Consider the following 144,179-nt stretch of genomic DNA (forward strand, 5'->3'; position numbering starts at 1 on the left):
GTGAGGTGAAATGGAGAGGGAGTAATGTGTAAGCCACCTGGAGCAACTTGGATGAAAAATGTATGTGTGTGCATGCAGAATACAGTTTTTTTTTAATAAAAAAAAGTGAAAGTTGAAGTATTATCCTCCAGCTTAGGGCACTGGGTGTTTAAGAAATGTGCCCCTTGCCCTGCATTTGTCACTAGCCCAAGATTGGATGACTTTTCAAATAGGAATGCTTTTTTTATATCTGAAAGGATACGGTCACCTATATTAAAACATCTTGCAACAGGCTGTTCAAGCATTTATGCTGTGATTGCTGACTTGTGATTTCCGCATGGGGCAAAGGTCCATAGATGTTTTCCTAGCATACTGCATGCGACATCCAGGGCATTTGCACTCTGTAACATATATTACAATGCTGGGCTTGAAGGTGATGTAATAGGTCTTGCCAGCCATTCTGCTTTTGAAGGTGACCGTTTTCCTAAGATAAGTTCCCCCTAAGATAAATTTGGCCATTGGATTTATAATGATGCCATTCAGAATTTATGATAGGCAGATTTGGTTCAGCTCTAACAAGTCATTTGCATAGATGTGGAGACAAGAAGAATGCAGTGAAAGGAAGCATACCTATAGCTTTTTTAAGATGTTGTGAAAAGGGACACAGTTGTTCCTTTTTTGTATTTTTTTGTTTCCTTTGTGGAGGAAAGTTTTAACTATTTGTTTGTGCTTTTGTATTGTATTTTTATCTTGTGAACCATCCTGAGATCTTTTTATGAAGGGTGGTGTAAAAATCTACTAATGATGATGATTCTCGGGATAGGATCCCCAGCTGATACTACAGTCAATCAATTGGATCCAGACTTACACTGTTATCCCAACCAAGTCTACTCAAGTACACTGAATTGAGTGGGGCTTAATCCCAGGTCAGTGGGGTTAAGGTTGGAGCCTGAGTCACTTTTAGAGTAGACCCACTCTAATCGTGACTAAGTCTGAATCCAGACTGGGGCCAGGAAGCAGATATTATCTGTGCAGTGAATATATCTGGGATCGTTTGGAGTAAATTTCACGGTTATTACATAAATTACAAGGTTATTACATAAATTACAAGGTTATTACATAAATCCATCTGGCGGTTCCCTCATTGCGAGAAGCAAAGCTACAGGGAACCAGGCAGAGGGCCTTCTCGGTAGTGGCGCCCGCCCTGTGGAATGCCCTCCCATCGGATGTCAAAGCGATAAATAACTACCTGACATTCAGAAGACATCTTAAGGCAGCCCTGTTCAGGGAAGTTTTTAATCTGTGATATTTTACTGTATCTTTGGTTTCTATGGAAGCCGCCCAGAGTGGCTGGGGAAACCCAGCCAGATGGGCGGGGTACAAATAATTTATTATTATTATTATTATTATTATTATTATTATTATTATTATTATTATTGTTATTATTGTTATTATTGTTATTATTGTTATTATTGTTATTATTGTTATTATTGTTATTATTGTTATTAATGATTTTGAGGAGTTTGTTACTATTGTTTGTTTTTTCTCTCCCTTCCTGAACACAGTACCCAAGGCAGTTAGCAACAACAAGCAAAGACAGTACCATAACAAGCATTGAGAAAAAGAGTGAGATTAATTGTCAATGGTGCTTTTGTGTGTAAAGTTGACTTTTGGGTGGAAAAAAATGGAAAGAGTTTGGAACTCTTCTCAGCACTCTCTCTCTCTCCCTTTCCCATTACAAAGCTGTAAACTGTGTATCACATTGTGTATCACCACAATGTTTGGTTTGTTGGTGGACGCTTTAAGGATGATGTGCTTATGTTTGCTCACTTAAACACTTGGCCCAATGTTAGTGAGGGGGTGGGTGATGAGTGCCTCTGTGTTTCATGCAACTGGAAATATATTCACAGCAAAGTTAAATTTCACCTGATTTCATAAGTTTACAGGTGTAAATTAAACTTTTCCACACAGTCGCTAGTAATCTGCATTCCCAGCTGTTATGCTTTGAACCTGAAGGGAGTCCATTTCCATGTTTCTATGCAAAACATTTTTGTTCCTCTTTAGCAAAGCAAACCTTGGTCCTTCGCAATGCATTAGTCCAATTCTTGTATCAATTACTAGGAGTTGCCTTAGCACTTCAGTTGACTTAGAATTCAAAGTGGCTTCCTCGCTAGTAGTACTGAATAGTAGGTGTCCTTACCTCTGCATTCTGAGATTGATGGCTTTTTGAAAGGATTGCAAGCCCTTCCTGGATACATTTTGTACCCCATTATACAGAACCACCACCACCCATCAAGCTGTCAATACTGTGCTTGTTTTCTGCCTGTTGTTGGTGACCCACTGAAGGAGGGGAGTCTAATTATTGGTACTTTATTATTTATTGGGCTTACTAGTCCTTTTTTCTGAAATGTTAACTGAAAGCCACTTACAACTCAACGTGACTGTGAAATCTGCATGACCTACTTCCTGCCATATCAAAGCAAAGAACCTCCTGGGAAAAGGTCACTTTGTTTATGAGTGAAGTCTTCCTATCCATTCCACCAGCTTCCGGCTTGATGCCAAAATACCTAATCAATAGTGCATGTACCCTTAATTGCCAACTTCAGACATTCTTGGATTATATGGATCCCAGGTTTGGTACTGATACTTAGTTATCCTAATAACCTAGGTTAGAAAACCGAAACATGCAGCCCTGAAAATTCTCCTGGGCCTCTTGGCAGCTTTTGATACTATTGGCCATGTTCCCCACCGTTCTGAACAAGTTGTATGGATGGCGATTGGTTGCACACTGACAGCCAGTTCCAGGAAGTGGTTCTGGAATTTCACTGATCTGCCCATGATACTATGTTCTAATGACACCCAGCTCTGTTTCTTTTTATCTGATTCAGGTGATGCACTTGAAACATTACATCAGATCTGATATGCATAATGGCTTCAATAAAGGGCAATAAAATGAAGCTCATTTCAGACAGGATGGAGGTAAGGTTGGTAGTGAACCAACGATTGAGTTATTCTGGATTGAGCTGTATATTTACCTAAATGATGAATTTTCAGGTTTGGGAGTCCCATTGTTAGATCCAGCTTTGTTTTTGGATGCCCAACTAGCATCTGTGGCACTGTGGGTGCTGTGCCAGTCGCTGCCTCCACCTTATTTGTGCTCTTGTATGATCCTGTTTAGACAACTGAGATTCATTGTATGTGTGGTGCTGCATTTTGGAACTACTTGGATATTTCAATGGGTCCTGAACACTGCTGATAGATCATTGATAGTTAACAGTAAGACAGAACACATAACTGCAGTATTTAAATAGTTTTACAGGCTATCAGTCCATTTCACAGAACAATTCAAAATACTGGTCTTAACATTCGAAGCTTGTGCATCTAGGAACTCCAACATCTAAAGGTCTGCCTAACCCCCCACAAACTGTACTAATATCATGTGCAGAGACCCTTCTCTGGGTATAGTGAGGAAAGTGGCAATCGGGGAAAGGGCCTTTTCAGTAGTGGCAGCTCATGTATGGAACTCTTTCCCACAAGATCAAGGCCTGGAGCCAAGTCTTTTGGATACCTGGCAAAGACCTTTCAATTTACCCAGCTTCACCTAGATCTTTCCTTACCCAGATTTTTAAATATCTCATCTGCTATTACTGGAAATTGCAGTTGCATTACCTTTTTAGTTTGCTTCTGTTTTTATCCTTTAGTTTTTGCTTTAATTGATGTTTCAGTCTCTTTTATCTCTTTAATTGTATGCTATCCTCAATTTAAGCTGAAGGGGGGGTATGCTAAATTATGTGGGTAAATAACCAACCAAACAACTTTTTAATATATGGAAGATTAACACAGGAGAGTGATTTGTCAATTTAAGGAAAGATGGTAATATTCCAATTCCATTTTAAACATATGACCTGTATGTTAAAGAGAAGATAAGCCCTGGTTTATTGCCAACTTGTGATCACTTTATTCTAACTCCCTATTCACAGGAGATAAATGGATGTTTAGTGCAGAATAAACCCTAGCTGATCGTCTTTCATCAAGAATTGCACTAGCCTCAGCTTTGAGATGCCTTAATGCAAAAGCACCATTTTATTTTTTAAGGAATATATGTGTGATTATTTTTATATCCTCTTTATATAAACAGCTGCAAGGAGACTAAAACAAAATTTCCAAAGAAACAATCTGTTGGTAAATCTCCACCTTCTCCCATTTAAGCAGAAGAACAAACACCTTGCATAGTCAGCACCAGGCATACCATGGTACAGTTGCAGTCAGCAGTTTGGAGAAGAATGAGAGGCTGATCAAAAGCCCATTGGCATGAATGGGAGTTTTCTATTGATTTGAGTCCACTCCTCAGCAGTCCCATTAACTCAGCCACCAATGGCAGTGAATGGAGAGAAGCAATTCTGTTAGAACTATTTGAAAACAATTCTGGGTGTGTACCAGAGGGGAAAGAGTAGAACTAACATATTATATATTTCTTATTCTTTAGTTAACTGTTCAAGAGTGTGTGTGGGGGGGGGTTAAGAAATACAGTCTTTAAGCACATTTGTGTACCAGGAACTGGGAAGAAAAACAAAATAGGAATTGATGAGCCTTCTCCACCACTTTCAGAAAGGCAAAGCTGTACAACTGCTGTTGCATTGGAGCGCCTGGTCAGGAGGCTCAATGCAAAAACAGTTGGATGAAATAATAAGCATCAAAGTGTCACTGCAGCATTGGTGCTGCCATGTAACACTCTCTGGTCAGGATAGAGTCCCTGCTTTCTTTTCTCCCAGACAATACACCACAGCAACGTCTAGGCACTCTAGTGAGCTGCCCACCTCTAACTCGCCCTTGCTTCGCTCACGCTTATTCTGTGGCTTCTTAGCCACAATTGCACTCATGCAGGGAATGCCACACAATTAAGGGGAAGTGGAACTGTGTATGCCATCTCCAACCCAGAATGTGCCTCCTTGCCCCCTACCCTCCAACATCTGCACATTGACTATGGATAGTTGAATAGGAGAAGAGATCACACAGAAGCTTTTGCACCTAGAGTTCTTCTTTTTAGGCATCTGTGCTCAACTTACAGAAGTCTGGGGGCAAGGAAGCTCATGAGCTCAGGGCAAGGGGAGCAATGTCGCCCCACTTCCTTTTAATCACATGGAGCCCCCTTGACATTTATAGGACATGAAGGACACTTCTGTATTAACAGAAATGCAAGCCATAGAACAGGCTCATTCATTCATTTATTTACGGCTATTAGCCCATAAACATAGAACAGGCTTCCTCAACCTCGGCCCTCCAGATGTTTTGGGACTACAATTCCCATCATCCCTGACCACTGGTTGTGCTAGCTAGGGATCATGGGAGTTGTAGGCCAAAAACATCTGGAGGGCCGAGGCTGAGGAAGCCTACCATAGAATATACAGTACAAGAAAACAGAGAAAGGGCCTATTACCAAAATGAACTTCAAATTTTGAAGTTTTTTCCAAGTGGTTAAAACATTTTTAAAATATTTTTTTTACTGTATTTTTTATTAAAGATTTCTTAGTTTGCAAAAGTATGTGCAATGTCTTTTTTTTTCCAAGCTACATTTTCTACAGATCAGTTTCTACATTGTGAAGGATGCTGTCAGGCATATTTCCCCTGTTTTACACCTTTGCCATATTGATTTCCATTTCACTGCCGCTGGTAACTTGGCTTTCAGGCAATCCCCTTAGGAACGAAACATACAAGGCCTTGTGTGGTAATATGTGAAGAGGTAAAAAATATGACATGGCAAAAAGGTGGCATGGAAGTGGGGAGCTTCTTCTCAGTAGGAATTAAGAAACTAACACATCAACATCCTTTCCCATCACCAACACCATTTCCAACATTTTTTTTTTAATTTGTTGCAACTATCAGCCTGCATTTAAGCCCCACCCAATGCAAAACAATCTCAGAAATTTTCTCAGGAAATTTGATCCAAACAACTTCATAGACATCAACAAGCACCCACTGAATATATCCCCTTTTGCAGCCAGAGGGCCACATTCTCTTCCAGAGGCCACATGCTGGTGGGGCCAGAGGGCAAAGGCGGGCAAAGTAATGAACGTGTCTCCGGCTTTTTTAGCGTGGGCTACCTTCCAGTCAGTCAGAAGTCAGAGGTTTTTACACCCACACGCAACACATGCCTCTCTTCATCCAACCAAGCCAGAAGCATTAATGCAGTTGATGGACACATTTTGACCAAGAAAGAACCCTGGAAGAGAGTGTCAATTAGGACTGAAGGGGGTATGAATGGTGAAAGGGGGGTGTCCTGGTATGGGAGTGGGGTAGGAAGAGTTCAGAGGGAGATGGAGATAGATGATGATAGATAGATAGGTAGATAGATAGATAGATAGATAGATAGATAGATAGATGATAGATGATGATGATAGATAGATAGATAGATAGATAGATAGATAGATAGATAGATGATAGATAGATAGATGATAGATGATAGATGGATGATAGATTGATGATAGATAGATGATAGATAGATAGATGATAGATAGATAGATAGATGATAGATAGATATAGATAGATAGATGATAGATAGATAGATAGATAGATAGATAGATAGATAGATAGATGATAGATGATAGATGGATGATAGATTGATGATAGATAGATGATAGATAGATAGATGATAGATAGATAGATAGATGATAGATAGATAGATAGATAGATAGATAGATAGATAGATAGATAGATAGAGATAGATATAGATAGATATGGAAGGCCACATTTAGCCCTCAGGCATGAGTTTCCCAGTTCCCAACTCCTGGAATAGATGGTTACTCCTGGAGAAGATGGATATCTGGGGAGCAGCAGATATAGGAAGATGTGGATTTGGGACTTGTGGCCACAATATACCATAATCCACCCCCTCCTTAGCGGTTCTTAAACAAGCACTGTACTTCTTTCTGACATAAGGAATCTGCATCAGCACCTGAGTTACCTACACTGTCGCAGCCACTAGTACAATTTTCATAATGATAAATAATGAGTGTTCATTTGTGCTATCTTTGACAGAGTAATGTGAACCCTGAAAGAAAAGCAAGCAATTGAAATGTTCTATGAGCCTTTGAGCCTCATTTGCACTCTCCACGTTCAATGAAGTAACCAGAATGTTGTTCAGATTTCAACCATGATTGGGTGGTGGGTGGGAAAGAAAAAGAAATGTGTATTAGGCTGTACAGGCACTAAAGTGGTTGCCTGAGTTATAAACAGGAGAAACGTACCCTGTATACCCTTACCTGGAGTGAACCACTATAGCAATACACATATCACTCTATGCCACATTCAAATATCACTCCATATCTGGCCCAGATCCTACTTGTTGATGCACCTTTGGGTGGAGCCAGGGCCACTTCCAAGACATTTTGCCACTTGAGGTGACTCAGCAGCAGGAAAGCCCCTCGCTCATTGGCTGGGGCCAGTGCTGGGGGCTGGCACAGATGACAGTGACAGGAATGGTAGCAGCTGGGGCCCTCGTGTGTCTTCTCCACCTCTGACCTGTGGTGGCCCCTGTAGGAAGCCACAGGCTGAGACAACTGGAGAAAGCCTGTGGAGCCACCAGGCCCAGATCCCTCCCAAGGTGGGCAGTGGCAAGATCCTTGCAGCACTGCATCTGCAACTGAAGGAGTGGAAAAGGTAAAGGAGAATGCCTATCCTCTTTCCTTTTCAGGTCTGTCACGGCTGACAGCTCTCCTGAGCCTGCCACTTAGGTGACTGCCTCAGCAAGGCTTATGATCAGGCTGGCCCTGAGTGAGGCATATTGTGACACAGTACAGTGCTGGCACCTCTATGGTGGTACTGTGATTGTGGAATGTTCTCCCCTATGAAGTGCATCTGGCACTGATGCCATTTGCTTCTCTGTACTGACTGACGCCATACCATTCACCCATGCATTCTTGCAAGACTGGTTGTTAAATAACTGGCTTTCCAGCTTCTTCCATTACTGACTGTTTCACGTCTTTGTCCGGTGCTTTATATTTTTAGACTTGTCTTTGACTCTTTGTGTAATTGTTGCATATGTTTTATACTGTAGCCCACCCTATGAACCAATGAAGCACAGGCTAGAAGAGCCTTTCTCAACCTTGTGTCTCCAAATATTGTTGGACCGCAACTCCCATCGTTCCTAGCTAGCAGGGCCAGCAGTCAGGGATGATGGGAGTTGTAGTCTAACAACATCTGGGGAAGTAAGGTTGAGAAAGGCTGCTTTATAATAAAAGGGATGTTTACCAGTGCATGCATCCCATCTTGTTTCTTCATTAAACACACAACAATTCACAGTTAAATAGGTAATTTAAAATGTATGTTATCTCAAAATACACATATTAACTGCATAACTGGTATGTTTTTGAGCCAAAATGTGTGTGGCAACCTTCAGAAAAATGAGAAATCCAATGGATAACTTTGTCGCTATCTGCACATTAGTCTGGGAGGTGCACGTTAGATCTGTTCGTCCTGTAATTTGCAAAGATCAAAAGTTCCTCAAGCATCCCTAACTGCAGGCAACAAAGATCACCAGCCAAGGAAATCCACAGGACAAATGCTTCATCCTGACCTTTGTAAGATCTTCTGGGTCAGGTTAGTTCACCAATCTGAGCAACAAAGATATCAGTTCTTGCTGTCTGCTGACTCCTTGACCTCGACACACCCTTTGCTGCCAGGATACTGCCTCGGATCTACAAAACTAAATTAGGTTATAAAAGCCATGCTGTGACATGTGCTAAGCTTGAGCAGGTCCATGCACAATACGCTTTTGTGTTTTAGTTAAGTATTTCCTGATTAAAAATGAATTAACCCTAAAGATTAAAATGAAAATAAAAGAATGGACTCTAATTGCCGACGATAAAGTTATACTCACCACGTCAGGCCACTTAGCTGCAGGGCAGACAAGGTTCACAAGGGAAAACGCGTTCATTAGGCAAACAGTGATACATGCTCAGTCAGGTTCCTTTATTTCTTATTTGCATTAATGAAACAGGCATGTAAGAAACATTTTGTTGTTAGAGAACACTTTCATACAAGAGAACAAAATGAATGCAACGATCCTATTCTTGTTTTTCTATTGCTCTCATTTCTCCTCTCCTTATAAATTCACCAATGCCAGAGAGAGAGAGAGACAGATTGAAAAGCAGATGTATAGGGGGAAATGAAGTGTTTTCACAACATACATATGATTTGATACTACAGTTGTGTGATTAGAGTGGTCAGATGCAAAAGGGGTCAGGGCTTCTGCATCTTTAGTAGTTGTGTAGAGCCCCATGCTGGGCAAAAGATTCCTGCATTGCAGGGGTTTGGACTAGATGATCTTTGTGATCCTTTCCAACTCTATGATTCATATATATATATATATATATATACATATATATATATATATATATCCCTTTGTGTTTTGATCAGTGTAGTCATAATAATAATAATAATAATAATAATAATAATAATAATAATACCCCACCCAACTGGCTGGGTTTCTACAAAACTCGGGTGGTTGAATGTCATCAGCCTCATTATTTTCTATTTACAGTGCTATTTTGATAATAACTAACCATTCAGGGTCTCATCTAGAGAGAAAAGGAAAGGAAAGGAAAAAGAAATGAAAAGGAAAAGAAAAGAAAAGAAAAGAAAGGAAAGGAAAGGGGTATTTCTAGGCAAGCTGGACTCAATTGAGGCACTCAAACAATGCAAAACCTGAGATGACTAGTCACTTTGGAAAACCTTTGTCACCTTGTCATCAGGCATCATCAAAATGTCATTTGGAATACTAAAGATATAACCCAGTTCTGTCAGTCTTACTTATATTGATGCACACATCCCAGAACATCCTCTTTCACACACACACACATATGATTGTGCACTCTCACACACTCCCCTGTTTGGAGAAAGATAAGCATCATTAACTTCATTTAACTAACATTTAAGCTGTAGCATGGAATTAAGGTTTCTTCTCCAGTCCTATTTTGAGAGTCTCCCTGTGTATACAGAGTTCACAAGCAGGACCAGACAAGGTGTTTTATTACCTGAAATAATGGACGAGAGGGTGTCTCATCCCCCAGTTGATATACAGAAGCCAACTGGGTTGGCTGTTGAATCTGACTTGAATGCTGAGGCCAGGGCAGTGTCCTCCATCATTCCCAGGGGAAGAAAGCTAGCTTAACCCAGCTTATGCTTATGTCCTTCAGCACCTTACTGCCGCTGCCCTGTGCTCAGCACTGGCTGGCTGAGACAGCCACCTTGCTCTTTCTAATGGTAGGGCTTGCTTTGCCACTAAAGCAGGAGATAGATCACAAACCTAAGCTACCAAAATTTGAACCTAACAGCGTTACTGACTAGGCCACAATAGTAAGGACAGAAAACATACCATCTTGGGTAAATCAGATTGAAATAATTGCTTGTAGTTTCTGGAGTACAAGGGCATTATTCATACAGGAACTATTTACAGGATGTGTAGAGAAGAGAGAGAGAAAAGGCAGATATCTGGTATCAACATGTTGGGAAAGAGAACCAAAAAATGGCTCAGGTTTAGTGGTGGAGTTAAACTGGACAAAGAGAATACAAGCAAGAGCTGGCTAGATTACTAGACAAACAGTCTCCTTATGTGGTTTAAAGTAACACATGCACTCATTAGAAGTTCAAGAGAAGAAAATGTATTTTCTCTTCTCGAACACACCCCACTCATGAAACAAGTGTTATATCATTCCACTTCCTATAATTGTGACAGGGTTTAGGGCAAGACATTAAGAAATCAGAGGTGGAAGGGGATTTTTTGTAAGTTGAAACATTTACCCCAGACCAGTATTAATTATGTAACTATGGGTTAGGGCCAGATCTATCAAAAGGCAATGTGAGACTTTTGCCTCAGGTGGCTGATGGGGAGAGGAGCAGTGCAATGGAGTCCCCTACCCTGGGTCACTCACCTCTGGCTGGCTGCCAGTGGCACAGTTTTTCCCTCTGGACCCACATGTTGCCTCCTGATGTCAGGAGGCAGTGGGCAGATGTGCTTGATAGGGCACTTCCTCAATCATCCTAATGGACCAGTCTCAAGTACAGACAAGCTTGACATCAACCCACTCTGTGCTATATACCATAGAGTTCCTTACAATGGACTGAGCTGTGCAGTCTGAGTAAGCCTATTTATGCAGAAGTTAACTTCATACAGGTCAATGAGGCCTACTTCCTTGCAAGACTGCAGAGGAATGTAGATTTCCATTTTTTTTCTTTTTGTCTCATCACTGGCAATTAAGAACACTTTAGGAGAATAGGTGGTAACAGGTGTAGTTAACCTTTTCCATCTCATACAATTAACCTTAAATTTGGCCTTCCATGTAATTTCCTGTTCAGTCAGTCCACAAGGTTTGAACCAAGGTGTTTGTTTGTTTGTTTGTTTGTTTGTTTGTTTGTTTGTTTGCCTAAGCCCACCCAATCACCCTACCCCATCAGCAAAATGTAGACTGAGCTGTTAGACATAAAGGCAACTTCTTAAAATATGGCAACAGCTTGTTCTTCTTATTTACAATCCTAATCACATCATTGATTTTGGTAATCTTTCCTGCACTAAGAGCAGTTATTAATCCTCTTGAAACAGGACCAGGGTGTTTGTTTGTTTGTTTTGTAAGCCTAGATAATTAAAATTAAGCTGAGTAATGACACCCTAGAGATTTCTCTTAGAACTGCTAGGAAGACCACATCTAATGTTAATGGAGAAACTACAGCGAGAGCAGAATTTCCCATTGTAACTGAGAGCATGTATGCTTCAAAGAGTATTCAGTAAGATTGTAGTTTGAAATCCTTACTTTATGTAGCATGCTATACTGTCAGGTCAGACTAAAAAGAGAAACCTAAGAAACATTTACTTATTCAGTCAAATGAATCAGAACCTGTCTTGAACCTAAAGGAGTAATAATGTGCAATATTTCTGTAAATTGTAAGGAATGAAAACAAACAACCCCTGATTTGTTGCATGAGTCTGAAATTGAATTGCCATGTTTTTGTGCATCATGGTCACTTGGGGAATTCAAGTAATTTCCTCCTCTGGTCAATATTATTGTGTAACTAAAGAGAAGGTACTAGGGGGAAAGTATTTGCCAGAGCTTTCAAAGTCCACATTCAAGGATGATTGGTGCAAACTTTATTAGCTTGCTTATGATCCTTCAAGCAGAGAAAGTCTCTGCATTTAGCGATCTTTTGACAGCCAAATAGTTTCAGTATTATAATTTCTTGCAATCCAGTTTTCACAGAGATTCCGGTCATGTCTGCTTTGCAAGTAAAGTCGAAGTTCATAAAAAGAGGAGATCACTGACAGGCTGTTACCCCTAATGCAGTTCCTTGGTTATGCTTAACCAAGAGCATCATTGTAACAGTATTAGAAACACAATGGAGATTCTAGTAAAATCATTATCATCATCTATGCAAGAGTAAAGTCTGATTGTCCCTGCCTTTATCTGATAGGCACAAATACAGCAGGTAAATGGTTTCTAGACATGATAGTTATATATCAGAGGCATGCGTACCAATTCCTGAGAAAGAACAGGAGAGGGCTTTTGTCTGTTGGCTTCCCACAGCCATGTGGCTAGCCCCTGCAGAAAACAGGATGCTGGACTAAATAGGCCTTTAATCTGATCTAGTAGAGATAATCTTCTGTCCTTATGTGAAATGTTCTCCATCACACCATCTCCATTACCTGCTTGAATTTATGCTTCTTCCAAAGCCCTGCCAGAAGAAAGGAGAGCTACAAATTAATACAAATTAAACATGTCTAGGCAACTAATAAACCATTTGAGTACGATTTACTTGCGATCCCTGCCTTTTCTCCACACAAAAGATCTTCATTGGAATAGCTATTTTACAACAAAAGATACACAGATGTAAAATACTGTCTTCCATCCCATTTAAACAAAATCTATTTCAAAATATTTGGGTTAAGCTTAAATCTTTTCGTCTCTCGAGGGCATTGAGGTTTATATCCTTTCACTAATACTAGTCACAATTACAAATTACTATTGTCTTGTCTCGACTCAGAATCAATGATTTAATACAAATTAGATTTTCCCATGAAAGGGATGTGAAAAGTTGATTAAGAGACTGTTCTCTAGCGGCCACATTGCCACTATTCTTCAGCAAGTTACAACTGCTTTCTCACCATGAAGTGATTTCTGTCCAGTTTGTGTGACATCTCGTTTGCACAGGCTGCTGGGCTTATTTTGATTCAGTCACAAAAATGGGTTCCATGTGGATATCCTCCAGAATAAGATTGCCAAAGGGTCATGTTGTAGTTAGAAAATAGTGGTGTGAATTACTTCGTGTTCACACTTAAATCTGTTTGATGCATCCATTCCAGGCACCATAAAGGCAGAGTAACTGCTGACTCCTGAAAAAAGAAAATGGTAAGGTATGAAAAAGTTCTCTAAGAATCATGTATTCAAAGGACTTTTTTCATACAGGGATATATAAATTACTCAAGAATGCTTTCTTCCATGGATTAACCCATTCGTTGAAGTGGGAAAATGCAGCGGTATATCAATCAATTGCTTTCATTTTTAATACCCCTGAAAATAAAGTCCAAGGTCAAGAGAGATTGTGACATTTTCCACCTGTTGTTCTTCAGATCATTGACAATAATCAGAAAATGATGGGTATTTAGGTCTTGCGGACATTGATGATTCCCAGAAAATAAAGGGGAGAGGAAATTCTATTGGCTGGCACACATGTTCCATTACAAAAACAAAGGGTAGTTGAATAACACCGTGTGCTGAAATCATCTTTTCGTGATGCCAAAGTCTTAGATAATTGCAAAGAAAACATTTTTCTGGAGGCAAAGGAGATAAATGATGATCAAGAAGACCAAGGCACTTTACAAGGGAGGGAGGAATCTGTTGCTAATTTTCCATTTCAATCTGAAAGGTGGATTTACCAGCCTGGAACCATTTATTTGCATTTCTAAGTGGCAGCATGGAGCAAAATGTGGTTTTGCAAAAGATTAGTCTTCATTTGTCGAAGTAATTGCTGCCTAAAACGATGACATATGGAGGAGCTGACAGGAACTGTGGCGGTGGGGTCGATTTTCGTCACTTGCCTCAGAAATGAAGAAATAAATAAAATAAAATAGAAAACCTCATTTGGTGCTGGCATTTAGAGAGAGAGAGAGAGAGAGAGAGAGAGAGAGAGAGAGAGAGAGGAGAGAAGGCATATGTGCTGTAAAACTAGGCCTGGACTTCTTATTAATCAATAGCCCCTATTGAAGAGAGCCATGTACAGCCTCGCAGCTGCAACAGTATTATTAGAAAATGATATAGTGAGCATTAGGATGTATAATTCATATTGCCTTCATTTGCTCAGACCATCGTGAAAATCCATAAATCATTTTCTTGTTCATGTATTGCCTAAGTGCAATTTGTCATTTTGCATTAGGGGGCTGCTTCAGATCATCAGTGCTTCTAATTCACTATTTAAAGCTTAACAAAATGCTGCCCAGCCCTGTCTGACAACTGAGACTATATGAGAATGAAGTGCCCAACCATGGAGCTTGGACAAATAAAGATAAGAGATGCGCAGAATGCCCTTTGCAGTTCCAGAGTCTTCGTGGACCCCAAAGCCTTGTTTATGCATATTAAGTATAATCTACTGAGATCTTACCCTCCTGTGGAACTACATGGAAATGACAGGGAATTGCACAAGACCATAGTTTGGGTATTTAGGCACAATGTGCACAAGATTGTGCGACTTCATACGAAATGCTTATATACAAGAACTTTGTGTGTGTGTTTAAAAACCTATAAGCTTTCCAACCTATCTCCATCATAAATAAAATTTGAATTAAGGTATAATCAGATCATTCCTATGGAGAATTAGAAAAATAATAATACAGTGGTACCTTGGGTTAAGTACTTAATTCGTTCCAGAGGTCCGTTCTTAACCTGAAACTGTTCTTAACATGAAAAACCACTTTAGTTAATGTGGCCTCCTGCTGCTGCTGTGCTGCAGGAACACGATTTCTGTTCTTAACCTGAAGCAAAGTTCTTAACCCAAGGTACTATTTCTGGGTTAGCGGAGTCTGTAACCTGAAGCGTATGTAACCTGAAGCATATGTAACCCAAGGTACCACTGTAATGATGAAGATGCAGATACGGTGACAACAATCTGGAGGACATAATTCACTATAACCATCTAGAAAAGTACACTGAAAGATAAAGTGACTCAATTTTCTCTGCCTACAACACCCAGCTTTTTTATATATAAAGTAAAAATAAAATCCTCCATCCCACAAATTACTCTCCATTCACTTCAGGATGGCATCTAAGTACTAATGGACAAGCATGTTCTCTGGGGACACAATGCCACTGCATTCTTTCATAAGGGTTAAGGGACCCTTTATCAACCTGAAGGTCATCTTCTGGCTAACCTTCTGGTAGCCACGAGTCTGTGGTAGGTGGCATGAGAGGCAAAAATACATGGAGAGGGGGGAAAACTGTATTTTTTAAAACCTTTCTACACACACACACACCTCTCCATCCCAGGAAACAAGCAAAAGCACATTCAGATTTCAAGGGCAGTTTCCAGCCAGGTGAGGGAGTGTGCGAAGCAGGGCTAGTAAGGGGCCTGGTGCAAGTGAGTGTGGCTGATTAGGGCAGGCATAGGCAAATTGGCCCCCCAGATGTCTTGAGACTACAACTCACATCATCCCTAGCTAACAGGACCACTGGTCAGGGATGATGGGAATTGTAGTCTCAAAACATCTGGTTGGCCAAGTTTGCCAATGCCTTGAGTAGGGGATGTGGTGTGGGGAGTATCCTTTAAGCCAGACAGGCTGGGACCAGGGGCTGAGGTTACTCACCCCTGCATTAATATGGTTTGTCCTTCCTGCCCACATACCTCTCTCATATCAGCCGCTGTAACTCTCCAGTGGTTCGAATTCATCCCTGGAGGCACACACTTCCATTGTCTCCCATGACAGACAGATGCCAAAAACTACAAGATCTATATCAGGCATAGGCAAACTCAGCCCTCCAGATGTTTTGAGACTACAATTCCCATCATCCCTGACCACTGGTCCTGTCAGCTAGGGATGATGGGAGTTGTAGTCCCAAAACATGCTGGAGGGCCGAGGTTGAGGAAGCCTGATCTATAGCATACCTGTGAAGGGATTGTGATTAAAGGTAAGGTAAAGGTACCCCTGCCCGTACGGGCCAGTCTTGACAGACTCTAGGGTTGTGCGCCCATCTCACTCAAGAGGCCGGGGGCCAGCGCTGTCCGGAGACACTTCTGGGTCACGAGGCCAGTGTGACATCGCTGCTCTGGCGAGCCAGAGCCGCACACGGAAACGCCGTTTACCTTCCCGCTAGTAAGCGGTCCCTATTTATCTACTTGCACCCGGGGGTGCTTTCGAACTGCTAGGTTGGCAGGTGCTGGGACCGAGCAACGGGAGCGCACCCCGCCGCGGGGATTCGAACCGCCGACCTTTCGACCGGCAAGCCCTAGGCGCTGAGGCTTTTACCCACAGCGCCACCCGCGTCCCATTAATTTATCTACCGCTTAGCGCCCAGATGGCTTCTAAGTTGCTTACAAAACATAAAAAAACCAATTGCACTACATCTATAATCATGGGAGGGGTTGGAAGCCTTATAAGAAGCTGCCAAAAGAGAGGGACTGTGAGCAACATCACGGGAGGGACGTTTCTAGGACTAAAGTGAAATTGTGATGCTCCCTTGTTATTTTTGCTATTGCATGCTGCATGTGGTTTAAGTAATCTTGTTATATTTATAGTACTTAAATATGTCTTTGTATGTTATTATATTTGCCATTGTTTTACTATGTTCTTAAGAAGTTATTATTTTGCTATGTTATGAAATTGCTACTGTTATGTTTTGCTCTGTTATCATGAAATTATTTTGTAGTGTTTGTTTAAAATATATCTTGTTTCTTTATTGTAGCAAACCACTTTGAACATGATGTGTGTGTCTCTCTCTCTGTGTGTGGAAAAGCAGCATACAAATAAAATGAACGAATGAATAATACTAACTGGCTGGGAAGTCTGTTCCTTTGTCCTTGGGGAGGGGCTGTAGCTCTGAGATTGTGCACATTGCCTCTGTGCACCCTCAACCTAACAGGGTTGTTGTTGTTGTTTAGTCGTTTAGTCGTGTCCGACTCTTCGTGACCCCATGGACCAGAGCACGCCAGGCACTCCTGTCTTCCACTGCCTCACGCAGTTTGGTCAGACTCATGTTTGTAGCTTCGAGAACATTGTCCAACCATCTCGTCCTCAGTCGTCCCCTTCTCCTTGTGCCCTCCATCTTTCCCAACATCAGGGTCTTTTCCAGGGAGTCTTCTCTTCTCATGAGGTGGCCAAAGTATCAGAGCCTCAGCTTCATGACCTGTCCTTCCAGTGAGCACTCAGGGCTGATTTCCTTAAGAATGGATAGGTTTGATCTTCTTGCAGTCCATGGGACTCTCAAGAGTCTCCTCCAGCACCATAATTCAAAAGCATCAATTCTTCAGCGATCAGCCTTCTTTATGGTCCAGCTCTCACTTCCATACATCACTACTGGGAAAACCATGGCTTTAACTATACAGACCTTTGTTGGCAAGGTGATGTCTCTGCTGTCTTCCCTGTTAGCAGAGACCTAACACGGAAGAGGCAATTATAGTGAGGAAGTCTGCAGGAGTCTCTTTGCCAGGGATGGGGAACCTCTAGATGTTGCTGGACTCCCAGCTCCCATCAGCGCCAGCCATGAGCATGCCCAATGGGTCTAGGGCAGTGGTTCCCAACCTTTTTTTTTTGGCCATGCTCCACCCAAAATTCTGATGCGCTGCCCCCCTCCCCCGTGACATATAATTCTTATTATTCAAAAAGTGAACTCCTATTCATGTGGAGGAAGCCTAAAAGGCCATTGACTGTTAATAACTCATTCTCAAATTGCCCCCCTTATAAATCAAATTGCCCCCTTGTGAGGCATGTGCCCCACATTGGGAACCACGGGTCTAGGGCGATGGGAGATGCAGTCTCTGGCTCTATGCTGTTGTGCGGTACTCCATTCTGGTCAACGGGCAGTATGCTTTCCAGGCTTTTTCTTATCTTTTACTCTAACATTTCTTATTTTCTTCACCCACATGAATTTCCCGGAAGAGATGCTTGTGTGTTTTCCTTGCCCCTTGTTTATTGGTTAATTATCCTACTTGGACTATCTCCCCCAGCCCCTTTCTTCCCTTTTCTTGCTTTGGAAAATGCCTGTTTTTATTATCCCATCTGGATTTCCTATTTTTCCTCAATTGCTCGGAAAAACGCCTCTCGCCAAGCCCCGAGCCATGCCACAATAATAAGAGGATTTAGGAACAGATTGCTTTCAAGTCATGTTAAATCACCACAAGCAGCCATTTATCCAGATGTTAACAAACTGCCCCCCTCCTTCTCCCAAAGGCTGCAGAAGACAGAAAGTCCGTTCTCCAGTCCACCTCACTCTGAAAAGGAACATTTGGGGCAGTATTAAAACACACACACACACACACACAGAGAGAGAGAGAGAGAGAGAGAGAGAGAGAGAGAGAGAGAGAGAGAGAGAGAGAGAGACGATCAATCAAGGTAAAATAATAATAATACTCAAATCAGTCACCTAAGATCCAAAAGTGATCCGGACATGTGTGACGCAGTAACTCTGTTACCCTGGTCTGAAGGAGGCGAGTGAAGCTTAGCAGCACCTCAAGCCTCAGCTGTGATCGGGACGGTAGACTGCCCCTGTTTGTGGAGGGTCGTGCTCCCTCTAGGACGATGCTGGTGAACCGCCGGGGCGTGGGGTTTACAGTTGTGCTGTGGCCACAACTGCCTTCGAGTGGCACCGTGCTGTTTATAATACAGTGGAACCTCGGGTTAAGTACTTAATTCGTTCCGGAGCTCCGTACTTAACCTGAAACTGTTCTTAACCTGAAGCACCACTTTAGCTTATGGGGTCTCCTGCTGCCGCCGCGCCGCCAGAGCACAATTTCTGTTCTCATCCTGAAGCAAAGTTCTTAACCTGAAGCACTATTTCTGGGTTAGCGGAGTCTGTAACCTGAAGCGTCTGTAACCTGAAGCATCTGTAACCCGAGGTACCACTATATACACCACGACGCTTTATAGCTGTCGTTATCCCACCCGAGCAGCTGTCTGATGTAACTCCCCTTTCGTCGTAAATCGGCGGGCGCTGCCCGCGAAAGGAAGAAAGGGGACAGGGGGAAGAGTCACGTCCAGGCGAGAGGGAGGGGGCCGGGGGAAGGTGAAAACGTTCAGACAGGGAGACAGTGCCAAGGCAAAGCAATGGTTTTTATAGCCCAAGGAGACTAAATCGCATGCAGCGCGGCCTCCTCCGGGGAGGAGTTCGCTTCTCCGCTGAAGAGGCGAAGATACAAATGCAAATGGGCTCTTTCGAAGAGAGGAGGGTTGTTTGAGCCGGAGGTCTAGGCAGGGGAGCTGCTCATACAAACGGACGGAGGAGCCACACTGCTGCTGCTGCTGCTGCTGCTGCTGCTACTCACTACTCTTTCGACGAAACGTCACGTCTCCAGCAGTGGCTCGCTCTGGCCGCTAGGAGGAGCCTGCTGCTTACATTTGCCAAGCGCGCGCCACTTCCCCTGCGGAGCTGGAGAAAACTTAAAACGTCGTGGCGGTAGATATCGTGGATTATTTACCACCAGACCCGTCCAATCCATCTCTCGGCGGCGCATCCCGCTTTCCTCTCCTTTTAAGCGTCGGAGTCAACGACACTGAGCTTTCGAGCACGCTTGTGCGCGCGGGCGCGCGTGTATACACTGACACACAGGCAGGGGCGGCTCGGGTGTTCTCTTCGGGGCAACCAAGGTGCCACAATAAGACAGCGTTTTAAAACCAGGACAGAGGAAACCGGATAAGCATTCGCCACCCAACGCACACGCGCGTCCCTTGCCAGTCCGGAGAGAGGGTGTTGAAATCGACGGCGATTTCTTTCCCGTTAAGTACATAACGGAGGCTGAGGGTGCAGCGGAGTCTCTGATCCGGTGGGGAGGTTCAAATAGGCACCCTGCAGGCTCCCTTCCCACCCCACCGGCCTCTCCGGCTAAGCCACAGGTCCCTTTTCAGCCGGCTCCCCGGTCCCTCCTCCCCTGCTGCCAGCGTGTGACGCTGCCGCGGTTTTCCTTTTGGCTCTGTCTGGCCGCCCGTAAATTTACTGCAGCTGTGAAAGGACTAGCCATTTTGTCTGTCGCTCCCCTCCACCCCACCCCCATTCTCTCTTTTTCTGGCAGAGAGGCAACCCAGGGTTTTAACTGCTCGGAGACAGGAAGACCCATTCACGTGAAAAGAAGCGGAGGAGGAGGAGGAGGAGGAGGAGGAGAGCAGCCCGCAGTGAAGAGAAGGATGCGCGCAGCTAGGCAGGGAAGGATGCTTAGAAATGGGTGGCTGGCGGCGATAGGCAGACGAGGCGGGGAAAGGAGGAGAGGGAGACGGCCGTGGCGGCGGCAGCCGTCTTCGCGAAAAGAAAGATTCCCCAGGAGGCTGGGGCTATTTGGAGTCGGAGACGGACTATTATACACGGGGAAGTCATGCTTGTACAGATCTAGGGTCATGCCTCTTTCACTACCAGCCCCGTCCCCAATCTAATATTGCCACTGCTCCTCAAATATCCTTTCCGGAATCCTTTCTTGCGCTTTTACACCATCTTGGGCAAATGGACCCTCGGCCCGAATTAATGAGCGGGCTTAGAGCAAAGCCATAAAGCGGCTGCAGATCAAAAGGCTATCCTCCTCCAGAGGACACCAGGTATCCGATAATGTGCGCTACGCGTTGCCAAAGGGCTCGCTTGTACATTTTCAAGCAACCAGCCCCAAATTATAATGCATCATAAAGAAAAGCGCCCGCGCGCGCCCGCCTCAGCTCCGCGTCTGCGGCTGGAGAGCGAGAAGCCGATTCGAATCGACTTCGAGAGAAATGCCGAACGTTCGAATCTGTGTACACACGGATGCATTGCCCCCGCCCCCGCATGTGTATTTAGAAAGCAAGGTAGCCCTTGGAAGCACTGTGGGAATGGTCTACGGAGGCTGCCGTTCACAAGCCACTTACTCCGGAGCAATCGGGTAGCGGTCATCCACTTTTAGCCCGAGAGCACTAGTTTCGGTGGCCATTTCCGATTGACTCTGCATTGATTTTAGAGGAAGACGTGAGGGCAACTTGGAGGAATGACTGGTGGGTACATTTCCCATCCTGTGACGTCAAACCATCCCCTGCAATCCTAAACCCCTTGCTTCAGACCGAGGAGCTTCGCTGAAGCACTACCCAGTGTGTAAGCCTATGCACGCCTACTCGCAAGTAAGCGCGTTGAGTTCAATAGGGCTCCCTCCCAGGTAAGGGAAGCGTAGGATTTCAAGCCTATGTTCACCGGAGAATGAGCCCAAGGGCTTACTTCCGAGTAATAGAAGATCGTACTGTAAAAATGACGTGAGAGCATTTAGTTGCTGAGCTGCATTTTGCACTTTGACAGGCCACTTCCTACCGCTGGCCCCTCTTCTCTTTGATTCCGCTCCTCAAATGTAATAAATTATGACGCTCTGCGAGTGGGCGCGGGGGGAGGGGAGAGCTTGGGTGTTAGACACAACGACCCGGGAACGTCCTTTCCTTCCAGCGCGAAGATGCTTTTAGGGAGGCGAGTGGGAGCCTCTCGCGGCTCCGGGAAGTTCAAAGAGTAACGTGCAACAATAAGGCGCAAAAGCAAGGCAGCGTTGCGCCAAGGGAGCACCTACGTTCAGTTGCTATAGTGCAATTCCTCTGCGTAAAGGAGCCTTTAGTCATTGCGCGAAGGCTGGAGAGCCAATTGTAGTAAACAGACTCTGTCCCGCGGGGCGTCGAACGGGGGATTTCACCAGTTCGCTTTTTTTTAGCCTCGCTGATCGTAATCTCTTCCACCGTCACTGCCTCCAAAGCACTTTTAAAAAAGCAAAACAGAAATCCCAACTCGGAAAGATGCTCCATTCAACTCGGCAGAACTTCTGAGTGTACTTGTTTTAGGCTAGAGTCGTCGACAGTGGGAGAAAAAGTTTGGTAGTCCGTCCATTCACTAGTTTCACTCCTCCCACCCCAAGTTTTAGCCAAAGCATGTCGCCCCATAATCTTCTTTCATCAGTAACTAGGATGGCTGTTAACAAGGTAATGAGCCACAGGAGCCAACTCCTAAGGAGCAAGGGGTCTTTGCACCCCCATAAAATATTTCAGGGTGCCCCCTCAAGTTGATGAGCATTGCCATTCAAATGAGGGGGGGGCACTGGGTCATGTGATCGATTATGCAGGGTGGGGCTTACCTGGGAGACCCCCAATATTTTATTCAAGTTGGCACCCCTGCTCCCCACTTTTACAATTCTAGCACGGGACGCTGGTTATAACCATTTAAGCACCTATATTTAAACTCGGAAACAAAGAATAGCCAACGCGGTGCCCTCCAGGAGTTAAGGACTACAGTTTCCATCAGCCTTGCTCACTGGCAAGGCTGGCTGAGGCTGATGGGAGTTGGAGTCCATAACATCCGGAGGGCACCATCTTGGCTACCCTTGTAGTATGATCTTGTAATATGTTTGAATATTGCCTTGCATCGGATGTGCTCTCTAATCTACAATTATTGTTTTTTAAAGCAACAACAAAACCACATCCCGTCAGATTCTTGGCTAGACATAGAAACCGAGTCAGACTATTGGTCTAGGATGATATCTACTGACTGGCAGCTCCTCTTCAGAATTTCAGACAGGAAACTCCCCCAGCCGGACCTGGGTGCGGTGGGGATTGAACCTGCGACCTTCTGCTCTGCCCTGCCGCTGAGCCATAGAGGGTACGATGTTCATAGTAGCATAGGTGGCCTGTGGATAAATTTGTTCACCATATATTGTTATTCAGTGTCATCATCTCTCTGCGAGCGCTTGTTTTGTGAAATCGATTAGAAGATAAATGCTTGCTGTTAAGGACCGCCCCCCCCCAAAAAAAAGCCACAGCAGGCAGTTGGTGGAAACTCCAAGTGGCTCTCCATTGCGTGTCAAAGACGATCCGGCAAAGGAAAATCAAACCGCGGGGAAAAGAAAAATAAGTAAGGGAAATGTACGTCAAGTTTTCCTTGTTGGCGATGCTTTCCAGAGCAGAAAGGTACCGAAATAGGCAAAGGCGAAAGGGAAAGTCGGCAGCAGGTGGAAATTCCATCTCCACGGAGCAGCTTGTTTATTAGCGTCATGGTTTGCATTGATGACGAGAGGTGATCTCCTCGCTCAGGAGCCGCGACAGGGGAATAGTAACTTTCCGAGGCAGAGATTCCCCGGCAAGCGCCTCGGGAGTGGCAGGGCTCTTCTCTCTGCCTGAGACCGGCGCGCACGCGCGCCCTCGCGCCGAGTCGACTGGAGCGCAGGGTTCTCCCGGGCTCCCTCCCTCCTCTCCCCCTCCTCCTCCCTCCCTCTTTGCTCCGTGACGACAGCTGCTGGACGTGCGGCACATCCAATGGGCTGCCGCCCTGGGGCTGTGACGGCGAGGCGATTGGTTGGCAGGAGCAGGTCGCTGCGCAAAAACAGAAGAGCCGAGCGCTCCGAGCTCAGAAACTGCCAGCCGAGATCGCGGGAGCTGGAGCTCGGGACGGGAGGCGGGCGGGCGAGCTAGCGCGAGGAGCTGCAGTAGCAGCAGCAGCAGCAGCACTGCTTAGTGAATGTGCTTGCTAGTCAGCGAGAAAGAGGCAAAGCAGCCGAGGAGGAGACGGCGGAAGGAAACTGAGCGCAAAGGCATGCAAGGAAGAGCTGGAGATTTAAGAGCATCTCAGCAAAGCCCCGGAGAAATTCAGGGAATTTAAAGTTTGGGGCTGCCGCTTTTCTCCCCATCCTTCCTCTGGCTGTCATATTTTTGTGGCTCTCTTTAAAAAAAATGTTTTAAGAGAGAGAGAGGACCTTCCCCGTCTCTCATGCTTTTTTCTTCATCGGAAGGGGGCATGCCCATCGCTTCTTCCCGCAGCCTTCCGCGCTCCCGCTCCGACCAGGAAGCCCAACGGAGGACAATCTTGAAACCGACCAGTTCCTCGGGATTTGCCGTGGCTACCGCTGCCTCCAGCGCCTTTCCGGCTGCCGCGGTGCAGTGCCAGGACTCTGGGAATAAATTAAAGCGGGCTCCTGTGTCTATATAGCCGCCTACCTATTGCCTCCAGTTGGTCATTTCTTGCGAAGATCACCGATGAGGTGGGAGCTCGGCTTGGCTCCCTCCCGTGCCCATCTTGGGTGATATTTCTCCCTCCCCCAGCTACCCCCACCTCAATTTTTAAATTTATTTTAAAGGAAGGCGATGGGGGAGGAAAGAGAACATGAAGGGAAAGGAATCATAAATCCTTTCTAAAGCTCCCATCAATCTCTGGCGCTCCCTCCCCTCCCTCCCTCCCCGCACAGACACGGTGTTTCTCGAAGGAGGAGGGTTTTATTTCTTTTCCTGGAGAAGGGGGAAGTGTTAGCGTCGGGGAGGGGGGGAAATCTCTTTTCCCCTTTTGGAGATGGTCGTGCTATTCGTCTTTGCCTTAATCTGGATGGTGGAGGGAGCCCTTTCGCAGCTTCACTACACGGTGCAGGAGGAGCAAGAGCATGGCACTTTCGTGGGGAATATCGCCGAAGATCTGGGCTTGGACATTACAAAACTTTCCGCTCGCCGCTTCCAGACGGTGCCCAATTCGCGGAGCCCTTACCTGGACCTCAACCTGGAGACCGGGGTGCTGTACGTGAACGAGAAGATCGACCGCGAGCAGATCTGCAAGCAGAGCCCGTCGTGCCAGCTGCACCTCGAGGTCTTCCTGGAGAACCCGCTGGAGCTCTTCCGCGTCGAGATCGAAGTGCTGGACATCAACGACAACCCGCCCGCCTTCCCGGAGCCCGACCTGACGGTGGAGATCTCGGAGAGCGCCACGCCAGGCACCCGCTTCCCCTTGGAGAGCGCCTTCGACCCGGACGTGGGCACCAACTCGCTGCGCACCTACGAGATCACCCCCAATGGCTACTTCTCGCTGGACGTGCAGACGCAGCCCGACGGCAACCGCTTCGCTGAGCTGGTGCTCTCCAAGCCGCTGGACCGCGAGCAGCAGGCGGTACACCGCTACGTGCTGACGGCCGTAGATGGCGGGCAGCCCCAGCAGCGCACGGGCACAGCCCTCCTCACCATCCGCGTGCTGGACTCCAACGACAACGTGCCCGCCTTCGAGCAGCCCGTCTACACGGTCGCCCTGCCCGAGAACTCGCCGCCGGGCACGCTGGTGCTGCAGCTCAACGCGAGCGACCCGGACGAGGGCCAGAATGGCGAGATCATCTACTCTTTCAGCAGCCACATCTCGGCCCGTGCTCGAGAGCTCTTCGGCATCTCGCCGCGCACGGGTCGCCTCGAGGTGAACGGCGAGCTGGACTTCGAGGAGAGCAGCGTGTACCAGGTGTACGTGCAAGCCAAGGACCTGGGCCCCAACGCCGTGCCCGCCCACTGCAAAGTGCTGGTGCGGGTGCTCGACGCCAACGACAACGCGCCCGAGATCAGCTTCTCCACCGTCAAGGAGGCCGTGAGCGAGGCTGCCGCGCCGGGCACCGTGGTGGCTCTGTTTAGCGTGTCCGACCGCGACTCTGAGGAGAACGGGCAAGTGCAATGCGAGTTGCTGCAGGGCGACGCGCCTTTCCGTCTGAAGAGCTCCTTCAAGAACTACTACACCATCGTCACCGAAGGGCCACTGGACCGCGAGCAGCCCGGCGGAGACGCGTACACGCTGACAGTGGTAGCCCGGGACCTGGGCGAGCCGGCGCTGAGCACCAGTAAGTCCATCCAGGTGCGCATCAGCGACGTGAACGACAACGCTCCGCGCTTCTCGCAGCCCGTCTACCAGGTGTACGTGAGCGAGAACAACGTGCCTGGCGCGTACATCTACGCCGTGAGCGCCACCGACCGCGACCAGGGCGCCAACGCGCAGCTGGCCTACTCCATCCTTGACAGCCAGATCCAGGGCATGTCGGTGTTCACCTACGTGTCTATCAACTCCGAGAACGGCTTCCTGTACGCCTTGCGCTCCTTCGACTACGAGCAGCTCAAGGAGTTCAGCTTCCAGGTGGAAGCCCGCGACGCGGCGGGCGGAGGCGGAGGACCCGACGACCCCGACGTCGAGGAAGCTCTGGCCGGCAACGCGACGGTCAACATCGTAGTGGTGGACCAGAACGACAACGCGCCCGCCATCGTCAGCCCGCTGCCCGGGCGCAATGGCACGCCGGCGCGGGAGGTGCTTCCCCGCGGCGCCGAGCCGGGCTACCTGGTGACCCGCGTGGCGGCCGTGGACGCGGACGATGGCGAGAACGCGCGCCTCACCTACAGCATCGCGCGCGGCAACGAGGCCAGCCTGTTCCGCATGGACTGGCGCACGGGCGAGCTGCGCACCGCGCGCAAGGTGCCCGCCAAGCGCGACGCGCAGCGGCCCTACGAGCTGGTCATCGAGGTTCGCGACCACGGGCAGCCGCCGCTCTCCTCCACCGCCGCCCTGCACGTGGTCTTGGTGGACAGCGCCGTGGAGAGGCAGGGCGCGGGCGCGGGAGGCGGCGGAGGCGGCGCAGGGGCCGGCGGGGGGCTGGGTTCCGGGGGCGCTGGGGGCCCCGGCGGAGAGCACCGGCCCAGCCGCTCGGGGGGCGGCGCCGGCGGCGAGACATCCCTGGACCTGACGCTGATCCTCATCATCGCGCTGGGCTCGGTCTCCTTCATCTTCCTGCTGGCCATGATCGTGCTGGCCGTACGCTGCCAGAAGGAGAAGAAGCTCAACATCTACACGTGCCTGGCCAGCGACTGCTGCCTCAGCTGCTGCTGCTGCTGCCCCTGCTGCAGCCGCCAAGCGCGGGCGCGCAAGAAGAAGCTCAGCAAGTCCGATATCATGCTCGTGCAGAGCTCCAACGTACCCAGCAACCCGGCCCAGGTGCCCGTCGAGGAGTCAGCCAGCTTCGGCTCCCACCACCACAACCAGAACTACTGCTACCAGGTCTGCCTCACCCCCGAGTCGGCCAAGACGGACCTGATGTTCCTCAAGCCCTGCAGCCCTTCCCGCAGCACCGACGCCGAGCACAACCCTTGCGGGGCCATCGTCACGGGATACACCGACCAGCAGCCCGACATCATCTCCAATGGCAGTATATTGTCCAGCGAGGTAAGGCATCTGGCTGCCCTCCGGGCTTCTCACAACCTCAGGAGCCACTTACCACAAGGGCACTCCTCCTCCTCTCCCTTTGCTGTATCCCTCACTATCTTTTGCTAGACTTACCTGTCTTTCCTCCCTGGAACTGCAGGGGGCACATGTTGTTCTCCATACCCATTTTTCCCTCACAACAACCTTTAGAGGTAGACCAGGCTGAATGATGGTCACCCAATGAGCTTCTTGGGTGAGAAGAGTTTTAAATCTAGGTCTCACCTGCTCCTAGTCTGACACCCTATTATATCTTACTGGCTCTTGAGCTGTAACAGTTACCAACTATCAGTGTTGGAACCTGATGTGCTTAAATCAGGTGGAAGTTCCAAGGTGGTCAAGTGAAGAGTAAACAAATATTTCCTCATAAGGAAGTCTCATTGCCTTCTAGGGGGCTTACTCCTGAGCAGCTGCACATAGAACTCTCACTTAACTGGTTGCATATTTTTCTCTAATTATTAATGTTACTACTGGTATTACTACTGGTATTAAGTGTCACTAGCATTGACTTGCCTTATAATCTCCCTGCTCAAATGCTTACAGGTCTCCAGACTGTCATTTATTAATTGGCACTATCAACCTGCTGCTCAGTTCAGTTCTCTTAAGTGGGCTGTAGATTACTACTACAGTTGTGGCAAGTAGTAGCAGATGAGTAGTCAGCTGATTTATGCCCTCTCTCCAGCAACACATGCATTTCCAGCCACTGTACTGCCATCAAACTGCAGTGCACCTTTCCTTCATCTGCACCATCTCTAATTCCTTCACTGTTATTTAGGCTGTCATGATGTGCAGTTACCTGGGGAAAAGCTCCACTGAACATAAGGGGACTTACTTCTGTGTAGACATGCCTTGTCTACCTTCTCTCTCTCTCTCTCTCTCTCTCTCTCACACACACACACACACCCCTCCTAAATATCCATCTTGCTCCATCCTGGTGCAGGGCAGGCTACTTGGACAGCTCTGTGTGTTTTGAGGCACCTTTTGGTTTCAGCCAGTAAGTAGCTTCTTTTCAGAGGCAGAAGCAATTGTGCACTGGGGAGCATCTTAGAAATGGTTGCAGCCAAGCGCCCACACTATGTGCATTTGAATGAAGCTAGCCTAGCTTCTTCCTTTTCTGTATCAAAGCAACACAGCCCTGGGTCAGCTGCCAGTTTTTATTTTCCCTCAGTGCAGACCAATCCATGCATGTCAGGGAATTTTTTGCTGTTCGTTTGGTCCTTTAGTTATTTTATTGCTCCTTTCAGGAACACCAAATCTGAAATAGTTTCTGTAATGATGCTTCTATTCAATGCAGTAAAGTTTTTGTGTGTGTGTGTTTTAATTAAAAAGCTGCCATTTACATCTCAAAGTGCCTGCCTGTATGATTAAGGTTGTGGGGGGAGTGGTGGGGTTTCTTGTGGTTATGAACATCTAACTACCAGGCAGCAGTTTTAATTAATTCAAGAATTAAGGATTTATTAATTAACTTTTCATGACTCTAGCAGAGTGGTTCCATATGAAGCACTTTTTGTTATAAAAGAACCATCTCAAAAGAATGCAACTGCAAGCTTCTATCAAAGCTCAACATTCTGCCACATTATGCATGTTTTGTGTTACCCTGGTGTGTAAAGAATTTTTGCAGATCACATAATCTGGACTTAACATTCTTCGATTAAAATGTGGTCTGCTGGGTATTTAATTGAGTGTATACTCTCTGTGTCTATTACTGAGAGAAAACAGTGTTTTGCACCTTGGAGAAGCCAATGAAGAATTTTTGATAATATTTGAAAAATTGTTCTTCTAGAACCTAAGAAGAAATATTCTCCTTGTTCATCTTTTTAAAAAAATAAATAAATAAATTTGTATTTCTTCTTTCCATATGCTTCAATGAAATACACAGAGGTGTTCAAATTGTAGGTTTATTATTCAGAATAAGTAGTACCTCATTTGACATTTTTCACCCATTGCTATTCAATATAGGCATGGAATTCAAGAGTAATCTTTGTTTATTTGCCTTAGGGCTATTATTTCAGTCCTTGCCAATGTAAGGGAAGTAAGGAACTCAGATACACCAGTGATACTTGTTTCTTGGGTATTCAATGGCTTAACTATAATGCACTTATAGATCCATTATAATAATTATAGATACATAAACTGGTTTTGCCTTCAAAAAACACACTGGGAGTTCAATTATTTTTTTCTAATTATTTTTCTAGACTAAACACCAGCGTGCAGAGCTCAGTTATCTAGTTGATAGACCACGGCGGGTAAACAGGTAGGACCTCCTGATTTCCTAAATTACGGCCCTAATTTTGCACAACCTGAGATGTATTTCAGCAAGTATGAAGGAGGACGTGGAAATGTGTTTACTGCAGATGTCGAATAATAGCTGGGGAATATAAAAATGAATTTGTTCAGACAGGAACATTAAGCAGAATAAATCGGCCCTGAATGAACACCTTTGAATTATGGCTTTTGGTGGGTCTTGCAGAGATTACCTGAAAAGAGAGTGGAATCTCATTTTGTGCTGGTCTGAAACGTGCCTCAAATACTTATGAGCCTCTCTTCAAGAACTGGCATATAGTATTGACTTCTCTGTGCAGAAATTAGCTTCCCAGTTTAAGCAAATTCAGCCAAATTATTCATAACAACTCTGTAGCACAGGCAGTGTAATAATGGCTACTGACTGTCCAGATGGATTATTAATGCCTGGAAGTACAAGTTTTGTTTCTGATGGAAAGAGCTTCTCAGCAGCAGCAACATCAGCAACAGCAACATCAGTGCTGTGAGCGGGAGGTCTGGCTGAGTGCAGCTCCACATGTGGCCATGTGATGGCAGAAGAATGTTTTATGACTTTCCCTTTTTCCTGGGTGTTCAAATATTAAGCGCTTTTTTATGTTTCTAGTTCTGCATTCCAGGAAGCAGACATAGTAAGCTCTAAGGACAGTGGTCATGGAGACAGTGAGCAAGGAGACAGCGATCATGACGCCACTAATCGAGGTCAATCCTCTGGTAAGTCTGATAAGGGGGAATCTAAATATTTGATCTTTTAATAAGCGAGGCAGCAAGGGCAATTACAGATAGATAAATAAATAATAGGCCTGAAAGTAATGGGATACAGAGTGTTTGTTGTCTTTTTCTGCAGATGCATGGAAGGGTTTTAAGAGTGTTCCATTTAATACATATTTATGTGTGTGCAATTTTTAAAAAACACACACACCACAACCTTGGCTTGCTCTTGAGAGCTACAGAGTTTTGGTATGTTAATCTGTGTGGTGGACTTTCCTTGCCTATTAGAGGTACAGAGGTACTGACACATTTGGGAGCAGGCAGAAAAAGATCGTCTGAAAAGCTGTTGAGAAGATTTCAAAGCAGCTTGCAGCATCAACTGGATAGCAGGCTTTGTTGAGTGATGCACAAGGAGTGGGCCCCTAGGGGTTTGAATGAGAAAGAGCGAGGCAGCAAAAGAGTCATGAATGAATGGCAGTTGGATGGTGAAGGTTTGTGTGTGTGTGTGTGTGTGTGCGTGTGTGGTGATCAGTAGCGTCTCACAGGGTATCTTGAATATGTGATGCCTTGCACTTGCAGGATGCTACTTTCTATCTCGTTAACCTGGCTTTTATAAGCCAATAAGTGGGCTGCATCTAATTGTGATATTTGGATATTAATGATTGTGTGGTACATGGTGATTTGATCTTCACCGGCTTCTGGATGAAAAGAGAGCATAGTCTTGTGGTGGAGCTGCTTCCACCAGTTTGAGAGGAGCAAGGGTTCTTTTGGCATTTACGTGGCTGTCATGCACACCCTACAGTATTCAGTGCCAGCTGTTTCTGAATTGTCATCAGCTGAGGTCTTGGAATCCAATCTTTGCATTAATATCGATCAAGTCACAAAAATTCAAGGGGCTTCCTCTTGGTTGTTACAGCCACACCTTTCAAGGTGATCCTCTGAGGAAGTGTGCATGTCTTGCTTTCCTCTCTTGCTAGAACAGCCTTCCTCAGCTGGGTCCCTTCCAAATGTTTTGGACTACATCTCCCATGAGCACCAGCCAGGGCTGGCTAGAGCTGATGGGAGCTGTAGCCCAAACCATCTGGAGAGAGGACATGAAGGTGAACCCCACCCTACTCAATTTCCTCAGAAGCACTGAGAGAGGCTGGCTGGTTGGTTTTTCAGCCCTTTGCTCTTCCAAGTGTGTTGTTTCTTTTGCTACAAGAAGCCTGGGCGCGTTGTAAGACGGGGTTGGGTGGGGGGAGAGAGGAAAGCCTGTTCAAGGGCTGCTTTATATTACTGCAAGTCATTAATATGCAGACCTAATGAGACTTGAGGAAAGCCAAGAGCCTCTGAGCTCCCTGCTCCTTGCAGGGATTCATGCTTAGTGAACAGAGCATCTATTTTGTGTCTGGGAACCTGACAACAAACCAGCTCTTGCCAGAAGTTTACATCGGAACACAGAACCGTTCTCTCTCCCCCGCCCCTCTTTTCTCTCTCTGTATCTGGCATATGGTTCCCTCTACCCCCGACTTCCAGATATGTGCATTTTAGGCTCCTTTCTCCTCCAAGCTACCCCTGGTTCCTCTGCATCATTTCAGAGGCAGCAGTGCTCAAGCATGATAAAATCCCCCTTTGCCCTCATCTCCCTGTCTGTTTCCTTCCAACCCCCTCCCAACACACATTTTATTGCGGTACTCATCTCTCTGAACATTTCAATCAGTTTATTCTCTCAACATAATGAACCATAATAACCAAATAGGAGAGAAAAGAATAAACATCTGTACAAAGGCCCGGAATGGAGAGGCAGAATGCGGGAATATAATCATCGTAATGCACATCAAGCAAAAAGCCATTTTAGTTGAGAAGCATCTACCAGTGTACTACACTTAGCTTTTTGTTGTTGCTGTTCTCTCTGTGTTTTTAATGGATTATCTGAAATTAGGGTATTTATGATGACCTGAGACTTTTTATCTGTTCTTGCATTGCCCTAATGCATTGATGCTATTTATTTCACAACATAGGGTCCAAACTTTAAAGGCTTCATTTTGTTTTAATCTAGTTATTTGTGATTTCAACACCAAAACCCAACAAGCTAAAATGCTTGAATTTAAACCAATTCTGATCCATTTACTTAAAAAAACACATGGTCTGTGGTATTCTTGACTTGTAGACTTGCCTGTTAAATTACAGGCTTGCGCAAATAAAGTGGAGAGGAATAAATTATATTGAACAATTTCTTTTGAGTCTAATTAGATTTAACATTTTGAATTGAAACTTTGACTTAAGTTAATAATTGAAATAACCAGTTTTGAGAAATTATGCTAGGCATTTATGGCTATCGCTTTGCACAAGGATTTTTGTGGTATACTGACACTGTGTGAATCCGTATTCATGGAGTGTCCTGGAATATCTCACCTTACTCCTGTGACTTTGGGATACATATATTAAGCTCTTTGATAAATGCAAGACTTTCGTTTTCTTCACATAGGTCACGCTTTCCCTAGCACCCTTTCTAACAAAGTGGATCCTGCTTTCACTCCCACTCCCGTCCATTTTGCCTGGTTTATTCTGTGAAAGAGAGGGAACTAGTTTTCTTTGAACTTGAGTAGCTAACAACGATCTAGAGGAGTGTTCAAGGGCACTATATATTTTCTCTCATATATATATATATATATATGAATGAAAAACAACAAAATTAAACTGCATTGAAGAAGGCTCTATATATGATGCAGCCAAATAGTAATATATAAATAAATGAATTCAGTTAAGTGTTTCAGGCTCCAACTTCATCAGTATTCTAAATATAAAAAATAAGAGGCTACAGCTGGAATACTTAACTATCCCCATCTTCTTATCCACTTATTTACATATACAGGTGTGTGTGCTTGCATTATTTATTTATGGATGCAGAAGTTGTTCTATCTGTAGGAAATGACCACAATGTCTTTCTAATCCCCGCTTCCACTTTTGCTTTTAAAAATAGTTCATTTTCACTCTACATGTCTCCTAATGCTGCTCTCTCGCTTCACATTTTGCTTCTTTTACTGATTCTGTTTAGTTTCATCTCATTCCAGAAGTGCTTGCATAATAGCACTGCATCAGTGATCTAAAACTGCTAATAAATGAAGTCACCTGGAAATTAAGGGGGAAAATACATAAACCCTCAAGCCCTTTTCGTTTATGCCCTGTGTTTAGCATCAGGTAGAAGAAAATGCTGTAGTGTTCACTTTAGAGATGTCAGGTGTTTGTGGCAAGCTTGGGGAAAATGTTACTTAGGGTAATGCCAGCAGGGATGCACAGCAACAGTGGACCTGGTGTGAATCCTGTCTCTTGCTCTGTGAATTCACTAGGTAGCCTTAGGCAAGCCATTCACAGCATCTAACTCCTCGTCTTCAAATATGCACACAGTATGCTTAGGTACACCATAGGATTGCTGTAAGTGTTGCAGCAAGATAATCCTTGTGAAGTGCTGGAAACATTGGAAAATAATATACAAATATTAAAGGTTGTATACCCGCAGTTGATGGAAGGCAGTTAGTGGACCAGAGAGGGAGGTGATTCCCGCTATAGCTCCCTGTGTCCCCAGGTCTTCTCCATAGGGCCCACCAAAACCCTGAAGCAGATTTGGAGAGAAATGGGGGCCAAAAATTAGTTCCTTCCCCATTTCACTGACAGATGCCTTCTGTTAACTGATGGATACCAATTGGTATCCTTAGAATACCACCCTTAGAATGTGCTATATACAGCTACTAAATATACCCAGATTGCCCCTTTTTCATTAAGTGTTTCAGCACAACAACCCATTACCTAATGCAACTAAGCTTAACACTGCCGTCCTATAGATGTATAGTCATTGAGTTAAATGGAGCTTGCTTCCAGATAAGTGGGTCTATGATTGCCTCCTTAGTACATGTAATTGAAAGAATCCCATATTATTTCCCTATGTAGAAAGGGAAAGCGGGCTGGAACAACCTCCTTATGAAGCCAGGCTATAAAGTTTGGGGCTTTAAAAAGTGTGTGGGGGGGGAGTCAGCAGGGGACATAATTTCGTGGTATCAAATTATTTATGGTGGGAAGAAAGTGGATAAAAGTTTTTCTTACTCTCATACTGCTGGAACCCAGTCCCCTTCAACAACCCTGAATTTTGGAATACAGTGGTGCCTCAGGTCAAGAACTTAATTCGTTCTGGAAGTCTGTTCTTAACCTGAAACTGTTCTTAACCTGAAGCACCACTTTAGCTAATGGGGCCTCCTGCTGCTGCTGCGCCGCTGCTGCACGATTTCTGTTCTCATCCTGAAGCAAAGTTCTTAACCCGAGGTACTATTTCTGGATTAGCGGAGCCTGTAACCTGAAGCGTATGTAACCTGAAGCATATATAACCTGAGGTACCACTGTACAGTACTTGGGAAAGACAAAAGGAAGCACTTCTTCACACATCCCATAGTGGAATGATGGCATGTGCTACTGCAAGATGTAGTGATGGGCACCAAAATGGCTTTGGACAGCTTGAAGAGGGAGGAATTTGCAGAGGATAAGGCTATTAGTCATATTCAAGGAGGGTGCCAACAACAAGGAAGATAAGACTGTCAGTGACTACTTGCCACTTGTTCTACTGAACACCAGTTGCTAGGGATCATGTGTAGGAGAGTGCTGTTTGGTTGTATTTAAGTAGACTCAGTGAAATTAATGAGTCTAACTTAGTTATAGCTATTAACTTGAATGGGTCTATGTTGAGTAGGACTAGCATCTTCCCAGTGTGTTTATGTTCTGCTTATGGGCTTCCTATAGACATCTGGTGAGCCACTATGAGAACAGAGTGTGTCATCCAGCAGGGCTTCTCTTATTTTCTTACGTTCTGTTTATGCTGCCTGAATTTCCATCCCTCTGTGTTGAATTACAGGTTGTAAACTCACTGGACATGGCTTTGCCTTCTTGTACTCTGTAAAGCATCATGGACACGGATGGCTTTATACCAGTACAACATAATATTATATGCATTTTGTTTCCTGAAAGATGGAATGGTATACGATCTAAACAAAAGAGTCCAATTCCCTGCTGTAACTCACTGAAGAATTGTGGACTAGTTATTTGATTGAGATCAATCACAGCTCAGGAAAATCGTTGGACTGTTCAGTATATTCCCCGCATAAATGTTTTATTGGGGTTTTAGAGGGGGGAGGAATCTCAAGAGTCTAAAATAAAAAGTTAAAAAAAACAACAACCCAACAGGAGGAGTACAACAAAAGGAGAGAGAGGGTTGGGGGAAAAGACCCCAAAGTCAACAAATGAATCCTCATACAGTAATTGTAGTGTAGACAATAAATTTGACACAAAGTAAGGGTGCTAGATTGTGACTTCAGGTGATATAATTGTGGTAGCTTTTGGCAGGATGTGCTCCATTAAAGAAACACTTTCTGCATGTAGAATTATCTCCTGAAGATAAATCTTTTTAGGAGTGCATCTAGTGGTGTATGTACGCCTCTCTCTTGGTGTGTGTGTGTTTTTTAAATCCATGAGTAATTAAGTTCTTGGCTTCTCTTCTGAGACTTCCAGCATAGGTGCTAAGTACCACTCTCTGTGTTTGTTTGCATTTATGCTGTGTGATATGAGCACCTGTCTGCCAGGACTTGGACCTCAGCCACCACCTCATTGCGTCTAGATGTTCACGAAATAAACATACAAAAAGTACGCTGACTTGCAAAGGCTAGATTTTTCATAGGGAAAGAAAAAGGCAAGGGATCTTCTCAAACTTGAACATAGCTACAGTACAGAATTTTTTTAAAAAATGGACTTGGATTGTAGACAAAATTTATGGCTTTGCTTTTGGGCACAGATGTGAATGAAACAGGGATAGAGTGACTGTCCAGTGTGTGATTGGCTGTACTGCAAGGATTTATGTTTAGTTTTTGTTTTTAAATCTCTGCTTGCATCCGAGCATCTTAAGGGAATTGCCATTAAAAAGCCAATGACCAAGGGTGTGTGTGTGTGTGTTTAATTTCACAGGATTCTCTTGTCAAGGGATTTAAGGAACAATTCTTAGCTGCTCAGATAAGAACCAACAGGGTTCAATTCTAGGAACTGGAAAGAGAATTGCATTGCTGTTACTGTGTGGAGAATGAGAAATGAAAATGCCAAAATTCCAAAGGAGCATAGATAGCTATTTCTTATTTTTCATTCCAGGTTGTTCCTTGATTTGAATATCATTCTGGTGCTTTTATTTTCTGGGAAGACTTTTGTATCTTTAAGTTGTTTTCCTGTAGATGCTATCCTTAAGATTGTTCACAACCCACTGGTCTAGATTCTGTCATGACGTTACTGTAATATCTAGAAAACCTTGTGGTGACATAGAGCACAGATGGAAAAAAAACCATGCATGTAGTTGAAAGCAAACTTTGAAGACTACTTTTGCTGCCAAAGAGCTGGGAAGTGCCTTTTATTATTTAAAAATGTAACTGTTTTGGAGAAAGTAGGTGCAGTTGGCGGGTGGGAGGAGGGGAGGAGGAAAGAAAGTCTGGCATACTTATTACTTACAGTTGCAATTTTTAATTGGATAATTAGAGACTGATACTTTGAAGATTATTCAAAATCTCTAGAGGCTTTCTGTGCATACTTTTCTCTTTCTCCTCTTAATTTAATTTAATCAAGAAGGAACAAATCTCAAAAATGCCTAACGTTTGAGAGCAAATCATGTTATTTCATGTAAACCTGAATGCCTTATAAAGGCTTCGTTATTGTGAATAGCTAGACTGCTTTAGCCCCATTGAATTCAATGGGATTGCACTTCCACACGTAGTTATAACCTACTTCGCTGTTTAAGTTCTCTTGCAAACTGGGTGCTGACTGCGGGAGGAGTTTCAAGCATACCCCTTTGTTATTTCAATCAATACTACTGTTGACCGTAGTCTTTATAATCATGGCCTTTTTGGTTTCCCTAGTTTACACCCCATGATATGGCTAGTGGCAGTGGAAATTGTTCAGAAATATAGATGGAGTGTGAGGGACAAATTGTTTGTTTGCTCGTGTTTTTTGTTTATAACAATTGAGATATACTGAGGGATATTATTGACAAGTAACTTGTACTAGTTGTTTGAAGAACCCTTTTGGCACAGTCATTGAAAATCCATAACTCTCATTTACTTTTAAAATCCCAGTTTAACATGTAATAGAAATTTTTCCTTTTTTCCAAATTCAGTTACCATTTTTAATTCAATCTCCCCCAATGTAGATTTGGCAGGAATAATAGATAAGTTAGCAGAGAGAGACTGCACATCATGTTAGATTTATGACAAAGTTGAGATGGAAGTGTTTGAGTGACTGAACATTTCCTTTATATATAAATCAGTAACGGGATTCTTGGTTTATTGAGAAGTTCAGAGGAAGCAGCCACTTCCTCAGTCCTTGGCAGGGCTCTTTTGCACTGAAGTTTACGAAATAGTGAACAAGCTGTATTTTAGTGGTAAATCAACAAGTGTTAGTGATAACACTAGCCATTCATTGACTAGTTGTTTATTTCTTGCAAATTAGTTAGCTCTCCAAGTCTAAAGAAATGTATAATTACTATGATTTCCAGAACATCATATGCCACAAACATGTTTATTTGGTTTTGCTGGGTTTTTGTTTGTTTGCAAGAGGAGAAGTTACCCACATTCAGTCTTTTGGGGTGGTACAGGCTATAAATGTAATGAAAGAGATGGTATATGAAACCCAACCTAACACTGTAGCAGTTGCCCTCTATCCTAAATACACACCCCAGGCCATAAAAAGACTTTTGGTGACATTGCATAAATGGAAAATGGTATTATAAAACTTAAAGAAACTGGTTTTGTGCTTGGTGGTTTTAAATCACTTATTTGAAGCCATTGCGCTTAAAATCTGTCAGTTTTATGACTGATTGTTTCTACATCTGTCTTCAGAGCTGTTTCAGAAAACAAAACTGCAATGCAATAGTACAATAGACATGGTGCATAACAACAATTATAATATTCCTACTACACAATGCAACAATTCATTCAAAATATATCAAAGAAAATTAAGACAGCATATAAAGCAGGTGCCTGGGAACCAAATGTGGCCCACCAGGACTCTGTAGGTCATTGGAATTCAGGCCACACCCCTTCCCCAGGCTCCACCCCTCACTGAACCTTCTCTGCATCCTCCTCTTGTGGTTTTACCTGTGACAATACATCTTGCTTGCCTAGATGGAAGGTGGAGAGTGGCGTGTATTGCCACACACCCCACTGGTATGTGGCTCCCAGAAGGTCACCCTTGAGGTATTGTGGCCCTTGGGTTGCAAGAAGATTCCACATTCCTGGAATAAATTGCAAAGAGGCATATGACAAACTGTGAAAATAACCCTAAGGCAATGAGATTAGTATCTAGCCACCCCCTTCCCCAACTTCTGTCCTTCTGTCATCTTCTGATAAAGCCTCCTAAGGCAGGAGAATGGGGCATAGCAGGTGGAAGCAGACATTCCCTGATACGGTCTCTCTTTCTGTAAAGTAGAGCACAAAGCCAAATCTCGTTTCTTTCTCTAAAAGGTTTTCATTATTAAATATTACATGAGAGTGACGGAATGTGCAATCCTAAACACACCAGTTAGGGTATAGGTCTCATTGAATACAGTGTGACATGCTTCAGAGTAAACGTGCATAAGATTGCTAGCTTGCCATAAAACTACATTGCAATCTGATCTGGAAAAAAACACACACAAAAAACACCCCAGAGCCAATTCAATTCCCAGACACTGAGCCATTCACAATCTCTCTGTTTACTGAATCTATGCATCACCAGCTGTGCTTCTATTGCTCCAATTCTAGGTCATTATGACACCATGAAGAAACACCTGTTAGAAACCATTTGGTAAAATGTCACCCTGTTATAGACAGTTTAAAAATGGGAGAATGCACAACTTGAATTAAAGTCTGCATTTTTGCCAGTACAATTTCTAAACCAGAATCTTCATTTCTCTATATTGTATTGTAGGATGTAATGGTCTGATCATTTCAGTCTTCAAGGTTTGGGTGGGAGAGACATTTTGTTTCTCCTCTTGCTAAACAATTGGGATTTTGTTGGCTTTATGCTAGCAAAAAGACATTTGCTAGCACAAGGAGAGCCACCCAGTTTTCGCCCCTGGATTTGGCAGTAGAAGTTGGTGGAAACCGGGTCTTGAAGAAACACTTTTGGTTGTGCAACCTGCCATTGGCTACAACCCTTAAATCCATGCTTGCCTAACTTACGTTGTGTGTGTGTGTGTGTGTGTGTGTGTGTGTGTGTGTGTGTGTTAGGATGTGACTCAGGCAGAGTTTAGCACCTGAATCACAAACATTATACCCCTGGGAGTAGGGCCCATTGAAATCATGGTAGTTTTTCTGAGCAGAACAGCATTTTAAAAGTTTCTGTGGCTGATATCCAACATTAGTCATGTTCTGGGCAGACCCATTGAAATCAATGCACGAAAGTAACTTCAGTCTGTTGTTTCAATGGGTCTATTCTGAATGTCACTCAGTTGGATAGCACCTGTTATTATCAGTTACCTGATGACATGGGAACTTAAAGTGCTTAACTAGGGTTTGATTATACCTATTTATAGTAGCTATTGTATAGTTTCCTATTTTGCATTATACTATATTATTGCACAGCATTGTACAACATGTTTAATTCACTGCATTTAGCAGCAAAAATCAAAGGAGTTTACAATTTCATAGATGTTTCACAACTGCAAACAGGTAGTTTTGAATTGGGGGAGGAATGACCTATACAAGGAATATAATATAGTTTTACTTGTTTTCTCATGTCTTTGTGTCAGTTTCCAAAACTGAAATTTATTTTCAGAAGCCGTTTTGAACAAATACAGAGATTGTGACTGTAATGAAACTTGAAATCCTTCTGGATAATATTATGACTTATTTCTTTATATTTGCTTCATTTTTTATGAAATATAAATGTTAAGCTATGTTTTAAAAATCAGCTTTGCAATTGCAATATCTGCTAGAAAGTTACTAGTCGGATTTATTATATAAAGAGAGGAATATTGCTAGAGAAATGTTGAAAATGTCTCAGAATGCCTTTTCTGTCCACCCCTTTTCTTTACCATTGTGTCAGCAAAGAAATAAGCTAGCCATTTATTTCACAAACCATTTGTATGTCTCGGATGCTATTCCTCCCCTAAATCTTTAATCCCAGCTGCCGTTCACGTTTGCATTCCTCAACAGCTCACCGATTAGTAATTTACTTCCAGACTTCTGCATAGCAATTATCAGTAGAAGGTTACAGTCAAATCCAGACTTTGTATTGCACAAAGCTTAATTTAAAATAAAACTGTCATTATAAAGTGAGATTAATCTTGAGACAAATCCCCTTGTGTTTCTCTAGTTATCAAGCACTTGTTGGTAATTGGGTGGGATACCTTATTTGCAGAAAATTTGCTAAGACACTGCTTCTACTTATAAAAGCTGCAGCAGAATTCTTAATATGAATCTTTGCTTGGAGGGTAGTGTGGGTGGGGATAGCTGATACTGATTTAGGACAGTGGCTACATAGTCTTTTCTATTGCATTAAAAATAGTAGACATTTCTTATCAGGAAAATGTAATCTGTAGGAACCAGCTGCCATTCCCGAATCCTGACACAGAGGAGCTGTACACTTTAAAGGTCTTGTGGCAGATTATTCCTTTCTCTGCAGTCCGCAGCCTGCCAACTGACTTGCAAGGCTGCCATGATGCAATGCCAGTGAGTCTTGGCTCTAGGTTTGGGAAATGACGATCTGCGGCTTACAGTGATGAACATCTGATGGTGGCCAGGCTGTGTGGATCATTTTGTTGGTGTTGAACAGTATCTTTAGTGTTAATGAGTTTTGGTGTTTTGTTGGAGCGGTAAGCTTTGTGTTAGGGAAGGGGGGGGTGATTTTATTGCTGTTGTTGTCCAGCCAAGTCAACACGAGGCTTTCTTCCACTGTTACATGTACAAATTCAGCTCTAAAACCTTTCAGTTCTTTCTCCAAGCAAAGCCATGAAAAACAACTTTTGACCACTGAATTCTTAAGCATGCAGTAATATCACTCTTGAGCAAACATTGGTTATTCCATTCCACTCTTAACGACTTCAACCATCACTGCTCCTTCGAGAAACCTGTCCTAGTGCCTTAAAGGAATCAGTCTATTGAAATGCCTATCGGAAGATAGTCTCACTTGTCATTTAGAATTCTAATAGCTTTAAAGGATTTGTAAGCAAACAGTTTCATGTTGGCAGGGACCAGTGTTTGCTGGTATAGAGTAAGCATTAACACGTTTGTCAATAGTATCTGGATCTGTGTCGCATCAGGCTTCAGCTACCCTTAGTGCCACTAATTAGAGTAATTTCACAATAGGCTTTTTTTTTACAGCTACTAATGTGGCTTAAGGGACTGTAAAGTAGATGGTAGCAGAAAAAATAACTTGGAAGAAATGGTGCCAAAGGCTGGCTCTTTTAGGTCATGTTCCTTCCTCCAAAATAAAGTCCTTAATCTTTAGCCTATCTGTATATTGACATTTTCCACTAGCCGAACAAGTGGAATTTCATTCCACTTAGTTACATCCCTTTCTCATCTTTCCTCCCCACTATGCCACCCTTTTTGTGTCATACTAACCCCTTGTTGACGATTGTTGGGCATCAAGCCGCTGCCATTACCATCAAACACAGTGGGACCAGCTCCCAGATAGCTTGATGGAGGAAGTTCGCAATATTTTATTATATATATAATAACAATCTTTCCTGTCATCTTATGATTGCTTTGCCATTTGTGGAGCGTTCTAGCACTTCCTTTCTTTTTAAATGAAGGTGCTGTCTTTTGAAGACTGAATGATCAGATTCTTTATTGGGAGAATGAAGGTGATGGAAAAAAAAACACCCAACTCCTTTTTGATCACCATACATCTATCAGCAGCTGGTCATGATGCTGAAGATTATATCTACAGTTTTTCTCTCTTTCCTGCTTGTAGGCATGGATCTCTTCTCTAATTGCACGGAGGAATGTAAAGCCTTGGGCCACTCGGATCGGTGCTGGATGCCCTCTTTTGTCCCTTCTGATGGACGCCAAGCTGCGGATTACCGCAGCAATCTTCATGTGCCCGGTATGGACTCTGTTCCAGACACTGAAGTGTTTGAAACACCAGAAGCCCAGCCAGGGGCAGAGAGGTCCTTCTCCACCTTTGGCAAAGAGAAGGCCCTTCACAGCACTCTGGAGAGGAAGGAACTGGATGGACTGCTGTCTAATACACGAGCGCCTTACAAACCACCATATTTGAGTAAGTACTGTTCAAAAGGCTGCTAGAGAGTTTTCCCTTGATGGGAATAAAACTCCATTCCCCAGGGTGCTTGCTAGGAATAGAACAGTATACCAGAGGCAATGGGGGGAAGAAGCCCTGAATCCCTTTGGATTAGGAACCACTGAAGAGAACAATGTTGATATATTATTATTATTTTTTTAAAGAAAATGCCTATGGCATTTTAAGTTTGTAACTTCTAGGACCTTGTTGAAGATGGATTTGTTTTTTAAAATGCTGTTTTTGGAACTGTTGCCCTAATGAATTTTTAAAAAGTAAATAGTTAGCAAGACAAGTATTTCGTCACATTTGTAAGCTGTTTGTGGTGCTTCTTCATTGGGACTACTTGTGGTACCAAACTTGTTTTGTACCCAACAGCTGCTTTGTTCCCCATTGATCAAGGCTTGGCATTCATTCTCCGATTCATATTTCTCTGCTGCTGCTGCCATCGCCTTTTGTTCTCTTGACCATCCTTCATGGGATGAACTTTTAACAATCTTTTCTGGAGCTTTCTGAATTCTTGAGACCATTGTAAGTATGATGGTGCTTGTTTGTGATACAGAAGATGGTGCGTAGGGTTAGGTGAAAGAGGAGAATTCCTTATTCATTTCCGTGCCAAGTGGAGTGCCTTGAAATCACTCTTTGGCCCGAGATTCTACATTGCGATGCTTACCGGCCCATTATGTTTTATTAGGAGATCGTAAAGTCTTCCCTTGATTATAAGTGCTTAGGATGAGTCTGTGTGTCTGGAAATGAAGAAAACCAGTGCCTTCATTTAGGAAGTGCAGTGGCTGCAAAGGTTGCAGGGATCTTTCTGAAAGAAAGAAAAGCAAATCTAATTGATGAGAGTGGTAATGTCACCATTGAAATGCAATATAGCAGTGCTTCCTTTTCTCAGTTCTGCCCTCCCCTTCCCAGTTCTGTCCTAGAGGGATCCCATCTTAAAGCGGGAATTTATGCTTTATTTATGCTTATTTTAGCTTTTAGACTAAGAAGCCAGACATAGCAGAAGCTTCTGATTCCAGCTTTGTATATTTTAGTTTCTAGCAGCTGATGTTAAGGCACATCACTTGTTCCAAAAAGAAAAAGAAAAAAGCCGAAACACCATCTGGTTGTACTTCTTGTACCTGCTAGGTTACCTTTGAACTTAATGATCTAGAGGAGGATTGACAGATCTTTTTTTCACTGTTCAGCAGATCAGCCATTCCAAATGCACCCTTCACTCTAGAGATACTACTTCAGCCATGCATTCCTAATAACCTTTTCATGATTTTAGGTCATATGTTTCAGACCTGTAGCATTGTACATTTCTTTAAGGTGATGCCTGAGCTTGTTCAGTGAAGGTAGTGTATCTTTTTTCTTCTAATGGCTGAAAATGAACAGCAACTTTGCAGTGCCAAACAGCTATAAGAGGTTTATCATCCAAATTCAGCCTGTTCCTGTTGCTTCTGCCTTTTTAAATCATAGACCACTCTATGATTAAAATTCTATGATTTAAATCTTAGACCACTCTACATAGCTGCCCCTCTAGTTTGTTTACTTTCTAATAAGTTGTGATGTACATTTGAAGATTTGTAAGCCTGTGCAATGTGTTGGTGGTATCTGAAAGACATTTAAAGGGGAATAGGATTCAGGGCTTTTTTCTTTCTTTCTTTTTTGCTTCTAGACTTGTTTCTAGACTTCAGGCTAAAGCTATATTAAAACTAAAATCAGACAGGTTTTCCCCTACCTGCAATTAATGTTTTCTTTTGTATAAAGTTAGATTTTGAACTTCATAACAAGCAAGAGTTATTTTAGAGAGAGAGAGAGAGAGAGAGAGAGAGAGAGAGAGAGAGAGAGAGAGAGGTAGGTGAAGGAGAAGAAACCAGCTACTGAAGAGCACAATATTTCATAGAGTTGAGAAAATATTTTACAATGAATAATTTCTTTTTTGAACCCAACAGAGAGAGAGAGAGCCTATTCTCAGTTGCAATTCTAAGAGAAGCAACCGAGTTTATTCAAGTGGTAACTAGAGTCGAGCTATAGTGACCACAGGCTAATTAAGTTTAACATTCTCTTGGGGCAAATTGTGCCCCCCAAAAAGTATCAAGGAGCTGTTGAAAGCTACAAAGGGGATTTAAAACAAACAAACAAAAAAAGCTAATTTAGAAAACTCTGAACGGAGCAAGGTATGCTACCCATGTCTGCAGCTGGGCGGGGGGAAGCCATACTTGACCCTACAAATAAAATGCCTATTGTTTAAATTGTGTTATTTCTTAGCTTCAGGATGGGAGGAGAGAAATATATTATTTGCATATTATTAAACAAGTTTAATTATTCAAAGGATAAAGAACAAAGCAATCCCAGAAACAGAATGGATAAAGTCTAGAACTTCAGTCTGTATTTCCACTGGGACTTTTGACTCTATTAATAATTCCCAAGAAGCCAGTTCCTAGGATTGAGGGAGAGCTGCCCCCAAACTCACACTGCCTGTGCAGAAGCCCCTGTGTGTGATTGAAAATGTTTCCCTGAGCAGCCTTTGACATGGGAAACATTTGTTGTGAAACATACATTTGGAGAAATGATAACAGGGGGTGGGGAGGACTGCAGTGCAGCAGGCAGCAGCTGCAGACTTAATCCCATCATGAAAGCTCAGGGATAGTGAAGCAGAGCTGGTGAATGGCCTGGCGAGAGTGTTTGTTGTTGAAGAGGTTGTGTGGCACAAGGAGAGATGTAGGGCCATATAGAGAGGTTTGAGGGACCACATTTGGCCCATGGTTTCCCCACTCCTGTGATAGCCAAAGAATGTAGACTTAACCAGAAATGTAAAAGCGGCATATACATTCTGCACCGCAAAACTTCAAGATGCTAAATAGAGCTTCACAGAGTAAGTCAGGAATATGGAGTGGGTTAGTGAAAATTACAGCTAACTCAATAAAATATAGCATATATCTCACATAACTAATAAATGCCCAAGCCCAGCAGTTGCGTGTTTAAAAGGTAGTTGGAACAGCATAAAAATAATTTAGTTTAGCAGAGATCAACTCATAAGATTAAGCAGATTCCAAAGTAGCTGTTATGACAGTTGCATTCATTTTATCTGTTCATGTCAGGTAATTAAGAGGCCGCATCTGAGAATAAGAAGTCAAGTGACAAAGTGCTGGAACATACTAACACGTTAAATAAAAATAAGTTGCTTATGCCAGATGGTATTCATCCAACCGTTGCATATGATTTTCAGGGGGGAAGTTGACTTTATTTCCAACAGAAATAGTCCTGTCCCTTGTTCTAGATAAATTAAACTTGGAAAATGTTTCTGTTTGCAATACTTTATAATTGCTGTGGTTATCAAATCTCATCCATTTAGAATGGCACTACTAAAAAGTCAGGAGACGTCATAAGGATTGAGAGACATGAAATGTCTAAGAGAAGAGTAGTCCTTTTCCTATCTGGCAACATTTGTAAAGACAAAATGTGGGCAAATGGATTCTGGGTCAAAGAGATGCAAAGCACAATTCCTGCAATGGTAGGAATGATAAAGTCTGTTGAAGCAGAGAGGACAGACAGCAGAAAGGGTTAAAGGACATGAAGTGGAAAACCAAATGGGAATAGAGTGGGAAAGGAGACAGTAATGAGTATATAAATGGCAGGGAAGTTGTCCCCTTCTCCCATATGGACAGAAAGAATCTTGAGACTTACATATAATGTTAGCCCCAGATTGTAAGTATCTAGATAATAACGGTATATTGTGGAAGCTCTGTAGCTCAGTGGTGTGCACTCAGTTCCAACATCTCCAGCTAGGGTTATGAAACTCTCCTGTCTGGAGCCTTAAAAAAAGAGCAAATGTGATATTTATTCTTTTGGAGTTATTTAATGATATTAAAGAGTCAAAAACCAAGTAATGGGATTCTAAGATTGGACTGAGACCAAAACAGAAGTTCTGTGAACTTACCGGTACCTCAGAAGCAAGTCCTATTGAATGGGACTTTCTACAGTCACTAAAAGTGATAATTAATCATGGCAAAGACTAGATGTGCTGATCGATAGCTGGCTTAAAAAAAGGTTTTCAGGTTGCTTGTCCAGCCTTTGGGGAAAATGACCAAAGGGCGTTTTAGTAGACTCAAGTTGGCATCTGCCTATAAAACTTGAGATGAGGAGCTGGTGCTAAGTATTTGATATAGCCTTGGCTCTGGTCTGTTCAAGTCAGGTAGAATGTAATCATATATTGAAAAGCCTTATTTCTTCTTCTCCAGCTGAAGAGATAGGAAAGGTTGGACTCCAGGTGTTGTTGAACTACAACTCCAATCAGCCCTAGCTAGCATGGCCATTGGTCAGGAATGATTTCAGTTGCAGTCCAAAATAGTGGCGGGCACCAGGTTGGGTAACTTTGAGTTAAGCATAGGCTGAGTCTTTCCAGATTGCCCGTCTCACAGCCGCCACATGTTTTGAAAGCCACTCCTGAAGGTCAGTGCCCCTCTGCAGTTAAAGAGGCTGCAGTTAAAAGTGAGGATGAAGAAAGTCTTTTATAATTTGTGATGGCAACAAGCAGAATTCACACAGGGCTTTTATTTAAAGATCCTCTGTATCTGAACCAAACCCTTGCTGACTTCAGTGGGAATATTATGCTACTCAGACGAAACCACATAATTCAGATGTTATAACCACAGCCTGTAATTTGGCCATGGATAATGGCATGGCCAGAAAAAACTTTTGAGAAGACAAGCTTTCAAAATAACAACTCATGTAAGTGTCTGGATCATATCAGGATGCAAAAGAGACCTTTTACTATGCCAGATATACTATGTGCAGAATTTCCCACATTTAGTCCACCTGCATTTTGAGATATTAAACCTATAATTCTATGCATACCATACCTCGCAGAAGCATGAGATGTTCTTCTCAATAAACATGCATAGGACTGCCTGCAGTTCTAAAAATCACTGCTTTTAAATAAATAAACTAATCTTTTTTCAAAAAAGCCAAACAAACAAATTGCAAAAAATTCCCCATACCAAACTAGTGTTGTTGTTCATTTTTATGGGTTGTAATAATGTGATCTTGTAAAAATCATTTATTAGACTGTTATAATGTATGAAAAGATTTTCTATCTCATACTTTATCTCTTGTTAGTAATCTTAAGGAAACAGTTACTTGCACTCTCAGAGGGTCATAGCCATGGGATGGTTGGAATAATGGGCAGTGGGAAAATAGTTATGTTGAAATATCCTGAAAATTAACTTCATTTTGGGAAGAAAATTACATATAAATAATATTTATTCCATGAATATTTTGAATTCCGCTTAAAAAGAACAAGAAAAACAGGAAGGGGAATATATCCACTTTTCTAGTTTTAAATATATGATTGACAAAGCAGCTATTTTATGCAGCTATTGCAAGAGATGCTTTGTGTGGTAAAGATGCTGAAGAGAACTTTGCAGTATGATGTCTCTATAAAATGCAGCAAGGACAGAGATGATTCAGTGCCATTTGCGTAGTACTTTCAACCACAATGACTATAAGCTTCTTTGCAAAACCAAGAATATATAATGTTAGTTCATCACCAAAAGGTGGAGAAATTATATATGCGCTAATAGTTCAAGAAACCATTTAGTTGCACAAAGAAACTGAAAATTAACAACTGTATTAGGCAAACCAGAAATATCACAAAATAGCATGCCAGCTTCCACATTCTCCATAACTCGTGGTCTGACAGCTTGTCATCACCTCTGTAAATTGGCAAGAATGATTTTAGCATATTATGGATTGTTATGGTTGTTTTTCGGAATTTTAGGTATATATCTTACTGAAAAATGGCACTGCACCACAGTTTTGAGATAGTACTAAAATGAGGCTGTCATAATGATTTCATTTACTATAATTCAAGTAGTGGAGATCTTAACTAGGATATGGAATAGTTGCTCTTAATTTGGGAGAACATGAGTTAACAGGGTACACAGCTAGAAATTTTTAAGCATTAGCATTACTGATTCTTACTGAGCATTCCCCAACCCCATAAATACCATCTTTATTTGTCCTTTCTGCTCGGAACACCTTCCATGAAGTATGAAATCCGTTGATCTCAAGGAGGTGTACAGTAGAGCTTCCTGTTGCAATGTTTTTCTTGTTTTTGGATCTGTATGATAGGGAGGAAACCCAGCTGTTAGTAGTTAATTTATCTCTCAGCAATATTTTCTAGCTATCATATTTTTAATTTGTTTAATTTGTTATGTTTTTCCTAATACTCTGCCACTAATATCTTAAGGTCCCTGGTTCCAAAACATCCACCTTCATTTAAGAAGACTTCCTTTCAACTACCTTCGTCCTGCAGAAGAAGCAACCGTATGAAGAGCAGAGAATTAAACTAGCTCTTGGAGAGGCCCCTGTTTATGCATGCATAGGAATACAAGCTTGCATTGGACAAATCGGTTGAGAGAAAAAAATACTGTGAATGGGTTATGATTTGTAATCAAAGAGATTTAGTTGTCCTAAATCTGAATCCCAACCTTCTTCCCCTGGTTTCTGTTATTCAAAACTAGATTTCATTTTTATACCAAAGATAATAGTTACACAAACTTAATTAGCAAGGGATGTTATCATAGTGGTAGAACATGTGCTTTGCATAGGTTAAATTCCTGGCATTCCTTTTGTTTTTGTTTTTAAGGATCAGGCAGCAATAAATGTGAAAGATCTCTGGAAGAACCTGAAAAGCTGCTGCCAGTCAAATTAGGCCAGGCTTTGTCACGCTGGTGCCCACAGATGGTTTGGACTAAAACTTCCCTCAGCTCAGCCAGTTGGGCTTCTTGTAGCTGATGGGAGTTGTAGACAAAAACTGCTGCAGGGCACCAGTTTGGCAAAGACTGCATTAACCAATGCTCAGCCAAATCGGCAAATAGTCTAACCATGTAAAAGTCAGTTTCCTATGTAATCACCATATAAAATACTTGTGTTAGTTTTGGTTAATAATGTTCTGCAGTAAATCATATAGTGCTATGCCACTGCTCATCTGCAGGAAGGTAGTGGTGGGGAACACACAATAATATTTGAGGCATAGTGATTGAGAGCAGCCTTCTCAAAATATGAAGCAGAAGATTTCTCTGTGGGGTTAAAAGCACAAATGAAAATAACATTCACTTTGCCATAAGTGTGTATTTAATTTATGTACCCGTAGAGAAAAATGGGAAAGGATGTATGTAGTGTCAAAACTAAAAAGGAGAAAATGAAGCTTATCTATCTAAATGACTGCCGACGCTATTTTAGTAAGAACGAAAATAGTTAAGTGCTACATTATATAATGAAGAACATGAATAAGTCAGGACTAAAGTCTTCAATATAACAAAGTTGTTAGGTTTAACATGCATTACATTTGTCATTCATCTACCATGCATTTTCTACTCTGTGGCTTGCTTCTGATCCACATTAAAGCCTCACTCTCATGACTGACATGTGGGCTGTTGTGATGAGCATGTTATGCAGGCGATTGTGCCTGAGTTAAATGTATTTTAGATCTGGGGTATGTTCAGGGGCATTGTCACAACCAAAGATACATTTTGTGCCCTATCCACCCACCTGGCTTGTATCATGAGCAACTGCTTCCCATAATTGGAATTAAATATTCACACACATTGCAGTTTCTTGGCAAACATATTTGCATACTTGAACTGGCGTTTTGATTTATTTTAAAGTAGAAAATTCTCAAAGCAACTTGGTTTCTGTGAGGGGAAAATGGAAGGAACTGCATAGGTTTAGCATGAAGAAGAGAAGACCAGGAGAGGTGAGGGGTGGGGAGAGGGAAAGGCAAAGTTGACTACGCAGCAGCAGCTTGCTGGAGTGACGTGGTGGAGAAGTCTGTACTGTGTGGGCCGATCCAGCACTCTCAATAAACCCACCACTGCACCCATTTCTCTCTCCCTCCTGCTAAGCTGTAGCAACCCTGCTGTGGGAAGGTCAGGTGTATGGCCATGCCTCTCTCTGCTGACTGCAACAGATTTTTGTTTAGTTGTTTAGTCATGTCTGACTCTTCGTGACCCCATGGACCAGAGTACACCAGGCACTCCTGTCTTCCACTGCCTCCCGCAGTTTGGTCAGACTCATGTTGGTAGCTTTGAGAACACTGTCCAACCATCTCGTCCTCTGTCGTCCCCTTCTCCTTGTGCCCTCAATCTTTCCCAACATCAGGGTCTCTTCCAGGGAGTCTTCTCTTCTACTGGATTCCCTCCATTTCTGTGATTCTACAGCAAAACATTTTTAATCAATCTATCTGGAATACATTAGGAACTAAAGCAGAATCTAATTAAAAGGCAAGAGGGACTGTTTGAGTGTGTTTTTGGGAGGGGGGTTATTGGTTTGTTTTTGTTTTTGTTGCATTGTGTATTTTTGTATTCTCATTTTATGTTTTTCTATTGTGAACCGCCCTGATGATCTTTTGATTAATGGCGTTATACAAATTTAATTAATAACTACTATTACTACTACTATTCAGCACCTCAACATGTCCCCAGAAGTGGTCCAGAAGCCAGTTCAGCTGTTGTAATAGGGGACTCCCAAGCGTTGAATGAGTTAGCACTCCAGCTGCCATGTTCTAAACCAACTGACAACTTCACATAGCATACACCCTAGGCCAACCCCAACCTCTCTCACCACCAAAGGAACATAAGAGAACAACACAAGCAACGCTGACACCAAACTCTACATACATTAAGCATAATAGAAACATCGCCACCCGACCCCACCCCCACCCATCTTCTCTCCCTCCACCCCCCCTTTCCCCCCTTTTTTCTTCTTCTCCCCCTAATGTCTCGACAAATGAAACAGATTTGTAAAAATGTTACATGGAAAAAATACGAGGCATTACACTTACTTCTGTAAAACAAGAAAATCCTTAATAAATAAAAAAAATTTTAAAACCAACAAAAACAAAAAAACAAAAAATATACATTGCATTTGATGTGGTTAATTCCTGGCTCTGATCTGGCACTCCAAGCACTTTTTTTCACCCACCCACCCAGAACATACCAATTTGGGCAGAAACTGACACAAAAAGTCAAAGTAGACACAGCACTTGGGGATTCTAATGGAGATGCAAATTGTCCCCACCTCAGTCATTAGATTGACCATATGATGAGCAGGGTGGAGACAGTTGTCCCATCTACAGATTATCTGCATGGATCAGAAAAAGAGAGGAGAGGCTATATGCCTACTCTGTGTGTGTCCCCCAAGCTATAGTTAGCAAGTGTCCCATGCAAAGCTGGCCAAAGGTGAAAGTTGCCCTCAGGCAAAATTTTAAAATACCAAGCACCTTGTGTTGCATTAATTATGTGATTAGCAATTGCATTATTATTGTTAAACAACAAATACCAGGTAAGGGAGGGAGGGATGGGCCTCTTCCTGCATTCCTTTGAGTGGAAGGGTGGGATATAAATTTAATAAATATTTTACCACAGTTTTAGCCTGTCAAGTTTCCCAAGCGAACACAGAGACTTAGCTAGCTACAGCCTGCACATGGCAGGTGCTGCAGAGATATTTGGCCCATCATTTCTTAATTTAGTACGGAATTTAATGTATTTAGCAGAATTTAGCTTGGACAGAATGTACATTAAATGGCTTAAATATGCCAGGTGCCTATGTTTTCCTTTTCTTCTTGGTACTCAGTAGCCTCTTTTCCTCATTTGTGATTTTACAAGAAGCAAAATGAATTGGTTTCTTTTATGTAAACTGCCTTTAAATAATAAATTATAAAAAGAATTGAGTTGTTTATATTTGTAGTAGCCTGTCCTTTAACAAAGATTCAGAGCTGCCTGGCCCCTTTTGCCATCTGAAACCCAGGAGGCAGTAAACATTTTGTTAGGCCTACCTGTGTGGGGCACAGAAATCTACAGCGTTAAGTTTGCCCAATTCCAAATCAAAGTCATTGTGTCAGTACCTTTTTGTAGTTAAATAAAACAAGAGCTCAGAAATATAGCTTGCGGTAACAAAGCACACTAATTGTTGTTATGATGGCCTAGTGTCAGCGATGAAGAGGATAACAAGTGGCCTATTTCAGGCATAATATGACTCATCAGTGACTTAGACATTGCAGTGAAGAGTATGCTAATCACATATTTAAACAATACAAGCTTGGAAAGGATTGCAAATCTTTTGCGGAATGCAATTAAGTACTCTATAATCTTGATAAATTAGAAGGACGGGCTGAAATTTGATAGGATAGCACTTCAAAACACGATATAATTGCTTTGCTTTTGAACACAAAATCAAAGACCAAAGCGGATAAAGAAGTGACACAAAAAAAGAAGAAGAAAATAGGGACGAGTAACTCAAATGTGCAGAAGTCTAAGGAAACACTGGCTGGATTATGATAATGCTGTTATCTGAAGATCTGTGCCGTAATAAATAACAGCCAGCATGGATGGAAAGCATCATTGTGGATATGTCAACTTATATTGTACCTTTAAGAAAAGGGTGCATGCAGGTCCCACCTGCAGCATCCCTGCCAGAGACCTTCCTGTGTTGAGTATGGGAGCCTTCAAACTTCTTCATGGTACAGTGGTACCTCTGGTTAAGAACTTAATTTGTTCCGGAGGTCCGTTCTTAACCTGAAACTGTTCTTAACCTGAGGTACCACTTTAGCTAATGGGGCCTCCTGCTGCCGCCGCACGCCGCAACCGCACGATTTCTGTTCTCATCCTGAAGCAAAGTTCTTAACCCAAGGTATTATTTCTGGGTTAGCGGAGTCTGTAACCTGAAGCATCTGTAACCTGAAGCGCCTGTAACCCGAGGTACCACTGTATGGGAAGGTCAGGCAGGAACATTGCAAGAAGGGCTGGCACATATGTCCTTCAGGCACCATGCCTGAACAGGGTTGATGTTTTCTGCAGATTAAAAGAAGAAAAAGGAACTTGCAGCATGAATAAAACTTGAGTGCCAGACAGAAGGATTTGCTAAAACATTCTCCTTGCCATGTTAACTTTCCATACGCAGGGATTTTTAAAATGCATTGAAATCACTGACACCATCAGTACCAGTTGCATTTTAAATTGGTTACTGTTCTTGGAGGAGTGCACAACATGTTTTCCCCAAATATGTAGATCTACTCTCTGCTTTTTCATTTCATTCCCCCCCCAAGTGTTAATGTTTATTTCAGAAATTGTATTTTAAGTTGATAATTGAATAGGGTGAGAATTGATTTGTTAAGACTTTTATCACATTAGGTTTGAAATTGGGCTTTTATAGCACTGTAGTCCGTGTATCCCTGCAAAGCTGCACCTGAAAGTCTATTGATGCTGGGGGAGGATTTTTATGTGGCCAGATGTGTGTGTGCTTGTGGGGAGGGTGAGAGATCAGAGAAATGTTGGAGGGTATGTTTCGATCTTCTCTGGCACGACTGCAATGGTATGTTGGATCCATGCCAATATCCAGCAAAATATAGGAAAAAATGAGAGACTCGTCTTTTGATGTGCATATATTATTCAGCTAACCCTTTGGGATATATTTTCACTGCTACTGAGTGGCAAACTTAGTGCTGCAAGGAAAACATCACATTTCCATTGTAAAATGCAGTGGGGTTTACTTTAAGAATATAGGTAACAGTAGCAGGACTATGGCTGGACAGGAGATGGCTATGAATGTTAGCTTTTCCTGAACTTTTCTACTGCATCTGGAGAACAGTTTGGTGGAGTAACCAGATGGTTTGGTGAGCTAGCCCTACACACGAAGAGGAAGAACTTCCATTGCTGTAGATGATTTCCAGGATACAAGTCTATTTGGAGAACACCCACTGACAACCCAGGTCCAGAGGATCAACTCTGAAGGGAATGGTACCCCTTTGGGTTGCTTCTTTTGAATGTGACAAGGGCAAGGACACTTTACATGAGTTATTTGTTATAGGTGGTCTCACTCCTATGTGACAGAGTGGAGCAGTTGGCGGGGCAGGGATGTGAGTTAACCTTTCCTCTTTCAACTGCCTTCTCATCCAAAGGTCCAACCACATCCTTAGCCAATTTCCTGCTTTAATGTATTTAGATTCCTTCCTTCCTTCCTTCCTTCCTTCCTTCCTTCCTTCCTTCCTTCCTTTCTTTCTTTCTTTCTTTCTTTCTTTCTTTCTTTCCCCTCATTGACTGCTTACATTTTTTTTGCCAAAATTTGTATACATTTTCTCATTTGGACATGACTTCCATTTTCTGAAGGAAGCCTTCTTTCCTCTATTAGCTCCCTTGAGTCAGCTAGTTAACCACATCAGCATACTGTTGGCCCTGGTTGGACCCTTCCGGATCACCACCTTAGATTGACTAGATAGAATAGCTAGAGGGCCTTTTTTTCAGCTGCCCATGCCAATGGAGACTAAAGAAATACTGGTTTCGTTGGTATCTCAACATTCTTCTGCATCCTTGTGGCAAATATTTGTGTGCTTTGACTGAAATAATCTATATTTAATAAATTGCATAAAAGAAATAAAGCAGAGATGGACATGTTTATTGTACAAACTGTATATGTATCCCTATATACATAAAAATGTAAGGCGGTCACCACGTAGCCCCAATTGGAGGATTTATAAAGAAGAATACGGTAGGATGGTGGCTTCATAACTGGCAGAAGTTGAAGAGGGTGCTTAGTAGCTGCAATGTGTCATGGGTCACAAGCAGGAACTCTGAACACAATTTAGTACATGTTTTTGAGTATTTGTGTCCAATTTTAAGGGCCAGGTCCTGTAAAACCTGTCTTTTATTTATATGCATGGCTTTTTAAAGTTTTTATTTGTTTGTTTTCATGTTCATACTGTGTTGTAAGTCACTTTGAGTCAATTTTGTGAGCCAAGTCAATAATATTATTAGTAGCAACAGCTTTATAAGTAATGAGGGCTTGTCTCTCCCCCCCCCCCAAAAAAAAGTGATGGACTGATAATTCCAAGGGGCAGAACTGTAGTAGTATGCCCTTTGGCATCTTCAATGAGAGAAGGTAGACTGAAGTGAAGAATCTCAAGGGCCCAGAAGGAAAAGTGTCATGCAGGCATGTTGGCTTGAAATCCGGACAGCAGGGCTGGTCTGTCCATCAGTCAATGTGAAGCAGCTGTCTTGGGTGGCAGAAATTTCATGAGAACTCGCAAAAGACCTCATGAAATTTTGTCAGAATACATCATCGTCATCACTGTTTCACAGGCATTGCAATCCAGGTAAGGGAGGCTGCAGAAGTGGTGCAGCAGCACGTTCTTGTTTTACCTCAGGCAGAAAAATGAGATGCCTCACCCCTGCTGTACAGACTGCTGAGATGGTAGGACATGGGATTGTAGGATCTGGGAACATGAGGAGGATGTGGTGAAGGTTGGTTGCATATCACCTGTGTTGTTTATATTGGGGGAATAGAGTGGAAGATCTGCATTTAGGAAAAGGGTAGGGATGATGCTACATGAAGATGTAGAAAAGCTATGCTAATACATTTTGATTTCAATCCTATACCCACCTATCTGAGAGTAAGCCCCATCAAACTTAGTGGGACTTAAGTCTGAAGAGATATTCATAAGATTGCACTCCAAGTTAATTGCACTCACATTTATCTCACTTCTAGAAAGTTTCTTTAAGCTTTTCTTTTAGCAGGTATTTTGAGCAGTTATATGCAAGCTTGGCAATTAGTTAAACGTTGCCGCTAGTTAGAGAGATCTTGAATATGTGCTAATATGTGCTTAAAGAAGTCACCACAACAGCGGCACTGAATAATCAGTTAAAGCCTCTGAAAGCATGGGATAGCTGTCACAAGATAATCAACACCAGAGGCTACATTTCAAATACAAAGGTACAGTAATATATCAGTGTGCAGTAATTATTTGCGATATACTGTTGAGTTTGTGGTGTACTTTATGGAATGTGTAGCATGGTCAGGATAATTGTTTATGTATTTCTTTACACAACTTTTCCCATCCTCCAGGTGTTGAAAATTTAGGAATAGGTTGAAGTACATTACTTCACACTACTGACCACAAAAAACCTAACATTTTATGCTGCATCTGGAATATCAGGATCAGATTTGTCTCATTCATATATATATATACATACACACACACACACACACACACACACATATATATGCACACACATACATACAGTGGTACCTCTACTTATTAATGCGACCCATTTTGGGGTGCCATTCGCACCCCAAAAAGTCCATAAGTAGAGTGTTGCTACTGCGCATGCGCAAAGCGCAATAGAGCACTTCTGTGCATGTGCGAAGTGCGCAGATTGTTTCTGGCGTGCTCACAGGGCGAAACCCAGAAGTATACACTTCCGGGTTTGCTGCGTTCGCAACCTGAAAATCCACAACATGAAGCGAACGCAACCAGAGGTATGACTGTGTGTGTGTGTGTGTATTCTCTCTCTCTCTCTCTCTCTCTCTCTCTCTCTCACACACACACACACACACACACACACACACACACTTATATTCTAAACATTAAATGCTTGCTTAATTGTCAAGAGCTCTCCTAAGGGAAATCAGTGGTATTAAGTGTTTGAAATGAATGCATATGAACAGCATAGACCAATGAATATTAACTCAGTAGCAAGTTTGGTGATGCTTAGTTGCAGGTAAGTGTAGATTAGATTTTAGCCCCATAATGTACCAGTAGTTCTTACAAAAAGGCTAACATGAAGAGGACTTTTTGTCTTGTTATCAGAATTCTACTAGATTGCCTGAATAACCTAGACTACCAGACTCATCTAGACTGCTAGGACGTATTCTGTGCTGGAATTGACGAAACAGTCTGTCTGTCTGTCTGCAGAATTTGGTTCATAACCCTTTTTAGCAAATTCACTTGATTGCTGGTCCAGTATCCACAAATATGCTCTGACAGAAAAAGTGACCTATTTGCATTTAGATGAGCCATCTGCCCCATTTTGATGGTGGAGGTAACAGCATCAGCATCAAAGTCATTTTGATGGATAAAAAGCTCTGAATGGTTAGTGCTATGTCCATCAGTGCCTTTTGCATCCCTGCTTATGTTTGTATCAGTGTCACCAAAATGGATTTGAGTTGATTTGGGCAGCAATATTACACATGCACTTACATGCAGCAAGATGAAGGACAGGGTTTTATTCCTGCTGCGGGCAAGATAGCTTTTGGATGTGCTTTCCCCCCCCCCCCCCTATTTTTTGACCTCTTGAGTATGGACAAAACCACTGGTACACTGAATAGAGATGAAATGATCTGTTGTATTTATATATTTATATAGATGAAAGCAAGGATGTTTGTTGCAAAGGGGGAGAAAACAGCAATTACTGCAATCATTGTTTTATTGCACAACCCTGAGAGCTGATGCTCACAGCTCTCATTTGATTTTTACACAGCTTATAAATCATTGTACATGTCAGCGTGAGCATTGCCAGCTTTCTTTAGAGTTTCATATGTGACTCTTGGACTTTATTCTCAGCTACTCTGGAAACCACGTGACAAACTAGATGTTTGCTAGACATGTAGCATGCCGCTGCTAAGCACCCAGTTTTTTTTCTTACTTAATTACAGACATGGTGGGTCAACCCTTATGGGGAAAGCAGCTCCTAGGGAGGTATGGCTTATATCTCACCACCTCAGCATGATTAGAGTGAACCTCCACCCCCTACATGTAACTAGGAGTCTTAAGAATAATGCTCCCCTTTATGTCAGTGGGGTCCTTTTCTTTTAAGATTCCTAACTGTTTAGGTGGGTAAAGAGTTTAACTCCAATAACACGGAGGAAGGATGCAATATCCTCCCTTCTCATATGCAGCCTTTTCAGTAAGTATCTCAGTCCCCACTTCGTTGTTGTTGTTTAGTCGTTTAGTCGTGTCCGACTCTTCGTGACCCCATGGACCAGAGCACACCAGGCACTCCTGTCTTCCACTGCCTCCCGCAGTTTGGTCAAACTCATGTTGGTAGCTTCAAGAACACCGTCCAACCATCTCGTCCTCTCTCATCCCCTTCTCCTTGTGCTCTCAATCTTTCCCAACATCAGGGTCTTTTCCAGGGAGTCTTCTCTTCTCATGAGGTACTGGAGCTTCAGCTTCAGGATCTGTCCTTCTAGTGAGCACTCAGGGCTGATTTCCTTCAGAGTGGATAGGTTTGATCTTCTTGCAGTCCATGGGACTCTCAAGAGTCTCCTCCAGCACCATAATTCAAAAGCATCAATTCTTCGCCGATCAGCCTTCTTTATTGTTCAGCTCTCACTTCCATACATCACTACTGGGAAAACCATAGCTTTAACTATACGGACCTTTGTCAGCAAGGTGATGTCTCTGCTTTTTAAGATGCTGTCTAGGTTTGTCATTGCTCAGTCCCCGCTACCTATAATTAAATAAGTAAAAATAGCTGCATGCTGTACATTTATCAAATACTTAGTTTGAACCCTATGCTATGCCAATGGTGTATAACAGACAGAGCCATGTAGGTGTCTTGAATGCTAGAAAACTTGAGTATAGGTGATGGCAAGGAGTATTGGTTATATGGATAGCTCACATGCTCAGAGGAACATAGGACCAACTATCTCAGTGCTGACAGTGGCTCTCAAACAGGAGTCTTTTCCAGCTCTACTAGAGATTTCAGGAGATCTGTTACCTTTTGCTTACAAAAGCATGTGTTTCACCACTGAACTGCAGAATATTAATTCTCAAAGTTGTTTTTTTCAAAACCAGAGCTTTTGATGAGGGAAATAATAGCACTAACAAACATTTAAAATGTCCTTACAAAATGTTATCTGCAGAGACATTAAAAATTCCCAAAGCGGATAATAACAAAGTACACAGTTGGCATCCATCTTTCACAGGAGACAATGAAAAAGTCAAACTATTGGGGAGTTACAGTGCCTGCTGTGGCTGTAGAGACTGATTGGGAGAGACATGTCTTTTAGTACAGGTGGGGCAGAGGAAGGCATCCAGGATTGCTACTAAAGGTGCAAATGTCGTTTCTTCTCTCTGTGCTCCTCCCAACGGTTATTCCTTCTCTGGTACTAATCGATATAATGAGAAGACAGTACTAATCAATATAATGGGATTAAAAATCAATGTAAAACACCATGTAATGTCAGAACCACAGTGAAAACAATAGAACAATCAAGTACGAGCAGATTAAAAAAACCACAACAGATTGGAAGCTAGTTAAAAAAACAAATTAATATTAAAATCCAGAGCTGCAGAACTGCTCAAAATTACTTTTTGTTAGAATGTTGAGGCAACATAAGCCATATTTGGAGTATATTTTAAGACATGGCACCTTACCTTAACAGCTTATACTTCACATCCATTTTAAGAAGAAGAAACGAAATGTGGAAGGCATTGAAAACTGTTAATATACTAATTCCAGCATGCCCACAGAACTGTATGTGAAGTGTGTGTTTATGCTTTATAGGGCTAGTTACCTAAAAAAACAAACAAACAAACAAAAACCTTATACCCTGTCTTTTCTCACATGCATTATTGATTTATTAATACATTTTATGAAACAGTGCACATCTATCCACATCTACAGTGCACCTCAATATATGTGGGTAGATGGGGGGAGAGGCGGAGGAGAGGTCACATTCCAGTATGCATTAGCATTTATGAATACATTTAAACTGAAGTGTATCATAGCTTCTTCTTCAATACACATACAATTCATGCCTTACCAGATGAAAACTAAGAATTTTATTCGGTATTTAATATTTCAGTTCATCCAGGATCACAGCCTGAGTGGTTTTCCTATTGCATATTTCTAAAGGCTCTTCTTTGCCTTCCCTATCTAGGATTTCTCTATGCTGCCAGTAACTCAGTGAACCAAGAATTTGAACTTATGTCTCTCCAGTCTTAAGTCTTACACTATAACCGCTGCATAACAACGGATCTCATGGTTAGAGTGCATTCATATAGTCAGCTCTGATCTTGTGGTGTTTGACATCATGCATCCATCCTTGATGCCTTTCTCGTTCCTTTCCTCATTATGCTTCATTTTTCTGCTAATTTGCTTTGTGCTTGTGTGTGTTTCAGGGCTGCCCAGAAAACATATAAAACCAATTCTGCAAAGTGTGGCAACATGCCTATTTTTAACTTCACCCTTGTCTTCAGAGCATGAGCCCCAAAGCGGAAATTCCTTCCTGATCTTCATTTGAATTGTAGCAGGAAATGTATTGTTAAATAACTAGCATTGTGACAGTGCACATAGGGGGTCACGGTAAGAAAAGGCTTCAAATGGCTCTTCACTGCTACATTTAGCTGCTTTTCAAACACTGAATAATGTTGCTATAAGGACCAACATTGTATACGTATTCCAGCATCACCAGTTGTCAGCATATCTGTTTTTATTTTGGGAAAGTAGTCTTAAAGAGAATACATAATTTTCCAAGTACTCAGCAGTCTTCCATAGCCTGCAATGACAAGAGCACAAGAACCTAAGACAAATCTGCTGAATGAGGCCAGTGGCCCACCTCATCAAGCATCCTGTTCTAAATGTCTGTGGGAAGCCTATAAGCTGGACATGAGCACGCAGTTCTCTAAAGGTAAAGGTACCCCTGCCAGTCGTGACCGACTCTAGGGTTGTGCGCCCATCTCACTTAAGAGGCCGGGGGCCAGCACTGTCCAGAGACACTTCCGGGTCACGTGGCCAGCGTGACGAAGCTGCTCTGGCGAGCCAGCACCAGCGCAGCACACGGAAACGCCATTTACCTTCCCGCTATAAAGCGGTACCTATTTATCTACTTGCACTTAGGGGTGCTTTCAAACTGCTAGGTGGGCAGGAGCTGGGACCGAAAGACGAGAGCTCACCCCGCCGCAGGGATTCGAACTGCCGACCATATGATCGGCAAGTCCTAGGCACTGAGGTTTTACCCACAGTGCCACCTGCGTCCCCACGCAGTTCTCTGCCCACCTGTAATTCCCAGCAGCTGATATTCAGAGGCATGTTGCCTCTGCCAGTGGAGTTAGAGCGTAGCCATTATGACTAGAAGCCATTGATAGCCTTGTCCTCCTTAAATTTATCTAACCCTCTTTTACAACCATCCACATTGATAGCATCCTACTTCCTTTCATTCTCCACTGCAGGCCCCCACTCCCTGGGTAGGGGTTTTGGGCCATCGAGAAAGTTACTCCAGTACACAAACAAGTGCCACTCATGCAGTTCTGAATGTTCATCTTAGCATGCCCTAAAGTAATACACCTAACGTATATTTACAAAAAACCGGAAGAGATGTTTTGATGCGCCTTGAGCCACATCATTCCATCAAGTGGTGTTCAAAAGGGAAAAAGCTTCTCTGCCTGTGAAAGCCTGGACAGGTCATTTTTTATTTTGGAGACAAGTGTGGCTCTGCATCGCCTTCTTACAGTTATCTCGCCCTTCGTCATGGTATGCTTTACTGTCCTGAGAGAAATAAGTAGCTAGTATTATTTTACTTTATTTTCCATTCCCATGTCATAACACTAATGGGAATCTGTTTGTCTGCAATGTTGGGGGTAGCTGATTTTAAAATCTATTTGGAAAGCAGGTACCCAATAGCAGAGGACATCATGCCATTGATTGCTTGGTGCTTTAGTTGTAAAGCACATAATGACTAATGCTGAGGTTTCTATTTGGATGGAAATGGTATCAACAGACAGAGGCAGCACTACCTTTAGGCAAAGGTCACATCCACACCATATGTTTAAATCACTCTTGTACCACTTTAACAGTTACGGATTTCCCCAAGGAACCCTAGGAACTCTAGTTAGATAATGGAGAGGTGCTGATGGTGTGAATGTTACCATAGTGAGGCTACTATCTCAGGCAGTTGATTTTGTGTGACATGAAACCCAGAAATTTGTTATTGATTGATTATTATATTGTTTCATTATTTTAATATTTCACTTTATTACCTTTATATTTATTTTTCCATTTATGGATCCTTTCTTCATGGAACCCAAGGTGGTGTACATGTTGCTCCCAGGAGGTCACCCACCCAGGCACTGACCAGACCCAGACCTGCTTAGCTTCAGGAAGGTGTTAAGCTCAGGCAAGGTGCCTTGGGAGTTTATGGTGTTTGCTGTCTCAACTGCCAAACTAACTTAGTACTGTCTCAACTGCCAAACTAACTTGAGTACTTTGCTGTTCTCAGGTAGTGAAATGTAAGGTTAGGTTTTGCTTACAGTCTGGCCTTATTGCTGTAGCTAAGAGCGATCATCTGTAGTCCCAAAATTAGGCATTGGGTATTTCCCTGTCCAAATTGTACTAGCAAACTAAGTGAGTCTGTTTAGGACAGACTGTTTACTAAACTGCAAGGAAGCAATAGACACAGATTTAGTAGTAGATTTCATAATCTGAGTGCTGCTGAGTAGCACTGTTAACAGCTAGATGGAAAAAAGAACTGGTGTTTGATTGGCGCAGAAAGACTTTTTAAGTGTCTACTTGTGTTTTGAGACTTTATGACTTTATTTATTTGTTTCTTAAATGTATATCCTGCTTCCCCACCAAATGATGTTGAAAGTATTTGCTTGAATAAATCCTGGAACATACTTGGAGGTTGTTTCCTTTAGATTTCCTGATCTGGTTCAAAAACAAGGATGCTACACATTTCAGTAATAGATTGGTGGCTAGTCCTCTGTTGAGATGGCTTGCAAATAATGGCCTAATGAGTTTTCCATTCCTAGAAAGGTTTTATGAGTCAGTGCTGTTGTAAATGCATGTATTTCTTGACACTTTCAAATAAATGACCTCCTTTGATATGAGAGCTCCTTTGATATGTCAGAGTACCAGAGAATAGCCTGAGCAATCTCCTTTTAATTAACACCTTTTTGACCTCATTTGCTAGCTCCCCACAAGGTGCCAAGAGTTCCTTTCTGGCCACATGGTGCTCATCTAATTGGTTGAGCCCACCTGTTTGCCACTCAAGCTAAACATCTCAAAGATGGAATATGATCCCCCTATTCCTTTTCACCTCTTTTGACCATCCAGGGGTTCTGTCTGCTGAATCTATGCAGAGAAGAGATGGTGGCAGAAATCTCTTAAAAGGATAGATGTTCAAAACTAGCCTACCCTATATGGTACCTGTAAGCACAGCTTCTGTATAGACTCTTCTTTCATCTTGCAAAATAACGAGTTTCTCCTAGCTAGGATTCATGCATCTAATTCTAAACAATTGCCAGGAATTTGTCATAGTCTTCCATTGATGTGCCATGTATTAGGATCCCATCCATGGGGCAATTGCTCCTTTTAAATCTCTTAAGGACTTTTGCCACCTTTCTTTGAAAATTTTTGGAAGCGTTTGTTGTTCCAAATGGCAAGCCTTCAAAAAGAGTGTGATGAATGTAATCAATTTAGCACTCTGGTTTCTCAAAGGTATTTGCCAGAAATCACTTGAGGTATCCAAATTGACAAATATTTTTATTCCTGTCACTTTTGGGAAAGATACTAGTGTTGGAAGTACATATTTTTTTATTAGAGTGCGTCTTCATTCAGCTTTTAAAGATCAATACAGATCTTCTTCTTTTTTCCACCTCTCCCCCGATGACTAGGAACTTTGGTGCACACCACAAGGTAGGCTTGATTTCCTTAATTATGCCATGTTCCTCCATCCTTTCCAGGTCCATGTCCACCTTGTGGAGTAAGGGAATGGGTGTTCTGCAGGCTGTTTGCATGCTGTATGGTTTGGTGTCAGGTCTTAAAACGTCCATAGGATTTCTTTTTATTAGATCAGGGTGTCCAAACCCTCCTTAAATTTATCCCACTGTTTTGCGCAGTCCCATTCTGCCGTTGCTCCACATTTGAGATTATCCAGGTTTTGACTTCATATCACTTACATAGTATACACAAGCTGCTCTTCTATGCAGTTTGTTTGTACGTTAAAGCATCCAAGACAATTTAGAATATTCTCTTGTCTCTATAAAACAATCCCTGCCATATGCAGATCTCAGGAGATCCTTTGTATGTCTTTTTTGAAATAACGGTGACATCAGCTCCTGAATCTTTTTTTAAAAATAGAAATCAGTTGTCCCAGAAATCTATTCTATAGAGACCACCGCTGGCATTCAAGAAAATTTGGCTGTCCGCTTGCATCATGTAGGTCAATAGCTCAGTGATAGAACATGCTTCCTAGGTTCAGTCTCCAGGTACAACTGGGAGTGACTCTTGCTTGAAATCCTAGAGTCACTGCCAGTCAGTGTAGACAATATTGAACTAAATGATCTGCCTCGCTGTAAGGCAGCTTCTGGTGTTCCTAACACATGATAGTAAAATGTCTTCTTCTTTTTTTAACATTTGGAACTGTGCTCCTTTAGCTGACAAAATTCCTCTATTGTTATAAACATTTCCACATTTTTGCATGCTCTCTTAAAGGGTGGTCTTGTCTTGTCTTGTTGTGTCTGGCTACAGAATGCTTTTAAAATGGCTGGACTGCTTTCCTTTGTGCTGCTTTTGAAGAGAAATGAAGAGTGAATTTGTGGAATGGCTGCTGCTTCTAGTGTTTTGTGAAGTAGAGGTTATGTCTTCCAAGTTACATCACTCACTCCCTATCTTTGCCCTGATCTGTTTTGGGATGGGACCTGGCGTGCATTGGATTCTGACAAATCCTAAACCAAAGTGGGCTATTTAAGACAGTTCTGGGACTTATTTGAACAGAAGCAAGATCTTTCCTAGGTGCCATGAACTGAAGTGGGGGCCTCCATAATGCTGTGTGATGCTTTAAAAGCTCATATGTTAAAAAACTACACTATAGACAGCGTGTCTGCCAAAAATGAAATGTTACTCCCCAAATTTGCCATATAAGGAAAATACCAGGGTGTGGAGAGCAGAAAGAGACCAGCAGATCTGCCTTCTCAGAGGATATTATGACCCCATTTTAAATGGACATTGGCTATGGGATACGGGGCTTTTGCCATTTGTTGCAAAATCCTTGGGGTTTCAATACAGTGAGATTTCTTCAAAAGTCCTTCCCCTGGATTTACAATTGAATATGCTTCTCCCTAGCCTGGGTACAAGTCCCCTGGGACTCCTGAATGTACAAAGGAGCTTAACCTTTCCTTTTACCATTGTACATTTTCAACATTTTCAAAAAAGAAATCTGCTCTTTATTTGATCTTAAATATGGTTTGAAGCAGCCTTTCTCTGCTGCTTGTCGGCTGCTGGCTCCGCACAAGTAGCAAGTTGTCTGCTTCAGTGTTTGGAAGAGATGGTTGCAATGTTCTTTCCTGCTAGTATCAGCCAGGAGCCCCCAAAGGATGACCCAAATACTCGATCACTGCACTGTCAGATCTGAACAGGAATAAATACTTAATTGTGAGTCATAGACTCCCTTGAGCTGCAGCAGCTGATTTTTGTACATGCTGTGCTTAGAACATGGGCTGTATGAAAACTCTACAAAGGCAGGAAGAATCTTCTGCCTTTCCCTGATCTAACTTACCGAGATGAGGACAGCCAAAAGCTGCCATTTACCATAAGCAGGGCTGCATTTTTCTCCTGCCAATTTCCATCAAATAATCCCTATGGCTATTTTTCCAGACATTTAAATGTCTATTTGTGAAGCATCACAGCTCTGGACCACAGGTTGTGAACAAGCTGCATGCAGGACCTGCTGAAGATCAGATCTTGGTTTCTTATTCTGATTTGTTTTACAACATTAAATGAGAGTTTCCTGATTCAGATGCAATGGGTGACTCTGGTCCAAAGCAAGCCAGGATTTCTGTATCAAAGAAAGTGAGGAATATACTGCCATGGCATGTGGTCATGCATCATAAACCGTGGTTTATGGAGCCATGGCCGAACATCTGAACAGCTACTATGTTCAATGAAACTTACATCCAGTAAGTACCTAGGGATGGAGCTTTAATCTGGCAGATCACTATATACAAGCATTTAAATAAAAAGTAGGGTTCCCCATTTCCCTGTTGATAATGGGATTCATTAGTTTTCTCCTATCCACATTGTCATTGCCTTTTTACAGACTCTCACATGCATAGAAATAAATGCACACATTGCTATAAATACATCTGCTATGTTTTTTGGTGGTTGCTGTATTATATTACACCCTGTCCTCTCTGTGTAGCTCTTAAAATCCATCACCTTTTGGGATAGAAACTGCTTTATATACCATACTGTGATTTGTGCCTTAAAAATATCCGAACTCTTCTTGGAATAAATGTGTTAAGGTAGAAAACCCCTGAACAGATTTAAAAAGCCTTTTCTCCTCCTGCTTCTTCTGTGTAACTGATTGTTAATCCCTTGTCCCTCTAGACACATATTACAGGACCTAGTTTGTTGTGCAAATATGGTAGCAATTTTATTTAACTTTGCTAATGATTTAATAATAAGAAATGAAGCAAAAAAAGGCATCAGACTCAAGGGATAAACAGAAAGCTATCCTCTTGATTCTCTTTTGGTGAACCATAATGAGGATACTGTAAAAAGCTTCAATATAGTGTGAGCTAGAATTCTTTATTTCTGGTGTGAACTCTTGTAATAACCATTATGCTTTCCGCCTCTCTAGGCCTTGCCATTTGTGGATCTCAAAGTGGATTATAAAAGAATAATGATTTAAGGCCAGCAGATCCTCTGTGAGATAGGTAAGCATTATTATTCTCATTTTACAGATGGGGGAATCATGGACAGAGAGGTTTAGTGATGATTTCCTCCCCCAACCTCAAGACAAAGCCAGAAATAGCTCAGATATATTGTCTTCATATCTCCTGCTTTAACCACATGGCAATCCTTCTTTCCACATAACCTCTCTGACTCTATTTCCCCAACTGTAAAGTAAGGATAATAATACAGGTTCAGACAGATATTCGTGCAGGCACATTTCTTTGCCTGCTGAAAAGTGAGACATTTAGGTCTGACCCCACCTTTGAGGCTGGTCATATTCTTCCACTTGAAGTTTAGAGTGGAAAAAAGCTCTCTTAAATTTTGTGGAAAGGAATTAATTCAGCAGGATATTGAATAACTATCGTTGTATGGTGAATTAAGAGTTTTAAAAACGGCATAATTATTTTTTTTATGAGGTGATTTAGAAACGGTCAGATAGAGGCATCATTGTACTCTGAACTGCTGAATTTCCAAAACTGGAAGAATTTAAATACAGGTGTTTGTTTGTTTTTTTAATATAAATAACTGTTCAGTATCATCCCATTGATGGCCAAACTAATGAAGCAGTGAAGGAGTTTACAACAGATGAACATGCATCATATTTTTATATAGATAAATTTAGGCAGTTAAATTTAGGCAGTTTAATCAAGATTCCAAAGAGCATTTTTACTTATATGGAAGCCACAGGCAAACAGTGAGTCCTCAGAGACCAAGCAAAAAGGAAAATAAAATCCCAGCAGAAATGTGTTATTACTCGAGGAAAAAAATCAATATTGATTAGACTCAGAAGGGACTTTTCTTACAACAGCTTATGTCTAAGAATCTCTTCTCCATGAATCCCCAAGATCTGCAGGGGTGGTGGTGTTTGTTATGATGGTTATGATGATAAAGGTAAATCAAAATCCTTAGATGAATGCCAGTTTATTCCCATTGGTCTAAATGGATTTAAACGTGCAACTTCAACTCCATTTGTTGTGTGAATCCCTCTACGCATCCTTCATTGGTTTAGTAAAACCAAATTGCTTTTTGTGCGTGTGTATGGCTCTGACTGCCAAAACACTCCAATATTTAGCAGTTGTTGCCTATGTATACATGCAGCAACTAAATGAATGTTAACATCATCTTTCCTGGAACCCAGTTGGTTTTGAGATAGTGATAATATTCAAAATGCATACCATTGACATCTATTTCTTGCAATTGTAAGGAAATACTGGTTAATTGTTTTATTGTGATTTGACATTCTCTTTTTTTTTTTTTTAAGATATTTATTAGAATTTTACAAAAAGAAAAAAGAAAAATACAAAGTAAAAATAGATAAAAACAATTCCATCTTTCCATCACTTTCTTTCATTTGCTTTTTTCCCGGACCTCCTCACACCTCCCGTTTTGTATTCCAGTTCAATTTGTTAGTTCAGCAAATCCTTCCCCTCTTTGTTTATCCTAATCTTTAATCTTAAAATAATGTAACATTAAATTTTTGTCTATTAATAGTCCATTTTTTTTTCATACTCCTTATAGCATTATAGCTAAAAACCACATAACTTTTCAACCAACATCGTTCTAACATTCATTAATTTTACAATATTTCTGTAGGTAGTCTTTAAATTTCTTCCAATCTTCTTGACATTCTCAAACTATTTGTAATAATATTTATTTTTCAAAGATTTTTGTGCAGATGCTTACATATATACGGTAATCATTCATTAACTGATGAAAAGCAAAGTGATATATGGAACACACTAAGTATTACATTCCATATGGTTGTAGTTAGCAATGTGCAAGCTTCCCCAGACTTAGTTCAATCTGGATTTCACTAAAACACCTTAATTTGGACTTCATTACCATCAGGACCCAGGAAGTTCTCTGCCACTAACCCCTACCCAGACAGTGTTTGCTCTTGTCTCTTCCCTTTCCAAACCAAACCTGCATAGTATTGCAGGATGGGTGTGCAGACATGGCCAGGTACATTCATTACACTTCTGCTAAAGAGACAGAGGCAATTACATCTCCCTTGCTTCCTGGTGGCTGTAGGTGCATTAGCCATTAAGGCCAACATGGAGACTCAGATGCAATTCCTTCCCTGCATTATTTGGTAAGCTTGGTTAGAGAAAGAAATGGGCAGCAGTTATTGGCTTAAATGATGACAGCCAAACCCATTACAAGCTAAGTGCAAACTTCAGATGGTGGTGGGGTGTTGGCTTGGTTTGTTATTGGCATTAAATGTCCAAAACTGGGAGAACTGATTCCCAACTCCCTTTCCCCATTTACGACCTTTTGGCAGCATCACTAATTGAAACTAACATTTCCACCTTATCTTACATTTACTTTTATTTGTTTTATTTATTTAATTTGTATACCACCCTTCATCTGAATATCTCAGGGTGGTTCACAGCAAAAACATGCAAGATGAAAACACATGTGTAGCTTGTACTTGTCTTTAATCAGATTTATACAGATACTGGTGATTCATGTAATTAATTAAGAACATTCATGTAATTAAGACCATATCATTTTACTCTGCCCCTACTACCAGGATGCTCGTGGAAAGATTATTGTCACATTACTTAGAAGAATGTCCAGAAGTTCTAATTTGGAATTGTCTAGTTTACTTCTAGAAGATGGAAAACCAGAGATTACAATATTAGTCACAAAATTTTGCACGTCAGCCTATAAAATCAGCCACTCTTACCTACTGGATATATATAGACTTCCTATCTCTCTTTTAAATTATTAAGCCTTCAGTTTTACTTACTTACCTTTTTGTTTTGCTTTATTTTATCCCTATTGGTACTTGTAGTATTAAATAGAGTATGCTGGTTTTTAACTAAATAATAATTTTTTTGTCTCTCTCTCTTTCTCATAATAAATCAGATACTGTTTCACACTGTCAGGATTCACAGAGTTTCTGAATCTTTAGAGATTCTCCCAGTTGTGGGGGATCTGTTTATTTATAAGCAGCTCTTGCAGACTGGCAGAATGTTTAAATGCCCTAACCTTGTGGGCCGGGTTCAACTACATGAGACTTTCAGCCCCTCTCTTCTTCCATGATACCAATTCTCATTGGAAAGACCCATACAATCCATATGGTCAGGCTGGTTTCCAGAAGCTTTTTAATCATTCTCTGAACCATACAGCAGTTCCCACATGGATTGGATAATATTGTCCCTAACAGATACCTTTGTCTCAGCAATCAAAGAATTCTGAGGCTACACACCTTTTCTGGCTGTTTTGAGTGATTCACAATTCAGTGTGTCTCTTTATAGAAAATGCTAACTCCATCGCCATCGCTTCAAGTGATACTGACCCTGCTATTTGTCCACATGATCATTTTAACATTATCTTCATCCCATCATGTCAAGGGAGTGTTCTTGTTGGGATTATTGTCTGTCTTTCAACTCTACGCAAGCATTGTTTTATAACAGGGATAGAGAACCTATAGCTGCCATTAGCTCCAGCCTGCTTGCCCAGTGCTCAGGGATGATGTGACTTCAGCAATATTTGTAGAGTCACAGTCTCCACCCTTGAATTACATGCTAACTTTGTTAAATTCCAGAGGATTAAGTGAGTTCAGGAATTGTTGTCCCAAGATCTGATCAAGTAGGCCTACAGTCTGTTAGTTTAATAACTGCTTACTCTAATGAGTGTTTAAATTGGTTTTTAATTGATAGTGCCCCCTGGAAAGGGATATTCAGCATTGTCATGATACTGCTGTAATGAAATTGTGTTAATAGATAGATAGATAGATAGATATAAAGCTTGATTTGGTCAGTGCTTTATAGGTGGCTTCCCCAACAGTAAATAGTTGTCCAGTTTGCACATAACACTAAGCAAAACCATAACTTAGCACAAGTGAGTCTTCCAGAAAGAAACTGTGTAGCTCTTCTTCTTGTCCTGCTGCCATTGTGCTTCCGTAAACTAAACCACCCCATCCAAACCCAAGATCATGGTTTGTCTCCCCAAGACAAATTAAGAGAGGTAAGCCATAAAACAAACCTTGGTTACAGCTTGTGGTTTGTTTGGAATGAGTCTTCACGATGTCTTAGCTTTACAGCAGCAGTTGGACTAGATGAGGATAAAAGTGGCCACAAGGAAAGTTGTACAGAGACTGGATCAAAGCCTCTGTGCTTTTTATTTGTGAGTGCCTCTTGGTTTTTAAACCTTAAAAGCAGCCAGGGTGGTAAATCAGTTCAAAGGTGCAGTTTCCAGCGAGATAGCTGTTAATCTGTTGCAACATAAACAACAGGGCCTTGCAGTACTATAAAAACTGCTAAATTAATTACAGCACAAGTTTTCCTGAAGTAGAGTCCATTTCATCAGACAAGGTGAACGGTAATCCTTAAATGCTTATGCCATAATTACTGTCAGTCTTTGACATGGCAGAAGAGACTTCGTTGTTCAGGGCTACATCAGCTTTTAGAACTTGTGTTGTTTTCCCAATATAATGCCCCCTACAAGCTGCCAATTCCCCAATGGGGAAAAGACATGGAACCTGTGTCATTCCAGGGGGCACAATATGAGCTTTAGTAAGCAAACATCGAGAGACGCCGGTGGCACTATGGTCTAAACCACAGAGCCTAGGGCTTGCCGATCAGAAGGTTGGCGGTTCGAATCCCCACGACGGGGTGAGCTCCCATTGTTCGGTCCCAGCTCCTGCCCACCTAGCAGTTCGAAAGCGTGTCAAAGTGCAAGTAGATAAATAGGTATCACTGCAGCGGGAAGGTAAACAGCGTTTCCGTGCACTGCTCTGGTTCGCCAGAAGCGGCTTAGTCATGCTGGCCACATGACCCGGAAGCTGTCTGCGGACAAACGTCGGCTCCCTTGGCCTATAGAGTGAGCGAGATGAGCGCGCAACCCCAGAGTCATCCGCAACTGGACCTAATGGTCAGGGGTACCTTTACATTTACCTTTAAGCAAACATCTGGAGGAATGGTTTCACACCTCCTATTCCCAATGCTCTGATTCTTTTTCTCCTGCATTGGTATTTTTTTTTATTTTTATTTTTTAGAAAATGGAGATCATGGATCTCCTCCTGTTTTATTTTGCTCAGATCAGACATTATGGGTTACATCCTTCCCTGGCTCTCCTCTTCTGGAGGGGGAAGGTTTTTTTGTTTGTTTGTTTGTTTGTTTTTTGCTAATTTCCCTTCTCAGGCCCCTGCACTCATACCCCCCAAACCCTGCTACATAGACTGTAGACCAGAGACCAACTGGCACAGTGGAGGAGAAAGAGGGAAATTGGAAAAATCACTTTCTAGATCTGGTCTTTCCAGGATCAAAGTGCTTTCCATGAGGTGTGTGTGGAGGGGGGGCGGGCGGGGAGACTACAACTGGACACAACAATAACATCCACTGACAACTTGATTTATTGATGTCTCTGCTTCTGCAAATACATGATTTGCATGTATTAATTCAGCTGTGGGTTATGAAAACACATTTTACTTTGATCCCAACACCTCCATCCCACAAATCACCTAAACAACAGATTCTCCATATGGCTTTGGCTACTGTGATGTCAACACTAGCTGTAGGATGTTGCAAAAAGTAACACTTCAAGAAAATAGGCATTCTCTTTCTTTTTTAAAATGTAAAGTAAAGCCACACTAAAGAGGAAACAGTATCTCAGTTCGCTTCATACTTTGTATTCCAATACATAATGAACAGAGTCTACTTTCAGTTTTACTATTCTAGTAGCTTACCACATAGTACTGAAATCCAAACTGCAGTTTACAGTTCTGCAAGAAGTTCAGTGGGATCTTTTCTCTTTGTTTGAGCAACTGATCCTCACACCATATCACAAACTCCTTTTAAAACTTCCCTTACTTTCAAAACTTGCTACCATGTGGGATGGAGGACTGTTGTTAATAGTGTTATCCTCATAGAACTGATTTCATTGGATTCTAGGCAGTTAGTATCATCATGTACAGTGGTGCCCCGCAAGACGAATGCCTCACAAGATGAAAAACTCGCTAGACGAAAGGGTTTTCCGTTTTTTGAGTCGTTCTGCAAGACGAATTTCCCTATGGGCTTGCTTCGCAAGACGAAACGTCTTGCGAGTTCTTGCGAGTTTGTTTCCTTTTTCTTAAAGCCACTAAGCCGCTAAGCCGTTAATAGCCGCTAAGCCGCTAATAGCCGTGCTTTGCAAGACGAGAAAACCACAAGACGAAGAGACTCGTGGAATGGATTAATTTCGTCTTGCGAGGCACCACTGTATTTTGTTCATTTAAAATTCAATATAAAATGTTTAAACAATGCCTTTTTGAAAGCCTAATGGTTTCTCCACTACATCCAATCATGCCTTCCAAAATAGCCAGAAAGCTCCTGTTGAAGGAAGGGACTCTTCATCCTATTGCTTTTCAGTGGAAGAGTTTCATTCTTTCACCTGCAATCCATAAAGTATCAAGTTTATCAAGTGATGAACCTTGATAGAGCATCCTATATAAGTTTAAGAGTTTCCTGCTTTTCGTTGTTTATTTTAGTTTTTATTTGGATTGTGTTTATTGTTAGTTTACAATAGGATAACATCAAAATATATTGTAAGCCTTTTGGGGGAAAGGATGTATGTAAATTTGTTGCTTATTTTTTATAAATATAAATATGCATACATGTATTTTTTTACATATGTCTTTCAGTAAAAATAAATGCATATATGTAAATTTTATATACTGCCCTTCATTAAAAAATAATCACAGGCTACATAAAAGTAAAATGCAAATAAAGACATAGGTAAAATGAATAAACAAGTATAAACATAATAGATACTAAAGCTGCACATTCTTTGGACTAAATATTATTCCAACCTTTTGTGGTGTTTTGTATAATTTCACCATAGTTTCTTTTAAAATTATTGATAGGATCATATTTGTTTTTTTATTATTATTACAATTTATTGCCTGCCTTTCACCCCAAGGTCCCAGGGTGGGTTACAACAATTAAAACACAATATCAAAATGTGTTTGAAACAAGTTAGGGTTCAAAGCAATTTAGGTTTAAAACAAACTAGAGTGTTCAACAATATTTCTGAAAAAAGTTTTAATTTATTGCCATGTAGCAATGTTTCATTAAAGCAGTTTTAGGGATTTCTTTGTATTTCCTTCCCTCATAATGAAGCTATATTTTTTTTAAACCCACACTTTATAATCTGAAGACACTGAAACCTTGGAGGTTAAATTTCACCCTATAAAACATGTTAATGATGATTCTTCCATGTGGCCTTTGATAGTTTGATGGCAAACCGTGTATTGACACAAGTGTAATATTTTCAAAAAGAACACTTCAAGAGAGCAAGTTTCTTTCTCATCTTAGCTGCAGGCATGTGACTCAGATGAGAATTTGATTTGGTGTCTTTTCTGAATGCCGCTACAAATTGTTTGTTACCTTTGCTCCCAATTACAGTCAAAATAGCTGATGTCTGGTGCTAACAATACACGGCTAGCATAGCTGGCAGATTTGGATACCCGTCTGCTAATGCGCTGGCCCTTTTCACCTACAAAAAAGAAGGTCAATTTTCAGCATGACAGTAAATGCCTGGATTTGAATGGTGGGATTAGTGCAACATATTTTCGTTTTCTGTCAGTCCCAGAAAATACATATATCTGTTGGTGACTACGATAATGGTTCAGTTAGAAAGGGAAGGAAAAACCAGTTTAAGATTGTTGTGGGATCTTTAGCTTTAGCAAATAGGAGAAAGGAGAAAGCAAATTGGTTTCAAAATGCTACTTTTATAATGCGATATTGAAGTGAAAGTGTGCTTCTTCTTCATCCAAAATGTACAAAAAGCATTATTGAATCCTTGCCTTGGCGTACCAGATTATTTATCAAAAAATAGAGTACCACAGAGCCTTCAACAAATGGAGTTTGTTCCTCAAGTCCAGTTGTTTCATTTGCATTCCCGTATAATCCTACTGGCCATTTCACTAGGATTCTAGCAGTCATTTCTTAAACCAACGATTGTAGGTTTAAGAGAGACAGTGGCTCACTGGCTCTGAAGTTATAGTATCCCACTATCAATCCCAGGTGACTCCAAGTACCTGAGATAGCAGAGAAAAGTTTGACTCGTAAATCCAGAGAGCTGGTATTGGTTAGCCAGCCAGTCCTAGGTCCAGTGTAGGTTCCTATACATATACCTGATATCGCTTGAATTGGTGTTTTCAATGAATTATTTTTTTAGTGTCTTCAAGGTGAATGTGGTTGATGTACAGTGGAACCTCGTATTACGTACAGTCCTCCTTGCGAACACTTGCGGGTTACGAGCTCCGCTAACCTGGAAGTCGATGCTCCCGGTTGCAAACTTTGCCCCAGGATGCGAGCAGAAGTCATCCACCAGCAATGGGAAGCACCATTAGCGAAAGCGTGCCTCATATTATGAGCAATTTCAGTTTAAGAACAGACCTCTGGAACAAATTAAGTTCGTAACCAGAGATACCACTGTAAAAGCTTTCTCTAGCCTGGTTTGCACATAATGCTAAACTTTGTTTCTTTAAACTATGATTTGTTTGATTGTCCAAGCCCTGTCCAGCAACTTAACTAGGGTTTCTTTACTGTGAACAAACCACAGTATGAAGCCATGGTTTGTTGCTGGCATACAGACTGTAGTTTGCTTTAACTATTTCTTGGTGTTTTGTGCAAACCCAGTACACATCCTTAACCATAGTATGTTAGGCCACCCCATCCCAGACATGTAATCAAGCTATAAAGGCATGAAACAAGAGCATCTGGAATACAATAATGCAATCTTGGGATAAACAAGAACATTATGTGTGAACCAGGCCACTCTCCCCTTGTCTCTCTGGTGTGCAATTTTGGCACTACCAGCTCTGAATATGATGGATTGATGATGCAAGCTGCTCTAGAAATAGTAGAACTATCATGCAGAAATAGATTGTGATTGGAACAATACATTGTATAGACTGTCCATGTTCTTCAGTCTAGGTTACATTTCTACATAGGTAGCTATAACCAGGGCTACGAGAGAAGTCATAACAAGAAGTTGGGTTTCAGTAATGTAAAATCACAGTAATTCTCCTCTCATAAATCTGTAATTCAGCATGATCCTATACAAATCAAAAAGTTTGTGATGCTTCAATATACTTGGGAGCAAACCCCCATGGAAATTGGACAGAATTTACCTAGATTTATGCTGCATGACCTGTTGATTTCAGTGGGGAAGAATAAAGCACATGCTCAAATATCTTCAGTTTTACAAATGGGACTTTAAAACACTGTATTTTTGCTAAACCACATCCACTTTGTCGTAACAACTTTACTATTTGCCTATCAAAATGGAAAACTACTGAAATAGAACATTAAAGCCCAGCTATCACTGCTCCCTATGGAGTACTGAACTCTCCCCACTGCTGTTTCTTCTATTTAATATAGAGCACCAGCTATGTGTTAACATGCCACAGAATTATTCTTTGTTTTCTCAGAAGTTTCTTTCTTTCCCCCCACAGCACGGAAAAGGATATGCTAGTCAATTCTACGGGACTTACCTGAAGCAGCATGATTTGCACAAAAGTCGACCAACAAAAGCATCAACTTTTCAACGTCATTATCTTGGCCATCCGATTCTGTGTAAAACTGAAGATTTACTGTGCTGTTGGAGACATCTTGGCCAATAATAGGACCTAATTGCTCTCAGCAGGCCTGAGAAATGAGTTGAAATGTATGGAACTGTAGAAACTTCAAGGGGCAAATGACTTTGCCTCCCTGATCAGTGTGTGCCTGTTTACAGCACTATATCGCTCTCTGTTTCTCTTTCTCTCTCCAAAATGTCACTGAGCCCTTTAGATGTTTATATTCGCCACAAGAAGCCAATCGTACAGATTTTAAAAAAGGAAACGTGCATTATAAATGCAATATCACTGTTTTAAACTTGACTGTTTTATATTATTTTTGTGTGATCAAGTGTCCCCCAGACTATTCCAACTTTACAAAAGAAATTGTGAATCATGTTCTTTTCACCTGTGGGTCATGGAAATGTTGTTAATCTGCAGACCCACAAAATATCAAAGACATTCTGTAGTTTATACACCGTGTTGCAAAGTGTTTACTGTACTATTTCAAAGCTTCTAAATAAATATAAAATATATATATTATATTACATATAATTTTCCGGGAAACGTGGTACCATTTAGTTGATTTTTAAATGAATTCATACAATCCGCACCATACACTAAAGCGAGAAGGTAATTCAGGGTCCTTAAATTATCCTTGCCTAAAAATAAAATAAATCTTTAATAATACTTCCCAAATTTTTGTACTTTGGTCAATCCTGTTTGTCCTTGTTAAAAAAAAAAAAAAGCTGTAAGCAACAACATTTTTTTTCTGAAAGTTGTACTGAATTTTCAATGCCAAAGATACAGCTGTCAATAATTATGAAAATGAGCACTGACTATGTACTATCGAAGTATATATATCAACCTCCATTATTTTGATTCTATTTCTATGGTTTTTAATTTGGAATCAAAAAAACTTTTTATAAAGGCTCTATAAACTCACATGTATATGTTGTTAAAGAGTACACTGGGTGTCTGTACATTTTGCAATGTAAGATATGATGTTAAGTGAAGATAACTATTTTAAGGCAATCTCCCCACACACACATGTGCCACCAGACTCATAGCTGACAACATATATCATCCTTTAACCTTGTTTTGCACAATACATCTTTTCATGCTGACTTGCAGTGGTTTTCAAAGAAAGACCAACCACAAAGTCATACATGTTGCCAAGCCATTAATTTGATTAATTTCTCTTTAACATAAAAGCGATTTGAAGTTAGGAATAGTCAGAGCCAGCTTCAGTGGTAAGCAGGTTAGTCCTGCCTGTGTTATCGTTTTGTAGTTTGGATGGTTTGAAGCATCTCAGAAAGGATATTTTTATCAGAAAAAGAATAAATTGTCAAAAATTCAAAATGCTACAAAGTAAAGGCTTCCTTTACTTTCATGGCTTCTGATTACAAGTACCATTGAAAAAAGAAAGGTCAAATATAGTGAGGCTTTTCGTTTGTTCCTTCTGTCGTAATGCTACTGTCTTTTTCTTTCTCTCTGATGACTACCTGTCAAATGTTCAGGAAAACAACAACCATAAAAGCATGTCTTGTGATTCAGTTGGAGGTAATGGATGCAGTGCCCTTTTGAATGAAGGATAAGAATCCATTCTTTTTATTTTGGAAGCTTTTGGTTCATACCCTAGGACCATAAATTTGCTTCCTTGCTGACAATGAATTCTGTTCACAGGGTATATATGACTCGGTATAAGTAAGGGTGGGGGGGAGTGAAAATACTATTACACTATTATTATTATTATTATTATTATTATTATTATTATTATTATTAAAGTCTGTGTATACAGCAATGCACACATGAAGCTTCCCTGCAGGCAGACTTCCTCATTCACTTCTGTGGTGGGGGTAACTTGTTTGCAAGCATATCGTTGTACTTCCAGGTGTGTAAGTGCATCAGAGCCCCAATAGCTGCAAATTGTTGCAGAGCAGACTGACACCAGTAGTAGCTACAAGAATTTATTCCGCCAATTATTTTCTGCCGTATTCCCATTGTGTGAATGGGAACTGTGTGTACAAAAGTTGTTGACCTATAAGCAATGTTAGTTTCCAAACTCGTAACAAAACAAAACAAAATATTCCTGCTAAATACTTTTAGTGCATATTTCTAAATTATTTATATATTGACAGGGATTTCTTGGGATCCATTTAACAATGTGTATTATATATGAATCACAGAAGAAGAAGAAAGCACACAAATTAACTATTAATTTGAGCAAACACAGCCGTAAATTCTTCTTTAGCTTTAGGTAATGGGAGTTCTGGTCACCTATATGCCTTGTTAAGTTTTATGGTGGGGAGGGGGGAATGGGCTATTAATAATGAAATGTGTGAAGAATATTTCATTTGAAGAAATCTGTCAACTTGAGCGTGCTTTTAAGGCAAGAAATGGAATGCCCCTCCTGGAACTGGTTTTGCTTTATTTTTATAGCCTCTCTATACAGAGGTGTATACTGTAAATTAGGGTTGTTTCTAGTCCTGTGGAGAAAAAAATATTACTTTTTCTTTTTCTTTTTTATAGACTATTAAAGGTGTTTTTATTTACTGAAAATCTCCCTCACATTTTGCCCGCAACTTTTTTGGGGAAAGTATTCATAATGCTGTTATTTCATCTGTCTTTTCTAGTGCATTTATTCCATCTCTCTCTATAATGGATTATGAGTAGAAGACATGGGCATGCATCAATTCATTTCATGCTTTCGCCTTTCCTTATTCTCCTGTTTCTGTATATGCTCAATGCAACTGAGGTCAGTGGGAGACTTGTGCATGGAAACATGATCAAGCTTTTAGATGCCTAAACAGAAGATGCTAACTACTACAAAGGGGAATGGTTCAAGGGCAACTTCCTTCCCCAACCTGGTTGCCTAGAGATGTTTTGGCCTAGGACTCCCATCAGCTCAAGCCAGCATGACCAATAGTCATTCATGGAAGATAAGTCTTGTAGTCCAACAGCGACTGGAAGGCATCTGGTTGTGGGGTAGCCTGATCTACTACTGTCAGTGATTACCTTTTGTTACTACAAGGTGTCTTCTGGTATGTGTCCCTAGCAGAGCGTTTTCTGGTATTTGTGGCCTGGTGGAAACCCAAAACTATGTTTTTAAAAACCAGTAGCACATTATGCAGGTGAAACAATTCACCACATGGACTGATGTGGGAAAATCTCTTCATTTTGAAGAAACAATTTTAGAGAAATTTGACCTGCTGGAGAAATTAAGCATATTCCTCTTGTTCAGCAGCAGCCAATGTGGTGACTTCCAGATCTATGGGATTTTAGCTCTAATAATCCTTGACCATTGGCTGCACAGTTTGGGCTAGAAGGAAGTCATAGTCCAATTTCATCAGCACAGCATCATGCTGGCCACCTCTGCTTTAACTATTGCATAGACAAGAGTGTAAAATATTCAAATAGCTTAAATACTAAGTTTGTTGACTTGATGCACTTTTGCTACAGGCATAAAGGCAACTGGGATTTTTTTTTCTGATTTCCTTGTGAACCATCAAATGTGGAATCTGATTTTCTTTCAAGACTCCTAATTCTCTGCACTTTCACTCATCCCTAGACTCTTGGGGAAACATTCACAGCAGCTTCCAATACAGTATGAGAAGTTGCTGTGAAAGATACAGAAGTTTCAGGTGTGATCCTAAAGGACTTATCCAACACAACTAAAACCAACATAATCTGCTTAAAGAGAATGGATCCTTCTAGCTTTCTGCATGCCAAATGCCTGCACAGGTATAGAATATCTGACGTGGTACAAATGCAGTTCTGCAGCTGAAGCTAAGCAGGTTTAAGACTTGTAAGCTGCCTGATGGGAAACCACCCAAGTACAAGAGAAAAGTATGTTGTGGACTCTTTGAAGGAACTACAGGATGTCAGTTTCTCTGGCATGGTAGACTTGTAACAATGCAGCCTGGAGGGGGATATTGGAATGACAACATGCAGCTACTTTTAGAATAGTTTGTATCCACTTATTAGATAGCATATCAAGGTGTGTGTGTGTGTGTGTGTGTGTGTGTGTGTGGTTTGGATTTTTCATCAAAATTACATGAATGGGCCCCAAATCCCATAACAGAAAGGTGGTTTTAAAAGCCAATATATTTTATTTTGTTTTGTTTTTACTTTGAGGATCTTTCCCTAGAGTAAAAATAAACAATTTAAACAATTCCTTGCGTTTCTGAATGAAGTTTAAGTTTTTCAATATTGATGAAGTATGTAAAATGTCATTTAGTAGTTTAGCCCCAGATTCACGAAGCTGCATATGGCACAGAACCTCAGCTTCCTCCTTTCAACAGCAAGCCCCTGATAGGATCTGCATTTGATCTGATCTGCATTGTCCAGCAAGATTCTCCTGCACCTTGCCAGAAATTTCACAATGTGAGGAGATTTCAGCTGTGAAAAATTGAGCAGGTCCAGGTTTAAAGCTTGAGTAGGTGGCCTTGAGCCTGGCCAACACAATTAAATTATAATTGCTTTTGGTTATGTCACAGAGATTGTAAACAGATGCAGCCTGACATGTTAGGAACCCTGGAAAGCTGCCTTATAATGAATCAGGTCATTAGTCCATCTAGCTCAGTGTTGTCTACACTGACTTGCAGTGGCTCTCCAGGTTTTCATCCCTTCGAAGCCCTACTTGAGATGCCAGGTAAAGACCCTTGGACCTTTAGCTTTCAAAGCCTCTGCTGTTAACACGAAGCTGTGGTCATTCAGCGTAATTTTAAGTCAGTAGCAAGAGTTCTCATTGCAACATTTTCCAAACTATACTTTCTTTGCAATTTTTTAAACTTCGTTTAATATCATGGTTTTAATGTCCAACAAATAGTTCAAATGTCCAACAAATAGATGGAAAACAAGATTTAGCCCTTTTATGTTCCGTAGCTTAAGCTGCAACTTCAACCTCAGTTAATGGAGAGCAATCCAACCACCATCACCACCACTTATTGGGTTGAGTAGAGGCAAGCTGGCTTCCAGATCTGTGGGCAGGCAACACCCCCACCAGTGGAAACCAGTGAAGAGGCCCCAAATGGGGCTTTCTGGGCCAGGGAAGGGACTGAGCTGGCTGAGGACCTGCTGACCCCCAAGCCAGTCTTGCAGCTTTGCAAACTGACATTGGCCCCAGTCTGGACTCGATGGTCCTGCCTCACACGTTCCATTGTGGCTCCCATAAGTAGAGTTGCCACATGTCTTGTATAATACAGAGTAGTCCCATATTTTAATGTAAAATGCTGTGTCCTGTATTGATACAGTTTTGTCCTGCATTTCAGGTCTCTTTCTCTGCCCAGTTAAGGATCCTCTCCAAATGCATGTGTTTGAAAACGTGTGTGAAAGGTCATGTCTTTAAGCTCTGGGTAGTCGAGCACAGACAGATTTACAAATTCATGTTTATGTGCGCATGTGTGCATGCGTGTGTGACAAATTCCAGAGGAGCCATCCTATTAGGCTGCGATAGATCTTAATGGATTGCTTTGAAGTTACCTCAGCACTAGAAGAAAAAAAGATGTCCTGCCCTGTATTTTGCCAGAAGAAAGATGGCAACCATACCCATGAGACTTCAGAAGAAGCTGTGGCTCCATCTCTCCAAAAAGGCACAAGGTCAGGGGTTGCAGGGAGTTTGAATTGCAGCCTAAATACAATTGAACACACTTCAATATGCTTCTTGCTAAGCTAAGCACAGTCAAGCTTTTATTTAATTTATTTATTTTAGTTATCGCCCATCTACACATTCTTTTTCTTATTTAGGACTGCCTCACTCATGGTTCACACACACATGCTGCATATATAGGGAAGGCTCTTAGCTTGTTAGCAGAGCACAGGCTTTGCATACAAAAGTTTCCAGGTTCATACCCTGGCAACAGGAAATATGCCTGTATGAAACCCTAGGAAAATGCTGCCATTCAGTGTGGACAGTAATGGGCTGGAAGCACCAATGATCTGATTTAACTGGCCCTTGCCATTATTCCATGAACATAAGGGCTCTGCCAGATCAGGTCAAAGACAAATTTGTCCAGCATGCTATTCTCACAGTGACCAACCAGATGGTTTTAGAAAACCTGCATTCGGGACCTGAGTGTAGTCAAACTCTCCCCACATGTGTTCCTTGCTATTTATAGGCACATTGTACCCCAACTGTGGAGGTAAAGCAACACCATCATGGCAGGTGGTCTTCTAACACACGATGGAAAATTTGCAAAGTTTCCCGAAGGTCACTACTGGCCAAGCACCTTGATCCATCAGTTCATATCCAAGTGACCTGTTGCACACACAGATTCATCTACCTGCAGGACTCTTGTGAAAGCAACATGCACACATAGATACCATTCTTGAAAGGAACAGCGAAGTCCTGGTTGTAGGCTTTACATGTGAGCCTCAGTGAAATGAAATACTGTTACATCCCAACAAGATGTGTGATTCCCATTGATTTTGATGTGCCTTGGTCAACAGCAGCTTCTAATGGGTTGTGTTCGCAATCCTGAAATTAATAATAAACTTCAGGGGTGGACCAAATGTATCTGGGAGTTGTGGATTAAATGGAGAATGAAAATGGTGTAATCTGTCCAGTATTGCAATAAGACTTCATATAACCAGGGATGGAAAATCTTTTCAAGAGCTCTCCCATCTTATCCTGCACCCCACGTGTCTGCTAATATGCCTCTGGTATAAATGGAAGTGTGCACATAAATACTGTCTTCCTCTCACACACTTTGCTGATTACCAGCAGGTGAGGCAGTCACCTCAGGTGGCAGGATCCAGCAGCACATCCAGCCTCCGAGGGATGCTGTTCCATGGTGGCAGCAACAACTGTGGGATGCTCCTTAGGTACCAAATCTTCCACTTCCTCAGCAGCTCTCTTCTGCAATGCCATCTGTACAGCAGGGGCGTAGCTAGCTGCTCCGGCACCCACAGGGGCAGGGTGATCCACACACGGGGGCAGGGCGAGCCGCCCACGGGGGTCCACCTGGCATACGCATGGAGTCCACCTGGCATACGCAAGCCCCATACTGCCATTTCTGGCAGCTCAGGGGCTGAGCTACTGCGTCACTCCCAGGAGAGACGCGTGGCTTGGGCGCACTGCAGGCCAGGCCCCGTGCTAAGTGCTGCCCCCCGTGGTGTGTCATTTTGTGACCCCCTCAGGGATGACACCCAGAGCAACCCGCACCACCCTTCCTACATCACCGCTGTACAGCAGCCTTTGGGTGAATCGGAGACACTGCTGGTCTCCCCCCACCCTTGTTCCCAACACAGATCTTTATTACCGTACCTCCTTGTTCCTGATGCAGATCTTTACTCACCCCTTCTTCCCTGGCAGAAGCTGGCATCATTTTGTCGTTCACAGCATCTGCCCAAATGTATTCGGCTGGCTCTAATTATCTGTGTCTTTGTAGATAATCTTCTGTGTGACATGCAAGAGCATATTTTGACAGCTTTCTCAAATTTAAATTGTTTTAGAATTTGAGTTTGTTAATAAAGTTCATGAGACTTTGTGTCCTCTTATGGCAGTGATGGCCAAACTTGGCCCTCCAGCTGTTTTCGGACTATAATTCCCATCATCCCTGACCACTGGTCCTGTTAGCTAGTGATGATGAGAATTGTAGTCCCAAAACAGCTGGAGGGCCAAGTTTGGGCATCACTCTCCTATGGGGATATAAATCAATGGTTTCCGTGTACAGTTCTCTTCAACGACTTCAAAGGTAGTAATGATATACACTTTAAAGAATAAGTATGAGCAGGGGCAATGCATTTGTCCATGGGATAGTTATATTGTCATTTCTGGCTTATTAGGTCAAAGGTCTACTGAAAACAAGCAGTTAATCTAATGTAATCTCGTCAACAATGGAATTCTTCATTTAGATGATGTTTGTTTTTTTAGGATCTAGGTTTCTGAGATGAAATAGAACCGAGGTCTCTGTAAAATATCAATGGTAAGAAATCATGTTCCACTGTTTCAATTTAGCCAGAGTTTTATCCTAAACCAGGGGTGGGGAACTTGTGACTGTTCAGATGTTTTAGGACTCCAATTTCCATTAGCCACAGCCAGTACGGCTAATGGTCAAGGATGATGGGAGCTCTAGTCCAACATCTGGAGAGACCCAGGTTCCCAATCTCTGTCCTAAGCATTCTGAATCCCAGTGAACAAATGCCTAGCAATGATGGCTGTGCACACAATCATTTCCCCCCAGCAAGCTCACTGTGGTCCTACAGATAACCAGAGTAGCTCTTGATACTATAGAGTGCATGGTGTATATGTATATACAGATACTGGGTGTTTCTGTTATGTTTTTCTTTATCACCAGAAATTAGTTTTTGTATGTTCCTGCATGTAGGTAGAAACAGTCTCAAGATACATTAAAAGCATGGGCCACAGGAATTTCAGGCTGCTTATAATGTTCACCTGCATCACATAGACACTATCTATCTATGTATGCATGTTCTCCTGAATGCTCTCAATACATTGCTTATTTTTGCTTCTGGCTTCAGCTCCTGATGCTATGCCAGAGCTGCTCTAGAGAGGTCCCTGGACCCACAGGGAGCTGCACCTGGAAAATTGAGGGGTAGTGGGACATGCACATGCAGAAACCATATTACATTTATTTGGTTCTATATTAATATTTCCTCCCCTAGATTAATCTTTGTCATGACCCTAGGGGCTTCTTCAAACATGACCAATTTACTAACTGGAAAGTACATCTGTGTAGGAAGAAGCATGTTAGGCCTATGGAGGTGGCTATGCATTATAATGAGTAACAGATTATTCCCTGCACAGATCTTCCTTTTGAGTGGTTAGAGTATGAGCAAAGAGTATGTGTGATGTTTGTATATTTCTCTGTTTGGCTGCATATATAACGTATATCAGAAAAGACATATGTATGCATATTTTTCTTATTACACATAAGTAACATCTGTGCAGGAAATCTGTTAGGTTTGAAGCATCCCTAAGGTTTGCAGTGAAAGAACAAAATGTTTGAACTGTGGTATACAGACAGTTGCACAGTTTTATGTATGTGTTGACGTTGCAGGGATGAGTTACCAATATTTCAGAGAGAAAGCACCAGGGAATTTTTTTAGGATCTGGGGTCAGAGGAGCTATTTTCAAAATTCAATAATTTGGGCCAATAGAAACACATCTGCCTGAGTTTGCAGATTGTCTAAAGTAGTATTTTTAAATAAAAATCTCCATGTCATTGTGGAAGTGCTATTGCCAGGAATAAAGATAGCACTTCATTATGCCAGCATTAATCCACTTCGAACAGCTTCTTGAGACTTGACAGTACTGTTTGTTGGTTTCTTCAGAACAAAATCCAGTCCAGGTCTGCTCCAACTGAAGTCCTATTGAATTTCAAGGGAATTAAAGGTAAAGGTAAAGGTACCCCTGCCCGTATGGGCAGTCTTGACAGACTCTAGGGTTGTGCGCCCATCTCACTCAAGAGGCCGGGGGCCAGCGCTGTCCGGAGACACTTCCGGGTCACGTGGCCAGCGTGACATCGCTGCTCTGGCAAGCCAGAGCCGCACACAGAAATGCCATTTACCTTCCCGCTAGTAAGCGGTCCCTATTTATCTACTTGCACCCGAGGGTGCTTTCGAACTGCTAGGTTGGCAGGCGCTGGGACCGAACAACGGGAGCGCAGCCCGCCGCGGGGATTCAAACCGCCGACCTTTCGATCGGCAAGCCCTAGGCGCTGAGGCTTTTACCCACAGGGAATTACTCCAAGGTAAATGGCATAGGCTTGCAGCCTAAAGTAGAGCACAGGCTTTTAAATTAGCATAGAGCTGAATGTATTGTGGTCAAGTCACCTTTAGTTTTATTTCTTGGTGTGATTGATTGCACAGTTTTAACTTTTTATTAAGATTGGATTGTTCTCACTGTGAGTGTTAATGGGCAAGTGTCTGTTGATGTGCAGAGGAGAAGAAATGAGTGTCTGTCTCTCTGCGGGTGCTCACCTTATGCAGCTCCCAAGCTTCTCCCCAGGAATGTTTAAGTTATGTGAAAAGGACTTGCTAACTAATTCTTCTCAGAGCTTAGAGCATATTTAACATACCGTGTGCACTGTGTGCTGTTAAAATATGTAAACTCAAAAACACACAAGTTCAGTGTGCAATTCCCACAATCATATTTTATTCAGATTCATTCACCTTCCCTGAAATGATTAAAACAGTCTCTCTCTCTCTCTCTCTCTCTCTCTCTCTCTCTCTCTCTCTCTGTGTGTGTGTGTGTGTGACTAAAGATCATTTTTTCCTCAGACAAAGCTAAACTATGCTTTTCCACCTGGGAACAGTAAGAGTCGAGAACAAGTTCGAGAAAAGCCTTGTGGCTGGTTTTGTTCTGCTAATGGCTGATGGATAAGAGACATTATGATGATGGTATTGTCAGGATTCCGGCCATGAAGGCTGAGACAAAATATGGATTCAGACTGCAGATTAAGTCCAAGTTATCAATCCAATGGGTTGACAGGGTCACGACATGCACAATAAATGCATCTGCATTGCCTCAGTGAAGTTCTGAGCAAGAGTCATCTGCCCAGAGCCAATCTAGACAGCACAATTTGCAAGTTTGAAATATACATTTTGGAGAAGGCTTGAGACTGAGGCCAAGGTTTCTACCAATGGGTTAGAAACTGAAGATTCAACTGAGTTGGGTAATTATACAAAGTTGCCTTGCCACAGAGATGCATGATTGTTTAGACAAGCAGACTAGTAAAGCTAGTCCAGGTAGCACTATGACAAATCTACCTTTCTCCATGTTTGTTGTGCAACGATCAGGTTCTTAGGCCAGGAATTCAAAAAGATTTCAGTTCCACAGATACCTACCTCAGATTATGTCCATACACCCTTCTCTCAGCTGCTGCTAATTAAAGCTTGTGAAATTAGGAAAGCAAAGCACCAGTATTCTTCCACCCTAGCTCAGGGATGGGGAATGTGGCTTTAGACTCCAACTCCCACTGGCCTCATCCAGCAAGCCCAGTGTTCAGGGATGATGGAAGTTGCAGTTCAGCACCATATTGAAAGCTACCAGTTCACCATCACTGATCTAGCTGCTCTAATGGTTTCCATTATTTGTGCCAGAACTGTATTAGAAGACAATCTAAAATCCATGAATTATATAGGCATAGTGATAAATTGGCCAAGGAACTGTATGGTGCCATATAGTAGCGCACTGTGTGGAAACAAATGTAGCACTAAACTGTATAGTAACAAGTGAAGTTAACCATTTGTTCGGGTTTTGTTGACTTCCCTAGGTACTATTAGCTGCCATATATAGGCTTTTGCTTATCAGCAATGAAAACATCGTAAAAAAAAAAAGAGAAAAGTTAGCCTACCAAACAATCTGGGGAGTTTGAAACAGTTGCATAAAATTGAGAATGCAAGAGAAGATACCCAACTATCATCCTGATAGGTTATTCTGAAATACAATTGTCCAGACATTCTAGAAGATAATTGCAAATAGACTAGTTAGAAAATGGCAGTAACAGTGCAAGCCTATGCATGTCTCCTCAAAAGTAAATGCTATTGAGTTTGGTGGGATTAGCTCACATCATGTAAGCATTTATAAAATCGCAACCTTGAGGTGATAGGGGAGGCTTGGAATAGAGGAGTGTAGCATGGACCAAAATTTCTAATGCAATCTTGGGAACAGAAATATTTCTTTTAAAATACTTAAGCATTATTGTTTTATGACCCACTTATTGGGAATTGCTCTTCCATGGAGAATAATAATTCCAGGCCATATTGCAGCTGCAGCTCCAGTTACTTTCACCTTTTAGAACAGCATGGACAGATACTGAGTCAGTAAAAGCAAAGCAATAAAATATTCCACTAGAGGACAAAACAGCAATGACCATAAAGAGGGCCTCTTAGAACTTTAGACTGCTATATACAGTTTTGAAAGTGCGGACATTAAAGGCAGATGAGATTTTGTTTGCTTTTGTTTTGTAGCTGTTGGGTTTCAGCATTTAATTTTTATTTTTTTACCTGTTCTTTCTTTTTCTGCTCCCCAGTTTCTATCTACGAGTGATTTCCCCCCCAAAAAACCATTTTAAAATAATTAAATAATGATTATATTATTTTCACATTTCCCATTAGAATATATCTCCAAGCAATGCCAATATAATTTCATATAACATGATCTATTTTGACTAAATTGTCTATTCCAAAACTTTAGAAATAAATTTCCATTATTTGTTAAACAAGTTCTAGCCTTCATGCCCTTTAAAGCCCTATACGGCCTAGGACCCTCGTACCTACGGGACCGCCTCTCCTGGTATGCCCCACAGAGAAACTTACGGTCTTCAAATAAAAACATCTTGAAGGTCCCAGGCCACAGAGAAGTTAAGCTGGCCTCAACTAGTGCCAGGGCTTTTTTGGCTGTGGCTCCGATCTGGTGGAACACTCTGTCACAAGAGACCAGGGCCCTGCGGGACTTGACATCTTTCCGCAGGGCCTGCAAGACAGAGCTGTTCCACCAGGCCTTTGGCCAGGGCACAGCCTGACTCCCTCCTCTGGCAATCTTCGCGGAGCTCTGGCCCAATGGTTGCCAGTGGCTTGAATTAATTAATTTTATAATGAATGATTTTAGAGTGTTGTTTATGCTGTACTTTTGTACTGTTTTATTGTTGTTAGCCACCTGAGCCCGGCTTCGGCTGGGGAGGGCGGGATATAAATAAAATTTATTATTATTATTATTATTATTATTATTATTATTATTATTATTATTCATGCATGGTGCACCACAATAAAAGGTTAAATAAAGGTAAAGGACCCCTGGACGGTTAAGTCCAACTAAGGGGTTGCGGCGCTCATCTAGCTTTCAGGCCGAGGTTTGTCCACAGACGGCTTTCTGGGTCTTGGTGCAACAGAACCGCTTCTGGTGCAACAGAACACCATGATAGAAACCAGAATACACGGAAACACCATGTATCTTCCCGCTGCAGCGGTACTCATTTATTTACTTGCACTGCTAGGTTGGCAGGAGCTGGGACAGAGCAGCAGGAGCTCACTCCGTTGTGGGGATTTGAACTGCTGACCTTCTGATTGGCAAACCCAAGAGGTTCAGTGGTTTAGACCACAGCACCATGCGCACATTACCCTCAGCCAATCATCAATAGAGAGCTGCTTCCCTTTTCTATTTAGTCCTTGCCATTTTCTCAGTCCTTGTCATTATAAGTGAATCAATCAATCACACATTCTCTGCAGTCCTTGTATCATTTTAAATACATCCAATAAAACCAGCACAATCTTGGAAGAAGCTCTCATTTAGTGGTTTACTTTATCACGTCCTTCTGCAAAAGAATCTTTCCAAAATGAGGCCTTCCATTTCAGTTTTCAAATTGTCACATTTCAACGAGATTGTCTTTTGTGACTTGTTGTAAGCTGCTTCAGGGAATCTAGACAGGAAGCACTACAGATTTCTATAACCATCCAAACAGCCAAGTAAGTAGACAAGAAGGTAAATAAGCGAACAAATAATATACCTTAAAAGATGGCAGCAAAATTGCTATATAATTTTTCCCTGTCCCCCCAACATACATCTGTTAAAAACATACATTAGGCTGCAAGCTGGTGGTCTTCAGGAGGGCATCCCAGGGGACACAAGATTCTTCAGATCTCCCTCTTTGAAGGTGTAGAAAGAGGTCTGTTCTTAGAGAGGGAGGTCTAAATCTGCAGACCTCAGCACTAAAGCTGTGTCAGGCTCTGATGTTGGAGAGGGCAAAAAGGTGGGTGTTTTGCAGGCATGTCAGACGTTGCCGTGAGTACATAGGATCCAAATGCTCCCATAAGTGGTGGGGGTGAGACTATGCCAGCCCTGGAGATGGGTAGAGAAAGGTCTCATTTGTATATTCTTGTAGAAATGGGAAAAAACCCGCACAAGATTCCCATCTTCATAATATCCTAACTTTTATTTGTGTGGGTGGGTGGGTTGACCCCTCATCTCCTCTCATCTCTGCTTCTCTCGCTTAGCACTGTTTATTGAAGCTAACCTAAGCAGTTTTTCTCCAGGGAAAAACCAAAAGGTGTTGATTTCCTCCTGTTTTTAGGCTGGGTACCTTTCAGCATGCTCATTCCCACCTGCAGGAGCTGTTAGCACTTCAGTGGAAACCATCTCTGTGTGACTGCTTGTCACTCTTCAAGGGAGTGCTCTCCTTTTGTTCCCTGCCTTCCCTCTTTTAGATCATTTCCCCCCAGATTTCTCAATATTTAATAAATACATAATCAAGAAAATGCTTTCATCTATTCATTAGATTTTTGTAATGCCTCTGGAAATGACTTCTCCCTTTGCATAAACTTGTCAGCAAATCTGTTTACATCATTCACAAGGAAAACAAAGCCTCTTTTATTTATTTTCCAGCTCAGAAACACTTTATGAGATAGGTTGCACTTTTTTTCATGGATAATATTTTTTTCTGCTTGTATTCACTCTGGTACTACAAGCCATGCTGCACCCGGTAGCGAGGAATTCTTTTCGTAGGTGAGAGAAATAGAAGCATGCAGAACCAGATTTTAAATGATTGTATGGCAGGGGCAGAAAACCTTTTTGGCTCTGTAGGTCAGATCCTTATCCAGTCACAGCCTTGTGGCCCAAATTTAACAGGTGGGCAGAGCCGATAGGTGGTAGAGTAGAAGGATGCTTTCTGCTTTTCCCCTGGGAGCTTGCTTGAACAGCTGGTGCAGCAGGCTTCATTCCACTGTCAAAGCATGATTGGGAGTGCCTTTTAGGGCTTCCAAGTGCATGTGAATAAATGTATAAGTGTACAGCTCAACTACTTGCGTACACAGGTACACAGATTGTATACCTGTTGAATGTAATATGTAAAAACCCCAGCATGTCTTATTGTCCATGCTCTCAAACCAGATTATTTTGGGGGTTCAAACCAAGGAAGAGGCGGAGGCTGGACGTGGTGCCTCCCGGCATCAGCTCACCGCCCTCACCCGCCTCTGCCATGCCATGTCGAAGCAGCACCATGCTTGGAGCCTCCATCTGCTGTAGCCACTGTGGCACAAAACGACCTGCTGAGCTGGGAGGTGCCGCATCCAGCCTCTGCTTCTTCCCCGCCGGAGGAGCTGCCCTCCAGCTGCTCCCTGCCTCCTCCAGCTCTGCTGACAGTGCTGTCCTCCCTAAAAAACTCTGGGAAATGGGGGGGGGGGGAGCAGAGGGAGCTTTGCACCAGGGCGCTGGATATGCTTAAGACAGCCCTATGTGGAGTACACACACCTGACTAAATGTTTAAGGAAGATATGTAGCAGCCATTGACATCAGCCCTGGTGCACCATTTTCTGATCCTGATGTCACATTGTTTGCCCTATGAGCTTCTGCCGTCGCCTCCTCTCATAGTCATTTGGCACCCCTGCATTGCGGGGCCCTGGACTTCTGCCCAACCCTAACAGAACTACTGGAGGGTATAGTGTGCTTGCTTCACCCCTGCCTTCTCAGAGCTACAGCTACAGTGAAAGATCCTTCTCCATCTTGGCCAGCTCTACATCCTTTGTACAGTATATAATGCCAAGGCCCAGCCTGACTAAGGAATCAGGAATTAACTCCAGTTCCCCCCTGGGTTTGCCCCACCCATAACCTTTGGGGAATTAGATCATGCTCATCCAGGTGGTCAGTTATTGCCTGCTCTATAGGACACAAATCACAAGGCAGCTTCTCCAGAGATCTAGCTGGAATGTAACTGGAATCAGTTTCCAGCCTGCCAAAGAAGACTGAGGTAAACTGTGTTTCAACAGAAAACGTTTCTTAGCAATGTGCATGTGTGCAATAATGCATTTTTTTATTTTAAAAAGTCATCCTCAATAAGTGCAGTGCACATAGTTTGAAAAAACACATGCCACAACTATCAATTAGGAGGTAATGGGCAAATAAAAGTGCTTCATGATAACCCACTAGAAGCCAGAGCCTATAGTGGAACTACTAAAGACTTTTTCAATTAGCGTTAAAACATTTAATGTTAATCCTGAGGGTTTAAAATGACTTTAAAAAGTCACTCCCCAATAGCATCGAGAGCTTTAAATCAACAATGCAAAATCAACTAGTTACTGCACTTACTAGCTTGGAACAAAACACAGCAGTGATTATATTCCTTTAATTGTCCTTAAAGTCATTATTACATATGCAAGTACAATTTTCTGCTCTCCAGAGTCATTCCCTCATTACACTTTGTGATTCACCAAATTGCACTATTGTGAATAGTGCCTGAAACCAGTGTCCAAATAGTATCAGGGAACTGCTGGGCTCCTTTCGCTGAGGTCAATTTAATTACATTGTGCATGACAGCAACCATGCCATTTGGGTATTGCCTTTGCCACCAGCAATTGACACCTGAGTGTTAATGAGCTAGTAATTAAGAGCTGGCACAGGCAGGCACATTTTCATGCTGGAGACTGGGATCACCATGTGCTGCATCACGTTTGTGCTAACAGCCTTCAGTTATATAGTTCCTGGAATATACAAGGTTTGTGACATATAAACATATTTCATTTGCAACGCCTGCTTTTCTGATGGTCAGACTAAACAATTCTGTGCCTCCCATGAGGAATAGAACCATCATAAACATTTTCTGAGCACTGGATTATTTTGCTTGGTTTTGATTTTTCTCAACTTTGCATTTTAAAGCTTGTTTAAAGGTTAATGGCTTCAGATGATAATCTACCCCAAAGGCTTAATTAATATTGGATGCCCCCTGTGCCAGATTCTGCTCAGTGCCAGAAAGAGACCCAGGTCTCGGGTCATAATAAAATCACTCCACAATTAGACAGAACCAACAGACATCAAACGAGACAGAGTTAATGCCCTTTCTCCTTTGCATGATCACGGACAGATGTCTTCTGCTGGGGTTGTACAAGGCCTAAACCAACTGCAAAACAGGCTCAGAGGCTCCTCCCAAAAAGAATGCAAAAAATAGCTCTCAGAAATGACAGTCAACATCTATCACAGCTCATCAATGCATTTCAGAGCAGAGGTTCAAGAGCAATCCGAAACTTTCAAATTCTATAAAAATGAGAAATAGCTGTTTTGAATGATCCTTACCAATAAGGGGGAGGGATCATTGAGAGTAAAACTAAAACACTAGCACATTTGCAAGGTGGGGAAAGTTCTATACGGGTCCAGTCCCTATTGCACTAGTTTGGTGCCAGTGTGGTGTAGTGGTTAAGAGCGGTAGTCTCGTAATCTGGGGAACTGGGTTCGCGTCTCCGCTCCTCCACATGCAGCTGCTGGGTGACCTTGGGCCAGTCACACTTCTCTCTGAGTCTCTCACCTCACTCACCTCACAGAGTGTTTGTTGTGGGGGAGGAAGGGAAAGGAGAATGTTAGCCGCTTTGTTACTCCTTAAAGGGAGTGAAAAGGCGGGATATCAAATCCAAACTCTTCTTCTTTTCTACCGCTAAGGGAATTCCCCCCCCCAAAAGAAAGAAATGCATGTCATACTAGGGTACTTGCAACCTGAAGTTCTACCTGTCATTCTGATACCTCAAAATCCTACCTCTTCACCCCCACTTTATTCTGTTGCATTCACAAACCAGGCTTTCTAGCAAGAGTAGGGACTTTCAGGTCTGCCAGACCTCTATTCAGCCCATTTGATTCTCCCCAGGCCGCACGCCTTCTTGACCCTGCTCTGCACCCTCCTTAAGTACTTTTGCTTTGTGCCAATGTGTCTTTGAGGTGTGATACTGCTGCTTGGTTGCTTGGATGCCGGATGGAAAGATGTAGGTGGTTATAGAAACATTTGACTTTTGCATGGGTGGGGTGTAGCATACTATGCAAAGCTAAAATTCACATCTATAGATCTGCCTATTCTTGTCTCCAACCACACTGAAAACAATGCCAGTGTAATTAGCTTCAACATCTTTTCCATATTCTTATTAAAGAGGAGAAAGAGAACTTACTATTTTCTGCTATTTTGTTCTGCTCATAGAAATGGAAGCCTTTTATATATTATAATGGGGCAGGACTCTCAGATGCAGATATTTAAAACATTTAGGTACCTATCTACATTCTAGGGCATTCCACAATTAAAACACAATAAAGTACAGTGTAATGCACTCAGCAGAATAAAAGCAAGACTATACCACATGTTAGAATTATAAATGTAAGGTCACAAGGTTTTGCCTGGTATTGAAAAGAACAATATTAGTTCTAGGCAGGTCTCTTTGGGAAGGAAATTCCAAAATTGAAAAGGCCCTCCACTAGCATCCACCCTACTTCTGAAAGAAGCAGCACACAAAGGAGGATCTCAGCAGGTGATCTGAAAGCAGGTGAGAACAGAAGGTAGATCGGATTAGTTGGTAGATTTGTAGTAGAGTGTCAAGGATTTCATATTCTTAATTGTTTAACAATAGTTGACTTGGGGAAAATGATTTCCACTGTCCCTAAATTATCCTGCTGAAATGAAGGATTCTTGCTGGTAACAAGGAGGAGATTTTTGTACAGAAGGACGTTGAGGTCAGGTTAGTTCTACTAGGACTTGTAACAAACTCATGGATGGAGAATTCTTTAATCGTAAGCTTGCTTCTATTGTACTATGCTCTGATTGGTGGATCGTGAGGTTTTAGTAGTAAACACATACACAGCAGATCACACAAGCCCAAAGCCTGTCCAAGCCTGTGACTTAAATCATGGAATGCAATAGCCTAGCAGCTCAGTTCATGTAAAATGAAGCCTGCTTATTTTACATGAAATGGAAAGAAAACATTTGCTAATGCTAGATGATATTGACCAGACTAAAAACACTTAGGGTTTTTTGAAATATTAGGTGCTTTTAAATAAATAAAAAAATAAAGCCAAAAGCAAGGTTGGGGCCCTAGATCAAATCTAGAGGTGAAAATGAGGTTCTCAAGTCATAGTATGGGTTGCCTGTCTCTCAATCTGATATGCTGGAATGCCATTTTGCAGCTGCTGCTATAAAATGTGGGATGTCCCTGTACTTCTGATAGTGTATATATAGTAAAGGCAAGTTTAAAATGTATTATTTATTAAAATTATCAACAAGACTTAAATCACAAGAATTTGCACTCCTTAGTATGGATGTGTACTAGCAATTCTTAAATAGCTCAAGCTGCTTGATCACACTACTCTTTAGCCTCCCTTCAGGAGACCTAACAATATCCCAACGGGGTGGGGGTGGGGATCCCATTTAGGATCTCTAACAGAACCCCTCCATTCTCCTCATCTAGTGCAAAAAATATGCCTTGCAGCATGCCCTGAAGGTCAATAAACTAGCGCAAACCAAGAGAGAGATTGAGTTTGGGGGCCCCATTACAGCTCCCTTTTTATGTCAGAAGACTGACTCAAGGCAGTGGCTTAGCAAATCTCCCAGTCACTTTACAAACCCACATTCACCCCATCAGATGAAAAATGCATTAACTTTATTGAATCTTTAGTTTTGGGATTTACTTCTCATTTCTCATTTTCATCTTTGGGAAGAGTTTGCTTTTCGACTGAAGCCTCTGTAGGACATCCAGCCTTTTATATGCAGATTGGTATAATTATCCTTTGAAATTCTCTCAATTCCCAGTGGCTTAAACTGAGAACATGAAAGGGCAAATGTTATCCTGAGCTGAAGGATGGGGGGGGGGGGGGAAGTGGCACATACATCAATCCAAGATGAGATACAGAAATGAACAGCTCTTCTTTACCCAGCGATGGCAGCTTTAGACAGATTATTGAAGGAGCTATACTATCACAAAGGTTGTCTTGAGTAGCACACACTCGCACACAGAAAACACCCCTCTGCCTATGGATAGCCTTACCAATTTTTATCTTGTCTTTTTTATACCAGAAGGTGAATGGATGTTTAGTGAAACAAGAATAATAAACCATGTCCACTCCCTTTGATCTTCTCCCACATGTTTAGCTTTCTTCCCTTAAGAATGGCCCCAGGGGGGAATTCAGGTCTGGTGGTCTGGTGGTAGAATCATCTAGCTAAGCTGTCATGCAAGGAATGGCATCTCCACTTGGGTCTCTATCTGGGGACTGAGAGAGAAGCTCCAGAGCCAAGGCTTCATGTCCACTGAGATCCACATGACAGACATCTGGCTCCCCAGCTCAGAGGGCGAGATAGTTGTTCTGCTGTCACATACATCAAGCATCTGTTTAATGCATCCAGACTTGCAACAACATAAAAAAGGGAACAGAGTACAACAAAGGCAATTTATGCCTCTTGAAAACGTAAATAGTTCTGGCTATTTAGGTTAGCCGGGACAAATGTTGCATTCCTCTTTTACAGAAGCGTTGAGGGGAATAGCTTTCTGATGGTAAGAACGGTTCAACAGTGGAACAGACTCCCTTGGAAGGTGGTGGACTCTCCTTCACTGGAGGTTTTTAAGCGGAAGTTTGATGGCCTCCTGTCATGTATGAACTAGCTGAGATTCCAGCATTGCAGGAGGATGGACTAGAAGAGCTTTTGGGTCCCTTCCAATGCTACAGTTCTATGATTCTGTGAAACGACAGAGATTAGTTGACTCTACCCTGACACAATGCCACTTAGCAGCTAAAGTACATAATGGCACTTATCAGCACAGGATGTTTTGAAATAAATTAAATTAAAAATAATATGTGCATAAGCTCTAGGCTGCAGCCTAAAGCATTGGCTACCAAGAAGAGGCAGATGGATTGCACAGGTGGGACATGCTTTTGCATGCATCTGGGATGCTTTGGTTCACATGTAATGGAAGGAGGTTAGGCGCATCAGAAACGTGCTATCACTTGCCACCATGTGTAAAGCCAGAGCTCTGTCGCCTACAGTGAAAACCTATGCATGTCTACTCAAGAGTAAGTTTCATTGTGTTCATAGGGAAAGGGTACATAGGGATGCAGGCTTAGTTTTCCTAGAATAACCCACATTAACTTCAGTTTTCTTTTAAAATGCTTTGGTCATGATCTTCAAAATGCTTTGCCTGCCTGAGACCCATGCATTTTGATGGGAAGTGAACCAGTGTCACATTTTCGAAGGGAATGTTTTAACAATCGTAGGACTCAGTGACATGACCTGAATAAATAAGCAAGGCCATAAATAAATATTTTGCTGGAGTCTGTGTATTATTTGGGCAGGTGTCATAGAAACTGGAATGGGGACAGTCTGATCATTTCACTGTTGATTTTTTTTATCTTTGGATAATGAATGAAACCATTATGCTGCTTATTATCAATTCCCCGTGATATCCAGACCAGAAGGTCCCTCCTGTGTTGAGAACAACCTGATTAACTCAAGGTGTGTTAGCTTGAGAGCAAAGTCAAGTGTTTTGAATGCAAGGAATGAAATTATTAACACAGACTTATAAACTAGAAGTGTGAAAAGAGAGAAAGCTGAATAAATGCCAATTAAAAAGTAGCCACTCATGTCGAGTCATACTGTGTTTTTCCATACAGGTTTGCTGAAATGAAGGCATAAATATACTATGAAGTGTTCAGGGATCACTATGTCAGCGGGGAAGAAATCAGACTTATATGCACTTTATTGAACAAAGGGAAGGCCACATCATTTTTCTCTAGGTGTTAACAACCAAATAATTAAATTGAATGACTTTAAAAAGGGAGAAAGAAACACCATGTTGATACTTCAGTCTTACCTCTCCACACTGCAGATGGGAATAGGGCAGAATGCAGTTTGCATCCATAGCGTAACACCAATGTGCACCCAATGGAAATCTACCCCATGGATTCACTCTCAACTGTAGGTAAGTCATTTGTGTTTACTGTGTAAATATCATTGGCAATGCCAACTGTACCTCACTGGTTGCCTTTCCAGCTTCTGTTGCATTCAGAAGTGCAGGACCATCCCACCCATGAGGCAAGGTGAGGTGACTGCCTCAGGTGGCAGGATCCACAGGGGCAGCAGATCCAGCTGCCAAGGAATGCACTGCCGCTGTCTCTGTATCAATGACAGCTGTGGTACACACCTTGGAGGCTGGATCGGCCTCCTCCTCAGCACCCCCCAGAATGCCACCTCTATAGCAACCTCACAGAGAACAGGAGGCGCTGCTGGTCTCCTCCCATCTCCAGGGAGGAAATGGCAGGGGCTGCCCTCTGGTGTCTCCTGGGCTCTGCACATGCCTGGCATGATTCAGTTGGCTTCTTCCCCACACCCCCATGACAGCCTTTGATTCCCACTTCAACCATCAGGTAATGTCGATGTGATTGCCCCTCCCCTGTTCCCAATGCAGATCTCCACTCTACTCTTGTTTACAATGTACACCTTCTCTCACCCCTTCTTCCTTGGCAGGTGGGTGGGACACACACATCATTTTATGGTTCACCTCAGGTGCCAAAATGCATTGAGCTGGCCCTGCAGAAGTGCAACCAAGCGTCTACACCTGCCTGATATAGTACCATATTTCTCCTGTGCATATGCTAAGTTTAATCCAAACAACAGAGTGAGCAGTGTTTGTTCCCACTGTTGATTAGAAGAAGAAGAGTTTGGATTTGATATCCCACTTTATCACTACCCTAAGGAGTCTCAAAGCGGCTAACAATCTCCTTTGACTTCCTCACCCACAACAAACACTCTGTGAGGTGAATGAGGCTGAGAGACTTCAGAGAAGTGTGACTAGCCCAAGGTCACCCAGCAGCTGCATGTGGAGGAGTGGGGAAGCAAACCTGGTTCACCAGATTACGAGTCCACTGCTCTTAACCACTACACCACGCTGGCTCTCTTAGCAAAGTGATCTTTACAAGGCAGTTCTTTAATCATTTTATGAGACTGAACCTTCATTTGAAATCTGTTTTACCTCTCTCCATGAAACCACTCACTCTGTTTTGTAGACTCTACGTAAAATGTGCAAAAAGAGACACAAGAAAGAAGCATTATACTTTGGCCACAGGTTAATTCTACAATAAAAAAACCAGGGATGGGGAACATTTGGCCCTTCAGTTGTTAGAGTACATCTCCCATTTACAAGCTGAGAAGCATGCAAAGAGGTCATGCACAAGTACTTCTAAATTGGGTAGCCAACACAATGCCCTCCAGATATTTGTTGGACTACAACTCCCATCCTTCCTGATCATTGGACATGCTGGCTAAGGCTGATGGGCCACAGGTCCCCAATCCCTGAAATAAACAATTACATATCTACATTCAAATCCAATACAGATACCCACAGGAATTAAAAGTATCCACTTAGAAGGCTTGTAGAAGGAGGAATGTGTTGAATAGACGCCAAAAGGACACTAGAGAAGGCTCCTGCCTGATAAATAAAGGGAGAAAGTTCCAAAGGATAGCTGCCATGACACTAATGGCCCAAATCCAACATTGCTGTAGATGTACTACATTGGAGTGGGTGTACTGCATTGTACTGCATTTGCAGTTTAGCAGGACTGGCAAGCTGACAAACTGAGCATGAAAGTTTCTATCGCTCTTTGTGCTATGGCCAAGTTCCTGTTTAAAAACTCCTCTGCTCTCTCCTCACTTCCAATTGTAGGTTTAAAGGACCAGCACAGCACATTATCACAAAACGAAACCGAGCAACTGTTCTTCACAGTCACTTTATTTTTATAACTGTCTGCAGTTATGCTTTGAGAGTCATATTCGCAATCCGAGTTGGAGGCTGTTTCAATATATATTTACATATATATATATATATATATATATATATATATATATATAGTCCAATGATACCATCTGTTTAAATTCTTCATCCCTTTTATGTATTGGACACTTCTTTTTTAACCAACACTTTGTCCTTTCCTCCTCTTTCTAACGGATGCTGTTACCAGAAAAAAATGCTGACATTTACTTATTTTTAATGATAACGCTTTTGTGGAAGCAGGGGAGTGAGGAATACAAAGCACCACTCAAAAGAAAGAAAGAAAGAAAGAAAGAAAGAAAGAAAGAAAGGCTTATAAAATAATGAAAATCAGCTGAAAATCTGAAGAAAGAAATCCTTACAAGAAAGCTAAGGGACACATGACAAGCAGAATGGCTATGTATATTATAGACCTTTTTTTGGATAGTATCAACTTGTACTGCAAATGGAAAGCATACATAACTGACCAAAATTATTAAAACATCACACTCTGTATAAACCTGTAACACAGGAAATTAGGAACATAGAAAGCTGTTTTATGCCAAGTCAAACCATTTGTCTATCAAGCTCAGTATTCTCTTCATTGACTTGCAGTAGCTCTTCGGGATATCAAGCAGGGAGATTCTGCCCCAGCCCTATTGAGAGATGCCAGGGATGGAACCTGAGACCTTATGAATACAGAGTAGATGCTCTACCACAGAGCTATGACGCTTCCTGCATAACTTGAGTCCCACCATTTTGAGCCCACTAGCCACGGGTGAGGAAAACATATATTTTGAAGCATGTACAAGCCCCCTGAGGTGTTGTAAGTGGTTTTCTGTCACATCTGCATGTCCTTAAATATGAGTTTGTCTCCTGTAATGGCTAAAACAGGCATCATGGATTTCAGAGGAGTTACAACACAATCTTTTGTCTTGAGCAGAAAACAGAAATGGTTATTTTAGTTCTTTTGCCAAGGGGGGGGGCGTTATTTGCCAGGGGGGGGGCGTTATTTATCTAAAGGCAACCCTGTTCAGGGAAGCTTTGAATGACTGATTTTTATTGTTTTTTTAATATTTTGTTGGAAGCTGCCCAGATTGGCTGGGTCAACCCAGTCAGATGGGTGGTAATAATAATAATAATAATAATAATAATAATAATAATAATAATAATAATAATAATAATAATTCATTTCATTTATACCTCACCCTTCCTCCAGGGAGCAAAAGGTGGCACACAAGCCTCCCTGCTCACAATTTTATCCTTAAAACAACCTGTGAGACAGGTTAGACTAAGAGTTTGTGACTGAGCCAAAGTCACTCAGTGAGCTTCATACCTGAGTGGGGACTCAATCCACTACACAATATTGTCTCAACTGATATGTTTTGCATTGGTCTTAAAAATGTTGTCACATGTTGTCACAAGTCACCCAGAATATCAAATTTTATGGAATTTTTTTGAAGTATAATAGAACATGAAACTCCACAAGGGAATCTTGATCAAAAACGTTTTGGAATTGGCCATTTTGTTTTCTCATTTTCCCAGACTGCCCATTCCATTTTCTTTCCCTTGTCTATTTTGGCAGTGTTCTACTCTTTTGACGCATCTATCACATAACTGAATATATTAAAAATGTAAATGACAATTATAAAGATCCTAAATTAAGCCATGAAAAAATTAAGCCTCTCCTGACCATTTATTTATTTAAACAATTTATGAGTTTATAAAACTCACAAGGCAGCTTGCAAAATGCATTAAAAATATGAGATAAAATAAAATCAACAGGACAACAGAAGCAAGATCAGAAAAAAAACCCTTTGAAAAGCGTTTCGTGTGTGTTGTGGTTCGAGGACCTGATCCCTGCTTTGTGGAATGAAGACACACAGACACAGAGTACAAGGTTAATGGGCAAGAAAAGGCCATAACTTTATTGATTACAGCAAGTGAGAAGGTATTGGCTTAGGCATTGGACCACGACAGATTGACTCCACCCACTCAGAGAGGGGTGAGCCCAAAGGGAGTTAATTCAACAGAAGGTGGAGCCTGTTGATGCTAATACAACTATAAGCTCTCCCCTGATGTCACCGAGGGTCGTGCCATGGCCCCCCGCCACATAGGCATTGGACAGAATACATGACCGCCGGATTCCTTTAATGGAATACCCAAATTTGAAGGGGTAGGCGATGGCCACACCTAGCCCTTCCACACACCATCAACACATTCCAATGCCTAACCTAACCGCCAATACCAAGAAAGTTTGACGATTGCTACGAGGTAGGCGAAAAAACCCAAAGGCCTAATGCCAATTGGAAAAATTCCATCCAGCCCCCCTGGGCAACGTGGGCGACCAACCTAAGGTCCATAGCAAGGTCAAGAGAAAAACTAAGCCCTAAGCTCTAAGGGAGTGGAGGGTAGGTGACTCGCGATGAGAAGGCGGAAAATGAGGCAGAATGGTTGGTGCAGCAGTAAGTTAAACTGCAAACCATGCCCCCTCCAAGCCGCCCAGTTCGGCGCTTACCTGTGGGCGTGGTGCACCAGCCAGGTGAGTGGGGCAGGGGGCGTAACGCCCCCTGTGCGACGCAGAAATCGCGTTCTGCCCACAACACCTCCCCTCTTGGAGGAGGAGAGGCTTTCTGAAAGGCCTGGACAACTAAAAAGGCATTTCCTGGTGACAGAAAAGGTTTGGTGAAAAGCAAGCCACCTCAGAGGGAGGAGTCCACATACAAGGCACCACAACTTAAAAGGCCCTCACAAACCTGTCAAGAGAAAAATGGCAGGCATAGGTTGCATTCTTCTTGCAGAAAAAGAAACAGCCAGTTCAGATTTTAATGTTCCCAGTAATTTTTGACTTCTGGTGGGATGTGAACCAAGCTCTTATCATTGGTTACCCACCTGTGGGTTAAGTGTACATAAATATAAATTGTCTGTTTGCAACCTTGTTACACTTCACAGTGAGCTGGTCCTCTCTCTAACCCACCACTCTTGATGCCTCAGAAGGCCAGGCCACTCTTGCTTCAGAGCAGACCTGGTAGGTCCTTTCTTATTAAATTCAGGAGCCCAGTTTATCACAGGAACCTGTCCTATGGGCTTCTCCTATTTTCTCTGCTTAGGCTTATCCCACTTCCTTCTCCTAGGCTTGTCACTGTGCACAATTATCACAGAAATCACTACTGTTCCTTCCCTCAATGCTACCCTCCTATAGCCACGCCAGCATTTTAGGATTGTAACAGTGTTATCTAGAAAAGTCAGTAATGTATTTAATGTAACAGCTATTTCCTCTACTCACTTTATATTGAAACTTTCAAGTACGTATTTTGAATTGGAAGACTGTGATAGACTTACCTGGTATACAGCCGCAGAAGTGACAGGGGCTGGCCGACTTGAGAAGTCTTATTTCTTTCCTCCCAAGATATCCTGTAGTTCTTAAGTCCCTCCTGGCTTGTGAATAAGTGGATGAAAGTGCCTCCCGGCTTGTGAGCAATGGTGGAAGCAACCGATATCACAGAGAACACATTTCTGCTTGTTAAGGGTTGGAAGAAAAGGTTGTGAATATTGGGCAAATCATACATAAATTGGTATCCACATATATTCAACCAGCACATTTCATTCCTTATTGGGTATGTAGGTTGAATGCATTCCCAAGACCAATTCCCCAGCCTAATTAAGAGATTCGAGGGTTCAGTATGCTGATATTTAAACTAAGAGTGGATGAATCAACCCATTTCCTGTTTATGTTGGTTTCATGAGTCCATGTCTATACAGTACTGATTCTGCTTTAAATCCACATGAAAATTCATGTTTATTTTTTTTTAAAGCAAATTTAACAAAAAAAATGTGGTGGGAAACAAAGAGGGATAGATGAAATAAAAAAATAATCCATTTTACTGAAATACATATTTTCAATGTATTTCCCCACAAAATACGGATTTCTAAATGCATTTTCTCTCACAACAGACCTTTCTAAATCTATCAATCTAAATATACATATTTTGAAGTGAGAACTACACTGAAAAAAGTGGTGTGTGATATCCAAAGGACAGGTGCAGTGCAATCCACCCATTAATCCAGTATGTGTTGATCAGATCGGTTCATTTCAAAATACAGACCAGATTAAATCCTCAAGTATCCAAATATCCATGCAATAAGAATAGCAAAAAGAAAAAGAAAAAAGAACTATATAGCAGTGTGAACTCCCTAAAAACACTAAAGCAAAACATTTAATTATTTCAAAGTGGAGTTAACTTTAAATAGAAAAGCTAGTGTGGGTAATGATTATGACTTTTGAATTCTATATCAACTTACTTTAGCACTGTTAAAGTTTGCATAAAATAATGAAATGATTTTGATGATGATGATGCAGCAGCAATGCACAAATGTTTGGGGGGGGGAATTGTATGTTCATCTTCTAGGGAGTGGAGGCTGGTCTATTAAGGTGAATGGGGCAATGCCCCACCCCCTTCAGTCTGCCATCAGCCAGTCCCCACTTGCCTGCTTCCAAACTACTCAAGGGGGTAATAATAATAATAATAATAATAATAATAATAATAATAATAATAATTTATTATTTGTACCTCGCCCATCTGGCTGGGCTTCCCCAGCCACTCTGGGCGGCTTCCATAGAAACCAAAAATACACTAAAATATCACACATTAAAAACTTCCCTGAACAGGGTAGTTTAGTTCGTAGAGCATGAGACTTTTAATCTCAGGGTCATGGGTTGAACCCTCCACAGGGCAAAAGATTCCTGAACTAGATGAACCTTGTGGCCCCTTCCAACTATACAGTTCTATGACTGGATGATTCCTTCATCTCAGAGCTACCTTTATAGAATTCTGCATGGGGCAAGGATGGAGTACAACGGTAGACTTAGATGTGTATCACTGGTTAAAGCTGCAACTGCTGTTAGCTTCGATGCTTTCTACCCTACCACTCCCAATGGGCATCGGACAACACTGCTTCTAGGATGGGATAGGATAGGTGTCTAGGAAAGTATCTGGCTAGTGAAAACTAATTTCACAATGCATTTAATGCACCGTGGATATTCTCAGAAGTATTTGCCTATACCCAATAGCTAATACTTGGAGCATCTGAAACTTGCATTGGCAAGTTTTCCCAGTCTTTCTCTATATGTGAATGTATATACAAATGTATATTAGGACACACACAAAATATACACATTGCAAATTCTCTGAAATTTCATCTGCTTTGTGCAGTGAAAACTCTGTCTTGCCCAAAAAAGAAGTACTTACAGCCTTACCACTACTGCTTTGGCAATTGCTGAATTGAATATCAGTGCTGATACTGCACTGCAGAGCATAGATCAGGCTCTTGAAATAATTCCCCACCTATGTATATTGTGGCAGTTCAGAAGTTGTCACACTATGCTCAAAGCTAATAACGAGCAATATATGTTGTGGTGTTTTGAAGTTATAGAATGAAAGAAGCCTGCAGGCTACATCATAGGAACTATATAATGTTAATTGTTACAGATGCTGAGACTTTGTGTATATCGCAGCACTGGTCCTTCTTCTTGAAGGGACTTTCTGTTCAGCTTCTTGCATGACCCACATGCTGAAGATGTTGCTTTATATTTCATTTGTAAGACTAACCCTCCAATTAGTGACTGATAATACTTGAAACTGAATTGGTCCTGTGATGACTCATAGCATGAAAGAGGGAAGTAACTGAGTCATTAAGACTTTGGCATGAAGCATGATTGCCGCGTTGGTTCTAGAGAGGCAGATGGGATGTGAGAAAGTCTAATGCGAGAAAATATTTAATCTACTTTTCTTCTGTATAATTAAAGAAGTTCCTAAATCATTCTGCATTTTCTTTGAAATCTTCCTATATCGGTTCATCAGAACTTACGGCAAATTATTTACTTGCGTATTTGTTATGTACTTGCCAAATGCCTCTGAAAGTGGGACCCCAACAACCAAACCAGAAATTTATATCATTAAATACAATAATGTCTTTATATACTACTGTTTTATTGTAATTATGGGTCATTTCTATTTTTTCTCAGAGAGTATTCTAATATAACTTTATTATGTCAATTAATAATACGTATAAAGTTGCATCTGTAATCTAGCCAACTGAACACAGTTACAAATCAGTTTATAGTCCAAAAGCCTGTGTATACAACAACAACAATTTTGTCTGTTGAAGCAAAGGCGGGGCTAGCAGACAAATCCTCTGGCTGTCATTGGCTTAGCTGCTCTGGTGTCACAGAAGGGTGGAACAGGCATTGGCTAGACCTGTGTGTGTGAAGACACACACACACACACACACTACCCATTGGATTAGCTCCCCAAATTTATCATTGACATCTTCCTTTGGATGCAGAGAGAGAGAGAGAACAGAAAGTTCCAGAATGCTCAAACACATTTGAAAAAAGGAAGGCACACATCAGTTTTTGAAAGGAACAGGACTCCCCGCATGCTGAACTGTCTTGCAGAACATTCTGAAATTGTCTGATCAAAGTAACTTCACTTAATAACTTTAAAGAGGTTTCTCTGCAGGCTTCTATTTTTACAGAAAATGGTTATGTTGTTGCACACAATAATGCAGCTACTTGTAAAGTGGTTTCTATTGGGACTAAAAGTCCCTTAATCACACACACACACACACACACACACACACACACACACACACACACTTTCACTACAGTACTTTCTTTTTTTGAGAATTGTATGTTTTCTTTCCAACAGGAGTGTTCAAGAACCAAAGCCAGACAAACACAATGGCAGGTAAATAACAGGTCAGGAATGACTCTATGTTTACACTGTATTTGTGATCCCTAGCTGTGTGAGAATCTTTTTTATGAGTTGTGTTAGGACTTCTCTCTAGAAAGCAGGGTTAGAGGTGCAAGAGAAACAGTAAAATGCCATTTAAAGACTGGTTCTAACATCTATGCTTTGCCTCAGTCAGGTGACCTGTGCAAGTATTGTTAGTGTACCCATTTGCTACCATTATAAATTGAAGTCTTCCTGAAAACATATGTCATTGTGGAGAATGCCCCACAGTGGAACTTGGGCACCTGCTCTGAATACTAGCTTGCCACATGCTTTCTTTGGTTCTCTTCTGTACCACACAGGCAAGATTGCAGGGAAACACTGTGGAGAAAGGCTCCCTAAACTAATTTGATAGCTTGAAAACAGCTATGCAGCTGCACATGTTGTCCTGGCCTCTGAAATGGGCTGACAGGGGACAATGCAAGCTGAAACAGCCTGTATATGTGGACTGTTGTGGGACTGAAAAGAGATTGAGAGGATTTCGACATAGGGTGCCATGAAAATCAGAGCTATCAGAACATAATTTTGTAGACCATTTGCTATCTACTTATAGTAATGTTGAGCCAAGCTGGGTGGGATGTTTCAGAAACATTCTTGTACTCTATGGATGATTTGTCACACTTTCCTTTTTTTAAAGGTACACCAGTTTAAGGAGATGGCTGCCCAGTTGCCATGGCAGCTGAGCTGGTGCTTCCTTGCTTGAAAGACCACAGAATGTACAGGCCTGTCCTGTAGCTTGAGCAAAGGACCTGCTATTCCTGAGAGTGAAAGGAACAAGCAGAAAATATAACAACACACTGATGTTTGAAGGGAAGGGGAGAAAGGGTCTATTGACGACAGGCTCATATACACATTAATCCCTAGAGGTCAAATAATGTTCTTTTTACTGCCATAGGGTACTACTGCTGCATCATCTTAGTTCAAACACAAAGGTTATCAGTGGAGACAGATGAAACAATCATATATGAGTCATTAAGGGATGTGAGAAAGTGAACTTAGTGATATTCAAAGTCTCATCGCATGCTGAAGTCATTCAGCCCTAAGTGTAAGGGGAGGAAGGAAGAAGACATCAGAGAAATCTTGCAGAGATACATATTCATTCAGGGCAAGGAAGGTCCATTGATTACTCTGATGCTCTGGCAGATGTTCTGGAAAAAGTCTCAGAAGTGTGTGTGCTAAGATTGGTCTTATGCATCAACCTTTGGTTCATTAGGCAGGCAATAAATTCACTCTCAGTTTTTGAGCCAGGCTGGATAGGGAGTTCCTCAGAAGTGTAACCTTCTTTGCTTTGGAGTAAGCTTTGGAACAGCACCAAGCGCATTCAGTGGTAGTTGGTGTTCATTGGGATTGGTAGGACAGAACAGAGGGAAATCAACAGTAGGCGGTGCCATAGCCAATGACAGGCAGAGCCAACAAATTCTAGTTTTGCCCCCCAGGTGGTTGTCACCAATGGAAGCAAAAGAGGTGAAAAAATTGAATATGGGTTCTAATTGGCCTAAATATTGTGAAATTATAGAACAAGATGGTGAAAATGTAAAATTGCAGAGTTTTGAGAAACTGAAATTTAAGGTGAGAGATTGGTTACATTATCGACAGATAAATGAAGTATTTAAACAGGACAGAAAGAAAGGCTTCCAGGTGGAGAAGTCAAAATTAGAAACAGAACTGTTAGAACCCAATACTAAAAATTTGTCAAGAATGTACAACTTGCTGTTGAAATGGAATACTCAAGATGAAATGGTGAAATCTAATATGATTAAATGGGCACAGGACATTGGGCATGACATTGAATTTGCAGACTGGGAGCAGTTATGGACCACTGGTGTTAAATTTACGGCATGCAATGCCTTAAAAGAAAACATTATGAAAATGATCTACAGGTGGTACATGACTCCTGCTAAGTTAGCAAAGATCTATCATTTGCCCAATAACAAGTGTTGGAAGTGCAGTGAAACGGAGGGAACCTTCTATCACCTTTGGTGGACCTGCCCGAAGATTAAGGCTTTCTGGGAAATGATCTATAATGAAATAAAAAAAGTTCTGAAGAGAACGTTTGTTAAAAAACCAGAGGCCTTTCTCTTGGGTATGGTGGGCCAAATGGTGCCAAAGAAGGATAGGACATTTTTTATGTACGCCACCACAGCAGCAAGAATTCTTTTAGCAAAGTATTGGAAGACGCAAGATTTACCCACGTTGGAAGAATGGCAGACGAAGGTGATCGACTACATGGGACTGGCAGAGATGACTGGCAGAATTCGAGACCGGGGGAAAGAGGCGGTGGATGAAGATTGGAACAAATTTAAAGTTTATCTTAAAAACTGTTGTAATTTGGAAAATTAGGGGCTCAGAGTTATAAGAGATAAAGAACTACAGTTGTATTAATAACTAACTGAAGTTAAATACATGAAATATATTTAAGTTATGATCAGAGGGTTGCTGAAAAATCTTGAAACAAGAATGCAGAAAAGGGGTGGTATGGGGAAGTCATGTTTTTGTTTGTTTATGTCTATGTTTTTGTTTTGTTTATTCTTTATTTATGGAAAACTAATAAAAATTTATTATAAAAAAAAAAAAAAAACAAATTCTAGTTTTGCCTTTATATACCTTATGGCTGAATTCTACAAGGGCAACGCTGAGACCATAGAGGAGGAACCTGACAGGCAGTGCCACCACCACCCAGACAACTTGCAAGTAAGAAGCTGGGTGGCGGTGGCTTAGCACAGTCTGAAGTTGTTTGGCCAATGCCCTTCAACCAAACGGGCCCCTTTCCATTGATTTAATTCTATTCAACATGAAACTGAACCTTTCACAGTCCTCACATTCACTAGAAAAAACATGTCCATCAATACCCATCTGTTCTGTCTAGAGAGTGCAAATGCCTTGAAGTGTTTTCTGAATGGGAGCATGGGCATCTTTTTAAAAAGGGTATGAAAACAAAACAAGACTTGGCCTGGTACTTTGAAAGGAATTCATTTGCTTCTAAGGCATGGCCCTTTCATGTGGCACAACAAACTAAATCTGCCGCATAGATCAGAAGAGCTTTTCATACTGTCAGTTTCCCCTCACATTTAAGGTGTTATCAACATTCTAGACTGAAGGAGAATTACATTACATGCTGTAAAGACAGACAGATGAATATTTTCCCCAAAAAAGTGTTTTCTAGTGTTGGCTGGGTAATATTTTCAGGGAACCACTAACACATTCTGAGCCTTTTCAATATAGTAGACATGGCAGCTTCTTCAACATCAGTTGGTTACATTGTCTTATCAATTTGTCCCAGTTTTCATTCTGAGGGGCGTTGTGTAGGAATATAAGAAGAGCCTTCCTGGATGAGACCATAGATCTACCTTATCCAACATTCTGTCCCCATTAGTGTCCAGTCAGATGGTTCCAGAAGCTTTTAAGGAGGACATGAAAGCCCTTGTCCCAACATCTGGCATACATAGATCAAACAAACAAGCAAGTAAACAATTTGCCAACCTTTTATATTGCTTTTTTGAAAAAAAAATGCTCTGAATGCATACAGTTCCACATTTTAATCTCTACTACCCTGACACTAAACACACTTACTTGGGAATAAGCACCATTTCATTGCAGATCATATATTTGTAAAGAAAAATAATACAGATGAGCACCTGTAACCATGTAAAAGCCCAACCGGCTGACTCCTAACGATATCATGCTTTTATAAATGAGAAGAAAGGGTGTTGTGAGAAGCATCAGCTGAAGTGTTAGGAGCAGGCCTGTTTGCCACTTCCCCCATCACCAGCTCTTCTCTGAATGGCCATCTGGAGGCACCCTAGTCTGCAGGGTCCTGTTCTTCAGTCCTGAGGCTGAAGCTCTGGCCACACCACTGATATTGCTTCTTAATATCAAGCCTCAATTTAGCAACAATGACTAACAGTGTAGAAGGAAAGTTAGTTATCTTGTCATTTTGAAACAAAATGTCATTTCCCATCACTGTTTCATGGCTACTGCACATTACACACATACCTATGTGAGAGAAACTTGTGTGATGCTTGAATAAATTAAAGAAAGAAAAGCAGCCTTAGAAGCTAGGAACAGGGAAATGGTCACCGGGGAAAGCCCTTGGAATCCCTTTCCTCCTTGGTTCCAGATTGATCTCCGCCAAGTTATTTCTCTTCTTCTAATGTCCAAGACATGCATTTATGTGTAATATGTAGTCAGCCCCTTCAGTTATGGCCACAGTACAGTCATCTGTTTGTAGCTATGTTCTCACAGGCATTTTTACTCCAGAATCTTTTTACTCAATTCCTACTGAGGAACAAGAATTCCACACGGAAGGATCAGGAATTTAAGAAAGCGGTTTTTTAAAAAGTGGGAATGGGGGCAGCTATTACTGTGAACACTATAACAATTAGCAACAATTAACTGTAACAGGGCAGTATCTAGGAGCTATCTGAATTTCAGCTTTTACATATTGTGTTGGGTTGTTGCATACTTGGGTTGTCTAGAAACTGAATAAATAATTCAGGTAGCATATAAAATAAAGTATTTTTTCAGCAATGTAAAGTGAAGGATGTGCTTTCAATTGTCATGAATTCATTTTTATTCTTATTTATCTATTTATTTAGCATCCTGGACAACGTGCAATGAATTTGGAATTCAGTAGTCTACAGCTGTTTTCTGTGCAAATACTAATATTAATATAATATAACCCTTGGCCATTGAGAAAAATAATTGATGCAGTCTGTAGCGCTGCATTAGTTATAACATGTATTAGAGGGGGTTTTTTATATAAAAAAATTGTGGAAACATGGCTTCAGGTTAGATATGCCACTAACCAACCATCTGGTGCAAAACGTGGCCTCTTTACTCCTTGTCTTCTTGCCATGTTGCTTTTATTGCTTTCCTATATGCAACACTAATTGAACCAGTTGGTTTCTCTTCCTAGGTTCAATATCACTCCATTACCTACTGCTACTGAGAGAATAGTGGAACACCCCTGTAACAACTAACATTTGTCTCACTTCATGGACCTCTTTGGCCATCTGGCAACATTCGGCCCATTAAACCAAACAACCTAAACCATCTGTAGTGATCTATCAGTTCCTAACCCAGGCACCAGCTATTTCTTCTTCTTTTTTTGAATGCTTAATTCTGGAACGTCATTTTTGTACACACAGCACTGACATATCCCCAAGGAGTTTTCAACACTTTAAAGCATATTGCCAGAAGACCACCTACTTTTCTTTTACCCACTTCACTGCAGCCTTCTTCTGATCATTTCTTGTAAAAGCTGACTACTGTCCTTCATCTGATCAGTGATCCTTCATGTTTGGGAGGGAGAAGGCAAACGTCCTTCCCTCACTCAGAGATTGGGGTGTCATTCAACCATATTCTTTTAAAGTGCAGAATGGGAAATGTTACTTTGGAATAAACTACACACACACACACACACACACACACACACACCCCACAGTACGGTGAAAAGGTGTTTAGAACGAACAGGAGCTGAACATCTAGAAAAGGGGTCTTCATAGTGAGAACTGACAGGTGACCTTTTCAGTTCAGCTAACCTTTGGGTCATTATATGAAAGTTATCACTTATGAAGATAAAGGTCAGAAGGCAACTTTCCCTTCATATTTTAACTCACTCCTTTTATAACGTTATGTTTGTCTGGACAATCCTTTCTCTGCATGTTTATGTGTCCACAAGCCAGTTCAATGTCACATTGGCCTGAAGGTGTATTTAGAAGATGATTTAGCTACATTTCTCCCCTTGGAAGGTCTGGCAGGTCTGGCAGGTTCCTCCAGTGGAACAGACCCAGGGCTGTCAAAATGGAAAGTTCAGCCGTCATAGGGTTTGACTAACAGCATAGTCCAAAGTGAAATTGAGAAGGCAAGAAGTGACTCCAAGTGAGCTAAGCAAAATATAGGGAACAAGGGAAGGTGGTAATAGCTACAAGAGGAAGACAGGTACAGGACAGATGGAAGGTAACAGAGCATTACTTAGTTCTATCCCCCTGTCCATTGTATTGCTCAGATTAAGAATCTTTGAAGGTTTGTAGGTGAAGTACCATGACATCAGTTGCTTGGATGACTTTTATTGGCTGAGTAAGTGTGGGCCAGTTTCCACAAGGACTGAGGCATATGATGAGGAAGGGTAACTGTCAGGATGCTGTCAGCGGCTTCCGGCTGGTTGCCCAGGAAAGTATAAAGACAAGGAAAAGTTTCTTACCATCTTTTTTTATTCCAACTTTACAGAGAGATGCTATAAACCCAGCCTCTTGGATAATCTCCACCCCTGTCTCTCCCACTTCCTCATTCATCATCATCATCACCTCCTCTACAGGTGCTGCTAAGTGCCCTCTGTCTTTGAGTTTTTCGCTCTCCTACTTTTAAAACCTGCTGGGTTCTGGGAGATGGTGGGTCTGGAATGCTTTCTAATGATGTGTCAGCCAGCTGCTCCGGCTTTCCCACAATTTCCCAACTTTCCCCCTCATCTGCCTCTGAGCTGTGACCTCCCTCAAACCCCTATTGTAAATCTGTAATGTCTTCCTCTTCCCTGGAAGGGTCAGGATGGGGAGGTGATCGCCACCTTTCCTGCTCTGCCCAATCCCTGACAGTAACCTGTGTCCTGATAAAAAATCCCTCTCTCCAAAATACTTAAACTAATTCTATGATGGAAGTCCCCAGTGGTGTAAATGGGAGCTTTCCCCCTGGGATTTATAGCAACCATGTGCAACTGCAAATGGAAAATTAGTGTCATGTCTAGCTTTGCCTCAAAAGGAAACATGAAAGTGAGCTCTGGATGCCATCACCAAGCTGGGACACTACCTCCAAAAAGACTCTTCAGGTGCACACCTACCTAATGTTTGTAAATAGGGGCACATGAAGGTGGGCCTAAGATTTTTAATAATCTAAAATGATAACTTCTAAAATGGTTTCCATTGCATCGAAAAATCTAGAGCCATTAAGAAAATGAGGGGAAGCTCCCCTGTCAATAACTCATTCCACAATCCAGGAAAGGGGCATCTAGAAGCTAGATGTCAACTTCTGCTGCTTCTCACTCATCTGTACTTCACTAGCTACACTTAAGCTTACTCACTGCTGCTGGATTCCCCCGAGAGTCACCTAGTATTCACTGTATCCCTTTGTTCTTCCTCAGTTCTGCATCAGAAGTGCTACTCTCTGCAAAAAATTTCCCTAGACTTTTAAGTCACCCTACTCCCAAAGTGCTCAGGGAGAGTAATAACTTGTACAGAGGGCCGCCCTGCAGGAGACAGAACCGTATCTTTTCAGCAGGACATTGAACCTACTCCTCTAGAGATCTTTGCAACTGACGTAAAAGAAACAGATGCCGTTTCAGAGTTAATAGAAAATAATTTCCACTCTGCTGCGGAAAAGTTGGGAACTCATGCTCAGAGAATTATCATTAGTCTGTGAATAACCATTTATCATTGGGAAAGCGGCTGAACTATCAAGGCAAACAGTAGGATGTTTGCTCAACTCTAGCTTTCATTTGTTTCTAGATATTTGACTTAAAACCTTATTTGAACACTACAGAATTTCTGCCAAGTGTTAACATAGCAAGGATGCTACTGAAGATTCAGGTTTGACATTTAAAAAAATGGAGGGGGGGGACAAAACTGCAGCTTTTCACCACACTCTTGGAATACAAACCAATTAGTGCTTGTGCATATTAAATTAGTAATCTGAAAGAATTTCTGTGGGATTTTACTTCCATAGGAAGGCTAACAGAAATGGGGCCAATGGTATTCAATGTGATTCTCCTAGATTGGGACTCAATGTAGTTTACACAAATTAAAAGCAGAGAGATTAAAATACAAAAAGCTAAAAATATATAACAGATAGTCATTAAAATTAATTAAACTTTAACAAAATTAAAACAACATAAAATGAAACTATTAAATTACAGATAATAAAAAGGAAAACAACAAAACAACTTTATTAAAAGCCATTTTCTTTTTCTTTTTTTTTTAAAACAACCCAGTCAGTTCCCATAGGTCTGTCAGAATAAAAAACAGTCTTCACCTGCTGGAGGAAGGACAATATTCAGTACTATAAATTGAGATTTTGGCAATATTTATAATAGCAGGCATATTAATAGTAGCATATTTGTGCTTTCAACCTACGTTGTGAATGTGGCCTCCTCTGTATAGCATATGGTTCCCTGAAATCAGCATACAGGCATCTTTCTTTCCTGGCTGGAGTACTGTGTCCACTTTAAAAAGGATATGGACCAAAGAACATGACCAGAAGAGGGTAACAAAGATGGAAATGGATAAATCCTGTGAGAAAAGGTTGAAGGAGCTGGGTATTTTTAGCCTCGGAAAGAGGTGATTAAGAGGGGAAATCTTCAGGCAGTGGCATAGTGTGGGGGGTGCAGGGGGGGCCGGCCGCACCGGGTGCAACATCTGGGGGTAGGGCAAATCCATGGGTTAGGGGGCACAAATCCACAGGTTAGGGGGCGCAAATTACTTGCCTTGCCCCGGGTGCTGACAACCCACGCTATGCCGCTGTCTTCAGGTATTTAAAGGGATGTCCCATAGATTATGAGCAAATTTGGTTTCTCTTGCTCTGGAAGGTAAAACCTGATACAATGGGTTCAAATTACAAGAAATATGATTTTGAATAAGCATTAGGAAGAATGCCCCAGAAGTGGGTGGTCTCCCTTTCATTAGATATTGTTAAGCAGAGTCTAGACGACTTTCTATCAAGGATGTTGTAAGTAGTTGATTTCTTGCATCAGCAAGCTGTCAAAGCCACTGTCTATGATTGGCCTAAGGAAATCTTACCCAGGCTGATTAACTAAACACTGTCTATGCAACAGAAAGGTTGAATACCATTACTGATCAGACCACTCCATTTTCTTCTGCCTCTGCTACTCAGAGCTTCTGCTCAGAAGCAGATGTACAACAGCTGTCTGGTCATAGGCTGAAAGACAACAGGTACAGGAATCATAAGTAGAGGAATCAGCAGGTACAGAAATTGTAAGTTGTTACCATGTTCCCAATTGTTGGGTGTGTTACAAAGCTCCGAATTGGCCAATTTCAATGAGCATCCCTTAGTTGCAGCACTTTCAAGGTTTCAGCATGACCTGAAATATACTGTGCAGCCATGTGGCTGAAGATTAGAAGCTTTAACCATGCATATGTTACTGATGCACTTTCCATGGCTTTGGTTAATTGGGGATATAATTCATAAATGCAATATACCTCATGAGCAGGCTGTGTAATAAACAATGCACGCTGTCGCTTGCAGATAAATAATCACAGAAAGCTGTAGGTGCTGATGTGATTTGTAGCAAACTAAATGAGGAGAGTTCTGATTTTCTTATCTCTATAAATCCATGCAAACTCTCCTTTGAAAATTATCACACATCAAAGATGGAATGTACATTGACTAGCTCTATTGAGAGTTCTGCACATAACAAAGGAGTCAGGTTCCTGCACTCCATGTAGCTGCCTTTCCTGAATCAACATTTAGCCTTTACCCATCTTGCACAAAAGGGGGAAGAAAGGCAGCCATGCCTTGTTGTGTTTCTCCCTCTGTAGTTTTCTCATATGTTTTTCTGTTCTCTTACTTTGGCCACATTCACCCCTTACATTAAAAGCACCACGTTACCACCTTAAAACACCATAGAAGGTAAAGGTAAAGGACCCCTGACAGTTAAGTCCAGTTGCAGACGACTCTGAGGTTGCAGCACTCATCTCGCTTTACTGGCCGAGGGAGCCGGCGTTTGTCCACAGACAGTTTTTCTGGGTCACGTGGCCAGCATGACTACGTCGCTTCTGGCACAACGGAACACCGAGACCAGAACAGCATGCAGAAACACCATTTACCTTCCCACTGGAATGGTACTTATTTATCTACTTGCACTGGCTTGCTTTCAAACTGCTAGGTTGGCAGGAGCTGGGACCGAGCAATGGGAGCTCACCCCGTCACAGGGATTCGAACTGCCGACTTTCTGATCGGCAAGCCCAAGAGGTTCAGTGGTTTAGACCACAGTGCCATCTGCAACCCTAAAACACCATGTTGTTGTTGTTGTTTAGTCGTTTAGTTGTGTCTGACTCTTTGTGACCCCATGGACCAAAGCACACCAGGCACTTCTGTCTTCCACTGCCTCCCGCAGTTTGGTCAAAACACCATAGGTTCCCCCAAATAATTCTGGGAGCTGCATTTTATTAAGGGTGCCTATGACCAGCTGAAAATCTGAAAAAATGAAATCCTTACCAGAAAGCTACATAGATGTGGTTTAACAGTCAATCCTTCTTTACTGAGAACTCTGGGAATTGTAGCTCTGGGAGGGGGAAAGAGGTATACTAACAACTCTCAGCACTCTCAACATGTTAAAGTTCCCAGAATTCTTTGGGGGAAGCCATGAGTGTTTAAAGTGGTATCATAGTGCTTTCAATGTATGGTGTGAACATGGCCTTTGTAGCAATCAGGTCTCCAGGTGGGCTGTGTGGCATGTGAAAGAAGGTCACAACCAACTGCAGTAGACCTGTGCCTAGGGCTGCCATATGTCTGGAATGGGGGCTGCAGCTTTAGAGGATGGGAAAAGGGTCACAGCTCAGTGGCAGAGCATCTGCTCCACGTGCAGGAAGTCCAGAGGTCAATCCCTGACATCTCCAGCTAAATGGTATGGTGAGAGGTTATAGGAAAGGCCCGTGAGTCAGTCTCTTCAGTTCAGAGTGGTCTCATTCATTCTAAGGCAGCTTCAGGTGTGTATATGAGGCTGAAACATGAACAGTTCCATTACTGACACCCCCTTTAGCAGTTTTGTTAATTCTGTGCCATCTCATTTGCTTCTGCCCTTTCCTCTGTTTAATGTTCCTCTGTTTAAGTTTGGAATTAAAAATATGGTTGTCATAAGAAACCAAGCTCTCAATTTGCAGTTCATGATGAGAAAACCAATTAATTAGTCTAGGCTGTTCACCAGTTCAGTTTATATATTTATTTATGTATAAATTAAGCAATGGTTGCTATAAATTCATATATATATATATATATATATATATGTGTGTGTGTGTGTGTGTGTGTGTGTGTGTGTGTGTGTGTGTGTGTGTAAAGAAATCTGTGTGAGTTACAAGTTTGCTTTAAAAAACATTTGAATCATCTAAGCCCCAGATGTTCTCTATCTGCATTGCCATTTCCAATAGTAATCATTTACTTACCTAATTAAATGTTAGCAGCATTTTCAGGGCTATTATGGTATAAAAGTGCAACGTAGAACAAAAACTGTATGTATTGCAAGCCAGCATAAAAAAGTCAGCAGCATTTTGTGATGTATAGCAATGCTTCTGAAAGGCATATCATGCTATTTCGTGACCCTGACACCTAGGCAAAGGCATATTACAGCCAAAAATCTAATCTTGTGCTATGTCTTTCAAATCACCAGGATGCCTTGAAATGCTGCAAACTGAAATTGAAAAATGTGTCAGTGTCGGATATTGTCTATGTAGAAGAAGTGAATGGCTGGAGTGGCTTCAAGTAGTAATCACACAAAACAATAATTGATTTTGCAAAATGAGAGAGGCGAAGATGTCTGCCTGTTTGGAAGTCATGTTCTGTGAGCAGGAGCATGTTGCTATAATTCCAGGTGTGAAAGGATTCCACGTGGTTCTTCAATGGTAAGGGCTTCATTGGTGAGCATGTATGTAATCAAATATGAAAAACAATCTTATCTTTATCATCGTTCAGAAAGGGAGAGGGAGAGAGTCAGGCCGACAGACAGATACAGAAAGAGCTCATATTCTTAGCATGTATAATAGTCCTAGGCTGAATCTCCAACAAGTCCATTTATAAGATCTCAGATCTGTCAAAGACAGGGATACAGAACCTGTGTGCCTCCATATGTTGCCAGACTTCAGCATCAGTGCCAGTAAGCATAGAAAATTGTTAAGGATGATGGGAATTGTAGTCAACAATATGTTCAGGGCCAGAGTTCCACCATTCCTTACCTAAGATCTTTTTTTGGACAAGAGAAGCTGCATGCCACTGGTAAGCACGTCCGTTGTCAAGTGAAAGATGCCAAGAGATATTGTCACTTCGCCCACCTTGGGATGGTCCCTTCCTGGTTCATGAGGACATGACCTTGTTAAAGAGGCAACAATTTGCTGCAGTGATGCATAAGGCAATTGCAGCATGTGGCCTGCCGGCCAGTGATTATGCACCTCATTCCTTCCATATTGGTGTGGTCGCTATTGCTGCGCACTAGGGCTTGTCTGTTGACAGGATTAAGGATCTGGGCCGCTGGAAGTCTGATGAATACAGGGGTTATGTGCGGAAGCGGCACTGAGGTGCAGTTATTAATATTGTTTTGTTCATTCCTAGGTCCATCTGCCCTGCATGTCTGGATAGCATTGTCCACTGGGCTGACAGGAGGGCAGTGGAGTCTGGACTCGGACGCAGGCTCGGACTCCCCGAACATGTGTATGTCTCCTGCGTGTCCAGATGAGGAATGCACTGGGAGGGGCTTCTCCCAAGCGGTGCGGGCAAAGATGTCTGCGGAGGCATGCCCGCAGTGGTGGTGGTGCAGCTGGGCGTGAATAATGATACAATGTTTGAAGAGGGTCCTAGCTGACTTGTCTTGCAAAGTGAGTAGTAACATGAAACTATGAAATTTGGCATCGTATGCTAACTTTTCATCTAGTTCTGCTTTTGGTTTTGAGAAATATGCCCAGAATGGTTCAGATAACAATTGTGGCTGTCAGACTGGGGTAATGGACTTTATCTATATGCCTGTTTCTTGTATGTCCACTTGAGCCAGGAAGGGTGGAAGGCAGCATCGAAGAAAGCAATGTACAATGTAGATTCGGTTCAATAATTCTTATGTTGTCTTAGTCCTGCCATGATCCCCTTGTCTATCATGTCGACAGGTGAGTGAGGTTGTGCACAGGTGCCATATGTCCTGTGAGAATCAAGCATCATGAATAAGAATACTCCCTTCACCATGGCCTCAGAATTTCCTTCTCTCTGATATGCTTTATGTGTCGCAGTACCTTCATGGATAGTAGTTTTCCCGTGCTATATCTTTTGAGTACATAACAATCTAAATTGGGGGAGGCAAACAGAGTCACTGTCTGAAAGCAGCCTGTTTATGCATGCTATTAAATCCAAGCCATGCTTAAACATAATTCTAAGAAGATGTCTTGGCTTTGCAATGCCTTAAAAACCTAAACATCCTTTTTCTCCATTTGGATGTCTGTCAGCCGATATTTTGAAGCTTGCAGGGCAATCAAAGGGCAAAGGGATTTTATTTTAAAGCACTTTCCTTTCCCAAAGACTATATTGTACCTAAATTATAAAAAAATACAAATGATGACTTAATTCATAGTAATTTTTGCTGGCTAAAAGTAATAATTTTATGACCCAGAAGGGAAAAAAAATACTGCTCAGACATATTTTAATATAATAGTTTATCCAGAGAATATTTTAATGCTCTTAAAGGATAATTTTACCTGTCACTGCTGCTATGCACTGGCATGCTAATTATCAGTTCCAAAGAAAATATTGAAATGTTGAAACGGCAGGTGCTTGAAAAGGAGTTGGGGAGGCTCTAGAAACTATCCTAATATATAGTATCTTAAAAACCAATAAATTTATATACCAGTTCAGAATGCATTGCCACTTTTCTTTGTTTCCAAAGCACTTATGGAAATGTATCTCTCCTTCTCTCTACTGCCCTGCAGTGCAAGTAATTGTAGTGTATTCAGTATGTAATTTTAATAGGAATGTTTCGTGTGTGTGTGTGTGTGTTTGTGTAATAATTCTGCACACAGAAAATGACGCAGTAGACAATGTACTGTAGTCAGAGGACCTGGGACTGTTAGGAAAAAGAATCTGAATGCAGATGTAAATGTTCAATGCTTGGGTTCCTTTCCTCCATACAACCATGAGCAGTCTCTTATTCTTCTTTCTAGAATCTCTTTTAGTTCAAGTCCACATTAACACTCAGCACAGGACTGGGGATGTGCCAATTAGTCCCAACGTCTAGCCTTCAGAAGGAAATCATGACCATCTGTAGCATCAGAGCCTTTGCATGTGCAACTGTCCTTGTGAAGACTTCCTCATGACCAAGAACCCTGCACAATCTGGGTTCCAAGTCAAGTGGAAGTCTTGGCATGTCTGGCTACGAATAGAAAGGCCCAATTACTTTAGGCAGTTGCACTGTCGACATGAAAATTAGGGGCGAGGTACTTCTCAAAAGTCCCTTCTTCCTGCTAGCATGTCAATTAACAATGGAATGGCTCTTGTCTTTCCAGAGTAACAGAAGTCCTGGGATGGAATTAATCCAGGGGTTTAGGTTTGGATCATGGAATGACATCACAATGAAGCAGAAAAGCCTTGGTGAAAAGAGAGAACCACTATCACCAACTGATCTCATGATCTTTCTCTTTCTCTCTCTGCTGTTTATAAATTATTTTATTATTACTTATTGAATTTATATAGCACCCTATACCAGGAAGTCTCAGGGTGGTTCACATATCGTATGTGAGTTAGGCAGCCATCAAAACGTTCCTTTTCTAGTAGGCTCGGGAGCTTTTCCTGAAACATTTGTAGTTGACATTCAGTCTTTATCAAATATTCTCTCTTATCCTTTGTTCTGGCTCTTACAAATAAACAACCCGATACAGATTTGGCAAAGCTTTTAACAAAATCTCATGATGGGAGCCGACTGCTTGCTATGAATAAAATGCGAACTTCATCCTTCACATGCTTTAAAGTATGTTTTTATTTGGTGCGTGTATCCCATGGCAATCCTAAACAGTAATGTGAATTTGAAGTTATTTAAGAATGTATAGTTATATTTGCTGAAAGTGGCATGCCCAAAGCCCTGGTGCATTATTTCTATAAAAAATACCTTGCTATTACTGTCAACAGTAGCATTTTTGGATTTATATTGACGGTTGACACAGAGAGCTCTTGAAATCCATTTGAATCGCTCTATTCTCTTAACCTATGCATTTGCTGTTTGTAGGAGGTATAGTCTTAAGTAACATTATACAAACTTATACATCTTTCTTCTGCAGTGAACATTTTATATGGTTATGCTTGAAAATGGTGGTTGTATATGGGTCACAGGGGAAGTATCCACTTAGGTGCATTAGTAAGTTTGGGAGGCTGGAGAAGAATAACAATGAACAAATATATTCTAACTCACGGTTCCTATTTTAAAGAGAATCCACATGCACAAAATATCAGGAAAAAACCCATTGTTTAAAATATTGAAAACAAAAGTGGTTATAACTATGCCATTGAAAACAGTGGGGCTAAATTAGGCAATAATTAGCATACGTTCTATAAATTTGAATGGGTATATGCTGTGGCTGTGTACACATAATGCATTGAAAGCACACTGCTGTCTCCAAAGAATCCTGGGAACCACAGAACTGCTCCACAGAACTACAATTTCAAGCACCCTTAACAAACAACAATTCCCAGGATTCTTTGGGGGAAGTCATGCACACAGCCTAATTTTGACTAAGTTTGGGTTCACAGTTCGATGTTTATAAAGTAATGTGTGCATGAGAGAAAGAGCACGAGAGGAATGCAGGCGACCCTCTTTCCCATCCACAAACCACAGTGCAAGGCGGGGGTTAAGTTGCATGCATCAGGGTGTGTGTGTGTGTGTACCCATGAACAAGCCAAGTTGAGGAAACATGCAGATGTATGTTATGCCAATACACACCTGTGAAGAAAGGGCTTGAGGAGGGGCTCTTCCACTTGAGCCATATTTTGATCATATTGTCTCTATAAATCTCTCTTGGATCAGAGAGGTTTTCTCATTGTTCAATGTGAAAATCCAATCTTACCTGCTAAATCAGAACTTATGTGTGGAAAATCCAAAGAGAGATTTTGCCTAATCGACCTTCAATTCAGCGGATAAGACTGGATTTTCACAAGGCACAACCATGGAATGATAAGGGAAGCTCTCGGACCCAGGGAAATTAATTGGTACACACAACAATCAATATGTAGGTCAAGCAAAAGTGTGGATGTTGAGCCCGCTGACTATATAATTCCATGCAGGGCTGACACGAGACATTTTTGGCACCTGAGGCAAACCATAAAATGATGTCCTCCACCTGGGAAGGGGTGATTGAAAAACTACATCAGGAACAAGTGGAATGGAGATTAAAGATCTAAATGGGAACAAGGATGGGAGAAGATGAGCAGCACCTCCAATTCATCAAGACGCTGCTATAGAGGCAGCATTGGGGAATGCCAAGGAGGTGTCAGATCCAATCTTCAAGGAGCTCACTGCAGCTGTTGCTTGCCATTGTGGCAGTGACTGTGGCAGCAGTGGCAGCAGCAGCAGCAGGCAATGTGTTCCTTAGAGGTTGAAACCCTGTGGATCCTGCCACCTGAGGTGATCACCTTACCTTGCCTCATGGGTGGGCTGGCCCTGATTCTATGCCACCCCATGGCCCCATCTCTCCAGTTTTCCCAAGTCTGTTGAACCTCCCATGGTAGTAGTATAGGCTCACTGGTCACTCTGTGCTGAGGAGAAAAATTTGGTTCATGAGCAGTACTGGCCTATGTTTGCAGGATTTTTCACCTGTTTTTTTAATTTGTTGATAGCAATTAGATCTGAGCAGCTGCTGTAGGCTACTATGGTGACAATTCAGGCATCATCTGGAGAAACAGAATCTGGGGCACCTTTAAGGAGGCTTGCCCTTCAGGGCTTTGGGATGTGGGGGGGCAGAGTAAGGGTTACTTTTGGTGCCAGTCATGGCCACCAAGCTAGAGATGTGGGGCCTACAAAGAGGATGACTCAGGAAGTCTGCTTCATTGCCTTCCGGGTCATGTGACCAGCATGACTGGCGAACCAGAGCAGCGCACGGAAACGCCGTTTACCTTCCCGCCGGAGCGGTACCTATTTATCTACTTGCACTTTGTGCTTTCAAACTGCTAGGTTGGCAGGAGCTGGGACCGAGCAACGGGAGCTCATTCCGTCACGGGGATTTGAACTGCCGACCTTCTGATCGGCAAGTCCTAGGCTCTGTGGTTTAACCCACAGCGCCACCTTACTCAATACCAATTATAATGAGAGTGACGACCCATCCCTGTTTCAGCTGCAGCTCTTTTGTAAACAGTTAGTACATTACAGTTCACCCATACCATTGTGTCTCATCTCGTTATTCAGCTGTTTTCTCCCAAATGCCAGTGCCACCAGGCTGAATTACAGGAAATTACTGAAAGATTTGTGCACTGTGGAGGCTAACTTTCTGCTTAGTTAAAGCAATGATGGCATGAGAACCCATTGGTGTCATCCAGTGCACAGCTCTCTGGGAAGGATAAATGACACTATTTGAATATGTATCTGCTAGATACACTCACTAATCAGGCAACATATGCAATTGACGAAGCTCAAGCACCTCAGAGCTGCTTCAGTGCTTTCATTCTTTGTAAAGACCATCTGCAGGGATATTTCCACCTCACTGAGCAGCGAAACTAACAAAGGCATTTGAGAATGGGAGATATTATTAGAAGTCACATTTAACACTGCAATCCTAGGGCTGTTTACTAGGAAGTAAAATCTACTGAAAACACACTGGGACTTCTGCATAAATATATTTCAGATCAGGCTGTTTAGTCTCTTTTTTAAAGTTTTGTTTTGCGTTTAAGAAAATCTACACCTAAAGGGTATTAGGTATCTATAAAGAATCTGTCACGTTTTGGCTCATAGATGCCAACTTGAAGGAACCAGGTTCCTTCGTTCCCATCCAATAAAATGTGTTTGTTTGTTTTTTGAAGGGGGGGGGGCAATGTTGAGGACAAAAGGGCAGATTTCATAGGCGCCAACTGTATGGGTCTCAGGCCTGTTGTGCCTCCCCAAATAATATTCTTCTTGGGGCAAGTCTCCCACCATGCTAAGGCCACTGCCACCAGTCTGGGGCTGCTTCCCTCTCTTTCCCCTCTACAGAAGCAGGAGGAAGAGCACTAAGGGAGGCATAGAAGTGTGTCATGGGGGGCACGAGGGGTGGAGCACACAGACTCTTCACCCAAAAGGCTCTTTGTTTTGCCACACTCAGAATCAAGGCTGTTACAAAGCCCATTTCATTCCACTTCACTCTGCCTTTCAGCTTCAGGGCTTTGTGTGCTCCACCCCATGCATCCCACCCAAATGACATACTTCTGCTAACCTGCCTCACAGGTGAAAGTTTATATTTGATAGTTAAATTTATAGTTAATAGTTAATAGACCCACACACCTCTCCCTGTCTTCCATCCAGGCAAGCAAGAGGCATTACCAGAATTCAAGGACACATTCCAGGCAGGAAAACCGCTCATGCCGGATTCAAAATTGGGCCAATCCAATTAGAATAAGGTCCATTATCTGACAATTGATTCAGGACCCTAAACTGTGTTTTTGTAATTTCCATTTCCTTCCATGTATATTGTAATGTTCTCTTGTTGCTATGGCCATCGGCTGAGGCGAATAAAGTTTCTGTTGCCATTGGGCCAATAATGGGATGTGGTTTTGGGATAGGCAGTGTGGCTGGGGAGACGGTATGATGTAGGAAGAGTTCTGAGGGCCAGATATAGAAGCTTGGAGGTCCACCTTTTCCCCTGGGCCAGAGGTCCCTAACCCTAACCCTAACCCTAACCCTAACCCTCTGACATTATGGAACAAAACTTTGTAAGTATATCAGTGGTGTCCCATTTATTTTCTGAGTCTGTTCCAATGATTGTCCACTAGTTTTAAAAGAAGAAATTCAAAGAATTATTGGTGCACAACATTTCAGCATTTACTGAAAACAAACAAGAAAAGACAAAAGTATTTGGTACTTTGCATTCAAATAAAAAAAGACACAGATAAAATGCAGGACATTAGAGAATCAAAATGAAACTCAAATGCAGATATATTTTGAGAAGTGAAGACAGTGAGAGACAAACAGCCAGGAAAGTGGTGCTATATGAGCTCCTGAGAACAATACTGTAAAGCTAACATGAACTGCCGCACATCTCTGAAGAGAAGTCACCATCTGAAGCATCCATCACAGGCAGATGTGCAGCACAAAGGCATTGAAACTTAAGTAAGCAAGAAAGGATGCGGGATACTCAAAGAAGGGAAACTGGACAGACAATGTCATGAATAAAACTGTGCATGAAGTGATAAAGTTGCTTGAGAAAAGTCCACCCCCTCTCATAGTACTAGAACTTGTGGACATTAAGTGGAACTGAATGTTGAAAGATTCAGGACAGACAAAGAAAGTACTACTTCACCCAGTGCACTGTTAAATCATGGAATTTGATTCCCCAAGACATAGTGATGGCTCTTAACCTTTAAAAGAGGATTAAATTAATTCAATGAGGTTAAAGGCTGCTATTAGCCACAAAGGTAATGTTCTTCTTCAATAGTTGGAAGCAGTATGTCTCTGAATACCAGCTGTTGGGAACAATAGGTAGGAAGACCCACTTTCTGGGTCTGGTTGGCCACAGTGAGAACTGGATGCTAGATTAGATGGTCCTTGTCTCATCTAGGGAAAGACCCAGCACACACTTCTTATGCTCTTGCAATGTTTTCTGCTCCAGTATCTGAAATGCAAGAACAAACAAGGAAGGGCACGTTGACACTACACATTTAAACCAGTTTCATACTTGTTTCATTGTTATGGATTGCCTCCACACTGTCACTATTTCACAGGAGAGATCAAATCATATAATGGATATTTATCTTTCTGCAGTTAAGGCGCATTAAAGGGCTTTGCTACAACAAGTTCCTTTTTTTCTCTATCCAAACAGTGGACTTCTGTAGTTAGGAAAGTGATGGAGAACTACACTAAAATGGCTGGAATAACAATTGATTGTCAGAAAGACCTATAACTTCCCCTCAAACAAATCAAAATGAATGATAAGTAAGGAACAGGCCTTGTATAACCTCTGCTTTGTTCAAGCCAGCCATGATGACTGCTCAATAAACAGGTAATCTAGACCATGGTTCCCAAACAAGGAAGTCTCTGGATTTATAATTTTAAAATGGCTTAAATTAGATGTGACATTAAATGCATAACTTCAATTAAACATGCATGCTTTTTACAATGTAAATAGCAGTTTGGTAAAGGGTGGGAGCGATTGGAAAGAAGCAATTGTAATGAGAGAAAAAGGCTCAATAAGTTGTCATCCAATAAAGGGGAAATTGTGCATTGAGCTGTTGGGGGGATTTTCATCAGGACCCAATCAGTGAAAGAAAGGGTTAAATTCTGCCTCTCTGTCTCTTGCTGTTCTACGGCTGCTATTTAAAAATTATGTGCCTTACTTGCATTCACACAGTAAACATAACTTCTTATTTAGCCCTGTGGGATCTCTAATGGGAATTTAGCACTCCTTTGCATACTACAGCTTCATCAGCTACCACTCCCCAGGTTCTTTGGGGAAAGTTAAAATCATTTCAAACCAGATTCCACCTGGTAGAAATGAGCAGCGACATTGTGATCTAAGAGAGATGTAGCACTGCCCAGCAGTCATGCTTGTAGCCAGTCAGACAGATGCCTAGATGCTCTGATCAGAAGCCATGCATAATAGTGTCTGCTTTCCTATGGTTCAGCTGCAGCCTTCGCATGCTGTTTTTGATATCTATTGCCTCTGTGCACAAAAGTTCCTTTTAGCTGTCATGGCTAATAAATGGCATATTCTCCAAGAATTTATCTCATCCTTTATATTCTTCAAATACTCTCAGCTGTTTCTGAAGCTATCAGAAAAGCTGTATTTCTGATGCAGCAGCTTAAAGGATGAGACTGTATTGACTCTACCCACTAGTCATTGCTGTCAACCTGTATAGAGTATAGATCACTGAATTTACATTTGGTTAGATCCTAGTAGTAGGCGCTTTCCCAGTGGCCCTGGGGTGTCAGTAACTAGATGCCTTGCAGGGGTGCATCAGTCACCAACAACTCAGACACCTGGGATATTTTTGGCCTGGCTGATCCACATCGTTAACCCAGCCTGATGTGGGAGTAGCATGCATTATGTAGCCTGAAGGTACAATAGGGAGTGTCCTGAGGGAATAGGCGAATGATAACTTCCCCCACACTCCAGGTTCATTCACTGAACTATCAGCAGTGCACCATAATGTTCAACTAGAAATCAACTGCCTCTGCAGGAGAAGCTTCTTCTGCCAAGTCCTGACTTAAAAATAGCAAAGTATAGCCATTAAGGCATTGACGGAAGACATCATAATAAAACAGACTACTATGCATCACGGTTTAAAGTTATCTTTCCCCCTGCCTGTCTCCTTATGCTTCAAAGGAACTATGCACACAAAATAATAGGCCATCTGGGCTCATGAAGAGCCTCTGATTTGCAGGGCCACCCTCATCTTATTCCTTTGATCTATATCACAAACAGTTCCCAGTGCTGAGTCTGGCTTCTCTTTCTGTTCCCTCCACTAACCATTGCCCAAATTGGATGACTACCTTGGCATTTCCCCTTGATACTTGGTTTAAGAAAGTCTTATATACAGTGGCACCTCAGGTTATGAACTTAATTCATTCCAGAAGTCCGTTCTTAACCTGAAGCGTTCTTAACCAGAGGCACACATTCCCTACATAGGCTTCCCGTGGCCCCAGAAATGGATTACGCTCATATCCCGGGGCAAAGTTCACAACCCGGAGCACTTCTGGGTTTGCGGCGTTCGTAACCTGAAGCATTCGTAAGTAGGATGGTTCGTAACCCGAGGTACCACTGTATCTCAATATCGGGGAAAAAACTCACTTATTCTTTACACGTTTCCAGGGGTAAAGCCAAACCGATGGACTTTGCAGCTACATGGTAGTTGCTCATGACTTATGTCAAAAGACAAGTCTGTGGCTGACAAGTTCCTGCAAAGTATTTTTTTTTTCTGGATTTGATGGTATTCTAGGACTTATTGGCTGCTTCATTGTGCTTGCAGGAAATCATGATCTTATTATCTACAGCATTATTTTCATCTCTCTGCAATAACCATTTCCCCACTCTACATCATTTTTTTTCTTAAGTTGTTGAACATATGATGTCAAACAGGCAAGCTATTGTTTGCTTCTGTATCTCACAAACATTTGTATTGTTATATGTAACAAAATAAAGATTTAAAAAACAAAACAAAACAAATAACGTCTGCCAAGGCAGTGTATTTTCCCCAATATGCACTTGGGTTCATAACTCTGAATAGTCATTTTGGGGGGAGGGTTTGAGAGTTGATGCATTGATTTGTGCAAAGAATTGTTGTGGGATCCTTTAATTGCGCGTTGTGAATGCAGAAAGTGGAAGCGTAATTGAAAGTGGCCACTGAGCAGCTTTCACCTATGTGGTTGGCATTTATTCAGCAGATCACCTCAGGACTTCCTGATCTTCCCATTCAGAACAGATTTTTTAAAATGGATACATTTTTTTTTGCTGTATTTTCCCTTTCCACGGAGCAGGCATTAGCATAGTTTGCTTGTAAATTGAGCATGCTTTCTTTCTCCTCCCAGCGCATTGCTCGGCTTCCGAAGTAGAAACACGTCGCCACTTTTGCATGAAAATAGTCTAAAAATATCCCAACGGGCAACATGTACCAAGTTCCAGCTATCCATATACTTGCAACGGCAAAGAGTATATAAATGGTGACATGGCTCGGGCAGCAGTTGTGCCTTTAAGGCATCCTCTTAACTCAGGAGCTGCTGTTGTGACAGGCTCTATCCTAAAGGAGCTTAGCTATAAAATGTTATCATACATCTCAGTTTGCAGGAGAGTGCCTAAGCCACAACAGAAGAGAGCCGTTTTTAGAGTGTATAACAGATATTATATATTTTTTACAAAAACAGGGGGTCACAGTGGTTTCTCCTTCCGCAGAGCAAGGCTGGCCAGCCCTGCCTTTGCAATACATGGGGGAAAGAATGTGCTGCCGATTCAACTGTCAATCATTCAATCTCCCTTCTTCCCCAGGAGACCTGATCACAACTTGTTCAGTCCCGAGTAATCCCAGTTCTGAAGCTTAAGGATATGTAGAGAGACAGGCATAAAAAGGAGTCAGCGTAGTGATGGAGCTGCATCCCCACACAGGCAATTCTCTCTCCTCTGCTGTCAAACATACCTAGTCCTCTCTCCTTGGATAGGGCCAAGGAAACTACTTGGATACGTTTGCAGCTGAAGATGACTGTGCACAGTGCCGATCAGCTTCTAAGTTGTAACAGCAGAAACCCTACCTCCCAGGAGCATGTTTTTCAGCCTTTTAAAGCTCAATTCTGTTTTTATTCCTCAAGCCTCACCCCCAAAGATAAGGCAATGAAAGAACTCCATTGCAGGCATGAGTTGCGGTTTGAAAAATAAGGGACAGCCGATGCTTCAAGAATTGCCCCATAGCCAATCTGACATGGAGCTGGAGTGGCATTGTGTCCTACCGTACAGAATACAGTTCTCTTTGATAATCAGTCTTTGATTTGATGGGCTATCCTGGTTAAAAGATGAAGAGCCTTAAAAAGGGAGAGTAGGACCTTGAATTGGCCTAACAATCAATAGCAGACTGAGTAGGCATGAGGGATGTGCAAATCTATCCATTTCAGTTTCTTATCTTTCCAGTCTTTAATTCTCCACTTTTACACATCAGTTTGCATTCTTTTTTTAAAAAAAGAAACATTAGGATTTGAGTGCAAGTCTCTCATAATATGCGCATGCTTGTGTGCAATTTTCACTGACATATGCCTTTTTAGGGACGCAGGTGGTGCTGTGATGTAAACCACTGAGCCTTAGGGTGAGCTCCCATTGCTCGGTCCCAGCTCCTGCCAACCTAGCAGTTCGAAAGCATGTCAAAGTGCAAGTAGATAAACAGGTACCACTCCGGTGGGAAGGTAAACTGTGTTTCCATGCGCTGCTCTGGTCTCGGTGTTCCGTTGCACCAGAAGCGGCTTAGTCATGCTTGCCGCATGACCTGGAAAAACTGTCTGTGGACAAACATCGGCTCCCTCAGCCAGTAAAGTGAGATGAGCGCCAGAGTTGTTCTCGACTGGACTTAACTGTCAGGGGTCCTTTACCTTTTTATTCCTTTTTATGCACAGTTTATTCTAGGGTATGCATTTTTGTGCACATCATTTAGCTGAAGAACTAAATAAGGTGCAAATGAGGTGAGTTTGCCTTTAAATGCAAGCGGCACTGAATTTCTTCCCCCTCCGTAGTAGGCATGCTGGCCATCTGAGGACAATCTTCACTACAATGGGATAACATTTTAAAATGTGCATCTATACATAGAAATTACCATATGCACATTTTATGTAAACCTATGTTTTCTTTTGTCCTCCTTTATGTTGATGTATTTTCTTTTATTTTGGTGATACACAAGCAGCCGCCCTGTGTGGAGTTATTTCTTTATTGCTCTGCTGTATATTATTTTTGTAGCTGTTTGTTCTTGAACAGTTGTTTTCATGATTGTGGCTACTTTGGACATCTTTTCTTTTTGTGCACAGAAGTGGGAGAAACATATTGCAAATAAATAAAGCTATTATTTTATTTCTTCTATTAATAACGAACAGCAATGACATTTTATAATCCAGCTGTATCCTGCTATTAACTGTATATGCACATTTTGCGGAATACATCTTTCCAGCTCCATGGGCCACAACAATCCATGTCAACTAAAATTGCTGCTGTCTCCTAACAAAACAAGAGCAAGAAATGTTTCCAAACTATAAATGCCTGTGCTTTTGTCTACTTAAATAATAAACCATTATCTCTTTTTGCTATTTAAAAGAACACCATTAGTAGATCTGCTCTTTTGAGTGGATTGAAAAATAAGGAACCAGAAAATGATGCTTGAAAAATAATAGGTAAAGGTATCCCTACTGTAATTCCTGGACAATATAGCATCAGTATAAATATGACAGGACTGGGCAATCTAGATATTGGCTGTTTGAATCTGTGTTGCTAAAATCATGGAATGGTGTCTTCTTAGCTTATCTTCTCCCCAAGTTCTATTCAATTATTTCTTGTTATATGTTAGCTATGAGAATATACTGGCTACACAGGATATTTCCAGCATGGTATTCTTACTAGAGGGTCAAATTAGGATTCGGGTGATCCACATTCAGTCCAGGAATAACGTGAGTTGTAGACCAACAATATCTGAAGGACAACAGCTCCCATAACTGTTGTAGGTGGATAGCAAAGTACAATAACCCTTTGGTTTGCAAAGATTTTTAATCTCACCACTGTGCCAATTTGCCATGAAGATGAGGAAGGGATCAACTTGGGCAGGAGCCCTAGAGATGTGTGGATGGGATTAAATACATTTTACATGAGTCCTACATGGGCCATGTGATTTACCGTGTACCTAATTACTACCAGCCAAACATTTCCTTGGAACAATCACATATAAGTAAGTCCATTGTTCGTACTTATGTTTCTATGATATGCTCTATTTGTTGTGTGTGCATATATACACAAACACACACGTATCTCGCCAATGCTTGCTCTGCTCTTCTACAACACCAGTTGCCTATGGGAAGCCTGAAATCAAGGTCTGAGTGCAACTTCACTCTCCCTGCTTGTGCATTCAGAAGCATTGCTGCCTTCATCTGTGGAGGCAGTGTATAGCCATCATTCCTAGTAGCCACTGATAGCCTTATTCTCCATGAAATTGTCCAATCTTCTTTGAGAGCCATCCAAGTTGGTGGCCATCATTGACTAATGCGTGTTCAGTCTGCTAATGGTTGCTAGGCTATTTCAAGGCTTTACTGTCCCCTTTTGAGGCTCTTCATTTTTCGACCAGACTTGGACAGGATAGCCTATGGGTAGGCAAACTAAGGCCCAGGGCCCGGATCCAGCCCAATTGCCTTCTAAATCCGGCCCCTGGGCAGTCTGGGAATCAGCGTGTTTTTACATGAGTAGAATGTGTCCTTTTATTTAAAATGCATCTCTGGGTTATTTGTGGGGCACAGGAATTAGTTCATTTCCCCAAAAAAATATAGTCCGGCCCTCCACAAGGTCTGAGGGACAGTGGACCCACCCTCTGCTGAAAAAGTGTGCTGACCCCTGGCCCATCAAATCAACAACTGATTACCAAAGTGCACTGTCTTCCATAAGGCAGGACACAAAGCCACTCTAACTCCATATCAGATCTGCCTAGGGGCAACTTTCTGCATGCAAGTCATGTGCTCTGCCACTGAGCCATGACCCTTCTTCATACAATGGCTCTCCCTTCATTATTTTTCAAAGTGCAACTCATGCATGCAATTGATTATGAGTCCTTTCATTGCCTTATTTTGGGGGCTGAGGCTGGAGAAAGTGCAAACAAGGCAGGCTCACCTTTAAATGCAAACTGTTGTTTCCATAACTGCCAGGTTCTTCCCAGAGCACTAGGCTAAATCTTTATTGTACAATAATGTATCACTTAAAAAAACCAAAACATTTTCTAGTCTCTTTCACCATACATTTATTGAAGAATAATAGGCATATCTCAACCACACACTTAAAATGATCCATAACGTAAATGCACAGTATCAAGTCAATATTTTCAAAGGAGAGTGTAGTGTTTTCACGAAAATTGCCAATAAAACATTTCATTGTATGCGGTTTCCAGTCGCTTTTTGATGTTATCTTCAGGTTGTAGGAGTGGCTACAGTGTTTGCTTATTTTTTTTTTGTTTTGTTTACTGACACCATTTTATGCTGCTCCTCCAGAAAAGAATGCAGCCCTCAAAGTAACTTGCAGTCAGAACCAAAGAGACATCCACCATTATGTATGATCCTTTGATCCAGTCGAAACTTCTGTTAGCAGAAAGAGAGAAACGGGGCAATTTCCACTGATTCCTGCTTGCCTCTGCAGCCCCCTACAGTCCTCCAAAATCTGCTCTAATGGGTTGGGAGCTCACTTGGGAACAATGTGGTAGGGGCTGCAGGAGAAAGGGGAAGTTTGCAAAAATCACCTCTCTCTGAACTGAAGCCTCTGCTGGATCAAAGAACCCAATAACCCAAAATCTACTGGGTCAGGTTGCGGTCCATCTTGTCCAGCATCCTCTTCTCATGCAGTGGACAACCAGTTGCCTATGGAAAGCCTAGAAGCAGGACCTGAGTGCAACAACACTCTCCCCACTTGTGATTTCCAGCAAACTGGTATTCAACTGTGGAGACAGTGCTTGGCTATCATGGCTAGTAGAAATTGATAGACTTATCCTCGATGAAGTTGTCCAATACTCTTTTAAAGACGGTGACCACCATTACCCCTTTCGGAAATGAATTCCATATGCAGTGTGTAAGGAGGTACTTTCTTTCTTTTTTGTCTGTCCTGTATCTTTAAACATTCAACTTCATTGGATGTCCATGAGTCCTAGTGTTATGAAAGAGGGAGAAAACAATTTTGTCATTAGTATAGTGGTGTGGGAAAGAAATTACGCCACAGTTGTTCTTGTTCTTCAAAGGGAACTTCAGAAGGGAGCCTGTTTATGAGCTTGATGAAATGGTGGTCACCTTTGAGATGTTTCAGATGTTTCAAGGGAACAGAATATAGGGCAACCCCTGTGTTGTAGCAATTGAGCAAGGTGTCAGAAGAATGAAAATGTGTAGAGGATTCTGGGAGATGTTCTAGGAGGTCCACTGTGAAGTATGCCACTATTTCCTTGTAGCTGCAGATCACTGAGGAAGAGAATGACAGATCAGCTGCCTTTTAGGGTAGCTTGTCTGATATTATGGAATGTGGTAAATTTAAAAGAATAATTGAACACTCTTCCTATAAAACTGCATCTGATAGTTTGCATGTAATAGCATTCAGTATTTTACAGTATTTAGTAGTTGACATGTAATGTTATTTTTGTCTGATAGCACTTGGTAGAAAGCATACAGTGGTAGACCATTTTTGACATTTGATGGTTTCTCTGATTTCATTTTTGACACCTGTCGGTCAATAGGCGAATTTGCCATTGTTTATTTGAGAACTGGATGACATAACTGGCAAATTTGGCAAATGTCTGGTGCTTGTTTCAGGCCTAGAATTTTGAGAAAGGCTCTAAACTTTGGTGAGACATCTGTAGCATGAAAATAAATATACCAACAAAGCAATTTGAGATTTCCTCCTATAATGTTCATTTCACTTTGCTACAGTCTAAATCAACATGGAAGAAAAAATAAATTGGCTCCGCTGCTACAAGTTGTGCTTTTGGGCAGTCACTCCTACTGGCATGTTGTGCAAGAGTCCCTGACGCAGCAGCAAGTTTAGAGGAAGAGAAACACAGAATATTGCAGTTTTGATAGAAATGTAATGCAATAAACAAACACAAACCCCCTTGGGCTTCAGGAATCATTGTTTAGAAGCACGACTGCAACCGATGAAGGAAAAGAAAAACAAAACCTTGTTAGTATTAAAGTGTGGGGAAGTCTCCATGATGGCTTTACAGTGCAATCCTATACATCTCTACTCAGCCATAAACCACATTTTCTGTAGCCAAATACAGTATACCTCATGCTAACATTTTAAGTCACTTTTGCAGATGACCAGCATGGCTTGGAGCTTTCCCATGATCAGATAATAGGGATCAGACCAGATACAATGTGAGTATGCCTTATTCTAAAAATTGGATCAGTGTTGAAATCTGTCATTGAATTCCCGCTCTAGACTTTAGGTTGAATTTACTAGGAACAATATTTTTTCTGTTGTGCCCCCTGGGTGCTGAAATGTCCAGTTCTGAGGAGGTGTTCCTGTCTCCTTTTTCAGTAAAGCTTTCAGTATTTAACTCTTTTGCAACAGGCAAACTTGCAATTGCATCTTCCAGCAGCTATGGATATCTGGAACAAGTAACTTGTTCTATACTCACCTTGACCAGAAGAAAAACATCCATAATACTTCTTCTCCTCATTTGACCCTTAAGCTTTTACTTATCAGCTTTAGTATGCTGATACTTTATATTCATTATGCGAATATAATAGCAACATTATTAACTATTATTGCCCTTATGGTGTGTGTGTGTGTGTGTGTGTGTGTGTGTGTGTGTGTGTAGATGTATTTACAAAATATTTGTTTGGAAATTCTTAATAAAAACAATAAAAAGAAGAAAAGAAAAGAAAGTAAACCAGCAACTGCAAACTCAGAATGTGGTATAGATCTTTCCAGAGCATCTTCCAGTATGCCTCCTAAAGGACTATCAAATTGAAAAACTAATCCCGTCTGGATCTGCTCAATGTATGCCATCTTGGGCTGCATAGTAGAAAAAAGTCAGGAACTAAATGGAAGGAAACAACCACTCAGAATGCTTTGATTGCTGTGAGAAGCAGAGAGACTATATAAATGTTTTGTAAGTTTTGCTTTGTTTGAAGCACACAAAATTGTACTTTACCCTGGAAAAATCAGGAATTGAACAGATTTAATATATGCTGAAAAGTGTCACATGAAGTATGGAACTGGAAGAAATATCACACTTGTATTAGATCTTACGATCTCCATGCTATGCTGGAAACATGGACTCCTACCTTTGCGTAGGATGGCAGTGGGGCAGTGAGCTTGCCTCAGCTCAATTTGTAATTGACAAGGTCTTTCTTGAAGAACTCCCACAGAAAGTCCAGAAACTTCAAAGTCACAGAATCACAGAATTATTAGTTGGAAGGGACCCAAGGGTCACGTGCTTCAAGAGAAGTAAACCAAACTCACATGGCCCTTCAATATCATTAGGCCTCCACCATTTTCTCTCTTTCCCCAAGCTTATCATGTGCATGAGATAAACTGAGGGTAAGGAAAGTTAATGGTAGAACCTCTTTCTTAACTCCCCAGGTCCCTAGCAGCAATAGATTTGTCTGAGCCTGTTTCCAGGGAGTCTGGAGCTAAACCAGGAGGAAAGAGAAACACTAGTCCCCATTTCTACAACAGATACCTTTAGACTGAGGCCAAGTGTCAGATCTACAAATTTTACCACGGGGGCAAAAGTCTGAACCACTTCCCCCTGCCCCAATTGTGAACTCCAAGCTGTAAACTTGCAGCTCCAAAGTAAACAGAGGGATCCAACAAAATGACTTTTACAGCACTTATAGTATGGATGCAGCCTCACAGGTTTTACAGCATTGGAGTGATCATCGTGGATTTTCCCTTACCTTTTAAATACAGTGGTACCTCAGGTTGCATACGCTTGAGGTTACATACGCTTCAGGTTACAGACTCCGCTAACCCAGAAATAATGCTTCAGGTTAAGAACTTTGCTTCAGGATGAGAACAGAAATCGTACTCCAGCGGCGCAGCAGCAGCAGGAGGCCCCATTAGCTAAAGTGGTGCTTCAGGTTAAGAACAGTTTCAGGTTAAGTACGGACCTCCGGAACGAATTAAGTACTTAACCCAAGGTACCACTCTAAAGTTAAGCAAGCTGGCATCTAAACTGCATCCAATCCCACCATTCACACCAATGAGAAATTTCTTTCCAATGCAAACCACTCCTCCGGATGAAATGTTTTCTTCAGGATGGCAGCAGAGGAGGAAAATGTTTAGGTAGTGCAAGAGAAATAAGGTAACAGATGGCTAGATACACTGAATAAAAGGAAAGAAACATGACGATGATAACTTCTAACGATGAAGAACGGGGATGAAGAAAGCACAATGAAGAGAAACTTGCTTCCAATCACAATCAACTTTTGACTTGACTTCCTGTATAACCATCGTTACATTATCTCCCTCCCACTGAAGCTAAGCAATATATAGTGCTCTTTATGGCAATGCCACACTACATCATTACTCAGTAGGATAATACAATTCAAGCAGTAGCCCCAAGCTGTGCTGGCCTTTGCCAATGTACTCCATTTTGTTCTGTTTTTATAGTATTACAATTATTTCAATTAAGTTAACTTGAAAAGCATTTTGCTCAAAGATGCCTTGGGTTACTAGCTTTTACAGTGTCAACAACTTTTCACATTCACATTAATCTTAATTAGTATACAAGTGGAGACTCTATAGTCTAGACCTTTTAAAACACACACACACACACACACACACACACACACACACACACACAGCAAGGCAAGGCAAGAAGTCATAGCAGTGGAGAGACTGTGGCATCTGTGTGGTGGTAGCTGTAAAGCTATTTCTGCTTCATTTATTTCTGCATCCTGATTGGCTATGTGGGGCTGATTAACCTAATGTCATTACAATTATTGCTTTCCTCCATGCAATATGCAAGCCCCTTTCAGTTGGAACTTATTATCATGCAACCGGAGCACTTCAGTTTGCATAATGGCTGCATGGTTACGTCTAACCAGGAATGGAAGCATCTCAGCCAATCACAGTCCAAGTCTAACCTCTCACATTGGCTTCCTCATTCATCTTGTCAGTACATGCACATTTCCTTTTTCTTCCTTGAAACTAAACATCCTGTGCTATTGATGCCTCCCATTATGAAGCACTACTTTACTCTGAATGGGATTGAACTCAAGACGTCTCCTTAAAAATATGAGCTCGCTAGGGAAATGTCTCTCAGATCAATGGAGCTAAATGATTTGACACCATCCGTCTGATTCCCAAATGCATTTGCTTAGAAACAAGCCCTTTCATTTCAATGCAAATTCCTCATAAATGTGCTTATTAGGCTCAACATGCACATCCCTGTCACTTTGGCTACGTACACACTATAACTTTAAAGCACTTTTGAAACATATTTACCCTCAAAGAATTCTGGGCACTGTAGTTTCCTAAGGGCTGCTGGGATATGTAACTCTGTGAGAGGTAAACTACCCAGAATTCTTTGTAGGAAAGAATGTGCTTTCAATGTGCCTTAAAAGTATCGAGTGTTTCTTTGTTGATAAACTGATATATAGTTTTTTAATGACAGTTATGGAATTCACTATTACATTGAGATTGTTTTTTTTAAAAAAACAACAACAACTGTGTGTGTGTGTGTGTGTGTGTGTGTGTGTTGGATCCAGAGTTTGCTGCCACCCATCAGACCACCCTGAGTTGAGTATAATTCAGGAGATTCTTCTGGTGAGGGAAATATAATTTTAATTTATTTTTCGTGTGGTGCTGTAAACAAAAATAGAAAGCATTGAAACATCATAAAATTGTGGAGAATGATTTAAGGAACTGGGTATGTTTAGCCTGGAAATGAGGAGACTGCAAGGAGATATGACAGGCATCTTCAGATATCTAAAGGTCTGTCACATGGAGGTTGGTGCAAGCTTTTTTTTCTCTCCTGCTCTGGAGGCTAGAACCCAAACCAATGGCTTCAAATTGCAAGAAATGAGATTCTGGAAGGACTTTCTGACAGTAAGATTTGTTCGACAGTGGAATACAGTCCAATGAGAGGTGGTGGACTCTCCTTCCTTGGAGGTTTTTAAGCAGAGTTCAGATGGTCAACTGTCATGGATGCTTTTGTTGAGATTCCTGCATTGCGGAGGGTTGGACTGGATGACCCTTGGGATCCCTTCCAACTCTGCAATTCTACGATTCTATGAAATGCATACTAATTAAAGATGTTATTTGCATATTACATTGTGCTAATTGGACTGTATCCTATTTATGAATCACCTCCAAAGCAAATTCGCATGCCAAAGAGTACTGAAAAGCTATACTTTTAAAAACTAGGGAGAGCCACGTGATCTCTGCGGGTTGTAGGCACCGAGCTTATTTGCCTGCTGTCTTCAGGCACCTTCTGAACTATAAAGCATGTTCTGACAATTAAATCAGCAGCAAGACTGTAAATAAGTGTACTCCCTTGGGGTTGCCTTACATCTATTTCTAAATGCTTGACACAAAAGATAATGGATTTTGCTGGTGCCATTTATGATGGCATCAAATAAACACAGAGACAAGCGCTATGGATTTTCATGCCACCGGCCACAAGCTTATTGATTCAATATGGATCACATTTACTCAGAACCTCTTAGTCCCTGCAGTCCAAACATCTCTAATGACCCTGCAAACAGCACAGATGCAAGCGCTGTGTTCTAGCAGGGAGGATGTGGCCTCTTTTGTTGTCAGAATCATTTAGGAATCGTTTTACACACGCCAAAGTCACTCTCTCTCTTTCATAGTTTCTCCTCTGCCTTCCTTGCTTAATTAATTTATTCACCAACATAAAGTCAAAACGTAGCTGGCAATGCAACCTTAATTACTACGGATTCTCGTCCCTACTAGTAGCTGATGCAATGTGCATATTTTCCACTTTCTTTTCATTAGAAACTGCATTAGTGTGATTACTTATTGGCATGGGATGGGGTGTGGGGTGATGGCTATCATAGCTCTAAAACTGACCAGCCTGCACTTGTTTCTAGCAATGGAGGGACGGAGATATCTATCCAGAAAAGATATAAGGGGGAGTCTTGGAATGGTTGACCCTTATCAGTTACCATCTCATGGCGTAATTCAGTAGCAGATATTAGGCCACAGGTGCCATTAGATTGTTGCTCATGGATCTAAGGCAGCCACGTACTCATGACTGACATAGTTCCAGTTCAGTGGGGGTTGGGGGAATGTCTCCTTTTCCAAATAGTTCAGCATTGCAGTAGATGCACAAAGCTGATGGTGGGTAACGATTGCATGTTCGCTGGACAAAACTACACAATGGTTTTAAAAGGTCCTATATAATGTAAATCAGGCCAAGGGATTCATGCCGATCGCTCATCTTTAAGGGGAAAGAAACCAAGATATACCTAACCCAAAATTACTAAAGAAAATAATTGTAAGGATATTAACAAAAAGCAATGATATATATTTCAACACTAAGACTGAAACCCTATGTATATTTTGGGAAAAGAGTGGAACTAGATGGTCATACTGAACATAGGGCTGTGATATAAATTAGTAGACTCTCCTTTCTCGGCAATGTTTAGGGTGACTAACTTCTGGTTGCCAGTTCTGGTTGCCAAACGCACATATAAATTGTCCTGACTGTTACAGGAAGAGTGCGGACAGTTTTATGATGGACTGCCATTTTGTGTTATGTCCTAACTCAGATGACATGCATAGGGTCATGCTTTTCTAGCTGCAATTATCCACACTCTAGTAACCTCTATACTGAGCTACTTAATGTGCTCTACCAGGGTCTGCCTTGAAAATGGTCTGGAAGTTACAATTGCAGAATGTGCTGGATAGGATACAAATGGGTGATCCTGGTTGCATGCATATAACACCAGTTACTACATTGAATTTATCTGCATTGGCTGACAGTAGCATTCCAGGCCTCCTTCACAGTACTTATGATTTCAGTTATAGCCCTAAACAACCTACCTGCTCATTTTAACAAATCTACAGAGGAAGCTGCATTGATGGCTTCATTGCTGAGTGAGCTTCATAGTGCAGGAACCTAGAGGAGGGCTTTCTCTGAGGTAGTCCCACAGCTTTGGAATAGCTGTTCACACCATTGACACCATTGACAAAGTAAGCATTCTGCCCAGGCCTTTGGGAAGGTATGGAATACGCGGTGATACTTCATTTCACTTTCTGCTGCCTATTTTTAAACTATCATTGTTCTTGGAATTTATGGTGTTTGTTTCGTGTTTGTTTTAAATTTTATTGTGAAGTATGATTTTAATGTTTATTATGTGTCACCCTGGAACTCTGTGGTGAATGACAGATTTCCCATGAATGAATAAATAAGAATCCCTGAATGCAACCCAATCAAGCAAAATAGCACTAAAGGAATGCGATGTTGTACTAAATACTTTGCAACTGCCGTATTTTGCAGCCTGTTCCAAATAAAAGTCACCTCACAGTACATGCTAATAATGCATGTGGTTTCTCTTAAGTTGAAGCCCCATGGCCAAGTTCTCAAGAACAACCAAAATTACCAGGTAGTTGCTTGAAAGGAACCAATTCTGAAATGAACTTACTGTGCTCATTGACAGACTGACAACCTAACCAAGTAATTGCTATGTTGGTGCATAGTAATCAACACAGCATCTCAAAGGAGATAAGTATTTTGTGGAGAGGGGAAGAGAATACACAGCAAAAGCAATTAACTTTATGGAGGCAATTAACATCATGGGAACAGAAATGTAGAGTTTGAGGGCACAGTATGTGGGTCCTAAGACATTAACAATATTTTTTATTATTATTTAGGTTTGGCTGATCCTATGGATCAACCCCAGTGATTCAAGGGCTAACTGCTAATGAGGCACAACTATGCAAGGCAAACAGGGAAAATATGATTATGTTGGGGGCTACCAACCATTTTGGATCAGTGGGCAGATTTGGAATGTTGAGAATGTGCTTGAGGGCATGACCGCTAGAGGTGTGGCTTAACACAAAATAGCTGCCACAGAAAGAAGAGCCAGGACCACAAAATCGTAAAGGCACTCCCCCCCCCCCACTCCATCAATGAAGAAAAATCACCTTTGTCACCTACTCAGTCCCAAAGAGTATTTCTTTGCATCTCTCCTCTGCAAATGAAAGATAGTATGTCCAGTCCTGGCATCCAATGAAATGTTTAACAGGGCATATTCCATGTAAGAAAGGCTGAGGCAGAGCAAACAAGCAGGAAGAATTAGCAATCTTTCATGCATTGCAAATTTCTAAGGGGGTATTTGCTGAGACCTTCCACAGCCACCAAATGAGGTACAGTGGTACCTCGGGTTAAATATTTAATTCGTTCCGGAGGTCCGTTCTTAACCTGAAACTGTTCTTAACCTGAAGCACCACTTTAGCTAATGGGACCTCCTGCTGCCGACGCGCCGCCGGAGCACAATTTCTGTTCTCATCCTGAAGCAAAGTTCTTAACCCGAGGTACTATTTCTGGGTTAGCGGAGTCTGTAACCTGAAGCGTATGTAACCCAAGGTACCGCTGTATTGGCAGCCACACTGCTGCCCATGGGTGTCATGTTATTGACACCTGCATTATTTCCTTATTCTATATCTTCCAACTTTCTTTAGATGAAAACAGGGACATTTCTCCCTCCCTCCCAACTGACCCTCCCCCCCCATTCCCACCCCACAGCATTTCCTACCAGAGGAAGAGCAAGGGCCAGCACTACACCAATGTGATGCAGTACACACACCCTCTACCATCCCGAAAAAAACCCTTAACCCTGATTTTATTTTATGTGGTTCTTTGATAGACCTACAAAAAGAAAAACACACATCAGTAAATAAATTTTAGAAAGGGGCAAGATGAGACATGGACACACACAGCACTTTAAAACAAACAAACAAACAAACAACAACAACAAAACAGGGTTCCTTGCACTCCACTCTGCTTCCTCTTTCTTCCTGCCCAGGCTTCCTCCTTCTGCCTGCCCCACAGAGCTAGCACATCATGAAGGGCTAGGCCTTGGTGGTGGCAGCCTTTCCTCCTGCTTGCCTGCTCTCCAGCAGCAGCTGGAGCTGCTTAAGGGAGGAAGCAGCCATGGAGATGTCCCCTTGCATCTGAAGTCACTGCCATTGCTTGGGACAAGCACCGGCTTATCTTCCTCCCCAAGCTTGGTGGCGGCAGCACTGGCAGGGGAAATAGGGACATTCCAGGATCGAATCAGAAGCCAGGATGGCTTTTGTAATTCCGGGACTGTCCCTGGAAAATTGAGACACTTGGAGGGTATGTGATTCTCAATAAGCAGAAAATAGTACTTCTTCCCTATGAGTTACAGCAGTCCTGATTTTCCACTGAACTCCCAAATAGTGCAAGCAATTGTCTGGCAACCCAGGATGGCAGAGCAACATTACAACAGAGGCTGTGTCTGTGTTGAAGCTAAAGCCAGACATGGGATGAGCATGAGGGGAGATGTTTCTTCTTCTCTAGGCTCATCAAATAATGCTATTAAATCACCAGCGAAGAGGGCAAAAGATATAATGAATATACCTTTCCATTTTGTACCTCCTCACTGCTCAAGCAGCACTGGTAAAGGAATAAAAGCTGAGGCACTTTTGTGCATAGTCTCTTAACCAAGGGCTCATCATTTGCCTGATCTCCTAGCAACTGAAAGTTATTCTTTCCATTGTGAGGAAAAGATAATGAATGTACACCTTTGTTTCAGTCTTCTTATACCTGGATAGCTCACAGAAAAACAAGGAACCTCTTTAAAAGCCATTATATAAGGTAGCATAGAATCAGAAAGAGACTGTGACAATGGTCACCTCAGAGGATAAATTATAGTAGAGATTAAGTAAACACACAAAGCTGTACCTGAATACAGATGTCTTTTTGGGTAACTTTGCACATGTGTTTAACTAACATAGCAAAAATCTGAACCTGTATACGTCACACTCTTTCTATGCCAATAAAGGAAACTGAAATGAATATCAAACATCATAGAGTTTTTTTGTTTTTCCATGCATGATGCTTGAGGAATTTAGTTTCTGTGAATTCTGATGAAAACTGAACCGATCTACTTCTGACAAACTAATTCATAGATTGGAACATATTTTTATTTTGAATTTCACACTTATCTGAATATTGTGATTCAATTCTCAGCTCAATAAACCCCATTATTCTAAAATGCATATTTTTAATGCATTTTATTAAAGTGCTTTTAGAAATGCATACTACATAT

The 144,179-nt window shown here is 41.8% G+C and overlaps 1 protein-coding gene and 1 long non-coding RNA gene across 21 annotated transcripts; one reads left to right on the forward strand and one right to left on the reverse strand.

Moving 5' to 3' along the window:
- Positions 1-11,957: 11,957 nt before the first annotated feature.
- On the reverse strand, positions 11,958-20,199 carry LOC114604571 (uncharacterized). The gene is made up of 3 exons (XR_003708358.2): positions 18,594-20,199; positions 13,130-13,357; positions 11,958-12,699 (listed from the first exon to the last, which is right to left on the reverse strand). It is a non-coding gene; the product is annotated as an uncharacterized LOC114604571 (long non-coding RNA).
- Positions 20,200-23,529: 3,330 nt separating this feature from the next.
- PCDH10 (protocadherin 10) lies at positions 23,530-79,061 on the forward strand. Of its 20 annotated transcripts, XM_028742895.2 has the most exons (7): positions 23,531-27,140; positions 29,372-29,430; positions 30,061-30,167; positions 42,120-42,425; positions 63,889-63,910; positions 66,855-66,930; positions 76,398-79,061. In XM_028742895.2, exons 1-6 carry the CDS (start codon positions 24,483-24,485, stop codon positions 66,895-66,897), a joined length of 3,195 nt encoding a protein of 1,064 aa, XP_028598728.2. In that variant the 5' UTR covers positions 23,531-24,482; the 3' UTR covers positions 66,898-66,930; positions 76,398-79,061. The 20 variants fall into 20 exon arrangements, 14 of the variants coding, with proteins under 14 accessions (XP_028598738.2, XP_028598735.2, XP_028598736.2 ...); XM_028742905.2 differs by lacking the exon at positions 42,120-42,425 and having other exon boundaries at positions 23,530-27,140; XM_028742896.2 differs by lacking the exon at positions 66,855-66,930.
- The last annotated feature ends 65,118 nt before the right edge of the window (positions 79,062-144,179 follow it).

Source organism: Podarcis muralis, chromosome 9 (genome assembly GCF_964188315.1).
Source record: "Podarcis muralis chromosome 9, rPodMur119.hap1.1, whole genome shotgun sequence".
Taxonomy (NCBI): domain Eukaryota; kingdom Metazoa; phylum Chordata; class Lepidosauria; order Squamata; family Lacertidae; genus Podarcis; species Podarcis muralis.

What these genes read in the sequence shown, in the direction of transcription:
- PCDH10 (XM_028742894.2), top strand. Translation starts at nt 24,483, where the DNA reads ATGGTCGTGCTATTCGTCTTTGCCTTAATCTGGATGGTGGAGGGAGCC. An exon ending in AGACCACGGCGGGTAAACAG is followed by an intron (nt 29,431 to 30,060) that starts GTAGGACCTCCT and finishes TTATGTTTCTAG; the next exon opens with TTCTGCATTCCAGGAAGCAG. An exon ending in TTACAAACCACCATATTTGA is followed by an intron (nt 42,426 to 48,684) that starts GTAAGTACTGTT and finishes TAATATCTTAAG; the next exon opens with GTCCCTGGTTCCAAAACATC.